We start from the raw sequence: 120,616 nt of genomic DNA on the forward strand, positions 1-120,616 counted from the left end.
TATCCCAGAAAATATTTTTTTTTTGTATTTCTTTATTTGTTGATATGTTTTAAGTGACAAAAAATTCGATCCTAATAAGAGAAACGCGAAATACATTTAAAAATGGCCAAAAACTACCAACATTTTAAAAATATCTACTTTGAAACCGCTACATTTCGAAAACGGTGCGACTTAGCAAAATTTTACTTCGGTGCTTTTTATGGTCGCAGTAGTGTTAGGTCCCGAACAGAGGAAAAAAAATATTGTAAATTTGGTGTACTTTCATTATTTAAAATCGAAACAGTAATTGGACCAAGTTTTGCATATTTTTCCAAAAACTTGAGTTTTTTTTTAAATCAGAACTGTTTTGTCCATCATTTCTCCGTCTTGACCTATAGTACAAAAGATGGCATTTGTTGTCTCCTAAAACATATCAACAAATAAAAAATACAAAAAATCCTTTTTTGAGAAAAATTGTTTTTAAGACTTTATTTGAAATTAAAAAAAAAAAAAAAAATTAAAAAAAGTTGGGTGAATTTTTTTTACGTTGCATATTTTTATCAAAAAGTCTTATCTATTACCTGCAATATTGCCCAAGATACCAAACCGTTAGGACAAAGAGTTTTCGAGTAAAAATTTACTGAAGATGAGCTTGATATTTTTCTATATGGCATTTTCAAAAATAAGGCTGGATTTAAATTGGCGATATGAAGATGCAAAATGGCATAGTCGGTCATGAGGAACGCAAATTGTCAACCATATAAAAAATACGAATTATTAGGAAATTGCTCATAGGTATTTTTGGAATCGGGATGGCGTTTATGGGTCAGAAATCTATATCCGACGCCATTTTGAAATCCAAGATGGCGGCCTCCGGTTTTAGGAAAAGTTGTAAATTCTGTCAAATACACATACATACGGTTTTTTTAGAATCAGGGTAACGTCTAACAGTCGGAAATCGATATCCGACGCCTTTTTAAATTCCAAGATGGCGACTTCCGATTTGCGGAAAAGTGTCAAATACCCTAAAATATGTTTATTTTCAGAATGGGGATGAGACAAAGATGTCGAAAATTGATGTCACGCCGTTCTTTAAATCTAAAATGGCGGCGTTGATTCAGAGAAACTGTGAAATACTATCGAATACCGATCAATGTGGGATTTTTGGAATAGGGTGACATCTAGAAGCCAGAAATCGATGTCCGACGCCATCTTGAAATTCAAGAAGAAGAAGTGTCAAGTGGCCTGCAAATGACATCTAATATCGATTTTCAGGATCTACGCGTCGTCCCCGTTCCAAAAAATACCCAGATAAGGGAAATGGCTCTAATGTTGGCCTATGGATCTAAGATTGGGCCCATCGCTAAAAATCTGGTATTTATCAATTTTATCTAGATGAATGCGTCATTGGGACGGTACTAATGGATATTTTTGGTCGCTATTGAAAATTTAGTCGATTGCTGAATTTATGTACGGGCCCAAATTAGGGGCTTTAGGCCGACATTACATACATTTCCCCTATTAGGGTATACACTTTTTGTGAAACCCGATGACCGCTATATTGGATTCCAAAATGGCATCGGCACGTTGTCCCGTTCCGAAAATACCCATATTGTCGGGTATTTGATACTTTCTGAACCCTAATGGCCGCCATATTAAATTCTAAAATGGTATCTGATACCGATTTTCGGCTCTACGCGTTGTCCCCGTTCCGAGAATAATCATATTGTAGGGTATTTGACACTTTTTCTGAAACCCGATGGCCACCATCTTGGATTCAAAAATGGCGTCGAATATCTGTTTTTGGCATCTACGTGTTGTCCCCGTTGCGCAAATACCCATATTTTAGGGTATTTGACACTTTCTGAATCCTGATGGTCGCCATATTGGATTCCAACATAGCGTCGGATATCGATTTTTGACATCTACGCATCTGCCGTTCCGAAAATACCCATATCGTAGGGTATTTGACACTTCAGAAAACCAATGGCCACTATCTTGAATTCCAAAATGGCGTCGGGTATCGATTTTCGACCTTCGCGTCGTTCCCGTTCCGAAAATACACATATTGTAGGGTGTTTGAGACTTTTCCTGACCCCGATGGCCGTCATCTTGGATTCCAGAATGGCCTCGTTTATTTAATTTCATTTGATATAAAAGAATATACTATTATTACATATAATCCGGATAGGGATGGCATCCGGTAACCGATATTGTGCGGATACTATATTTTCATGCTTGACGTCCCGATGCGTCGAATGAGCCCAAATTGAAGTGAAAGTGGAAAAAAACGAAGGAAGCAGTTTACGAGTCATCCGTTTTTTTTTTAATTATTTTATTTGTACAGGCTCAATCGAATAAACTTTACAGAGCCAAGTTATCATTTTCTTTATACATTATAAATGTCTTAAATCTAAAATTAAAGGATTTGACCGATTACTCGCGGTCTTCTCGAGGTTAGTGGATGAAAATTGTTAGGATCGGGAGAGGGAAAAGGGGATTTGAAATATGAGAATCATTCATTGCGTCAATTGAAACAAGCCTTTGCTTCAAATGAAATGAACTGAAGCACTTAACGAACAAAACAATGACTTACACGAAAATGATATTGCTCGAAATGAAGCGATTCTGCGAAGAGTTCATTTTCGTTCCTTTGATTCGAAAATGCAGAGCCCTGATTCGGGAGTACTGAGGGGTTGACCGAATCTTGCGAAGGAGGTTGTTGGTTTAAAGCGGTATAGGAGCCCTAATAAAAATTGGCTTCTCCGTCTGCTGCTGATGGCTTGCCAACTGGGGAGTGGCAAGGGATATTTGCGAGGTGTTGTCACTGATATTCAGACAGATTAGCACGATCGGAGTTTGTGGGTCAGAGAATGGGACGGTGGTTATGGACCAGAGGCAGAGGAGGGAGGGTCGAGTATTTAAGCCGGATTCCTTTTAGAGTTTCGATTGGCTGACTTGGCTTGGGGTAGATTCTAGTCCTATCGTTGATCTTCCAGACGTTGGAAATCAATTTACGGAACTGAGAAGCGAATCTGCTGGATCCTTTTCCTGCGTAGGGTCCAAGACTGCATCAACTTTACTGGACTTTGCATTGCTTTAATGGACGGGTAGATGAGGGCGGTTGTTGTTTTTGCTCCGGGAAGAGTATAGTGGCCTAAAATAATGTTCATGCGATTTTCTGCACGATCAAGAAAGTGACAGTAAATACATACACACTAAAACTAATTAGAGTAAACAGATCTAAATCAGACTCAACATCTAGATAGAGCTGGAATTAGGGCGTAATAACTTTTGTAAACAATGACTTCTTTTGATGATTTCTAGAAAGTTAAGGCCGACGGTTATGTTGGTTTGCGTTGGCGTGCCTTGAGTTTCTAGAAATCATCGATAGAAGTCATTGTTAACAAAGGCTGTTACGCCCTAATTCCAGCTCTATCTAGACATAATCTTCGATGAATAGTGGATGAAATCGGATGATTATTAAGTAAATTTTGTTTAAATCTGTTAAATGAAATGTAGATTGGATTACTTTTGTCCCTCTCGCGTCTATGTCATAAATTTGACTCGCGGTGGTCCAAACCCAACGAGATCATATATTAAATTTCAAAATAATATCGGTGGATTTTGGCACGGTTTGATTTTGGCAACTCAAAAATTTCGGATTTTGGAGCCTTGTAAGCTGAAAAAGTTCACAGAAGTCACTCAACCTCTAACACTTAAAGCACTAGGACTTTTGTCTTGCTAAATACCTATCCTGGACTATTGTGCACTTTTCAGATTCAAACAGCAGGTGAAGGTAATTTTGATTGCAGGCGCTACCGACGGTTGTCGATTAACAACGCTGGTGATTTAAGAATAAACACGAGAAGCATTGATTCAAGAAAATTAGCAAAATGATCTTAACATTTTTTCTTCTATTATTCGATGACCGGTAAGCTTCCTGTTCTAAAACTGATAAATTACATTACACTTTTATCATAGTTTGAAACGAAATGTTTTGGTTTATTATTTCGATGTATCTTCGCTAGTAACATAAATTTTAACAAAAAATATAAATTTAAAAATTCTGCTATGACAGCTGAGTGCATCTAGGAGAGTTTGAAATAAACATTATTGTTGGTTGAGCGGGCTCACCAGAATGCCGAACTGAGTCGATTTGGACGGAGATAGTTTGAATGTCATTTTTTGGATTGAGGGTGGGCTCTTCTCCCCATCAGCTTGTTAAATGGCTTGTTTTTTACTGGTTGTATGATTCTGTTGTTGGAAGGAGAATTTCAACTATCCCGTGGATGCACGTAGGCCTTTTTTGGCCCTTGATACAATAGCAGGTTGAGTACAATTGTAGGTTATTAAACTTGATCAAGTCAAACGGTGGGGACAGCCAACAGCTATGAGCATGTGTCTCATCATCATCATCAATGAGAACTAGTAGCGTCGCTCCTGGAATCTCGATGCATTTTATTGTTTTGAAAATAATGTTTGCAAAACTCACACAATTTTCAAAATCCACTCTCCTTCGGAAACGCCGCGCGTCGCACCAAAACATCCGAACCGCGCACGCCATTATTCGCGGAAGAGAGAAGAACATACCGTAACTACCTTACTGCCGTATAAATAGCATTTATAACACGGTTCGTTTTAGAAGAAGCTACCTCATCGTCGTCGTCGTCGTCGCCGTTTAGTAAGTTTAGCGAGACAGATCAGATCCTCCGTCTATCGCGGTTCGGTCCACCGTCGTCGAGTGAGAGCGTGTTGTTGCAACTGTGTGTGCGGGTGTTGTGAGCATTCAGAGAGGGAGACCAAACATCACACATTTTTCGGGGGACGACTATACAACACGAAACATTCATACTACAGATGTGAAGAGCAGTCAGCCAGCAGCAGACTCAGACAGTCCGAAAGTGGCAGCAAGACAAGGTGGAATGGTTAACTAGCCGACGATAGTGTAGTGAAGTTTTCACTCGATTTCTCAGTTGAGTTTTTGAGGTGCGATTTTCTTTTCCGAGGAATTCGAAGTAATTTTCTGCGATATTTCAGGGGTGACTGAAAGCAAGTGATTGAGGAAAAATTGCTACTCTGCCGGAGTGACTACAGTTTGACAGACCGAATTGACAGAGAGGGATCGGTGCGAGTGCTGTCAAAACACAGTTCCCGAAGGCGAAGCAGTGAAGTTTGTGAAAGTGTGCACAGTGGTAGCTATTTTTAAAATCTGATTAGATGTTGCAGCAAAACGGAAAGAAAATCATTTCTCGAGCTTTTTGTGAAATCACCACCCGAAAAGAGCGTGTTGTAGACGATCAGCAGTAAGAGGGGACAACGGCTATAGCCGACTGTAATAAGCGAAAAAAAAAAGTTAATATTATTCTTTTCCCCGTCCGCGCTCCGCGTCTTGTCACCGTCATCGTCGTCGTCATCGTCGCTGTCGTGTGCGTACGTGCGGGGGAATTTTCTGTTTTATTGTGTCTGTGAGGTTTAGTTTTTTTTTGCAGTGTAGAAAGAAAAGTGAATCGTTCGTTCGGATAAGCACAAGCAAAAATAAATACATAGAAAATAAGCGAAATCACATCAGTTTTGTGTGTGATTAATAATCCGCAGAAGCAGCACAGAGATAGAGAGAGAGAGAGAGAGTGGAAGGGCATAAAACGAGCAGTGTGATAATAAGAGCAAAACCACGTGCAGTAAGAAAAAGCCAAGAATTGTGGAGTGTGGCAAAACGAAAAAAAAAAAAGTGCACGGCATAGTCTGGAGAAAATAAGATCCAATAAATTATCTGCGTGATTTCGTTTCGGGGGAAGCAAGCATCCGAGAAGAGTGTGCATACAAAGAAGAAGAAGAAAAACGAGCGAAGTCTCGGATTTCCTCTTCGCTGTCGCCGTCGTCAACAGTGTGTGCGGTGGAATCTTCTTTTGGTGCACAAAAAGGATTTCTGCCTGTGGAGGGAGGGGTGCACGAGGAGTACAGTAACAATCAGCAACAACAGAAACAACAATCACAGGAACTACAACAACAACAACAACAACACCAGCAGCATCATGGAGGCGGTTGCGAAACACGATTTTAACGCCACGGCCGACGATGAGCTAAGCTTCCGGAAGAACCAGGTTCTAAAGGTAAGTGCTGCAAAATGCCATTTTTCCGGGATTTTCCACTTAATGGGATTCGTTAAGGGATTATTATGCTGATGGAAATCGGATACGAAGGATGGGATGGGAAATTATGGAAAATTTTCAACTTTAAAGTCATATACTCACGGTCACGGTTGTGATACCGGTTCAGTGTCATTATGGGAAGGTTGTTCGCGATAAAAGATGTTGATCTTCACGTAGACAGAACCCTCTACCCTGTGTGGACAATCATCCATATACATGTTTGATTTATTTTACAACTCCCTGATCTAGAAGTACAAGTCTGTTATCGTCGAAATTTGTCCAGATTATAATTTTTATTCTCTTGGCTGAGATATAAAATTTGTCATATTTTTTCACAAACTTACTAACGTTTCGAAAAAAAAATCTGGTCCAAAATATGTTTATAATATATTTTAATTTGATTGACATAGACTTAAAAAAACAAAAGTATACGTATATTAAACATTGCTCAGCGCAGAAAGCTCTACCTTGTTATTATAGAGAATTTAAACTTGAGAATTCATTCGCCTTTTAGAAATATTTGATGATATTTTCAAATATAGGGGAAATGGATGTAATGTCGGCCTAAATGCCCCTAATTTGGGCCCATACATAAATTCAACAATCGACTAAATTTTCAATAGCGACCAAAAATATCCATTGGTACCGTCCTAATGACGTGTTCTTCTAGATAAAATTGATGAATAGCATATTTTTAGCCATGGGCCCAATCTTAGATCCATAGGCCAACATTAGAGCCATTTCCCCTATCTAACTTTTCTTGCCCCTCGATCTCAATATACTAGCTTTTTTACTTCGTGATCTGGAAAGTTGTCCAAGACTAAGATTTCGAAAAATGGCATAGGGAAATTTTCAAGCTCTAAAATATTTGAAGCTCGCTTGCTTTAAATTTGTTCAAACATCGAAAAAAAAAATCATGTCGCAGAATCTTGAGTTCTTTTGTAAGTTCATTAAATTGTAGTATATTTTTTACAAACTTGTAATCCGGAATCAAAAAATTTCCATGCCCAAATAAAAAAAACCATGCTAAAAATAATAAAATGTTTTTTCTGTTTTTCTAGGATTCAAAATATCGGGAAAATAATTTCATGGCCGCACAAATTTTCTTAATTTGTTTATCTTTGATGTTTCGAATTTTTGAGTCCCAGTATTAAAAAAAAACAATGATCCAAAATCTTTAAAATTTATCCCGAAATCTTAAAATATATTTTAAAGATCGAGATTTTAAGTTCTAGGCGCATGCAACATTGTATATGCCCGTGATCTTTCCATCCTGGAATGTTTTCCTCGTTTCAGAATCAGTGTTGGGAAAATATCAAAAAATCAAATCTCACCAACGCCCAAGATCACGCTTGATTTTCGTAGACAAAAATCAACAAGCAAACTACTGCGGTTGATTTTGCAAGCTTGTGATATCGCAGCTCGGAATATCAAACTAACAAAACTCACCAGCTGCAAATCTCTCCAAACTGTGGTGAGATTGAGTTTCATGATTTTTGCTTTACACCCGAATGCAACCGAAACTTCCATAACGGCTTGCAGCAGTCCCTTCGCGTCTGCCATCGGTGAAGATTAAAAAGAGATAGCAAACTATGCTTTCTCTTTCTAAGAAAACGATGTGCAATGGAATCATTTTTGTGTCGAGTCAACTCTCAGCTTGATTTTTGCACGTTGTGAATAGTCTCGCAATATCAAAGGAGCTTGTAAAATCAATATCAAGCAAGAACAAAATCAATATGGAACAATCACGCGTGATATTGCGAGCCCATGAGAGTGGAAAAATATCAATTGCAGTGGCGTTTCCTTAACCTCAATCTACCTGTGCACCAACTCTCAAAACATAAACAATTATCAAAATATTGCTTGCAATTGATAGATATCGAGTAAACTAGAAAATTAAGTGAATTTTCAATCGATTCGAGTATGAATAAGGCAATAAATCTTGTTTTGAAATTCGGTGCTTTTGCTAAGACTGTTCAGAATAATGAGATTTTTTATAGACTACGATCTTGAAAAGTGGTCTTGGACCCAGAAGTACAGAAGTTTCTTTGTCCTAGATCTTTGAAATTGTCAACATTTGTCTAAGTCCGAAAACTTGAATATTTGTTTGTGTATATAAATGTTTCATTCTAATCACCAATACGCGATGTGAACCTTAAATCAAAAAATCAACTTAGTAAATTAAATGTTTAAAAAAATCGAGGTAGAAAAATTTGAATTGAACCATATTCTTATGGAATTAATACTGATTTAAATAGGATCCTCAAACCACTACTATTATGTCTCGTACCCACTGCCAGCCCTGTTTATAGGCCTTATCTTCATGAATCTGTTTGGACATGTTTCGTTCCTAACGACATTGTCCCAGTCGTGGTTGATCCAGTAGATCATCTGTTCTGAACTCCAAGACACGTTGGAGAACTTATAACATCTTATATCATCTTGAATGATACGCATAAACTCTATAAATCTGCTTGAACATGTTTCGCTACTTGGGACATTATCTCAGTCGTGGATGGTACTGTGGATCGAATGATCTACACTTCAGGACAATTTGGAAATCTAGAACATCTTGAATAGGGGAAATGAATGTAATGTCGGCCTAAATGCCCCTAGTTTAGGCCAATACATAAATTCAGCAATCGACTAAATTTTCAATAGCGACCAAAAATATCCATTAGTACCGTTCCAGAGACGCGTTCATCTAGATAAAATTGATAAATAACAGATTTTTAGCGATGGGCCCAATCTTAGATCCACAGGCCAACATTTGAGCCATTTCCCCTACATGAAAGTTTTCGTTTAATAGTGGTTTTTAGATTTTATGAATCTCTTTGGATATGCTCAGTTGCTGAGGGCATCGAATTGGTTGATCTAGCCGATCAATCTGTACTCGTGAACAATTTAGAAGACTCAAAGTTGTTTAGTTATATGGAGTGGTTCTCAGAACTTCGTAACAATTTGCTGTTGTGATTCAACTTATTTTTTTATGGTTTTCATGGTTTGTAGACAAACGGCGCAATATGTTTTTTTTATATTTTGCATTGAAATTTTAGGTTTTTTTACTCAACATATCAAAAAATCAGCGATTTGTTTTTTTTTTTCGTTTTTGAGTTATATTTTTTTGAAGTTATTAAGTTTTGGGTTTTCGCTCAATACTCCTATGCGGCTAGACTATGCAATCTTCGAATTACTTCGTTATACACGCAACGCAACGCAAATACTCCTATGCGACTAGACGACCATGCGTATCCATTGATTTATAGCGACTGTAGTATGGTCAAGACGCATGGTAGTCTAGTTACGTAGGAGTATTGAGCGAAAACCCAAAACCTGATAACTTAAAAAAAATATAACTCAAAAACGAAAAAAAACAAATTGTTGATTTTTTGATATTGTGTGTAAAAAAGCCTAAAATTTCAAGGAAAAATATAAAAAAACATATTGCGCCGTTTGTCTACAAACCATGAAAACCATAAAAAAATTAGTTGAATCACAACAGCAGCGCTGTTTTATAACTTTTCAGATTCAAGCAGAAAAATGTGTAACCAAGTGGTACTCGATTATGACGACTGGGTTTGGGGAGAACGTTTATTTCATGAAAACAGTGATCAAATTACCTCTTTTTATTTGTAGATTTTTCAACAATTTTTATGAGAAATAGAAATTTGGATTTTAATTTAATCTATAAATGACAAAGTTATAAGCGTTCAAAACCTTACACCTTTTCGTGACGGTCGCAATTTTAGATTTTCGATTTACCCCCAGTCGAAATTCGATAGTGAGCATGCATAAGGGCGTAGCTGCGATGATAGATTTTCTCTTTTGTTAATAAGTCGCTTAAATTAACATTTCTCGGTGCGTTTTCTATTGCTTTTGATAGCCAATACAACCTGTTAAAGCACTACATTGAACAAATTTCAGATAATATTCAAGCTGAACATTGCATTAAGTCCTAAGTAACATTGATCGATTCTCTTCGTCGACTTTCTCTTTCGTTAATAACTTGAGTACATAACCGTTACTTGTTGTGTTTGTCGTATTAGATGCTAGATAAAAGCTTTTTTTATCGATCTGTATGCTGAAAATACCTGGGAATTGTGGTATACATAGTTGGCGTGGAATAATAATAATAATAATGATAAAGAAAAATTACAATTAATATTTGTATATATAATACAGTAAAGAGTAAAGTATGGCCCCTCAAGTTTTGACATACTCAATTTGAGTTGGATTCAGATAGCGTGTACCGTTGGATGGTCTAAATAAACCCACACATGTGCATGCGTGAACGAATTGAGCCTTGAGTGCATCGCTTCGCACGATTGAATCCAGGGTGGCCAGCAAACCGGGAAAACCGGGAATACCGGGAAATATCCGGGAATTTGAAATGTAACCGGGAAAAACGCGGGAATTCGGCGAGAGAACCTGGAAAATAAATTAACCATACCATAGGAACAAATTTTTACACCAGAATTTCAGAATAAATTATTAAAACAGAGTGATCCTTTACCAAATGAATGTTTTGCTCTATTTGCTGCATAATTTTCTTCAGTTTCCCGTGTTATTGTTTTTAGAATTTAATCACTCAGCAATATTGCGAATTGATTTTTGTCGTCTCAGTTTCAGATGTAAAGTGCATGGTCCTTAAAAGGAAATATTGAAGATGCTTGACTTTGGAAACAAATATTTGTAAAATCCGAAACTGAATTATTCTTTTCCGGGGGTTTAATTTTTCGTTGTTCAAAATTCTCATGACATGAATTCCAGAACTAACTTGGAATTCTGCTCTGAATTATCTTGAAATTGTTCTGAATTAAACCTGAAGACACTCCGCATAATATTTTCCGTTGAATTCTTTTTGGAATTTCCTTGCAAACCCTTCTAAGAATTTAATTGGAATGCTTCTTAGCCTATCCGGAGACTTTGATTCCTTTGAAAATATTTTCAAAAATTTCTTTTAACTCTATTCAAAACTGCAGAAATCTTTTGAAATTTTATTTAGAAACTTCTTGGAGTATTTTGAAGAATTTCCTTCTAATTATCAGCAAATTTGTTGCAATAAATTTTGTTGGAGTTCGGTGATAAATCTTTCGCACTAGGGTTGAAATTATTGCCAGCACAATCTAAGAACTCTGTTTCTTGTTGAATTCTGATCATAATTCTCTTGGAATTCTTCTTAAAATTCATCTCTAATTTTCTTCACTATACCCATACAAATCTCCTCAGAATCACGTAGGAATGTTCCGCAATGTTTTGTTTTTGACAACTCCTTTTTAAATCTTCTAAAATTACCTAACAATTTAATTTAGAATTTGCATTCCTTTCCACAGAAATCCTTGCAAATTCAGCTAACAATTACTAGGGTTTTTCATGTCAGAATAATTCTGGAAATCTGCTCAAAACTTTTCCTTTGAAAACTGTGTGGGAATCTTTCTCAATATTTGTTTGAAATCAACACTTTGAATTCTTTTAAAATTTACTAAAAATTCCAGGGTTTGTCCGCTAGATTCTATAGATTGTTATGTAATTTGTTATAACCCTTAAAATGCTTCCAAGTCTCAGAGCGTGACAATTATGACTCCACGACTCATAAGTATGATATTTATTTAATTTTTCATATCTGTGATCTTGAAATTTTTTTCAAAATCTTACATTTTAATTATTTTTACTCCAAATCTTGCATCACAAAGATTGTTATTAATCACAAATTTTGAAAAAAAAAATATATCAGACACTGCTCAAATTTTAAAGCCCCAGAATCTTGGGAATCTTCTTAAATCACATTTTTTGTCCTTTCAGTAAATTCCTTTCAGAACGTTCTTAAAAATGCGTTCAATTTGTTTTTTTTTTTTTTTTTTTTAAGGGGGTATTCCCAATCTTTTGCCTTTTTTCGGCCTGTTTTTCAATTATTTTTTTTTTCAAGGAAAATGAATAGTAATGCGCCTAACTCTTTGGGATTCTTGTTTATTGAACAATAAAGTTTACAATTAAATGTTTTTCGACATAAAAAAAGACATTATTGACGTCACAAAATGGCGGCAAACAGACCCCTGTTCGCCGCAAACGCCTGGACGGGCGAAGACTTTTCTCTGGAACGGCTTCATCTGAAACAGATTTCGTGATGAAATTAATAATCTGCATAAGATTCTCTGGAGCTTCTCCCGTTGGCAGCAAAAAATCTTGCAAATTAACAAAATGGCGGCCATATGAAAAAACAGGCGATTTTTAGCCCGCTTTTTTGCAGCTTTAAGGTGCTTCAAACAATGTTAAATGTTAATATTTTTGGCTGAAAGAGGGAGAAGCTCAAAAGAATTTAATAAGGAACAAAATGCGCAAAGATTCAAGTCAATATCTCTTATAGTTTCTGAGAAAAATCTTCGCCCGATAAAAAAATGTGGTTTCGAGAAAAACGCGTTTAAAGTTTTGACTTTAGTTAAAACCATTTGGGGGTTCTTACCATTAGTCAGCTATGTCTGGACACCGAATTCGCTGATCGGAAAACGGCTTGGGGGGATGAAAGTATATAGTCTAAAGTACAAAAAAACGTGAAAAAAAAAATTTGATTTTTTGAAAAAAAAAAGATCGGGAATACCCCCTTAATATTAACAATCGGGAATTTTTTAAGATTAAAACCGGGAAAAACCGGGACTTTCAAAATGAAAATTCACTGGCCACCCTGTGAATCAGTCATTTAACGAATGCTGTAGCGCACAGATATGCATCTCATTGGTCTTTGTTAAAACACATGGCTTGAAACCTCGGTCAGGATACGACAGGAATGTTTTTACATGGCCGAGGGGATACAATGAGAAAGTCGACGAAGATAATCTGTCAATATTACTAAGGACCTAATGCAATGTTCAGCTTGAATTGATTCGCTTAGCTGTAAGAATGTAAAGAGAAGATCGATGAAGAGAATCGATCATTGCAGGTAGGCCCTTTTGAACGCTCACTGTCGAGTTTCAGTACCTCTAGCACTGAAAAAAACTCGACGGTACCTCTTTTTATACTATGAGATTAGTATTGTAAGTATTGGAGTATTGAATATTAAAATAGGAACATAAATGTTGAGACACAGAACTGATTTTCACTGTTGCCTAATTTCTCAATAATCGCTGAGGGAACATGTATAAATAACGTAGCAGTTGAAGGGGGAGAGGGGTTTCAAAAGTTGTGACCGGCCATGTATAAGGCTTAGCAAAACACGATACGAAGAGGAAGGTCAGAAAATTCTATATCATTTATGGATGGTCCCTTATTTTTCTCCAAGGCTGTTTCCCAATTGGCGAGTTAAATTTAATTCGTGATTAAAAGTGTCAGATGAAAAGTTATCGAATAAACCTTCTATCCGAGCGTGGTTATTTCTGACCGACTAGAAGATAAATTTTGGCAACCGTGGCTGAGTTCTGTTTGAAAACCGATCGATCGAAAACACCGGGATTTTCGAACATTAAAAATAACTTCTGAAATGTCACGTTTAACCACACGAGTTCAATTCAACTCGACAATTGGGCACAGCCCAAGAAGTATTTTTCGATTACTTTTTCGAAGGGACGTATCAGCTTTAATAACCAACGCATTCGATTGTCGATTTGGCGATGTGTAACCAAGTGGTACTCGATGACTGGGTTTGGGGAGAACGTTTATTTCATGAAAACAGTGATAAAATTATCACTTTTTATTTGAACATGTTTAACAGTTTTTTATAAGAAATAGCAGCAGATTCAGAAAGTTATTTCCAATCGATTGGTGTATTTGGATTTTAATTTCATCTATAAATGACAAAGTTATAAGCGTTCAAAACCTTACACCTTTTCGTGACGGTTGCAATTTTAGATTTTCAATTTATCCCCAGTACCTTCCCGTAAGACGTAGTCTACGTCAAGACAAATACCGTCAATGTTTTGCAATACAAATTCATTTTTTTTTAAATATGGATTTTTTCTAAAAAGTATGTTTAGTTAACTTTCATTTGATATTTTGATCTGTTCAAAAGTTATTAATCAAAAAAAATTTAAAAATAACGATTTTTTGGACCATCCTAACATGGAAATGGTCACCCTAATGACAACATTAAAAAAAATAGGGTTCTAATATTATGCGATAAGGAGCAAAACTACTTTTTTTATGAAATGTTGAGAACCACTACCTATATCAGTTAGCTATGGAAAGGCTGTATGTACACTATTATGGTGATCGCCTAAATTTTTCACCGGGGGTCTAGCAAAAATCATTTTATTTTTATATTTTCCATACAAAAAAAAGGAGAAGTTATCCATAGAAATAAACAATCAAATTGACCCATATTATGTAAGAAAACGACAACCAAGCGATGCATCCCTCAGGGCCCGAGGAAAACAACCTTTGCGGCCCGTTAGAGACATCTTGGCGAGCCGAGATCTCGAATATTTTAATTTAATTTATGTGTTTTTAAAACGGATCGATCTGAGGATTTAGTAGTTAGTGTCATCTTGTGTTCCCCCAAGTTGTTAGCTGCCCATCGGTGTACCCCCATGTTTGTCTTTTTCATCAGTTGGTCGCTTAGTTCGAGATCAAGAGCACATTGCTCTCCAAACCTTGTGTTCTTAATCCCTACCCTGCCATCCATTTGTTAAAATGTGTTACCCCTAACCTCGAGATAGCCGCGAGTAATCGGCCCCGCTTTACTAACGTTAGCTTTAAGAAACTTTGTAATCTAAACAATGAATATCGGCTCCGCAAAGCTACGGCAAATGAGCCTGGAAAAATAAACGCATTATAAAAAAAAAAGACAACCGAGCGAAGGATTATACCAACTTAATAACAAGTTCTGATACCCGGTTATCAACATTTGATAACTGAATATGTTATCATTGTGGTTGAATAAACAGTCAACATAACAAAAAATTATAACAAAAGGATAAAACATAAATAACTCATAAATACTCGAATCGGTTGAAAAATACAATTAATATTCTAGTTTACTCGATATCTATCCATTGCAAGCAATATTTTGATAATTGTTTATGTTTTGAGATTTGGTGCACAGGTAGATTGAGATTAACGAAACGCCACTAATGGAAAGTCAAATCAATACAAGTTTAATAATTGCTTCACATTTGTTCATTTGTTCAGCACAACCCGCGTCAGCTGTAACAGACAGCCAAACTGCATTGAACTGGTTAAATAGCTAAATGACACACTGCATAGGCTATCCGGATGCTCCGAAATTTGCATTTATATAGAATCGGAAAATCCCATAACTTCAGACAGCAATATCGTCATTGGCATATATAACGCTTTAGGAACGTACTGTTCCACCCAAATACACGCTGCGAATGCCCAACCGGCGTGGAGTTTCACACGGCGGCGACGTCAAATTCCTTCACTTTTCACTATTTTCACACACCCGCATTCCTAGCCGACCGACCGAGAGATGAAATCGAATTTTCCTTTCGATCTCTGGCGTAGGTTTGAAATTCAGATTCACCACCCATAGCGGCGCTCTTTTGGTTGGTAGGCTGGTTGCGATGCCGGAAAGAGCGGGGAATGTGAATGCACTCGAAGATATATGTACCATCCAATATGCAATATATGGCACTCTCATCTGTGGGATATTACGCGAGGGATTTGAACATTTGCACACAATATTGCCATCGATTGGGTTTCGTGACCCTTTTCTGGATCATTTCGTGTCTAGGTAGGTATATCTATATAACAACCGAAATAACGCATTCGGATGATCTCTTATATTTTTCTTCAGGGGCTGTCCATAAACTGCGTAGGCAGTTTAGAAGGAGAGAAGGGTCTACGGTTCATGTTTCTATTAAAAAATGTGCTCTGGGGGGCTCTAAAATCGCTCGAAACAGGATCTACAGAGTTTATGGACAGCCCCTAATTGTGAATTCAAACTGTAAACTTCAAATGCGTTTCACGTAGTGCAAATTTTCCCAGCCTTCATGACTCACGAGAACGAGTTTTCCCATCCAACGCCCACTGAAGAAAGAGCTGCTGCAATCACAGCACTGCGATGCAATCCGGATTACACCGGCAAAATAAAGTAAAAGTTCAAGGGACACATTCCTTATCCACTACTGCGCTCTGTGCACACACCATCAACGTAATGTAACGACCAGCAACGCGTAGCAATGCTATTCCCCGCGGCACCGAGATGCACTTGAAAAGATGAAAAACTCGAGACAGGGTACATCTCGTTAAAAGCTTGTGCGCCACATACACTTGACCTACTTCACCCGCGCCCACTACTCGGGCACTACTATGCCTGCAAGGCACGTCCCACATTAGTTCCTCCGCACAGAATGATACTGCAATCTGCAAGTCCTTGCCGAAAAGGATCGATACGAAATTGATTGAAATTGCAGTCGCAATGGAATGCTGGAAATTCTGCTTCAACGTACAAAAGTATCCACGCTTTAACAACCAACAAGATGTCAAACACTGAATGAGCTCCTCTGCCATCACAGCAGTTTGTTTTAGCAGCATCTCTCTGTCATGTACACACACACGCCCTGGGGCTTTGTTGGAAATTGTTGAGCGATGCCACCGACGACAGACAGACGGCGAAGCTTTTTTCTACAAAGGACCACATGTTTGGGATTGATGGATGTCATAACTTCCCGAGCTGTCACTTACCGACGAAAGTTAAGTACTGCAGAATGATGAAGGGTCAAATTGATATAGGATCTGCTCGGTTTATTTAAATTTGTTACATCGAACAAGCTTCTGGTAAGGGGAAGATTCGAGGAAACTAATTTTAATTTACTCCAACGAAATTACCTACCCCATCACCAACAACCGAAGGGAACATTGGATCGTCGCATCCACCGAGCAAAGCAGCCAATTCAGTGCAATGAATCATCGACCACGGTCGCCCCGGTCGCCGGGGTCGGGTTGTAAGTGCCGGGTGGCAGCGGCTAATGGCGACTACGTCAACACTGAATGAATATAAGCACCACCACCAGTAAAGGTAGGAAATCCTTGCCGGTTCATTTCGTATCGTCCCGTGTGTCGTCGTCGTTCAGCGGTGCTATTGCCGGTAAGTTCACGGTCTGTCTCGGTGCAGTCGGTTCCATCGTAGAAGTTGAATCGCATGATGATGGGGTTCTTCCGGTATTTATTGTGGAAGGAAGTTTGTTTTGAGGAAGTTTTGTAGTGGATTTGGTATCTAGGTAGATACGCAATGGACTGCCGTTAAATGGAAGGGAAAGTTGCTTGAGGTGAAGTTGATCACGGCACCACCGTTTTGTAGACTAACCAGGGGCGTCCCGTAACCTTAATTTTTACCTGTGCACCAACTTTCAAAATCAGATTTAATGTCATATTCATACTCGAATCGGTTGAAAAATACACTTAATCTTCTAGTTCACTCGATATATATCCATTGCAAGCAATATTTTGATAATTGTTTATGTTTTGAGAGTTGGTGCCCAGGTAGATTGAGGTTAAGGAAACGTCACTGAGAACAGACTACGTCTGTGATTTCTATATGGGGGTACACTTTGTGAAAACCGAAAATGGAACATGTAACAAAACTATGAAAGATTTTGAACGTTAATAACTCAGCTGCCCCTGGACCAATTTCAATGATTTTATCACCAATATATCAGATATATATTTGCTAAATTTAAAACTTTATCATTTTCTCAAAATTTCACTATCGAAAATTGCACGAAAAGTGATTTCCCTAACACAGATTTCAAAGTTGAATTCCATCCGGGCTCACCAAACGGTATTTATTCATTCACCGCGTGGTGAGTGGTAGTGTTCCCCAGTACACAATGAAAGGCTGCCTTGAAACAGCGAGCTGCAGCCCACATGAGCATCCATAGAAAGAGGAGGAAGCTGCACCGCTATTGATCGGAATCAGTAGCTCTTCGTGAGTCGCTGTGGGCCATCTATGTCAAGTGCGTCACCAGCCTCATCTGTGTTTAACACCCTAATAGCTCAGCATTCCTCAACCATCACGATAAAACGGTCCTTTTCAGGACCACCATAACTTATAAAAAGAGTATTTTTTGGACATTTGTCAAGGTTATCAATCGTATGTCACTTCCCATATCAAGATAGAGCTGGAATTAGGGTGTAACAGCTTTGGTAAACAATGACTTCTTTAGATGACATGTTGAAAGTCAAGGCTCGCCCACGCAAATCAACATCACCATCAGGTAGGGTGAGACTTCCCCTACCTGACAGTAATATTGGTTTGCGTGGGCGTGCCTTGAATTCCTAAAAATCATCGAGAGTCATTGTTTACAAAAGCTGTTACGCCTAATTTCAGCTCTTTTTTATATCTTTATTAAGGAGACTTTGAGCCTTGGGCTGTTTCGTCTCCGTTCCAGCTCTATCTAGATATGTTTCAATCTAACAAACCATGTACTTTAAGGCAACATTGGGGGTGCGATTTCAAAAACCAAAGTCGATCGCGGCATGAAACTGGTCTGATTTTGATTCAGAGATGATGAATTTTAATTCTTAATACACCAATCGATACGAATTTTTTCTACGAATCTATTCAAATTAGGACTTTATCATTTTTTCAAAATGTCACTATTGAAAATTGCACGAATGTGCAACTATTGCTATGATAATTATAATTATCACCGATTGCCTGCGAAAGCGATTTCCCTAACACAGATTTCAAAGTCGTATTCCATCTGGTCTCACCAAACGGTGTTTATTCAATCACCGCGTGGTGAGTGGTGATGTTCTCCAGTACACAACGAAAGGCTGCCTACAAGCAGCGAGCTGCAGCCCACATGAGCATCCATAAAAGGAGGAAGAAGCCGCACCGCTATTGATCGGAATCAGTAGCTCTTCGTGAGTCGCTGTTGACCATCTATGTCAAGCGTGTCATAGTAAAGAGTATAAACAGAGAGAATCCCGCTCAAATTCCTATTCCTACACAAAGCACAAGCTCCTGCTGCAGTAAACAAATAAGATTTTTTTTATATAAAACCATGTTTATGTTTTAAGAGCTGGTGCACAGGTAGATTGAGGTTAAGGCGACGCCACTGTTTTGGATCGATTCTCTTCATCTATTTCCTTTTCGCGAATAACACGACTGCAAATGAATTTCCCATTTAGTGTGTTGTTTCAGGCGCAATCTTCTGTTGAAATGTGTTGCGATCTTAGCGATAAATTCGTTTATGCTGCCGTGGTAAACCAAAGAGAAAGTCGATTAAGAGAATCGATCAACGAGGATAGGCCCTTTTCAAATGTTACGCGAGAAAGAATGATCTATCTCATTGAAAATAGAAACAATTTTTCGTTGACTATAACACAACACCTCGTTTCTCTAATTGACAAAAATGTTGCATACGACCCAATTCTTCTTCTTCTTCTTCTTCTTTTCCTTTATTTAACGTCGGTCTCTGTTCAATCTAGTGCCAATCCATTGACGGCAACCGAATGTGCAGTAAGGCAGCTTCCACACCTGCGTAGAATATCGCATCCATTCACAACACACATGGGCCGGGACCAACGGCTTTACTTCCCTTCCGAAGGAAGACGTGACCAGAGATTTTTATGCCTCAGAAAAATCCCACCGACCTCGGCTGGGATTGAACCCAGACCCATTGGGGTGTTAGAAAGCAGTCACGCTTACCACTACACCACCGGCGCCGGCTCCACCACCGGCAAAAAGGACTCCAGCAGTGGATTTTTGCTCAACGTACCGAAACAGGAACCTATATCAAGCTGAACATTGCATTAGGTCCTAAGTAACATTGATTGATTCTCTTCGTAGACTTTCTCTTTCGTTAGTAACTAATAATTTATTTAATTAGTTAATAGGCACATAGGGTAGAGAACCACTTCGGCCTAATCGGCCATTTTGGGCCTATCGAGCAGAAAACTTCAAATAAATCCATGATTTCAGAGTTAACAAGTCAATTAGGTGTTTGGTACGATACTTTAGTGAATAAGCTACGGAACGAAGTCAATGGGAACGCCTGATAAGAAGGTTTGCACCCATTATTCCCAAAAACAAAAGAAGCACTCCGACCGAATAAATTTTTATCGTCATCCGATAGGCAGAAGTGAATTCATTGGCGTTTCAATGCATTAGGCCGAGTTTGGCGTCAAGAAGTAGTGTTAGACTTATGACAATATCTCAACAATTGGTTTATCTTTATCAAATCTTACGGTACATACGGAAAGGTAAATAAATTTGAAAGCCATCAGTAATAATAACATTCCGTTTTGTGCTAAACTGCGCTAGATTAAGAAAGACTAAATGCGGGTTGTGCTTAATAGGCCGGAAATGGGATAGTTAACCCTAACCGTTTCTTGTTGTGATGTTTCAAATGGGTCAAAAGGTTTAAGGAAGTTCGTTGACCCTCTCGGAAGTTTAGGAAACTTACAAGAAGTCCAAAAATCTTCAATTTTCCCATTGTTTTGGGGTTTCTCTTAGCTCAAAAGACGCAGAAATATCTGAGACGGGATTTGGGTAGTTCTAGAACTTCAGAATAATTCCTGATCATTCGGACATCTTGAAAAATATCCAGTGGCTCTCCAGAATCCTGACTACTGGAATCCTGAAGGTCTTTGGAATTATTTTTGAGAAACCTGGTGTCATCAAAGAAAATTTGGGAGACGTGATTTGAATTACTGGATTAATGCCTGATCATCCAGAAGTCTTGGAAACATTTTCAGAGGCTTTCCTTAGGAACTTTGATATCCTGAAGGTCCTCGACCGACATCTTTAAAAATATTCAGAGGCTCTCCTGAATCCTGACTCCTGGACTCCTGAAGGTCTTTGGAATTATTTTTGAGAAACCTGGTGTCATCAAAGAAAATTTGGGAGGCGTGATTTAAATTACTGATTAATGCCTGCTCATCCAGAAGTCTTGGAAAAATATTCAGAGAAATTCCTTAGGATCTTTGATATCCTGAAGGTCCTCGACATCTTGAAAAATATCCATAGGCTCTCCTGAATCCTGACTCCTGGACTCCTGAAGGTCTTTGGAATTATTTTTGAGAAACCTGGTGTCATCAAAGAAAATTTGGGAGACGTGATTCGAATTACTGGATTAATGCCTGATCATCCAGAAGTCTTGGAAATATATTCAGAGGATTTCCTTAGGATCTTTGATATCCTGAAGGTCCTCGAAATAATTTGTGAGCTACCTGGTATCAGGTCCAGTATATATCAGAAACGTTACTTGAATTGTTGGACAGTTCTAGATCTTCAGAATAATTCCTGATCATCCTGACATTTTGAAAAAAATATCCAGAGGATTTCCTGCAATCCTTGAAGGTCTTTGGGAATATTTTTGAGAATCCTGGTGTCATCAAAGAAAATTTGGGAGACGTGATTTAAATTACTGGATTAATGCCTGCTCATCCAGAAGTCTTGGAAAAATATTCAGAGGATTTCCTTAGAATCTTTGATATCATGAAGGTCCTCGACCGACGACCAAAACTATTCAGAGGCTCTCCTGAATCCTGACTCCTGGAATCCTGAAATTCTTTGTGAATATTTTTGAGAATCCTGGTGTCATCAAAGAAAATTTGGGAGGCGTGATTTAAATTAGTGAATTAATGTCTGATCATCCAGAAGTCTTGGAAAAATATTCAGAGAATTTCCTTAGGATCTTTGATATCCTGAAGGTCCTCGACATCCTGAAAAATTTCCAGAAACTCTCCTGAATCCTGACTCCTGGAATCCTGAAGGTATTTAGAATTATTTTTGAAAAACCTGGTGTTATCAAAGAAAATTTGGGAGACGTGATTTGAATTACTGAATTAATGCCTGATCATTCAGAAGTCTTGGAAAAATATTCAGAGGCTTTCCTTAGGATCTTTGATATCCTGAAGGTCCTCGAAATAATTTCTGAGCGGTAGCTGGGGTCTGGAAAGATATACACGAGAAACGTTACTTGAATTGTTGAACAGTTCTAGATTTTCGGAATAATACCTGGTCATCTTGAAGTCTTGAAAAAATAAACTGATGACTTTCTTGAGATCTTTGATATCCTGAAGGTCTTTGGCATAATTTCTGAGCAACCTGTCACCGAGGAAAAATATATCTGAGGAACGTGACTTAAATTGTTGGTCACTCCTAAATTTTCAGAATAATACTTGTTTCTCTTTGCTCATCCTAGAGGCCTTGAGAAAATATTCTGAGGACTTCTTTGAGATCTTTGATATCCTGGTGCACTTTGGAATAATTTCTGAGCAACCTGGTATCATGACAGAACATTTCAGAGACGTCATTTGAATGGTTGCAATTTGAGAACAAGCTGCAGCGGGTGCCACTTATACACTTATATCTTAACACATCAAGTAACACCTCACATGAGGACCCAAAAATAAAACAACCGATGGCAGTTATATCGACTGCTCATGACCCCTGGATGCGTTTCAAATTCCCCGGGAAAATGGCCAGAGTCTCAAACCAAAACCCATTATGTGACATATCAAATGACAAAGAAATTCAAAACTAAGATCAATGTTGGCCATAGGGTAGAGCGCTACTTCGTCGTAATCGTCCATTTCCGTTCTATCGAGCAGAAAACATCAGTATACTCAATGATTTCCCCGTGCTCAAATCAGTAATACGTTTGTACCGATGCGTTAGTTCACAAACTACAACACGTTGTTATTATTTACACTAATTGTTTTCAAAACAAAAGAAGCACTCCTAGCGAACTCGCTTTTTCTACCTTCATCCATAGGACGAAGAAAATCCAATGGAGTTTCAATGCGTTTGGATGGAATTGAAACTCGTAGGACGAATTCGGAATCAAGAAGCAGTGTTAGATTTTTAACAATGTCTCAAAAATGTGTGATTCTTTATCAAATTCAGCGGTACTTATGGAAGGGGGAATACATTTAGAAGTCATCTTTGATAGAAACATTTCATTTATTGTTAAAACCCGTTCAAGATAGAGAGGTAAAGCGTGGGTTGTGCTTAGTAGGACGGAAATTAGATCAAAAACCCTATTGTTTATTCAATATCTTTACAAAGATCGAGCATTCATCCATTCATCCAAACAGTGTTTTCGGTAGCAAATTTCGAATGGAATTGTCTGTCTATAACATGTCTCAAACACAAATAAAATATTTGACCGGTGATCGCACTTGATTGGTTTTGTGTCCCGTGAAGTGATTTGCCACATTCACGTTCGATTCAGTCCACTCATTCTTGACGTGACGTGCATTCATTCATATTAACAATTCTAATTACACTTTTCATTGCTCAGCAAAACTTAACATAGCACCAAAAGTAATTATCGTAATTCCAGTGCAAAGCGAGAGACAATGGCAAATCGTCGCAGTAGGGACTGAATGCCGTCCATCGTAAATCAGTGAGTACGGTGCGATCCTAACCCTGGTAGCTTCAATCAGGCAGAGCAGTTCCAGGCCAAATAGCGAAAATATAAACAAATTTTTGATTTTACCTCTCAGAATTCCATGAAACTTCGCATAATTGTTCGCTAGGGGCAGTGAACAACCGTCGTTCTTTTTGCGATTTTCTCGGTCGGTAGTTGGTTTTTTTTTTTTAGGCGTTACGCTGTTGTTGGAACAAATTGAGATATCCGGCTCAAAATTTGGGGCGATCCATCCATTTAATAAAAATTAAATTAATTCCAGTACATAACATAAAAACTAAATACGACATGGCATCGTTTGCTGGTTGATGCCGTGGATATTGTGGATTTCCCTGTTACCCGGTTAAAGCTTCAGTTGATGATGATGATGGTCCCACCTCTTTCCCCTGCAAAGGTTTGACCTGGACGATTTATCTTTAAGATAATTAAATATGACAATTTAACCAGGTTTGCAAACAACATCGAACTGGTTACAGTTACAGATATAAATTCCCTCTATAGTTTACAGTTGCTTCACAGCGATATAAATGTGGAAAAGCTCGGGCGTCCACTTCTTAGTTCGCCTTTTTGTCCACCTAAAATATTCATAAGTATTACAAGCAATCAAGAGTTAATAAACAATCAACGAAGCAACCCCGCAATCTGATGCTATTATAATTTTCAGCAATGTCAGGAACGCTCATGAACCCTCGACATTCACCAGAAAACTTCCTACTACCTCAAGTAAGCTTAAAAATTGCATTTTTTTTTTATCAAATATTAAATTCAGTCCTCTATATCCGTAATACGCGCGCGGGGCTGAAACCTTTGTAGACTACTTTTTTTTAATTAATCTACTACTATTAAATCAAATATTAAAAATCCATCATCATCGTGGCGAACAGAAATAGTTTTTGCAGTGCTACAATAATTATTAAAAAGTCATTATGACAGCTATCCATATAAAATAATCCGTTACAGATAACTTCGTCAAGATACATAATTTGTCAATTTATAAAAAAAATCACTGGATAACTGTTCAAAAGACAGTTTTAACGTGTGAAATGCAGTGTCTTTTGAATTCTGTAAGTGTTGCTGATGTGTCTAGGCATCGAATTGAAAACATTTATTCCTTTAAAATATAATGAATTCTGTGAAGCACAAGTCAAGAAATGTGGTGTTCTTATTTCAACCGCGTTTCTAGTATTATATCTATGAAAGTCACTTCCTCTTTCAATTCGATCACATAAAATCAAGGCAGCAAACCGTTAACTACTTTAAAAATGAACATCATAGTCAAATTTACAAATCTTTGCTTCACCGACAACCACTGTAAGGCTGTATTTTATTGGCAATAGTTAAATCGTTTTTCAGTCGACATAGAATTCCATACTTTTTCTCAATTTTCTTGATGTCATTGTCAATGTGAGAGTTGAACTTAAGGTTGTCCTCAATAATCACGCCAAGATAATTAATCTCCCGAACGCGATCAATGGTCTCTTCATCAATTACAACAGAGACGTTCTCATTTACTCGATTCCGCGAAATTACCATAAATTTAGTTTTACTTGTATTCAATTTCAACTGCTTATACTTCAACCATCTACTTAGAGAACGCAAATCTTCATTCAAGTGTAAAATGGCATCATTTGAATCCTTAGCTGCAATGAATAACACAGTATCATCTGCAAAAAGATTAATGTCGCAAAATTGTAAAACACGTCTCATGTCATTAATATACATAATAAATAACAGTGGCCCTAATACACTTCCCTGGGGCACTCCAAGCTTATTCCCCACGGGACTGGAAACAGAATCATTTAAAACAGTCTGTTGAGTTCTGTCAGACAAATAGCTTTCAAATCATTTATATGCAGTACTCGTAATTCCAATTGCAATTACTTGTTCTGACTGTTCTAATGTACCATTAAAAGTTATGCACCGCGGTTTGCAATTGCTAGGTTTTAATAAAAAATTCAAAATTTTCCATAACTCTTTGCTATTGTTTTGATGCTGATCAATCTTCCTTTGTACATATTCACAACGAGTTTTGTTTATCGATTGTGAATACTTATTACGCGCGATTGTGTACCTATTCCAGTGATTGTCATTATTTGATATACAAAACTGTTTGTACCATTTGTCCTTTTTCCGTTTAAGACGCAAACGATCCAAATTGTACCAGCTGTTTCGAGTTGATTGGTACACGTTTTCAAAGCGTTATTAAGAACAGTTGTAGATTCATCTAAGTTACCGGCCGCGAATGGAAAATCCACGCTTCTTTCAACAAGATTCGAAACAGCTTGCTTCAAATATTTCCTCCAGCACTTCAATTTTACAAAATTATCGTTATCGTTAACATGGTCTAAGACATTAATCACTAAGGTCTCATGATCGGTTATTTTCAAATCAGTATCCGTAACTGAACAAATGGAATCAAAATTGGAATAAACGTGGTTAATTAAAGTTCTACTGTGCCTGGAAATACGCGTATATTCATTTACCGTTTGCTTTAAATTATAAAAAAAACTCAGCTAAACGCTTCAAATGATTCGAATTATGGTTATCACGCAAATTAATATTAAAATCACCAGTAAATTTTAAGAGAATTTTAAAGGATTCTAGGGATGACACCAAGATATATCGGAGAAGAATACCAAAGTACAGACTACGAAAGTCTCATGTAAAATTAAGTGGTCTGAGGACCGATTTCTTCTTCTCCGCTTAAATCTTAAGCCAGGTTTACCTATATAGTTGAACTTGGCTTAACACATACAAGCGTCACTTTTGATTATTGTTTAAATTATTAGAGACGCAAAATTCAGCTCCGGAACAATTTTGGAAATAATTCTAATATAATTGAGAGTGCATTTTAACGAGAGTTCTGAGAAGAATTCTATGATGATTGGATGAGGGTTCTAGGTCAAATTCTAATAAGAATTCAAAATTATTTCTGAAATGGTGCTTAAGTGGGCTCTGATGAAAATTCCATGAAAATCCCGTGAACTCCAAAGATGGTCTCTGCGGATAGTTCTAAAAGAATTCTGGGGTGATTTCTGACGATACTTCAAAAAGAATTCTAAAAAGTTCGACATAAATTCCGAGAAGAATTCAAATGGAATCGAATTTTGAGGATTCAATCCCAACGGAATTCTGAGAAGAGTTTCAAAGCTTGTGATGGATTTTTGTTTTGAGAATTCTGACGATTCTAAGGAGAATACGAATTGAATTTACAATTGAATGCAAGGGAAAAGTCCAAGATTATTCTAAGCAAAAATTTATGAAATTCTAAGGATGGATTTATGGAAGTAGCCTTCAGGGAGTTACTAGAAGAATCAATAACAAATCGAAAATAATCTAATTTACTTTCATCTCCTAATCCATCGTATACAATGTCCATTTTAATTCTGATATTTAATGTTATGCATTTCCAACTACGAAAATAATCTATTTCCAATAATTTTGTTGATTGTTCGGCAAAGAATTGCAAGAATGCAATATTATGTTTGTAAAAGCTTATTTGCCTCTAAGTTTAAGAGAAGGGGAATTATTCTACAAAAGTTCCAGAGATCATTCTAAAGAAATTCTGTGAAAAGTTCATAGCAAATTATTACAGTTATCTACCTAGATATATCAAATATTTGAAGATTTCGAACACAAAATCAAATTCAAGATCATAAAAAATGGGAATTACTATTTGCTAATCATCATGTATAACGTAAGCAAAAGTAAATTATTCAAATCACTTCAAATGCTCTTCCCAGGAGATTCCGTTGTGAGATTCGATTAAAGTAGAGAAATTTATGACATTTGTTTTTGAGTTCCATGACATGAAAAGTTTATTTCAATATCAAACCTTATTTGAGATTCTAAGTTACCATATAAATAGTTACTAATTTAGTATTTACAAGTCACTATTTGGTCATTATTTCCGTAATTTTAGTCACTAAAGTCACTACTATTATATCGCATCAGCACTACCAGCCCTGCAGTTGCCATCAATAACTTCGTTGGTACGAAGGTTGAATTGAACTGATTCTTTGGCATAAATAGCAACACCGCCAGTGTGTCTAGCATGTGATAAACAAGCAGCAACAATATATCCCGGAATACTATACTGATCAAAAGCTTTAGTTTCTACAATATGGGTTTCAGATAATAAAACTAAAAGAGGACGTTTTTCCTCAACAATCTGACATAATGCTACGTAGTTTGTTGACAAGTCCGCAATATTCAAATAAAAAAAAGGGAATTGATTCACATTCCCGGAACTTGGCTGCTATTTATTGAAACACAAGCTGCTTTTCTTCTGATCAAAAAGTCTTTTATAGAGCAAACGTTCCGAGCTAAATGCGGCATGGTTGACGTCCAAGTTCATTTTTCGTTCTTTATTCATTTTCAAACAATTAATACATTTCAATACAGTTGACGTACACTCCGGCGTTTTGTGTTGTTGGCTGCACCTAGAGCATCTATCACAATTTTTGCAATCCATGCTCTTGTGCCCAAATTCTCCACATTTGAAGCATCTCAACACATTAATCGCGGGAACTATCGAGCACCGATCAAACCCTACATTTACTTGTTTCGCACATAACAAACATTTATACGTATCGATATCGACTTCAATCACAACACTAAACTTGTTATCAGTGAAGCGTGGATTTTCAAACATGTTAACTACTTTTACATAATTTATAGCGATGTCTTCATTTTGACTTTTTAAGTAGTCAATGAAGACATGACAAGAAGTTGGCTGCGGTGGCTATTTTTTACCTTCTATCCCTGAATAGATCGTGCAGATAAGGGCGTCTATGTGATGTTTTGCTGTACCTGTTGTGGACATTAGAACATCCTTTTCCTTAAACTTGTTGAAGACGCCTCGTCTTGCCTCAAAAGTTATTCTTTTTAAACTACAGATCTTCACAACATAAAGGGAACCCTTACGGAGCTCAAATTTTGTACTAAAAAAGTTGATGTTCTACTATTTTGGTCAATTTTGATGTGTCCATTGTGTTCATTTCGGTAGTTAGCATTTTTGATAAGCTTTCAAATAAACATATGTTTAAAATCCTAATAATGTTCTTTTTTTGTTTTTAAAGTTTTACCAGTTCATTTTGGACGATTTTTTTTTCTGAAAAGGCAATCCTACATTTTCGTCTCAGACGTAATTTCGATTAGATGAGCCGTTTTCGTGTTAAGATTTCTCTAAAAATATTGATCACGCCATTTTGAAAAAATAGGCATGACTCGAAAAGCCCGAATTCCGGCACAAACTTGATTAATTGCGCCTACTGAACAGTTATGTGAAGTTTCATGGAGTTCGGAGAGGGAAAAATAAAATCGATTCATCAGTTGGCGTGGAACTGCTCTCAAGTGAAACCGATTTTATATCGTGAGTAAAATACAGTTCCCCCCATATCATCTCTTTACTAACCAGCACGTGTGTGGTGTGCGATATATGCCATGTACGAGACGACAATAACAGTTTGATATGTGCTACTACTAGCTACTCAGGTACCTGGATAGATATACGAGAAAAAAATCTCCATTCTGAAAACAATCGTACCGACCGTCGTGAGATGTCTCCTGCAACTGATTGATATCGACACCGAGTCTCTGTCGGTGTGGACGATGTGTAGTTTTATAGCCAGTCTCCGAACTTGATTCAAACAAAACCACCTGTCTGTCCGTGTCTATTAGTTCCATATAGGGGTGGAAGACGGATAGCACACTGCATTGTAGCACAGGTGACATGTGGAATCTATTATTAAAGACAGTATCTATCATTCCTGTTTTGGGACGGTGGAAATGAAGTGATAAAGGTTGATCGTGTTTGGAAATGATGGTTTAAAAATAGAGTCAATATTGGGATTGGTTGTCCCTGGAGGGGGTGCTAATGATTGGAATTATTTTCGGAAACAATTCCACTTTACATATTGCTTCGCTTGCGGGTACTGCGATACGATAACAAGACTGAACAGTGCTGTACATTGTTGCATCAGCTAGTGGTAGTTTACTGATTGCCTCGCTGCTGCTGCCTCGAGGTACTAATTTAAAGCTCACTAAAAACCTTTAATCAACGAGCGCAATTCTCGTGCAACATGTGAAAAGGGCCGACGATTACTCACGAACCACACAATCTAACTACATCATCTGACCTCTACTGCTGTCGGTTTGTCTGAGTAAGCCTTAATCCACGAGAAATCGACGTTTAAAGCCACTGTTTGGCACATAGGCCCTTTTTACATGTCGTTCTAGAATTGTTTGACCCATCTCTGCCTTCTCTACACTATTGCTGGAGCATTTGACGGACAGAACAGAACGAGAAAAGTGAACTTCAATTTGAATTCGTATTGTTCCAAGAATGAATCGCGCTTGCAACCACCGGACGTACCGGGCGTAGACACACACACACAAACTCCATTTAAACGTAAACATTGAATGCTGCCAAAAATTAGTCCGCTTTTTATGCCGCACCGCCAAGGCAAAGCAAAAAAAAAATCACCTCGTGACTGCGATGGTGCGGTCGCATCTACGCAAATGTTCAAATCTGCAAATGTTGACTGATGAACAACAACAACAGCACAGTCTATTGGTGGTAAAAAATAGTGTACACATTTGCTCCGAACCGGGGTGGGGTGGAATAAATGTGCGGTTGATTTTAGATTTTCGCACAGTTCTCAATACGGGATCAATCGGAAATTTGCTATCGACCGTGTGCGTTTTTCTCGCAATTCCCCGAGCGCGCGCGAGGAAATTGACGATTTGCATATTCGGTGTCATGACGCCGCCCGGCAACGTGCATACCATACCATCACCGTGGTCGTCTGTATTACAACAGCGAGAACCGACCGACGATTATGATGGTGGTGGCGTGTCATCTGCTCGCGAAATGATGGATGACTCACGTCGATTCCGGGTCGCTGCGCTGGTATTTTCCTTTCAGAGCAAATTAAGCGGTTATAAAATCGATGTTTTTTTATTAGAATTAACGACGGAATGTAGGGTGGCCACTGAACAGGGAGAACCGGAAATCGAAAAAAAAAAATACGGAAAAACCGGGAATTATATAGGAACCTTAAAATATTTCTTTGTGCCCAATCGAATTCTATTAAATTATAATATTCTAAAGTTTCATATCTCGAATGTAGCGCTTAGTAGAATCTTGAAGATTTCTTCAAGACCGGAATTCTTTCATTTTCTATAGGGAAGAGCGCTACTTCGTCGTAATCGCCCATTTCCGTTCTATCGAGCAGAAATCATCAATAATATCAATGATTTCACAATGCACAAAACAATAATACGTTTGTTCCGATGCGTTAGTTCATTAGCTACAACATGAATCCTATTAGAGCGCATTGTATGCATATTTACGCTCATTGTTCTCAAAACAAAAGAAGCGCTCCTAGCGCATCCCCTTTTTCTCCGTTTATCCGTAGGACGAAGAAAATCTAATGGCGTTTCAATGGGTTTGGACGGAATTAAAACGCGTAGGACGAATTTAGAAGCAAGAAGCAGTGTTAGATTTTTAATAATATCTCAACATTCAGTGGCGTCACGTGAGAAAATTCACTAGTTGTGCACCTATTTTATTTATATTTTTTCTGTAACCGTAGAAGCCAATTTTGATGCATAATAAAAAAAAATGGGATACAAATCTTTCGACGGGGGTACCTGCATAAAAAATAAACGAAATGATGATGGGAAACAGTTCTGCTACCAGTTTTGCTTACTCTTGCATAGAAACATTGATTTTCTTTTTAAGTCTCATGTTTATGATATTTGCCATCGTTACTCACCTTCTGGCAAACGGTCTTTTCAAGAGGTCATCAACAATATCCTGTTCCATGATTCCTATTTAATTTTGCACTATGCTATGAACAATATTCCATCAATGATCTGAGGCTACTGAATGAAATGCAGACATGGTAGTGAGAAAATTTAAAAATTTAAAAATTCGATGTGTGCGTGTAGGTAGGTATGCGACAAATGACGGCTCTCCAAGATTCAATCACTTCAGAGAGAAACTCAAATGCGACGTAGCCTATACGTGCCAATTTATTCTCTTCTCTTTAAACTGTGCAAAGATAGAAGTGCACAAAATAAACACTAACACAGCGGCAATTATGCTTACGGGACTTCAATACATATACAACTGATCTGGTTGTAAATACGAGCGTTTCTGGTGCACAAGCATAAGTGCTCAGACTGGGAGAACTTAGCATGCGGTGGCTTTGGTAGAACGAAGGCATATTTTCCTTGCTTGTTTTGTGTCGCTCATTCGCCATAGAAGCCCAAAAAAGTGTTGTCTGCACGTGGTAAAATCCCAGCGTGCCCGTACGTGAAAACAAGATCGCTATGCCTCGCTTCTGTTTTACGTACATTTCTTTCAGTGGTGGGTAAAACGGAGGTTGAGCAGCGATGTGGTAAACAATTCAGCTACTTTCCAGTGATGTGGTGGATAATTCAGTTACCATCCATATGAAACCAATAAATAGGGCGGACAAAAATGGTTTTAAATGAGTATTAAATTTTTGCCTCTTAATTTTTATGAAATATAAATTTTACTTTTTGAAAATTTGAGACTGTGCAGTGCACGAGGTGCACATATGGATGAGACGCCACTGTCAATATTGTTTGACTCTTTATCAAATCCAACGGTACGTATGGAAAGGTGGATAAATTTAGAAGTTATCTTTGATGAAAACATTCGGTGTTTTGTTCAAACCCTTTCCAAAAAGCCTGGTAAAGTGCGCGATGTCCTTAGTAGGACGGAAATTAGATCAAAAACCCTAGTACAACATACCAATAATTGAGCCTGACATTTTGAATATTTTTATTAATTTTTGAACGTTGAAACCTTTTCACGTCACAGTATTTTGAAAATTTATCCATATCTGGGAAATTGAATACAGTGCTTTCCCGATTTTGTCAGCCCCATCTTAAATTTTAGGCTGACAAAGACGGGAAACTGACAAAATTTCCCATTATTTTGTGATCTAAATTATTACACAATAATGAAATTGTTATAGGGTAACGGGTGCTATGAAATAATATGACCAACAGCGCAGCGTTTTGCAAAACAAATTTAATGGAGTTTCACCCATAATCACTAGAAGTGCTGCAGAACAGTCATCTGGGAAATTGTTTATATCAATTATTCTTTTAATAGAACGTGAAAAAACGCTGTTGGTCATATAAAAAAGCCAGATTTGTATTGAAGTTGGCACGGGGTGGTATCCACTAGTTGCCTAGTGCAGCTCCACTAAAACCCATGCCTTAATCTCTCTTCTCTGCATGGATCCCCCTGGAATCACGGTGAAGCGACTACTACGACACTTCACATACTCTCGTTGATAGATCGCTGCTCCTCTCCCCATTCCAAGTGCCTTCCTCTGGAAACATTTCATCGACGACATTCTCCACGTTAAGGACAGGCATCTCCCTTCGCATTGTCTCGCACATTGGACAGTCGAAGACCACATGCTCCGGCGTTTCATCCACGTTGCCACACTCCGGACAGAGGGGTGATGCTGCGTGTCCAAACCGATGCAGGTATTTCCTGAGGCAGCCGTGGCCAGACAGGAACTGCGTCAGGTGGTGGTTGACTTTTCCGTGTTTTCTGTTTACCTAGGTCGAAAAAATCGGTAATAACCGATGTGTCCATCTACCGTTATCCACCGTGTTCCACTCCTATTGCCACTTTGTCAAAGACTCCGCTTTCTTACGGACTTCTCTCCGACTGTAGCACTCACTGTCCTCCGCCGGGTGATGCCGATAGGGATCATTCCGGCGATAGCGCAGACAGCTTCGCATGGCCATGAGCCGGAACGTACTGCTCAGTTTCCTTTGGTTATGCTTCGTTTCCAGTGCTGCAAACCACGCTGGACCTCCATACCTCAGTATCTAGCCAGAAGACGCCTCTTGATATTCCTGGGAATAGAGTTGTTCAGCATGATTCTAGCTATTGTGTTGATGACCTTCGAAGCATTATCACAGGCATATTCGACGTGGCTGTTGAAGCCGATCATCGATCATCACTCCCAGGTATTTCAACATGCGCTTTGAGGTAAAGGCGTGCGTTGAACCAAGAATGACCAGCCTTATGAAACTCCCGGTGTGATCCTAATCGATTTCTGTCCCATGTCTGTCTCGTAGACTAGAACCAGGTTCAGGAAGCAACTCCTCAAAATCCTGCACAGGTAGTCAGGGAGCCTTCATTCTATGCAGTGCTTTAGCAATGGCTTTCCGGCTGCGTTGTTGACCGCATTCTTGACGTCGATCGTTATCACGGTGCAATATCGATCTCCTCTTCGCTTCTGCTTGGATTGCTTCTCGCCTCTGTCGACCATTGTCCGAATTGCATCCACCGTTGATCTCCCTTTCCGGTATCCAAACTGTCTCTCCGACAATCCAAAACAAAAGCTGATAGGGCTGATTAGGTTGAGGCATTGTCCCTTTCAATTAATCATTTTGTCTAGCTTCTGCATTCATTTTCCATCAGATGTCACTGCTGTTGTTAGCGGTGACATCTATCGAAAACTACTCATAATTTGTTTTACGTTAATTGTTCACAGAAGACAGTGCAATTCAAAACATGTTTGGTACCTCTATATATGCATTAAGATTAATAGTCCCTCCTTTTTTACACATTCTGCACACAAAATAGCTCACCCCTCACAGAATCTCCCGCCGATTTTTATGTATGGGGCGGGGCAGAAAGTATCTTTTGTGCAGAATATATACAAAAAAGAGGGAATTCAAATGTTAAACTAAAGGCATATATAGAGGTACCAGACATGTTTTGTAGTGACAGGTACTCTATTTTGTAGTATGTGAGAGGGAATTCACAAATAGAGTCTCATCAACATACATGGCATGTCGAGAAATTGAGCTCGTGATAGCAGATTTCTTCTCCCACATTTGTATTTTTTGGCTCTCTGGGGACTGCTAGTAAAGCAGGTAAAACGGTATGGGGAAAAATCAGTTTTATTTAATTGTAGCTTGTTTAACAATAATGTCTGGAAAAAATTGGACGACGAAGTCCCTGACTAATTTCTTTGGGTTGTAGTTCGCTGTTTGACCTGAATATGCACCGAAAGCGAGTTATTTCCGGTTCTCTCAATTTCTATATGGGGATTTTTATCACTTCCTACCAGCAGAACAGCGTCATCTCTGTGGAAAATGGCCGGACGATATGATTAATTGAATGTACGTCGATAGAGGACTTTTTTAAGTTTGAGATCTAACATTCCTTACTGTTATATTTTTCTCAAATTATACAAACAGTTTTCTAAAACCTGCATCTTGTTCCTAACCAAAGTCTCAGAATGTTGTGGATTTTTGTTAATCCTGAATCTTGAATTTCTGTTTAAGAAATCTTGATTTTTTTTCTCAATATTTGACATTACCAAAATATTTCTTGAAAACTTATTTCATTGGTCTTTGCAAATTTCTCAAGGATTTTTTTCCTCTGTTCGGGACCTAACACCACTGCGACCAGTAACTTGATCTATTGTAGTAAATCCCGTGTCCTTAGTTTAGTGCATGTCGTATTACTCCATCACTAATGAGAAATGATGAAGTATTCGATTTTCTCGCATTTATCGCAAGGATTCGACTCTAATTGGTATTTCAACATGCGCTTTGAGGTAAAGGCGTGCGTTGGACCAAGAATGGAGCCTTATGAAACTCCCGGTGTGATCCTAATCGATTTCTGTCCCATGTCTGTCTCGTAGACCAGAAGCAGGTTCAGGAAGCAACTCCTCAAAATCCTGCACAGGTAGTCAGGGAGCCTTCATTCTATGCAGTGCTTTAGCAATGGCTTTCCGGCTGCGTTGTTGACCGCATTCTTGACGTCGATCGTTATCACGGTGCAATATCGATCTCCTCTTCGCTTCTGCTTGGACGGCTTCTCGGCTCTGTCGACCATTGTCCGAATTGCATCCACCGTTGATCTCCCTTTCCGGTATCCAAACTGCCTGATGATGAAGTATTCGATTTTCTCGCATTTATCGCAAGGATCCGACTCTAATTGAATGGTCCCGCTATTTATACCCTTCGGAGTGTTGAAACACCTTCCAAAGGCGCGCCGCTTTGTCAGTCAAAATTGGATTCCTTAGCAACAAAATTAAGGAATGACACTGATAATGACCATGCATCAGAACCCTAGTCTTAACCACTTCAAACTATGGAACAACGAATAGAAGATTAGGAATCACATAGATGAAGACTAACTAACTCATTATTTCCTTGTTTCAAGATCATCCTCGGTGGACAAAGCCGAGTCCTGTCACTATCAATAAGACATAAAAAGTAACAAGGACTAAGATGTGTTCCTTGGATTACTGGAAAATCCTGTTCCCCTAGTTTGAAGTAGTCAGGACTAGGAATCGGTGGTAGATCTTACATCATCCCGTAACGTACCACGAAAAGGTGATCTACCCACGATACGGAGTAAAGGATTTCCTTTGAATCACTCACTTTTAATGTCAGGATTCTCTTCAACAATCATAAAATTCTGTCCGATATTCTCCAGTAATTTTCTCCATATCAGTCTTGGAATTCTGTGCAGCCCACTTAAGGAATTCTCTTGACACTTACATTAATTTAAATGTAGATTAGGTATCTTCGTATTCTTAATAAATAAAAAAAATGCTTTAATTTTTCTCCAAAGATTTTTAGTAATATAGTGAATACCGGACAGATTTATATGAGTGTTGAAGGTAATTCTGAAATTAAGTAATTATGCAGACATTTCGGAATGATCCTAAGTAAATCCTTGAGAAATTTGCAAAGATATAATGAGATAACGTTCTAAGAAATATTTTGGTAATGTCTAACTTATTTCACTAGTTATTTTCAACATAATTGGAAATTCTGTGTTTTTCGACGAGTAAAAGGACACGCGTGGACTGTAACTTACGTCTTTATTCATCTGCTTTCTCTACATTACTGGTCTGAATTGAACTTCGAGATGTGTGTGTCTGTGTATAGTGAAAATAAGTACAGTAAAAAATATAACTGAAACACACTGAACTTAATTTCTCTCTTGTTGTAATTCCCTAGCATGTTGCAAAATGTGTCACCGTCACCACTCGTGCTACTGCATCTCGTCCCGGATGGGTTTCCACTACTCTGCCAAGCCTCCACTGAAGTGGATGGATATTGTCCTCCTTGAGTAATACCAACTCTCCAACGTTGAACTCGGTATGCTGTTTGAACCACTTATGGCGCCGCTGTAACTCGGACAAATAATCTGCTGACCAACGCCTCCAAAAATCAGCGCGCATCTTCTGAATGTGTTGCCATCTGGACAGGGTTCCAGGCTTGAGTTGATCGTATGTTGGTTCAGGAATCGCAGTGATCGGGCGACCAATTAACATATTACCAGGTCTGTAGTTGTTTGGATCTGCCGTCTGAGGTACCAAAGGCCGGGAATTCAGTATGCCTTCGATCTGCGTCAATAGTGTGCTCCATTCTTCCTCGGTCAGCTTCGTATCTCCGGCCGTGCGCTTGATCAGGTACTTAGCTGACTTTACGCCAGCCTCCCACAAACCACCTACGTGTGGCGAACGAGGAGGGATGAAATTCCAGTGAATCTCCTTGGACAGGCAGAATTCTTGAATCGCTTCCTTTGTCAGCGCTTCAATGGCTTGTAGAGTTCATACAGCTCAGAATTTGTTCCAACAAAGTTTGTGGCATTGTCACTGTACATGTCTATCGGAATACCGCGTCGTGCGATAAACCGGTGTAATGCTGCTATGAATGCGTTTGTCGTTAGATTTGATACAAGCTCGATGTGAATGCATTTAGTGACCATACATACAAATAAAGCCACATACGCTTTGAAGTATGTACTTACACTGGTTTGCGTGGATTTCCTTTACATTTGCGTACTTCATTCTCCCATTGACTCGCAGGATGCCGCTACTGTCGATCAACGGATTGAGGCTTCCTAGTCTTCCAATGTACCTCTCAATTGTGCCTTGCTTTTTCTGTACTTCCTGGATATCTGCACTCAGTCGGTGTTGTTGAATCATGAACACAATAGCCTGCTGTGATGACCTTAGTTCTGCAACAGTTGGGTACACTTCCTGGTCTCCTTTAGTGAATCGTTTTCGGGCTTTGTTGACAAAACGAATCACGTATGCCAAAACTCGTTGTAGCTTGCAAAATGAGCTAAATTTCTTGAAGATCCTGTTGTACTCTTGTTCGTTGTCGTCGGTGGTTATCAATGTAGTAGCTCTTACCTCCGGTAGTTCACCTATCTCCTCTATTGTATCTTCTTTGTAAGAGATGTGCTGCAAAAACTTTGGACCATACCATCAAAGTCGGTTTCCAATCAAGGCTTCCGGGTAAGGACCTCGTGAAACAAGATCTGCAGGATTGGCATAAATGCGCACGTACTTGTACTCGTAGGTTGATCTTGGTGTGAGTTCTTGAATGTACGCCACTCTATTTGGTACGTATGTGTTGAGTTGGCTAGGCGACTTTGCCAGCCATCCTAGAGTAATTGTTGGGTCTGAGTACATTACCATTCGATTGAATGTCACCTTTAGAGCTGCAACAACTTTGGTTACCAGTCTTGACATCAAACGAAAGCCACATAGTTCAAGTCGCGGTATCGTAGACTTTGGTGCCAAGTGTGACTTGCTGATCAGTAGATGAACTTCCATTGTTTTGTCCGCCAGAATGCTGGGAACATCATAGACACATGTGCCGTAAGCATCTTGCAAGGCATTCGATTTGTAGATCCATTAGTGCTCGTAGACCACCACGAAATTTGTTCCAGGTCGCTGCGATGTCCCCACTAAGCTCTTCGTCCCACGACACCTTCATTCTCCACAACTGACACATTATGAGTTTGGCGGTGACACAAACCGGTGCTTGAAGACCCAACGGATCAAATGACTTGGTAAATGTAGCGTTTCGATACCGGATGTGTTAAGTCAGTGGGAGCTATGCGAAACAACAATTGATCGCTCGTAGGATTCCATAATAAACCAAGGGTCTTGATCATGTCGTTCACACCGTTCAGTTCGTATGACACTCGCGTCTCCCTGAGTTCTTTTGGTATCGTGTCAAGAAATTCGACAGAGTTCGAGCACCACTTATGTAGCTCAAAGCCTCCCTTTTCAAGTAGTTCCTCTAGTTCTGCACGAACCAATAGCAATTCCTCCAGAGTATCGGCACCCGAAAGTACGTCATCGATGTAAAAGTCGTTTTCAATTATGTTGGATGCACGAGGGTAGACGTGCCCTTCATCACGAACTAACTGCTTCAACGTCCGAGTGGCCAAATATGGCACTGATGCTATCCCGTAAGTGACGGTCAACAGTTCTAATATCCTGAGTTGTTCTGTAGGGTTCGCTCTCCAAAACACACGTTGAAACTTGGTGTAGTCAGCGTGCAGCAAAATCATTTTGAACATCTTAGCGAGGTAAGCCGTAAACACGAAAGCATATGTTCGAAACCGAAGAGCAATATCGATAAGCAGATCTTGAATGGTAGGGCCGACCATCAGAGTATCGTTCAGGGACAAACCGGAACTCGATTGTGCCGAAGCATCAAAAACGGTCCGCAGCTTAGTGGTGGACGAGCTTGGCTTGAGTATAGCGTTGTGGGGCAAGTAGAATCCACTAGTTTCTTTTTCAAACGGATCGATGTCTCGGCAGTGGCCGAGTTGCTTGTATTCCTCCATAAATGCGCATTAGGCCGCCTTGAGTTCTGCATGTTTGGCCAGCTTTTTCTCGAGGTACGAAAATCTTAGTAAAGCGTGCTGCTTAGAGTCGCCAAGTTGACTCACATTATCACGAGAAGGCAGCATTACGATGTAGTGACCGCTGGGATCACGGCTGTATGTCTGCTCATACAACTGCTCGCACGCCGCCTCTTCAGACGACAGACTAGAAGCGGTAGGCATCGCCTCGGACTCCCAAAATCGTTTGACGAGATCGTTCAAATCTGGTCCACATTCTTTGGTACAAGCAATGTAAATATTTACCTTATTTGACAAAACCCAGGTAATCATGACGTTTGATTATTGAAAACAATTTGAATGAAGAAAAGAGACCTACTGCTGTCATGATTACCTGGGTTTTATCAAAAAAGGGAAATATTTACATTGCTTGTACCAATTGCAGCAGGTTACTTCGTACTTCCAGATCGTGGAGTCGGCTAGGCCACCTACAACCCACCCAAACACTGCCTCCTGCAAAAACGGCAGACTTTCGGTAAGTTTGATCTTACCCGATTTCAGAAGACCAAAGAAATGTCGAACACCAATCAGCATGCCCACCCGCTGTGGGTAGTGGAAATCTGGATCGGTGAGACGTAGGTCGTACGATATCGGCCACGTAGAAATGTCGATATTCTTGGAAGGCACGATTCCGATGATTCGGTTGATCACCAGACATTCGATGTTGCTTTTGTAGTTGTTGTTTCGAGCTTGTACGTTGACATTCCAGAACCATACACACCTGTCACGTCGACGTTCACACTCCGACGCTTCACTCGTACCTTTCCGTTAGAAGGTTGACTTGTGAACCGCCGCACAGTGGTTCAAAACCCCCCAAAACGTGCGTTTTTTATTTTTCGGTATGAAAACGACATTTTAGAAGGATGGTGTCTTCAAAAGAGTTGCAGAATTTTCAAAGGGCTATCGTTTGGTGCTAAGATATTGCTGATCTATCCACCTAGAAGGGCAGGGCAAAATTTAAATTTTACAATCTTGCTCAAATCATGTTGGTGTCTTCAGCAAAGTTGTAGATTATGTCAAATGAAACAACTTTGCTCAAGACACCAACTTCGTTAAACGATTGCGTAACGAACGTAACAAACGTTTTCTTTAAATGACCCCCAAAAACAGTTTTTTAATAACTTTTTTGGACGCGATTTTATCAACAAGGTTTATTCTAAATAGTTATTCGCAATAACAAAACACACATTTGACCCGAAGACACTTTACCTCTCTGACCATAACTGTCAAAGTTATAAACAATATTATAGTCAAAATACGTATTTTTCACGTCGACACACCATAAAAACCGGCAAAAACCGGCAAACCAAACAGTTTCCATTCAAAAGATACGCTTTCAAACTACAAAACACCATAGGTTTCATCTTGTTCTGTAATGTTCCAACGGACATATAAGATTTTTACAAATTGTTTAGTTACATTTATATATTTAGTCTATATTTCTTTGAGGAATACTATGTGCTAAAAAATAACGTAAGCTTTAATAGTTATTCAACCGCTATTGATCTCGTTGTGTGTGTCAATCAAATCTGAAATAAGAAAAAGCAATATAAAATTAATGTTTGCCCGAACGATTACGATTTGAGCTTTGTACATACCTCATCATCGCTACTTTGTTTATCTTCAATTTCATCATCACTTTCTGTGCTACTTATGCTGCTATCTTGATCACTTTCTTCTGTTCCATCTGTACTGGGCTGATCCATGTCCACTAAGAGAGCTTTGGCATCATCAGATAATGAAAACTGTTTCTTATCTGGAAGTGCTCTTAGTGAAGATATCAATGGATCCGATGATTCCAAAAGGCGATTTAGTAGGTCAGTATTTGTTGCTGTCCGTGAATACTTTCGGGTATGGCTCAGCCTGTAGTGCTTGATGTCTTTATTTATCTGAGCAGCATAGCAAAGCTCACTTGCAGAATATACACGACGTAATTCAGACGTCTTCAATCTTTTGACACTTTCCGAGCAATCAGTAAATGGTAATGACTTCCGACCGCGTTTTGATTCATTCGATGAGCACGGAAGCGGCATTAAAATAGATTTGGGTAATTCAAATGGTCGTTCAAAAAACCTAACATTTTGTTCGAACAAATGGGTCATCGTTCGGTGTTGTTTAATCCAAAGACGCTTGAATTGTTTGCACAGTACTTCTGAAATTTTTGACATCTCGGAATGAATTTCCGGCATAAGATCCGTATCGATACTATAAAATTCTATGACTTTATATGTAACTGCAGAGCTTTTTGTCTTTAACGTTCCTTTAGCTTCTTTCCAGGAGAGGAACAGATCCCGTCTATCAATACCCTCTGTGTTAACAAATTACATTGCATTTTAGGTATACAGCAAAATGGAAGTCAATATTATTATTTTTACGTACCTGAAAGGTTGCACATCTTTTCGGACTCCATTTTAGATTTTAAGATAAAGATCGTCTAACACAATAAACTGAACGGTACGAATTGCCAGCACAAACAAACTGAAACTAAGCAGCACGTGGTTGATCAAAAACTGTAATTTATTTTTGTCTAGCTCTCACATAACTCGGTAAACATTGTGTATTATATAGAGATGTGAATGTGTTAGTAGGATGGCAAACTGAAGACCAAAAAAATGAAAATAACTTAGCGATGGGTATTTTTTTTTGCCGTGCTTAAATGCAAACTACTTTGAGCCGGTTTACCCAAATTTGGCTTATCGTACGGAACATGGGAGATGAGTGAAAAGCACTTAATTTTGGGTTGTTTTGAATTTCTGTGTAGAGTGGTGTCGCTTCTTACAAATCTTGCACGACAAGGAAGAGGAACAACGTGCAGTGACGTGCCCTTTCCTCAAACAGTTGAAACAGACTCCAGCATGCTTTACTTTCTCGTAGCGTTCCTTCGGATTCAGCTTAAGATAATCGCCACACTGATGATTCGGATGAGCTTGATCGCAGAAATTGCACCAGTACTCGACCGACGCCGCCATGGTTGATGTCTTCACTGCGGGGATCTTCGTTGTAGAAGTACTGCTGGGCTTTTTCGATTTGTTAGCTGGCTCCATTCGCTCCAAAATTTGACTCCGACTTGTAAGGAACTTCAATTTTCTTGTTTCCAAATCGAGCTTTGACGCCAGAATGCTGACAACGATAATGTCCGGATAGTCCATCCATTTTGTATTCGTAGAAACTGAGTGCATCGACATGACGCTTGCATTCGTCCACCAGCTCACGTAATTGTTTACCACTCTCGAAAGTCATCGATTTAAGGTTAAGTATTCCACTGACGTGAATGTCAACAATCTTCCTTTTGTTCTCGTAGCGCGTTGTCAGATGATCCATTGCAGCAGCAAAGTTGCCATCGTTTATCGTTTGTTGATCAATTGTCCCCGAAGCTTCACCCACCAAACACTTGTCGAGGTGATAAAGCTTCGTAGCATCTGATTCTCCGGCATGCTTAATAACATCCATGAAAATTGCCTTGAATTTAAACCAGTTTTCTGGCTTTCCATCGAAGGTAGGCAGCGGCGTGTGGACAGAAGGGGGGTGGCTTGTACTCGAATTGGCTGGACCTGTGGTGGAGCTTCCTGGACGATCGCTGGTGGTTGTTGATTTAGTTCTTGCTTCACTCCGTCCAGCAGTCGGCATACCTTGGTTCGAACAGCATTGTAGAGTTCCTCAAAATCCAATATATCTTTCTTCTTGCTACACTGCATTACCAGGTGCAAGAGCGTAGATTCTATTCTGGAACAGGTTGAATTCATCGTAAGCAGAATCAATCGTCTTCAACTGAGTACGCAGCAGGAATTCTTCCGGGATTGTTTCTCCTTGCTCGTGTCGGCACAGAACGTTTCTGATCCGTGTGATTTTGCCCTTGACGGCTCCGCGCTGCCTATATACTATTGCGAAATGCTCCGCAGGTATCCTATTATTGAGAAAGATAAGATTGATGTCTCTGAGCCGGAGGCCCCTCCAAATTGGGGGCCCTGGCTTTGCCCACAATCGCCCTACCTTCAGTGCTTAATTTTAGCCAAACGGTGCTCTAAAATATCATAGATTCATAGGCTTTATCTACCCCCTTGACGATAATAAGTAGTGGTATTGCCGAAGCCGTCACATACCCTACATAACCCTTTTTGTCGTGTCGTGTCCATTTATTTAATCATATTCTATCTCTTTCTTTCTTTCAGGTATGCGTGGTAAAGTGAACTACTGACTCTTGTTTTAAGGTACTTTCAATATTTACTGAACAATTTCGGACATTGTCTGAATAATGATACTCCAACTATAGATTCAACTTGATACCTTTTTACTCATGAGCTCATTATTTATTTATTTTTGCAATTTAAATACTTTTAAAATATAAATTATCTACGCGTCAGATAATAGGTATCATGGCTGGCTTCCACTTCTCGGGAACACAGCATCGCTGACCCATAATGTACGTCCATTAGTTTCTATTGCACTGCAAACATCACTTTTCCAAGAGCTTCACGCAAATGTGAATAACTATCATCGCATCCTGGCTGTATAATAATGTGAAAATGACTCGCCCGTGGTGTACCAGAGACCAGCATATTTCCACCAGCTCTTGTGCACTGCACTGCTGAGCGAAGCTATTTTTGCCCAATTTTCGCTTCATGCCTACGTGACCTAGTCCATTGGAATGACTTCCGAGCATTTAGCATAACTATACACATACATACGGGCGTGCGGTGCATCTATCGATGGGTATTTATAGAGCCAGCTTGGCTCATAATTCTCAACGTATTGTGAGAAATGCTTTCGTTCAGAATATAGACGATATCTGGCAGCACAGAGTCGTTGAACCCCTATGCCACAATCATAACAAAATTGCGCTGCTTTGGTTGATTGGAAAGTGGAGGCAAACGTGTGATGATACTGCCACATGAATGACAAAACAAATAAATCTTCCCTTCCGACGTTGCTGCCTCCATAGTTGGTAGTTTTAGACAAAGACGACGGTCGATGGCGATTGCGGGCGGGCGCGAAAGCGCTGGAACAATAACACACTACTCGTCCGTTTGAACCCACTGGCTGTTGTGTTCGATGTCTCATAGTGTCGCCCTTGCTGCTAATAGATGAGTGAGTGGCAGTTTCCAGCTCTCCAACCCAGACGGCACACAGTAAAAGGATTTATTGCTTGCATAGCACAGAACGTCCCGCATGTTCGTAATTGAGTTTGGATTACTTCCTTCGATCACTTCTTCGCTGCAAGTGGTCCATTCAATTCATTTCCAGAAATTCCCTCGACTGACTGCAATCGCTTTTGTGTGTGATTGTTGGAACGCAGTTTACGCAAAGTTGGCGGAACAATTTCTCTCTAACGAATCACGCACGGATGCATATCAAACGTTAGAAGGACGAAAAAAAACAACAACAACTTTCGATTGAAGTCTTGGTTGGGATGCCAAACGGGTGGTTAGACACACGGGGTTCAACCACACAAATAGCGAGTCAAAAATGAGGTTTCTTGAAGCAGTGGCTTCGAGAAGAGCCAGAATAAATGATAATAAGATTTTGCTCGTCATACTGGTAGAAGATGGTCCGCATAGAGTTACCAAGTAGCACGACGTTCGAAGTTCTGCCTTCTGACATGGATGCTGATTCCTTAAAACATACTCACATTTGGTGACCCTATCCCCGTGAATTGTCGTTCTCATCAGCCCGATCCACTCATGAATGTACTGTTGCTCGCTGAGACATTTTTACGACTCTCCTGCACCACCTCTTGTGACAAATTTAGAATCTGCTCTTCACCTCAAGAGATTACGAGCAGTCTACTCCGTACGACAAACCCGCAATGAGTTTGCCAGCAGCGATGATTCAGCTTCGTCGTCGTCGTCGTCGTCGTCGCCTTTGTTGATGAGAAAATTCCTTCGCTCGCATGGAAGCACCTCCTTGGGGGGAACCTCAAAACAGAAAGTGGGCAAACACTCGTTTTCACGTTATTAGCATAATCGCTCCACAGAGCGGATGCAGCCTTGCTGCTCGTCGGCGAAGAAGAATTTTCCCGTCAAATGAACTTCAGGATCCGCGCAATGATTCAACCACCACATCATCGTTGGAACCGCGCTGACCCTGATGCGAAAGGAGGGAAGACTGGAAAATCTATGCGCTTTCCGAGGGATTATAATAATGGTCAGAATAAAAATTTCATTCTTTTTCCACTGTCGGTGGTCGGATGTCAAGTGGAGAAATCAGCTGCAGGCAGATGAATGAACGCAGCACATGGTGTCCAACCATTCAGTGATGCAATGAAATACCACCTCGATGACGCACAAGCACTGCTCCGTCGGTGGGTGCGTCTGTTTGTTACTGTTTCGAATGTTTGTTCAACAATGTTGTTGACATGAAGTTTTGAGTTGAAATTGCATCATTTTTTTAATGTAAATGGAAAACTCGCAATTCACGATTTCTTAGAATTCTGTGCATGCTGAACTGAACTTTTTCTTTAACACATAGTCATGAAACTTTGTAGCGACCTCTGACGAGCTACTAGAGCTACTAGAAAACTATTTCAAGTCATTTTCCCTTTAAAAATCACATCAAAATGCTTGATTTGGTAACAAATTTGTGTTGCAAGGATTCTTTAAAAATCAGCGTATAAATCCTGATGAATGTATAAAGTTAGAGTTGTGAACAGACGAACTGTCCAATAATTGGTATTTACGGAGTCATTAATATTACATTTAAATTTACTCCCTGGTTTTGATCTCGAAATAGGCACAAACTTATTACAAATTTTCAGAGTATTAAAAAAAAAGCCCGAACTCTGACGTACTAATGGGAAAAATTCATCATGTGAAATTCTTCTATCATAAATGTCGCCTCGCTGTGCGCCCACCTTTGCGAGAGAGTCTGCCTTCTCATTGCCTGAGATTGTGCAATGTGAGGGGACCCATACAAAGGTAATCATATATGATCTTTCGACCAGCAAACTCATCTGCTCCCTTACCTTTGAAAGGAAATAAGATGAGTGCCTACCTTGTTTTATCGACCGAATAGCCTCAATCGAACTGAGACTATCCGAGAAGATGAAGTAATGGTCTATGGGCATATCGGAAATCATCCCCAATGCGAAGTTGATTGCTGCTAGCTCAGCAACATAAACCGAACAAGGTTCCTGAAGTTTCCGGAAGGCGGTTGAGTATTCATTGAAGGCACCGAAGTCAGTGGATGACGTCTCGAGACCGAAAATCGATATCCAACGCCATGTTTAAATCCAAGATGGCGGCTTCCAATTTCAGAAAAAAAAGTGGGAAATACTGCTAAATACCCTTCAATATGGGTATTTCTGGAATCGGGATGACGTCTTGAGACCGAAAATCGATGTCCGACGCCATTGTTTAATCCAACATGGTGGCTCTTAGATTCTGAAAAACTTTCATATACTCTACAATATGTATGGTTATTTACGAAACGGGTTCGACGAAAATATATGTCTGACACTATTTTGTAATCCAATATGGCGGCTCTCAGATTCAGAAAAACTATCAAATTTGAGTATTTTCGGAACAAGTACTACGCGTACATCCCGAAAATCGAGGTCTGACACCAGTTTTGAATCCAAGATGGTGGCAAGTGACTTCAGAAAAAACTGTCTACTTCCCATCCGAAGGAAGGCGTGATCAGAGATGTTATGCCTCAGAACATCTCGGCGGCGCCGACTGGGATTGAACCCGGGCCTGCTGGAGTGAGAGGTAATCACGCTTACCACTTCACCACCGGCGCCGTTTCCGAAAATTGATGTCTGACGCCATTTTGAAATCCAAGATGGCGGCATTTGTTTTCTGAAAAGCTGTCAAATTCTACGATATGGATATTTTCGGTACAGGACGCGTGTATGATGCCGAAAATCGATGTCCAATGCCATTTTTAAAATCCAAGATGGTGGCTCTCAGATTCGGAAAAACTGCCAAATACCCTTCATCATGGGTATTTTCGGAACAAAACTACAATTTATGTCCAACACCATTTTGCAATGCAAGATGGCGGCCATTGACTTTAGAAAAAACTGTCAAATACCCAATAATATAGATTTTTGAGATGACATGTAGATGCCGAATATCAATGTCCGATACCATTTTGAAATCCAGGATGGCGGCTTCCGGTTTCTGAAAAAGATATAAATACAGTCAAATAACCTTCAATATGAGTATTTTTGGAAAAGGAATGACGTCTAGATAATTACATCTAGAAATAGAAAATGAGTGACCTGAAAGCCAAAATGGCAGCTACAGGATACAGGAAAAGTTGGAAATACTGTCAAATACACATGAATGTGGGTATTTTGGGATTCGCGGTGGTAACTACGGATTAGCAATTACTGTCCGATGCCATATTGAATTCCAAGACGGCAGCTTCTGGTTGCTGATAAACTGGATAGTAATGTTAAATACCCCCATAATATGGGTATATTTTGAATGGGGACAATATGTAGAGGCTCAAAATCGATGTCCGACTGTCAAACACCCTTCACTAGACGGAAAATTGATAGCTGGCGCCATTTCGGCATCTGCACGTCGTCTTTGAGCCGAAAATATCCATATTGTAAAGTATTTTACAGTTTTTCCCACTTTTTCTGAAATCGGCAGCCACCATCTTTGATTTCAAGATGGCGCTGGAAATCGATTTTCGGTCTCAGGACGTCATACCGATTCCGAAAATATAAATATTGATGGGTATTTGGCCGTATTTCCCACTTTTTCTGAAATTGGAAGCCGCCATCTTGGATTTCAAAATGGCGTCGGAAATCGATCAACGGGTTTTAGACGTCATCCCTATTCCATAAATACCAATATTGAAGGCCGAAGGGTATTTGGAAGTTTTTTTTTCCACTTTTTCTGATATCGGAAGCCGCCATATTTTATTTAAAGATGGCCGAAAATCGATGTCCAGCACCATCTTGAAATTAAAGATGGCACTGGATATCGACTTTCGGTCTCTAGACGTCATCCCGATTCCGAAAATATACATATTTAAGTGTATTTGGCAGTATTTCCCACTTTTTCTGAAATTGGAAGCCGCCATCTTAGATTTCAAAATGGCGCTGGATATCGATATTTGGTCTCTAGAGGTCATCCCGATTCCAAAAATATACATATTGAAGGGTATTTGGTAGTATTTCCCACTTTTTCTGAAATCGGCAGCCGCCATCTTTGATTTCCAGATGGCGCTGGACATCGATTTTCGGTCTCTAGACGTCATCCCGATTCAAAAATATACATATTGAAGGTTATTTGGCAGTATTTCCCACTTTTTTTAAAACCGGACGCCGCCATCTTGGATTCCAAACATCGATTTTCGGCAGCTTTCAGTTGTGTCCGTTCCAAAAATACCCATCACTGCAAACACGAAGTTCAGCGCCAAGATTATTTCTATCTTGTTATGTCTCGCATCCAAAGCGACATCCGTTTATTAGAAAACGACCAGCGGCAGTTTTGTCGCGACAGAATGGAAGAATGACATGACAGAATTTTTCGTCAATAACCATGTCGACAGTTTCCGTCAATCTTGTCGTCCGACGTACGTGAAACCAAGGTTGCAAAGACTCATTTCAGCTAAAACAATGTTTTTCTAAATTATGAAATAATTAGATGCCATGATCAAATTTTGAATTGGTAGGATACAAGAAGAGGTTGCAAAGAATGTGTTTGACATAATAAACCTGTTTATTTCACTTCATGAGAGTCACAATCAGCGATTTTTCACAAACTCACTCACTCACTCACTCACTCACTCAGCGATCAGCAAATCGCTGATTGTGACTCATAGAAAGCAAAATTTACAGGTTTTATGTTTCCAACGCATACTTTGTAACCTCTTCTTGTAAGTTACAAGTAAAACATGCCATCATACCATCTTTTGGTTTTATTATTCCGAAAAACATTATTTTAGCTGAAATGAGTCTTTGCAACCTTGCGTGAAACAACTAAGTCATTCTAGAAAACGTCACGCAACAGATGTTTCGTGACCAAATGAGAGAAAGACAAGAATAGAAAATGTTTCGTCGAGAGACAGCCCGTAGATCAGTCTTTCAAGCAGAATTTTGTTGCATCGTGCTTGTCAGATGAGCGTTGACTTTTTTGTTGTTGTCGTTGTTACATAGTTTATCGTCATGAGGTTGACAATTCTCAAGCCTGTTATCAATATCTTTGACTCAGAAATTATAAAGTAAGGGACTTAAACATGAACCTTGGGGTAAGCCCATGTAGCTAATTCTAGAACTTGTCAGTTGACCTAGATTGAAGGTCATTTAATTTTCTGACAGCAAACTAAACAAGAAATTATTTAAAATACCAGGTAATCCACTACTGTGGAGACTGTCTGACAGTACACTCCCGATCATAAGTTTAAGGACACCCCCAAAAACACATGACAAATTTGTTATGTTCATATCTCTGTCACGTTACGTCCAATTTTCGTACTCTTTAGATCATTTTAAAGTTTAGAGATGAACTAGCCTAAGGCTAAAAATCTCTTTAATAAAGAATTAAAAAAAAAAGATCATTTTAAAGGTATTGAATGGAACTTTCCTCGTTCAATATAATTTTCAAATTTTGTTTTTAACACACCCAAAGTTACAATATTTTTCAAAATTTACTTTGAAGAATCGTGACTGATTTTCTCAGAATTGGGTTGGCCAAATTTTGAAATAAAAGTAGTAGTAGAACACTAAGGGATCGTCCATTAATTATGTCACACTTTTAGGGGGAGGGGGGGGTTGGAAACTGTGAAGAGCCTTACAAAAACCAATTAAGGTCCATATAAAAAATGTGACAAAGGAGGAGGGGGGGTTGAAAATGGGCCAAATTTGCGTGACATAATTAATGGACCTTCCCTTATGCTATACCATTCATACCATTCATACCATTAAAATAACCTTTGGAGATCGAAAATTGAACAAAACATATTTGCATGGTTTTTTTGGGGTGTCCTTAAACTTATGATCGGTAGTGTATGTCTATGGAAACAGAATCAAATGCGTGCTTAATATCCTAAAAGACAGAAGCCAATTGCTCCTTGTGCGCAAAGGCTAGTTGAATATCAGATGAAAGCAACGCCAGACAATCGTTTGTTCCTTCACTCTTTTGGAAACTAAATTGCGTATTTGAAAGCAGGTTGTTTGATTCAACCCAATGGTCAAGTCTTGATAGTATCATTTTTTCTAATAATTTCCTCGGGCATGATAACATAGAGATCGAACGGTAAGATTTGTGATCAGACGCTGGTTTCCCAGGCGTTTGAATAGCTATTACTTTAACCTGTCTCCATGCTGGCGGAACTCCAATAAGGAATTATACAGGTTAAGTAATCGACTTTTAGCGATATCGGGGAGGTTTTTCAGAAGGTCGAATTTGATCATATCGCTTCCCGGAGCAGAGTTATTCGATGAAAGAAGCGCCATTGAAAATTCCAGCATTGTGAATGATTCATCCAGAGAACCGTTACTTCGGGCTGTATCCCGAAAAGTCGGTTGTGCTGGGACAGAGTCTGGACAAACCTTTTTAGCGTAGTCGAATATCCAATGAATATCCCACGGTTGCTGCTCTGTTAATGCCAGATCAGTACAGAGAACCAAAAGATGATGTTTGGACTAACATTCATCCTCAATTTGGAAAAACTGGAGTTCTAATATTTAGCAATACCAGCGCCAGCCGTGTCCGAATGCAGGTCAAATAGGAAATGGTAAGGAATGTGTTGACATGACACTCGCTGTGAAGAAAACCGAGAAGTCCTCTTCGCTTCCAAAAGAAATCACTGGGATGTTAGATGTGGGGAAAGGTTTGCAACAGGGATCGTTTGGGTAAAGTAATGCTGATTGTAGCGATTTATAATATACCTACTACTGATACTGATGTTAATTAAAAAATACGGTTTTTTGGCTCCGCAAAGTGTCACACACGATTGAGCCTAGTAAATAAACGAACTTGTTAAAAAAAATGTGTGCTCTTGTACGATGCAAAAATGATAATTCGTATAAAGGTCAACAGTTGCCATTAAATACGATCATGCCAAAATCAAACCCTTCAGGTTCTGCAACTTTCCCATTTTTTTTCGAGATGGTTCAGGAAAATCTCCCGGATATATGTAGATTCTTTTCGGAGTCTACCGCGTACAACCCCAAAAACTCATGATGTAACAAGAATTTTCAAGAATATCCCTATCAAAAGTGCAAAAAATCAATCACCCCCTCAACGTTCAACAGCATTTCTGTAACCAATCAATTACCACAACAGAGCTCGCCAGCCATAGGAAACGGTTGTCAACTGAATTTCCGGATCCACCACCTTCAATTAGCACCCCGCGTCCATCCATCGCACGCTGACCGCTCAATTACTCCATATTTGGCCACCACCGTCAATTGATCCGTCAAACAGAGCGGTTGCCGCAACTTTTGATTAGCAATTGCCGGTGCCGCCGTCGTCGTTGATGGAAAATTCACATGAAGCCGATATTTTGCTCTTCTTTTTTTTCCGATCAATTTTACTACTTGAAATACATATCGGAATTGTGCGCGAGGCGGGTGCAGTAAGAAGACGCCAACTGATTGATTCAATTAATAGCACATTAGTGCAATCAGGCGATGAATTTCCGACCGGCCGGTTTCTCGCTGGGGTGGTATTTTGTAGCTTCGAACAGAGCTGTGAACATTCCTCATGACAACAATATGACACCTTGACAGAAAAAACCCCGCCGTGCGAGAGCGTGATGCAGGATACTAACTCAATTAGATGCTCTTCTTCGTCAATTTGCCTCCAAGTGTGAAAGCTTTCTGAGGGGGTATGTGATTTCGTTATTTACAAATTTCATATATTTTCGATACATCGAATATTTTCCTGTGGGGAGAAAACGAAGGAAATTGATCTTATTGTTCTGCAGCACACTCACTGATTCACTCGCATGCACCTACGTGTTCAAGAGGCCGTAAATAACTGGATGGAAAATTTAACCTCTTCTCGATAGAGATGTAATAAATTTTCGTCGTCGAATTTTCCACCACAAATCAAGGTGTAGGAACATTATTTAGGATGCGTAGGATCATAAAGGACTGGTTTCTGCTTGATGTTCAACATAGCTGATTAATCGAAAAAATAATATACAACGAAGAGGGTGTCACCATCAGAACTGTATGGGACGCAATTTAATTATGTAAGAGTCTAGGGCTCTTGAAGATACGCTGTCGTGTCAGAAGGCAAATATCGAGGCGAAAAGAAAAATGTATAGCTTGCCTGCTGTAATGGACTGCCAAATCGAATTGAGTCGTTAAGGGGAAGCTTACCGGCCTGAAAATAAAAAAATATTTTCGGTACATTTTTATTTCTTTAAAAATATTGGGAAAAAATATCAAAAATCAAAGAAAATCAGTTTGTTCCTTAGATTTTTGTCAAAAATTACATGTAAAATTTTTTTTCTATCTCATCATGAAAAAAAATTGGGCTCTCAGCAAAACCGAAAAGTCGATGTTTTGTGGTTTTTTGAGTCCAACTTTATGCCATAATGACTTATAAAAAAAGTTTTTGCACGTAAATTTTCTTTGAAAAATTAAAAAATATGTGATTTTCTTAAAATTTTGATATCTTTTTCCAATATTTTTAGAAAAATCAAAACGTAATTATTTTTTCGGAGCGGTGAGCTTCCCCTTAAGGGGGACATAAGAAGAGCAGTTTCCTTGCTTCAGTTTGTATGGCAGAACTACATAAGCTTTGCCAAAAATAACCAATTGCTCCCTTTTTTTCATTTTCTTAAAAATATGGAGGATTTGATTGATTTCCATGATTTGTGTGACCATTGTAGATATTCAGAGGTGTAATCGGTCTCTAGTAACAGTTCGTTCCATTTTCCATACAAATCCAAATCACAACCAAATTCCTTCAAATTTAGCACAGTTATAGGGGCCTTCAATACTATCTAGTCTCTCAAGTAACATTGCAAGTTTTATAGACGTTTTATAGCATCCTACAAGCCTAAATCATGGTCTACGGAACCCTCATAAAACCAAAAATTTTACTTGGGTGGGGAGCAGGGGGTTATTGAGTTGATCCACCCTAATGTTCATACATAATGGATAGTTCATTCCATGTCCCATTCGTTTGGATCTGTGTGCAATTTCAGGGCGGGTTCTAAAGGGTGCTCGCAAAAGTTTTATCCGGTGATGTATTATCAGGGTGTCTACTACCTGGAAAAAACCTGGAAAACCGGGAATATACAGGGAGTTTTATTTTTTCTGGAAAAACCTGGAATAATCAGGAAATTTTGGTTCCACTCAGGGAATTTTCCAATTATCACTTCATTCGTAGTTCAAAAGAAGTTTTTCGTTCAGTTTCTCGAAACGTTTCTTAAGGATACTAAACTTGACAAGCATCTGACCGCTAAGACAACGTGTGCGAACGAGACAAGTTCATGCAGAGAGTCTTGTCACGCTCGCTCTTCGCTGATTTGTATGTGGAGGATCAAAATCGTCGTAAAAAGGAAACAGCCGAAAAAGAGAGACTGGCAACCGTCAAAAGAAAGCATAAGAATAAGCATGCGAGACAGCAGGTCTGAGAGCCTACATAGAATTTTTTTTGAGCTTCAGAGAGTGTCGGAGATCTACTGAGAAATTTTTTGAGCTTAAGGGTAGTTCGTAGATTGAGAACAGAACTACAAACAAATTAAAAGTTATTAACAGAAATTCATAAAGACAAAATCACAAGAGAGGTAGGTCGTAGATCTTAAGATAAATGTTCAAAGAAATTTTCAAAACTTCAAGCAAGCAAAAATAATTCCAAATCATTTGTAAAACTATAAGTGAAATTTTGCAAATCTTCATGGAAATTCGCATAACTTCAGACAAGTCCAAGAATCTACAGTGAAATATAAAGTATTTCATAGAAGTTTGGAGATCCTCGAAACATTATTCAACATCAAAAAAGTTCGTAGATCTTCAGAACAAAGCTACAGAACTTTGAAAAAAATTACAGGACTTCTGAAAAAATCACAAGAATCTCAGAAATGTTAATGGATCTTCAGTAAAAATTGCAGAACTTCAGGGAAGTTCGGCGATTTAAAAAAAAATTACACGATTTCAGGAAAATTTGTAGATCTTGAGAGAGACATTTATAACTTCAAAGAATCTCAAATATTTTCAGATAAATTTTGACAACTTTAGATAATCTTCAAGGAAATTTTCAAATCTTCAGGGTAACCCGAGATGAATTTACAAAACGTCAGAGAAGTTTGCAGATCTACTGAGAAATTTATTGACCCTCAAGTTTTTTTTTGTAGATCTTGGGAATAGAGCTACGGAGCGTAAGACAACTTTACAGAACTTTAAAGATATTTGCAGGAATTTGACAGAAAGTTTCGCAGTTTCACACAAATGTGAGATCTTCAGAAAAATTCGTTAAATGTCAGAAAAGCACCTCAATTCCAAAAACAAATCGCAGCGAAGTACAAAAGTACAATATTTTGCAGAACTCCGTCGAAGTCGGAAATAGATAGATCTATGGAAATTCAGAGAAGTCCGTAGACCTTAAGAGAAGTCCGTAGACCTTAAGAGAAGTCTGTAGAACGTCAGAAAGTTCGTACGTTTTTAGAAAAATTTGCAAAACTTCAGCAAAACTCACAGATCTTCGGGAAAGTTCGCCGATCTTTAGATCAAGAATCCACAAAGAAATTTGAAGAACTTAAGAAAAGTTCGGAGATCTACTGTGAAATTTATTGAACTTCAGGGCAGTTCGTAGATCTTTAGAGCAGAAATACAGTACTTCAGAAAACTTTACAGAATTAGAAATAATTTTTAGGAACTTCAGAAAAGTTCAGAGGGTAGATCGTAAATCTACTCAAAAATAAGCAGATGTTTAAATAAATTTTCAGAATTTGACTGCGGTTCTCGGATTTTTAAAGACATTTACAGAACTTCAGGTAAGTTCGCTGATCTTTAGAGATATTTGCACAGCTTCAAAAAAAAATTAGAAAATCTTCAGAATACTTCCTAAAACTTCCGGAAAGCTAAAAAATTTCTAGATAATCTTTTAATTCTTTAGAAAATTGTATAGATGTTCAGAGATATTTGCAGATATTCATTGAATCATGAAAATCTGCAGAGAAAATTACAGAACTTTCGATAAGTTTGTAGATTATTAGAAATTTTGTGAACATCAGAGACACTTGTTGAACTTCAAGGATCTTAAATCTTCAGGGATTCAGGAACTCTGTAGATTTTTAGGAAAATTTGCAGAACTTCTGAAGAACACACAGAACTTCAATGAAATCTGTAGAACTACCGAGACATTTGCAGATTTTCAGGAAAGATTGTTGATCTTTAAAGAAATTTTACCGGAGAACAGTCACAAAACTTCAGAGACGTCAGAAGGTTTGAAGACCTTGCAGAATTGCGTTGTTAACAGAAATTTTCAGAAATCAAGGAATCATGTATATCTAGTGAGAACTTTTCCCACTAGCTTGTCTAAAGTTGGTATCGACATCCTGGCGAAGTTTTGAAATCCATTTTCATCTTCATATCGCAGCTCTTGATGAGCCAGATCCCTGCCGGTGTTCCTCCTGAGCAACCATTTCCTACTCCACAAAGTTCACCTTTTCTTTCTCATTTTATTTAAAATAATAAAAGCAAATACGTCTGCCGAAACTAGAGCAATTTTCCAGTAATTTATGATGGAAGTATTTACTTTTGATTCCTGATACAGTTTTGTTTTAAAATCTAAATTGGCAGTTCTTTCGACATGTGCAAGCAGTGTGAACACCAGCAAACAGGGGGGTTCGACAAAGTGTGTCGAAAGTAAATTCGAGCAGATTGATTTCATTATGGCGGCGGTCAAAATCAGACCATCAGACCAAAATCAGATAGTCTAAACGGACCTTAAGAGATTTTAGACATGTGAAACCATGATTTATTCTGTCTTGATCTTCCAAACAGAGTTGGACTCGAACATATTATCAAAATGATATTTTGTTTTTGAAAGCATATTGTTACCTAATTTTGATATATCGTTTTATCGAAATAGTATAGACAGGTTTCTTACTTGTATTTATATTCTAGAATTAAAAAAATACTACACAAATACCATGTGCCGACTTATAAGTACCAACGCCCAACAATCGAAAATAACATAAATCAATAAGTACATAAAAGGGATTCCAGATGGATAAATAGATAAAATAATAATGTGTATAATTTGTATGGACCTGGAATTTTTTTCATTCGACCTGGAAAAACCTGGAAAACTCAGGGAATTTGATTCCTTAGATTGAGTAGACACCCTGATTATGCATAGGGTGTACGAGGCACAGTGGTCCAGAACTGTGAAAAGATGGTCACAGTTTCTGGGTATAAAAAGTCTCATCTCTTGACATTGACAGATCATTGATTAATCCCCCCTAGAAGTGTAATCTAAAATTTAGTTTTTCAACCATTTCATATTCAAGATCGGTGTTTTCGGCAAAGATTTAGAAAAAAAAAATCAAGAATTACTTGCCGATTTCAGAATCTATCAGATTTGAATAGATTTTTCTCTTTTACTTTACTACTTACTACCTTTGGTTATTATTAGTTAGGTAGGTTCCGATTCTACACATTGTAGTTTCATTTTTATACCTGTGATATTGACATTTTTACTTAGGGGATGAGTACTTAAAGGGGTTAGGTTTTTGATAAGTTCTTTAGTGGAAATGACACTGATAAAGACTGCACATTGTAGTCGGATACCAAAATAAATTAAGTGGAATTAAATGGAAGAAAACTCTTTTTTGTTGTGTTCATCAAATTTATGCGTAATGCAGGGTGTCCATCCAACCGGAAAAACCGGGAAATCCGGGAAAAAACCGGGAATTTGGAGTTGCCGGGAAAAAACCGGGAAAAATCCGGGAAAACCCAAATCTCACCGGGAAAGATCATATAAGTATTAAGTTTGATTTTATCACAGTCTTGTAGGCCATAATTTGGTCTTGCAAAATCATTCAAACCTTTATAAAACTTGCAGTGTCACTTGGAATCAATCAATTTTATATCATATATATACACTATGTTAAAGTATCAAAAATCCTCAAAATTACAAAAACTATTCTTTTCTTTCACTCGCACTCTGTTCAAACGGTGATTTTCCCGTTGTTCCCACTACCATAGCTTACAGAGTTATTGCGCGTTTCACACCAAATTGGACTAATAAGCGCGTTTTCACTTATTAAAAAGTGTGATAAAACTGCAAGTTTACGTCTAATCGTCTTGGTGTCTTGGGTGCACTTATTCCTTATGATGCAAGCAATAAGTGCTCCGAATACATCAAAACGATTTGACGGAAACGTGCACTTTTATCACACTTTTTGCATTTTTGGGACAGTCCAGTTTCAGATGCAATCAGCAATAATTTTAGAATTTCTGTTGGTGTCATTTGAAGAAAAATGTTGCAATTTTCCGAGTGAAGAAGTTCTAGTATAAAGCCTGAGCGAGACATATTATGTTACGAAGCTACTTGAATATAAGAAGCAGATTCATACCTATAAATAAATGTCCGATCTCAAACTCCTTACATGCTCCATCATGCTTGGCATGCAAATGTTTGACACCGGACACAATCAACAAACTAAGATGATTCGTGCAGAGATAAATTAAAAATAATTTCTGCTCTTTGTGCTATCCAGCTACACCATATTAGTTAGGACATCGTAGAATACCTCGGTTAGTCTGTAAAACATAAAGATCTGACTCCATACCTCTCACACCAAAGACAAAGTATATAATTATCTTAGAGATAATTCATCCAGCTCAAACATTTCTAGGGGTAATCATCATTATCATGAGTTCAAATTTAAGTCGCAAATGTTCTAAGAGTGTTAAAGTGACTTCATTAAAAAAGAATAACGATCTGAACTCCAGGCATTTTGGAAAACCAAATAATCCAAATCAATGATATTATGGGGCTTCCTGATAGAATGGTAAATTAAGAATTAAGTCGAATAATCGTATGCCATGTTGAGTCTGCAGAACTTCAAGAACAGATATCCAGGATGATTTTGATAATCGAACAATGTTATTTTTAAACACAATTGATAATTTTAAATTATGTTATGAACGGAGACTCAAAATGCTCAAAAGTGAAAATCGGACCAGATTTCGATTAACCTGTAAAATATCTTCAATACAATAATGATAATGAGAATGATAAATTTGTTTGTAACACATCTTTGTATCCCACAAAATGTTGTTTGACTTATAAATCTTTTAGATCTAAACTCCAGGAAGATTAAAAGAAAATAATACTTCGTTTCTTCTGTTCAGGTACCATTAAAACATGATTTTTCCGACTTAACAAAACAACATTTAGGCTCATTTTTGCGAGACTCTTTGATTTTATACAAATTCCATGAAGTTTTTAAGATCTAGATCATTACGTATTGTAGAGCAATTCTGCTGGCAAAAATATATGATTATCTATAAACGGTCAATTTTGAACGTCTTTTTGTATAAAGCAGAGGTGATTTTTGGGTTGGGTTTTTTTTTTTTAATAACCGGGAAAAAACCGGGAATTGAAAAATCGGATTTAAATGGACACCCTGGTAATGATGCTTTGAATAACTTTTTATTACATTTCAAACCAGTAGAAGTATATAGAAAAATTATTTTAAATTAAAAACTTATATTAAGGAATTTTCCACGAAAAACATTCCATAGTTCAATGAGATGAAGAAATAGACACCTACTGCCTTCAGCAAAGTTTCTTGTTTTGATATTTTCTAAAACTTTGCCGAAGACACCAAATTTTGTATCTCACTGCTAGGGGGATTATCATTGATCTGTCAATGTCAAAGAAGGGGTTTTTCATATCCAGAACATTTTCCAAATACACCACTAGTCTAAAATGCAAGATTCACGAGATAATGACTTTCGATCGTCTTTTTGCCCTTCTGGACCACTGTGCGAGTCTAGAATGACCTCTAAGAGCATATCCACCGCTGTTCTCATTATCATTTTTCTTTCTGGTGCCTCTAATTGCCTGGTGCCCCTAATTTTAGTTAAGAAACCCAATTCCCCGCCGATGGGTTGCTAAAACTATTGGAGGTTGGTTTTTATTGCTGCTGCATGCGACGCAGCATGGAACCCCTTCCAATAGCATCCGAAGAATCTTCCGAATAGCGCTTCCAAATCTTCTCCGCTCATCCGTCTACGAGGACCCTTAGAGAATGATCCAACAGCAGCTGAGATTTGACTTCCAGCCAGTGCTGCAAAGACTCGACAATACATGGCGATATTCAAAATTCTGTTTTGGTCACTCATTTGAGCTAACAGTCATCGTCAAGGCAAACCATGTCAATTGTCAGTGACCATGCTGTCAGTGACGAACATTTGCTGATTTTTTTATTAGTTAAATTGGAATCGAAATTAAATTAACTGAGCAGATTTGAACAAGCATCTATGTCCTGAGCTGCTTGGATAACAATTATGTGACTCAGAATGCGGGAAATTACACTTGTTACCAGGTGAACCTTTGTAATTGACGAAAAAATGAATGAGATTTAGACAAAGGTTTTTATTTGAGGATCAAGTCTATCAGTGACTAGGTGAATAACAATTTTGTCAATATCGCGTGAAAGTCTATCAATGACAATGCCAAATCTCAGCACTGCTTCCAGCTGCAACATTTGACTTCTAAGAGCAAAGTCAGGCTGGATGAGAATACACCGTTCAGGTTATTGGAAAACAAATAAAAACTTCTTAGCAGCGATGGGGTCATACCAATGCCGACCAAACTGGAAAAGGATTCAAAAGAATCCTAACCGCAGTTCAGCAGAATAAATTTCCGGATTCACCAGATTCCTCTTCCAAAATTCGTCAGAATTCTCTTCTGGGATTCATTAGAATCCGCCTCCGGGATTCGCCAGAATCCTTTTCCGGGATTCGTCAGATTCCTCTTCCAGGATTTGTCAGAATCCTCTTCCCATCATCCCATTCATCATAATCCTCTTCCGAGCTTCGTCAGAATCCTCTTCCGAGCTTCGTCAGAATCCTCTTCCGGGATTCGTCTGAATCCTCTTCCAGTATTCGTCAGAATCCTCCTCCGGGATTCGTTAGAATGCTCTTCCGGGATTCGTCAGAATTCTCTTCCGGGATTCGGCAGAATCCTCTTCCGGGATTCGTCAGAATCCTCTTCCAGGATTCGGCAGAATCCTCTTCCGGGATTCGTCAGAATCCTCTTCCGGGATTCGTCAGAATCCTCTTCCGGGATTCGTCAGAATCCTCTTCCGGGATTCGTCAGAATCCTCTTCCGGGATTCGTCAGAATCCTCTTCCGGGATTCGTCAGAATCCTCTTCCAGGATTCGTCAGAATCCTCTTCCAGGATTCGGCAGAATCCTCTTCCGGGATTCGTCAGAATCCTCTTCCGGGATTCGTCAGAATCCTCTTCCGGGATTCGTCAGAATCCTCTTCGGGGATTCGTCAGAATCCTCTTCCGGGATTCGTCAGAATCCTCTTCCGGGATTCGTCAGAATCCTCTTCCGGGATTCGTCAGAATCCTCTTCCGGGATTCATCAGAATCCTCTTCCGGGATTCGTCAGAATCCTCTTCCGGGATTCGTCAGAATCCTCTTCCGGGATTCGTCAGAATCCTCTTCCGGGATTCGTCAGAATCCTCTTCCGGGATTCGTCAGAATCCTCTTCCGGGATTCGTCAGAATCCTCTTCCGGGATTCGTCAGAATCCTCTTCCGGGATTCGTCAGAATCCTCTTCCGGGATTCGTCAGAATCCTCTTCCGGGATTCGTCAGAATCCTCTTCCGGGATTCGTCAGAATCCTCTTCCGGGATTCGTCAGAATCCTCTTCCGGGATTCGTCAGAATCCTCTTCCGGGATTCGTCAGAATCCTCTTCCGGGATTCGTCAGAATCCTCTTCCGGGATTCGTCAGAATCCTCTTCCGGGATTCGTCAGAATCCTCTTCCGGGATTCGTCAGAATCCTCTTCCGGGATTCGTCAGAATCCACTTCTGGGATTCGTCAGAATCCACTTCCGGGATTCGTCAGAATCCTCTTCTGGGATTCATCAGAATCCTCTTCCGGGATTCGTCAGAATCCTCTTCCGGGATTCGTCAGAATCCTCTTCCGGGATTCGTCAGAATCCTCTTCCGGGATTCGTCAGAATCCTCTTCCGGGATTCGTTAGAATGCTCTTCCGGGATTCGTCAGAATCCTCTTCCGGGATTCGTCAGAATCCTCTTCCAGGATTCGTCAGAATCCTCTTCCAGGATTCGTCAGAATCCTCTTCCGGGAGTCGTTAGAATGCTCTTCCGGGATTCGTTAGAATGCTCTTCCGGGATTCGTCAGAATCCTCTTCCGGGATTCGTCAGAATCCTCTTCCGGGATTCGTCAGAATCCTCTTCCGGGATTCATCAGAATCCTCTTCCGGGATTCGTCAGAATCCTCTTCCGGGATTCGTCAGAATCCTCTTCCGGGATTCGTCAGAATCCTCTTCCGGGATTCGTCAGAATCCTCTTCCGGGATTCGTCAGAATCCTCTTCCGGGATTCGTCAGAATCCTCTTCCGGGATTCGTCAGAATCCTCTTCCGGGATTCGTCAGAATCCTCTTCCGGGATTCGTCAGAATCCTCTTCCGGGATTCGTCAGAATCCTCTTCCGGGATTCGTCAGAATCCTCTTCCGGGATTCGTCAGAATCCACTTCTGGGATTCGTCAGAATCCACTTCCGGGATTCGTCAGAATCCTCTTCTTGGATTCATCAGAATCCTCTTCCGGGATTCGTCAGAATCCTCTTCCGGGATTCGTCAGAATCCTCTTCCGGGATTCGTCAGAATCCTCTTCCGGGATTCGTTAGAATGCTCTTCCGGGATTCGTTAGAATACTATTCCGGGATTCGTCAGAATCCTCTTCCGGGATTCGTCAGAATCCTCTTCCAGGATTCGTCAGAATCCTCTTCCAGGATTCGTCAGAATCCTCTTCCGGGAGTCGTTAGAATGCTCTTCCGGGATTCGTTAGAATGCTCTTCCGGGATTTGTTAGAATACTATTCCGGGATTCGTCGGAATTCTCTTCCGGGATTCGTCAGAATTCTCTTCCGGGATTCGGCAGAATCCTCTTCCGGGATTCGGAAGAATCCTCTTCCGGGATTCGGAAGAATCCTCTTCCGGGATTCGGCAGAATCCTCTTCCGGGATTCGGAAGAAGCCTCTTCCGGGATTCGGAAGAATCCTCTTCCGGGATTCGGAAGAATCCTCTTCCTAGATTCAATTTTCGGGAACTTGTATGAAGTTCCTAGAATTTCAGAGAACTTCATAGGTGTCAAGCGAACTTGAGAATTTTAGAAAACTTGAGGGATATTGTGTAAATTTTTAAGAAGTTCTAAGTATCTCAGAAAAGCTAGATCTATAGATTTTTGGGGAGTTTCAGATCTTAAGAGCAGTTTCCGTAGCTTTAGTCCAGACTTTTGGAGCAGTTTAAAGATCTATAATTGTAATTTAAAAAAAATCAGGATAGTTTCATGATGTGCTGAAAAAAAAATCGGAAACCCTTAAGATGTTCCGAGAATTTCAGGGAAGCACAGAGTTTTTCAGAGAATTTTTGAAAACTTCAGAAATATTTCACGGAAGTCCAGAGAATTTCAGGGAAATTTAAAGGTGTTTACGGGAATTCCATTTATTATCCATTTATAGGAACCGAGATTTCCGGAAACTTCTGCAAAGCTCCGAGACAATTTCTGGAACGTGATGAAAATTATAAGAACATCCGGAAAACGTGAGAGTATTTTAAGCGTGTTATTTGTGATATTTCAGTTAAAATTTTCAAAAATTTTTGCTAGATTGATTAGAGAAAATCAACGAAATTCCATTAATTTAAAAAAAAAAAAAGCAAGAACTTTTAGCAAGCAGTGATATCTTCAAGAAATTCAAGAGAACTTCTGATTAATTTATATACTTAAGATAGTTTCATGATGTTCAGCGAAGTTCCGAGTAATTCAAGGACGATCAGATAGCTTCAGAATAATCCCATTAACTTAAAAAAAAAATGCAGAGATTTACAAGGAGTTCCGTGGAATTATGGGGTATTCCATGAATTCTATGATTGATTCAAAAAACTCAGAAGCGTCAGGGAATTATGAATATATGTCAGAAAATTTTCCAATTTTCCACAAATTTAGAGAACTTCAGCTAACCATAAATAAGTTAAGGGAACATTAGTGAGCGTTTATAAGGGTTATAATACTTAAGGAAAATTGTCGAAACTTCAAGGCAACGTTAGAAACATTGAGGAAACTTTAGGAAGTCCTATAAAGTTCAGGGAAGTTTAAGAATTCAATGAGAAATATTGTAAGCATCCGGCTAGTTTCTCAAACTACAAAAATTTGTTAAGGCAGTTTCATTAACTTTAGGAAAAAATGAGAACTTTCAAGTAGTTCTGAAGACCTCAGAATAGTCCATTCTGATTTCCATTGAAATATTCCTCAACAGTTCAATAAAGCTATCCTCCTAATTCAATTTTCTTGTAGTTTTCCTCGGAATTACCTTAAAATTCTCCTTTTAAATCTCACTCCTTCCCTTTGAATTCTACTCACATTGAAAGTCTCATAAGAATTCAGAGGCATTTCTCCTCACAAATTGCTTAGATTTCTTCTCATAATTTGTTTGGAAAACCCTCCTGAATTCATTTTCCGAATTCCTTTTAAGATGTTCTGGTGTTGTTCTCAGATTAAATTGTAATCCTCCTTTTAGTATTTTCAAAAAGATTCCAAGGACTTATGCTCCGGTTTCGTTTTCTCCCACAACTTTATAAAATTATCCTCAGAAGGCCCTTAGAATTTTGCTCTGAAGGAGTTGTGCTCCTCAGAAATTTTCAAAGTTTTCATTAAAATTAGCTTTTAATTCAATTCAGGGTTTCTTGAAATTCTACTCAAAACTTTCAAGTTTCACAAGAAATCTAAAATTCCTCAGAACTACCTTAAAAGCAGATTGCATTTGATGTTTTTCTGAAAGATTTTTTCCCAGATCTATGAATGAATGAGGTCCTCAGAAATTATAATAAAATTCCACGAGCTTTTAAAATTGTGCATGGATTTTGACTCCAGATTCTGGAAAATTTCTTGAAGTATTATAGCTTTTAAGTTCAAAACTGGTTCAAATTTAAAATTTCTAGGAAACATGCATGTTTCAAACCCAAAAAAAAAACATTTCAACCTTCTGTTTTTTTTTTTAAATTTATTTCTTACTTGATAGTAGTCCACTGTGGATCTATAAAGGTCAAAGTGTACTTTAAAATTAATTCTTTTCTTTAAATATCCTTAGTAAGAGCCTTCCAGGTATTTTAAGGAAAAATAAATTTTTTCTGAGGATTCCCGGTTTTCAGGTTTTTGCAGTTAGTCTAGACTAATACCGTGGATTTGGCCATAAACTTTCTATTGAATCTTTCGTTTTGAAGGTTCATATCGTACATAAGTGTTTATACTTGTTAAGTAAGTCTAAAATATCAAACGTTTATTTTCTCTTAGGTCACTTTTTAGTCACAATTTTTAAAACTATAAGTCACTATTCGGTCACTTATTTCTTCAACATGGTCACTAAAATCACTATTTTTGACAGCAGCCTGAAGCCCAGCCCTGAAGACCACAATCCTCCCAACAGCTCAGAACTCCGCCCTATCGAACGGTATCTTAAAAAAGCTAATAAATCCATGGAAAACGAGCAGCAGTTTAAATCTAACTGGCGTTCGGCGGTGAATAAGGTCGATGAGACCACTGTGCTAAATTTAATGGAAGGGGTTAAGCGGAAGGCACGGCAGTTCGGATTTGGCAAACCAAAAGAATAAACGAACATTTTTTCCTTTAAATATATGAATTGAACTACCAAATGAAAAATAAGAAGATTTTTGTGATATGAATTTTGACTGAAAGAAATTTTTGCGCGTTCCAGTCTTTATCAAATGTATTTCCGATATAGCCATTCGAAATTCAATGTTGTTTTTTTTTTATTGCTTATGATGTTTTTGATTAAATACTCAATCAAAGCTTAATATATCTTGAACTTAATTGTGTGAGTTTCGCGCATATTTATTCAACATTAATCCATAATAACCTCAAAAAAACTGATGTTCGGTCACAAAACACAAAAAAAGTGCAAATGCATAATCCTGATCCTTAGTACTAGCTTAAAAAACTTGAAAAACATTCATTGTTGTAAAAAAATATTCAGAATATTCTTAAAAAACAACTATCAACGTCACCCGCTTTACGGTATTTAGAAAAGCACTCTCCTAAAAGTTTCCTTGGATTTCACCAAAGAATGCCATGGGAATTTTCCTCAGGATTTCATTGAAATTCTTCTCAACATAATCTTGAGGATCTCTGGGAATTTCCTTGAAATTTTCCTGAAACTTTTCTTAGAATCCGCTTGCAAAATTCTTCAGAATCTCCTGGAGCACTACTCAGAGTTTCTTTTGAAATATTCTCAAAATTTCCGGTCTGGAAATTCCTTCAAAATTCTTATGAATTCTCTTCAAAATAGCTTAAAAATCGTTTTTCCTCTATCATAACAAATCATTTAGCATTAATCCACTGAAGTTGTTAACCTGATTACTCTCGTGCAGCATTCAATGTGTTATACTACCAGGAATTACGATTGAATCATACCAACTACCAATCACGAACGTTTGTCACGCATGGAACACATTATGATCAAATTCACTTAAATAAAAGGCTATTTAATCATTAAAGCGTACCATTATGTCACTATGGAAACAAAACACCCTCTATTGCCTACTTCATGTTCCCGTCTCCCCGTTTAACCGAGTACCGGAGTGATTTGAGATTTGGACGTAATTGCATTTGTAAACACTTCAATCTACGATTTCTCGCTAAAAAATGCTCAATCTAAAAAACTAATAACATTATCATGTAGATATATGTAGGTAGTTTACAATATTGAGTTATTATTCACGTTAAATCAGTTTGTTTACAAATGAAATAACGCCCAAATCACAAATCACTGCGGAAAGTTTCTAATTCCTTTCCCTTCTAATGGGGCCTGATGTCGTTACAGACAATGAGCTTTTCGTCGAATCCACATCAACTTGGATGACCATCAGCTAAATATATCCACTCCATCAATAGTCGACTGAACCAAATACACGACCGAACTGCTACTGGCAGCAACCTAACACAGCAAAAATAGACCGAACGAGATGAAATCTCGCCTAACGTTTGAAAAAGGCCTATCAATAAACAAAGCTTGTAAGGCCCTTACCACGCAAAGCAAGGCCACTTCGGTGTACTTCGGTTCGCGAGAAAAGGGCCTGACAAGCGGATAGGCCATTTGCAAATGTAACGTGCGATTCTGTCAGCCACACGGCCAATATTTACATAACAATATGTCCTACACGTTCTTTATTATGCATGCCACGGCGAAATTTTACCACTTCCCTACCCACTACCACCCACCCGTCGCATGTTTCTACCGACCGGTGGCGGTGAATTCCAAGTGACGGAAACAAACAACACATCGACGTCCTTGTGCTTCCGATTCCCGGTAGTGTTGTTGTTTTGTGGTCCAATCGTCACCATCAACAACGTCTGGAACGTCACGTCGACGAAGAACAATGGTCGGAGAAGGGGAAGAGGGGTGGTGTCGTTCTAGATGAATGCTATTTGTCAGAGCAAATACGGATATACGAACCAGCATACATTCAGGGGCCGAGAATGTGATAGTGGAGTTTGGTTAGCCGCATGCCACGAACGAGCGTCGCCGAATTTTGATGGCAACGGGACATCTGTTGTCGGTACGACAGGTGTAGCAAACCGACAAATGAGTTTCGTGATTTGGTCATGACGACGACACCGCGTGTGCTGTCTAATTGGTACGTGTTTTGGTGGAGCAAAGGAAAGCTCCTTACAGCAGTTTACCGAGCAAGGGAAAGGATGTTTCACACAATCTATCAGATGCAAAGCAAGTAGTGTGAAAGTACGTCGCAGACAAGTTGGTTAAGCTTGTCATGCTTGTTCCGCTTTGCGACTCCATTGTCTCAGTCAGTAAGGGCGCGGCTACCGAGCAACTAACATACGACAAGCAATAAAGACAGCGGTCCCAGGGGTGTAGTGGTAAGGGTGACTGATTCTCACTCCAAAGGACTCTGATCACACCTTCCTTCGAAAGGGGGAAGTAAAGCCGTTGATTCCCTGATCTATGAGTTGACGGATCGATAGGTTCAAACAATTTTATCTTTTTCCTTGCATCGTTCCGATAAAACTATGCTACAGACTTACAGAAACAATTTTTGTAATGACAATTAATCATATCGTTCGGCCATTTTCCACAGAGATGGCGCTGTTCCGCCGGTAGGAAGTGATAAAAATCCCCATATAGAAATTGAGAGAAGTGGGAATAATTCGCTTTCGGTGCATATTCAGATCAAAAAAAGTGACCGACAACCTAAATAAATTAATCAGGGACTCTGTCGTTCAGTTTTTTCCCGGAAACAATTGTTAAAACAAGCTACAATTAAATAAAAATGATTTTTACGCATACCGTTTTACCTGGTTTATAACCAGTCCCCAGAAAGCCAAAAAATTCTAATTTGAGAGAGAAAATTTGCTCTCACGACCTCAATCTCTCAACATGCCATGTAGTTTGATGAGACTCTATTTGTGAATTCCCTTGTAACAATCAGGAATTTTGTATAAATTTGTAGATAATTTAATAGGTTTAAATTATTTGAATTAAATTCGTTAGGGTAGGCAGTAGGAATACACAAGGATTTTTTTTTGCTGAATTCTTTCCTAAGACGGGTCCATCTAATTTATGGATAAGGTAGGAAAGGGACAACGGCACTTCAATCGGCCAAGTTATCTTTCGTGTATTTGGACTCACGGAAGTACACGATGGGTTTCGGGAAAAGATGGACTTTCGGTCTGTCCGAGTCTTACATTTTCTTAATCTGAGCATTCACAGGCTCGATCATTTCGTCCGTGACTTTCTACCAATTTAGAAGTGTGCACGTTTGTTCGTGTCCGTTAGCATAGCGAAAAGTATGCTAATATAAAGTGACGTCAATTATTCAATTTAATTGTTCTTGGAACTTGTTCTTGGGAGATGCTAAAGATGGTAGAGATTATTACTCGCCATATACCATTGATCACGAATATTATCATATTCGAGGAAAGGAAGGCATATGTTTGGTAATCCAAACAAGGATCAGGGGAATCGTCAAAAGATTTACGAACGAAAGCAGACCCGGAATGAAACTTTCCTGAGTTTTAAGATGGAAATTGAGCGGTTGAATAAATTGCTTAGCACTCCACTTGATCTGCAGACTATAAAATAGCGTACCTAACACTGCCAAACATGTCTGGTACCTCTATATATGCATTTTGATTAACATCCGAAGTCCCTCCTTTTTTACATATCCTGCCCAACAGACACATTCAGCCCCGCCCCATACATAAAAATCGGCAGGAAATCCTGTGAGAGGTGAGCTATTTTGTGTGCAGAATGTGTAAAAAGGGAGGGACTTCGGAAGTTAATCTAAATGCATATATAGAGGTACCAGACATGTTTTGCACTGCACTGTCCTCTGTGAACAATTAACGGAAAACCGATTATGTGTAGTTTCCAGTAGATGTCATCGCCAACAACAGCAGTGACATCTGATGGGAAATAAATGCAGAAGCTTGACAAAATGATTAATTGAAGAATCAAAGTGACGATTGACTCCCAGATGGCGAGTGGGTGAAAATGGTAATGTCGTTTTGATATCTGTCAAATTGCATGACATTTTTTTTAGTACTTCATCTTTTTTTGTAATTGCGGATCTCAAAACTAGTTTTTGCTCGCCAATCGTCGCAAGCGTTTTGTATATATTGTTGCTTGCTCTCTGGTTTTTGATCGCCCGTCTGTGACAATATGGCCTTGCCATAATACGTATATTAGTTTGTGTGGTGGATCACAACCACCCATTTCTCTTCCGATGTGTATTGAGGTCCCCAACAACGGTGTCAAATTTGAAAAAGAGGACTCGAGCTTAAAGAACAGTTTAAGCTGGTTTAGATTCAAACCGGGAAAATCCGGGAATTTCAATATAGAAATGCACTGGCCACCTTGCCAAGGGTACATTCAGGAGCAGCTAATGACATGTTTTTGAGAATACTTAGCGTATCCTGAGTAATGCTCAATGACATTTTTAGATTAATTAAATATAATGCTAATTCCATAGCAATACTTAGGATGTTTAATTTAGAGGAATTTAAAATAGAACCAGGGAGATACGTTAAAGCGACCTCAACATCAACATTCTATGTCTAGTTTGAGAGTAACCATTCTATTCAAGAAGCACATCACCAAAACAATGATTCATTAAGTTTATAGAAAACTCCGGTCACCGCCAGTACATAAACCCTCAAATAATCACCCAACATCACCTTTTTTCTTCTTCTTCAATGAACCCAATTACCGACCCAGTCCAATCAACCCTCCAATATTCGGTTTCGCACATTGTCAATCACCCAATAAGCAAAACCATCCAGACCGCACATTGACCGTCGTGTCCGCAATTGACACAGTTTCAAGTTGCATAACACACAGCCAGCACACCAACAGGCGAAGGTTGTTCGCATGCCACCCACCGTCCCCATGAGTTGATAAACTCGCAAAATATAAATCACGAACGTGATAAGCTTCCCTGATTTCGTACTCGGCGTATCAGCAAGGCACCACCGATGCGAAAGTGAAGCTAGCCACGCGTACCCCTGATACCAGGCCTTGATTCTGCGAATAACTTGTTATCTACGGTGGCGACGGTGGAATACCGAGAATCGGTTCTCGAGGGGGGGCCTACAGCAGGGTTGGTCGGTTGATCGGTCAATGAGCTTTCGCCCATTGATAGAACCTGATATTGTCCGTTCGGTGTGATGGGTTCTGCTTGAGCTCTACAACCTATACACCTACGTTCATGAATTGGAAATTCGAAGAATTCATGCCACGGACGAGAAAGCTTGAACGCTGAATTGAAAATATCTTCCTTTGATGTTGGTATTGGTTTATAATGAATGAGTTGATGCGGTTCAACTTTGTTCGAGGCCATGCTTTACCTTACTCAATTTTTTTTTTTGGTTAGAAACCTTTTACTTTTATGATAGAATGCGAGTATGACTGAACGTTACTGATTTTATTTTATTTTCTGTATCATTCCAGGTAAAGACCACTGACTATATCGCTGACCATGATTGGACCTAAAGGTTACGACATAAGGTTAGTTCGTAGAAAGCATTGCGAATCCTTCTTTTGTATTTTTGGGCCGAGAGTGCACCAAACCGGGAAATGCATTTACAAACTATATGTGAAAGCTATAACGACTACGAATCACCGCTTTTCGAAGAATTTTATAAAATTAATGTCTGCTAATTTTAGGTTGGGTTAAGGTAGGGCTTTATTCAGGACACTAGAGAAAATTAAAAAAATCGATTTCACAATTCTGCACTTATTTTTGGCAAAATTTTCTAATTGATCGTGAATATCTTGCGAACAGAACAATTTAGCGGGAAATCGATCTTCAATGATTAACAATTTCTGCAACTCGGTTGCGAACAAAAATGTCAAGTTGAGATAGGGGCTTCTTTAGCCAAGGAATCGTCAATCCTTTGATTGGAATAACCTTTGACTTACTACAGACAAGAGAGACTTTTACCCCATCCTGGGTTATGGTTCGGATATAAAGACATGCTCCATATGCATAGGCAGATGCGTCGGCAAAGCCATGAACTTCAACATAAACAGCATCAGGGGCACACATATACCTGGGAATTCTGATTTGGTGAATGTGATTTAGAGAATCACGAAATATGGTCCAATTTTGCAACAACTGGCCATTTAGAACATCATCCCAATTCAGCTTACTCATCCTGATTTGCTGCATTATCACCTTAGCAACTATTTTGACAGGTGACACAAGACTAAGGGGATCAAATAGTTCAGAGATCTGCGAGAGAACATTCCGTTTTGTAGGTGGAGAGTTGGAAAGACTGGGAAGTTCCACGTGGCATCGATAGACATCTTCAGTCGGATCCCAAAGAAGTCCAAGTGTCTTGATGGCTTGATTAATATTCGCATCTTCAAAAGACAAGAACCTATCCCTGTCTTCTTCTGGAACCGACTCCAAAATCGCTGGGTTATTCGCACACCACTTATGAATGGGAAATCCCCCTTTACGGAGAAGCTCGGTGAACTCGAGACGACATTGGATGGCTCCTTCTATGGATTCAGACCCAGACAGGACATCATCAACATAAAAATCTTCAAGAACGATCTTGGCTGCGAGCGGAAATTGATCACCATCATCAATAGCAAGCTGCTGAAGAGCCCTTGTGGCTAAGAATGGCGCAGAAGATGTACCATAGGTTACTGTCGTTAATTCCAAAACTTGTCAGGGATCATTTGGATTTTCTCTCCAGAAAATTCGAAGCAAAGTAGTGTGGATTCTGGCAAGTGCTATCTGCCGGTACATTTTACTAACGTCAGCAGAGAAGGCATATCGATACTTTCGAAAACGCAGGTTGATGGAGAAGATATCATCTTGGACCACCGGTCCGATCATCAAGACATCATTGAGGGAAGGTCCATTACCCTTCGAAAAAGCATCAAACACAGCTCGTAGGCTTCAACACCGCATGGTGAGGGACATAATATTTCAAAATATTTGGAGGATCTTGAGACTCATCAACCTGAACACAGTGACCAAGGGATTTGTATTCATTGATGAACTCTACACATTGTTTTTTCAACTCAGGGTTTTTCTGGAACCGTTGTTCCAGCATGAAGAATCGACGAAGAGCAATCGAACGATTGTCCTCCACGTGATGAACAGAATCTTTCAGGGGCAATTGAACAATGTAACGACCATCCTGGTCGCGATGGGTTGTGGAGCAGAAAATTTCTTCGCACAACCGTTCTGCATTGGTGAGAGGGTTACATGAATCCACGGTTTCAATCGACCAAAACTTTTCCGTAGAATCAGCAAGAATTTGCAGACTTACAGAGTAACAATGCTGTGAAACATGAGGCTCATCGATAAAACCAGCAACAACCCATCCAAGCCGAATTTCTTGGAGGATTGGAAGTTCTTCCGCAATTTTGAATTGACCCGGCAGCAATAATTTGAAATACAACTGAATTCCAATCAGCAAGTCAATTTCACCAGGATTATGAAATTCCGGATCTGCAAGTGGAAGATTGGGAGGGATGTTCCACTTCCTTATATCAAATGGAACAGATGGCATTAGGCCAGTAACTTTGTCAGCAACAAGACACTCAAGTTGCGCAGCATAGTTAGAATTACAAGAACGTATCTCAATTCTAACCATCTCAGATAGCGTTGAACGCTGACCATTTGCTCCGACTACCTCAACGTTAGTGGAGAAACGGGGTAGATTCAAAGACTTAACCAGACTACGAGAAGTAAGGTGAGCCTGGGAACCACAATCCAAAAATGCTCGACAGTATTTCAAATTTCCATCCGAATCCTTAATCTGAACCCTAGCGGTCATCAACAAATTATGACTCAGACGTGCTTCAGTGAACACGAGACTGCACCATTGGACTGGGATTCCTTGGGAACAGATTGGTATTGCACATTTGGAATATTCGACTTCAAGACGGACTGCGAAACATCAGGAAAAGGTTGAAACTTTGATGTTGACTGTGAAACCTAAGAAACAGACTGGGATTCAGCGTTCGAGACATGGGTTTTCTAGGTAGACTGGAAAACCGGTTTATCACTATGCAGAAGGGTATGGTGTCTACCCTTGCATTTAGAACACGTATATAACGATGTACACGAACTACTTAAATGACCCACTTTCAAACAATTAAAACAAGCTTTGATCTCTCTTACCTTGGCTTGGCGTTGCACGACGGTCATCGCTCGGAAGATCTCGCACTTGAAGTTCGGGTGGGCTCCGGTTCCACACATGTCACAGGACTCCTTTCCGGTTACAGCAAAAGCGTTGGTAGAGATGGTCTTCACTTGATTCTTGCTTGGTACAGATGGCTTCATAACAGGCGGCTTCGCGATCGCATCCTCGCACCGCTCCAGGATTGAGCAGCGCTTCTTCAGGAACTCCATCGTGTCCTTGTAGGCGGGAATTTGCTTGTGGGAAACGGTTGATTCCCATTCCATCCGGGTTTTGGCATCCAAAGCTGATGCCAAGAGGTTGACAACGAAACGCTCCAACATACCGTTCATCACTTCATCCATGAGCTTCAGTCCATCGATGTGTCGGGATACTTCGTCGACTAATTCCCGAAGATCCTTGGCACTTGTTCGGTTCATTTTCTTCAGGCTAAGCAGCCCCTGGATGTGTGTGTCCACGGTAAGCCGCTTGTTTTCAAAACGTTCTTCCAGCAGCTCCCACGCTCCGACATAATTATTCTCGTTCAAGGTGCAGACGTCGATGATTCCAGCGGCATTACCAATCAACGCTTTATCAAGTTGGTAAAGTTTGATGGCGTCGGAATCGGTGGATGTTCTCATGACGTCGAGAAACATGGCCTTGAAACGTGGCCAGTTCTCGGGTTTCCCATAGAAGGTGGGAATGGGACCCTTGAGTGGTTGCTGCTGTACGATGATTCGAGGATTCCCTTCTCGCTGGGATAATGGCATCGGACGAGGTTGCGGTTCGGTCATCGACTGAATTAATGTTTTGACCAACATGCAAGCCTCGTTGTATTGGTCTTCAAATGTGATGTACGTTTCATCCTGGTCCACTAGTTTTTCGGCGGCAATCAAAGCTACGATTTGCCGATGGTAATCACAATACTCCTGGGTAGTGCGTTTCCAAATTGCGTGTGAAGACCTTGAGCTGCACCAAACTTAATTGTCTTGCACCAGCTCCAGACGCTTCTTCGACGGCCTTCCGGATCCTCGTCACTTTGGCCTTTGCTTGCCCACGCAGGTGAACAGCAATCTTCACTTCAGCCATCTTCTCCTTCTCGTTCTTCACAGGTGTGTGTTGAATTGGCATCAAGCACAGCGATCACATGCACAACGGAAGGCAGGAACGAACACGTTCCACCACTTGCGCACGCCGAAGACGCTCGCGTACGTTTTGTTTTGCACACACGACGACGAACAGGTTCGATTTCACTTGCGACTGTACTTTCGAAGAAACTTGCGGTTTTCCTCTTAGCCAAACCACAAGAAAATTCTAAAATAAAACTCTGCGAGCTTTTCGTGAGGTAGTAGCAGGAAATCCGATCGGCTGATCACAGCGACGAAAGGCAGGAACTTTTCGACAATCGTCAGATTGTCGACACGCTGTTGCGGTTGCAACAGAAACGGATGGGATCACACGGATCCGGTTCGGCAGGACCAAAAATGTCCGATCACGGACACTGGAGATGGTGTGGCAAACCTCAGCTCCGAGGATTCCAGCTGATTTGGCCAATTCCCCCTGTGGGAATGCCAACAGGAACACACAGAAAAGCTCGACTGAAAATTCCACCTAACTCATAGCCCTGAAAAGGACTGTTTTGGCTTCGGCTTGTCCAAGGAGGAAAAACGACGGTTTATATTTTCAACGGCGCTATAATTCGGTGTTCTCTTTACAAGGTTTGTAGACTGTATCATCGCGACGCGACTTACTTTTTTTTTGACTTAAAATGATCTTTATTTCTTGTGTTTGTGTGGTTTACATTTATGAATTTTTCAAGTGACTCAGATGCGTCTTTTCAACTTTAGTTCATTTGAGATTTTAATTATTATTTACAGTTACTAGTCCTATCAGGCCTATTTTAAAGTATGACCACCTTGGTGGGATTGGTTTGATTTGAATTGGAAAAAGGAGACAACTTATAACTACTATTTACAACTACAACTAACCTACAACTACTATATGCACCTAACCTACTATATACAAGTTGTTTATCAAAGCATGTTCTGATAAATTACATTTTTCTGCAAATTTAGTCTTAATTTCGTTAATTCTTGAATCTATTTTGGCAATTCCTGCCTCTTCGTGTAAATTTGTTATTCTAGTGTCGAAGGGACGATCCAGAACCATCCTCAGCACTCTATTCTGTGCGACCTGAATTTTGTTCCTGTGAGTCTGTGCACATGATTCCCATACCGGGGCGGCATAGAAGATGCCGGGGGCTATGATCTGTTTGTAGACAGCCAGTTTGGTTTGCTTTGAGAGGCGGGATCTGCGGCAAATGAGCGGATACAAACACCTAACCAAGACGGAGCACTTAACTAGGGTTTTCTCTATGTGCGAGCGGAACAGGAGCTTCTCATCGAACAACATCCCGAGATAAGTAACATCAGTGGACCACACGACCCTTGTACCATCCATTATTACGGTACAAGAGGGAGACGGTTTCAATTTGGACGATTGCCGATGGAGGAACATGATCGCTTGTGTTTTGGAGGCATTGATTTTGATTTTCCATGTGGTGGCATAATCAGCAAAGGCGTTAAGGCATCGTTGAAGTTTGTTCGTTATTTCGCGAGGCATCCTTCCTTTGACGGCTATTGCTGTATCATCTGCGAACAGGAAAAACACGCAACCGTCTCCAAGGGGAGGAATGTCGGAAGTGTAAATGCTGTAAAGCAAGGGACCCAGCAGACTGCCTTGCGGGACTCCTGCTGGGGTAGGAAAACGTGTCTGAAAGACAACCATTCAACGATACCTTAAGGTTCAATTTACTTTGATGCTTTTTCGAAAAATTCAAGAGCAGTTTTTTTCGACGCATTAGTTCAGATTGCAAAATGCTCGCACTATTCGATTTCTTTTGCTATTCTACACAAAATGACGCGAGCTTATAGCAATCTGAAATAATGCGTCGAAAAAAACTGCTTTTGATTTTATCGAAAATGCATCAAAGTAAACTGAACCTTAAACGACCTTTGCTGGAGGTAGTTACGGGTGATTTTAACCAGATGTAAAGGAAAGTTGAAGTTACAAAGCTTGTACACAAGTCCGTCATGCCAAACATTGTCAAACGCCTTTTCAACGTCTAGCAAGGCCATGGCTGTGGACTTGGATATAGCTTTGTTACTCCGGATGTTGTTCATCACCCGTACCGTACTGGGGATTGGTGGAGTGCCCCTTTCTGAACCCGAGCTGTTCCGGAACGAGAATGTTGTTTTCCTCGACAAACTTGAGCAAACGATTGAGAATGAGTTTCTCGAACAATTTGCTCAGCGCTGAAAGGAGGCTGATTGGTCTGTAGTTTGAACGCAATGTTGGATCGTTACCGGGTTTGCGGATTGGTATGATTTTAGCTACTTTCCAGATGCTTGGAAAGTAGTGCAGTTCCAAGCATCTGTTGAAGATAGCGGTTAGAAGAGACGGCACTTTCATGCTGAGTCTATTCAAGATCAAGTTGAATATACCTTCATGTTCTTGGTACATTTCAGTGCTGAGCAAATCTGTTGTACTGTAATCATATCCGCCGGAGGCACGACACAAGGGGAGGCATCTAGGTTTTGAGCGGATTGCGCAACCTGATCATCGAGCGGTCTTTGGATACTCGAGCCAAGCAAATGCGATGAAGCGACATGCTTGCCGATCGCATTTGCTTTCTCCTGTGGGGTGATTAAGGCCTGTACTCGAAAAAAATGCACCAGACAAAAGTGTTCGCCAAAAATTTATTCTAAGTCGGATTTTCTTGAAACTTTCAGGGAATGAACTAATACATATGGGTTATGTTTTGGCATAATTACTTTATTCAATTTCCTTTCCAGCGCTGAAAGCCCGCGCCTTTCCCTTAAGACACCTCATTACATTTTGTGCAATGGTGGAGCCGACCTTTTTGGTCAGTTTCATCCATTCTTTCTTAAACACCTTGGACGATTTTCGAACTTTGGCCTTGATTATGGCCCAAAATCTTTCCACCGGACGAATCTCTGGTGAATTTGGGGGGTTGGCGGATTTTGGTACAAAACCAACGTTATTGTCTCTGTACCAATCCAACGTCGATCGCGCGTAATGGCATGAAGCCAGGTCTGGCCAAAATCATGTCTCGCCTCCGTGGGACCGCAGGAAAGGCAACAGACGCTTCTGGAGGCACTCGATGCGGTAAATTTCGCTGTTGATGGTACCCATTGTGATGTACGGTTTACTCAGTTTACCGCATTTCTTCTTCCATATGTCTTCCGGAACATCAAACCGTGATTTGGCAACGTAGAACTCCAGCCCCGGTATCTGCTTTGCGTCTGCCTTGATATAGGTTTCATCATCCATAACCACACACATCGGTTTCGTTAACCACTCTCGATACAGCTTCCTTGCGCGGGATTTGGCCGCCGTGTTTTGTTGATCACGCCGGTTCGGTGCCTTCCGGACCTTGAATACACGAAGCCCAGCTCGTTTCATGGTTTACTGAACGAACCAAGCGGAACACTTTGCCTTCAGAGCCGCATCGCGAATCGAAAGGTTCGGATTACGCTTGAAATAATCCAACACCTTCCGGGCCTTCACAGGGTCAGCTGTCTTCGATTTTCTTCCACTTCCAGCCCGCCGCTCGGTCGTTTCGGACTCCTTAAACGATTTTACCACCCGAGAAACAGTTGTATGGGTGATTCCCAGTTGTCTTCCGATCCATTTCATGGTCGCAGTCGGATTTTCCATGACGGCGCGCAAAATTCTCCGGCGATTTTCTTCTTGTTTCGATGACATCTCAATAACCACTGAACCGATTGTTATGAAATTTTTCACATGTAAATAATTCACTCCAAACTATTTATACCCAGATTTTCATCAATTTTTACCCACCGATAAAAATTGTGCATTTTTTTGAGTACAAGCCTTAAAAGCCGATCGTCAGATCGGATGAGTTTTCAGGACCTTGGCTACCTTCCAGAATGGTCTGGAGCGGTCGTCCAGATTCTGGACAACACGCCCGAAACTTTCATTTCGGAGTGAGTCCATTATGGTAGCAATCTGCCTGTTCATATCGGCCTTTTAACGTTTTTTGCCCAGATCTCCAGTCCTCTTAAACTGGCGTCTACGCATATTTCTCAATCGAATCAATAATTGGGTGTGTGAATCAATAGCACATTTTCGTCCTTCCTTGTCATCCGATAGACGGCACTTGGAGCCAGCTTGTACCGGTCTCTGATTTCAGCTTGGATAAACTTCGGGTCGAAGTTTGGTAGGCCCCTAATGACGACCTTGAATGGCTTCTCACCGGGAATGTCGTGGGTGAAGAATTCCACCTTGGAAGTCCTCAGGTGAGCGGCGCCGGTGGTGTAGTGGTAAGCGTGATTGCCTCTCACCCCAGCAGGCATGGGTTCAATCCCAGTCGGCGCCGCCGGGATGTTCTGAGGCATAACATCTCTGATCACGTCTTCCTTCGGAAGGGAAGTAAAGCCGTTGGTCCCGGGTTCATGAGTTGATGGGTCGATAGGTAGGGTCCAGGTGTGGGAGCTGCCTCCCTGGCGTCGGTAGCATTGGTGCTCAGCACGGAAAACAAGATCGACGGAAAACAAATCAAAGGAAAAAAAAAGTCCTCAGGTGGGCGACGACCAAGTCATACTTCGCTTTGGTACGAAGCACCACCTTGGTGCCGACTCTGCCCAACTTGTATTCGACTTTAACGCCCAGCGTCGCTAGATCTGCGATGAGCTCATTAAGATGGGCATTTTTCACTACCAATGGAGGTAGCTTCACTTTTGCCGCACTCGGGCCGGCAGAATTTTCGTTGCCGATGGCGTCGCCGAAATCACCGATGTCGCTGGCGTTCGTCGCAGTGACATCGGACTGGCCTCGATTCTTCTTCCTCTTCTTCTTCTTGCTGCGTTTTTCCATCACAGCTGGCTGGATATTCCCATCCATGGGGAGAACAGCAAACCTGTTGGATGTAGGTACACCCGAGTTTCCTTCACCGGGGTTCTTGTCCTTCACCGGGCTTCGCGAGCGATGCTTTTCCATTTCGGGGCACGCACACACAAAAAACCGCGAAAGAGAGCGCGAACACTATCGCCACGAACTTTTCGAACAACTCGAGATAGCGAGCTGAACTGAACCGAACTGAACTGCTTGACGATCAAGCAGAGAATCCTGACCAGGGCTGAAAAAATCACTGAAAATCATCAAAGTTCACTATGGATGATAAATTCATTTCATAGTGAATGCTGGTGATTTTTTCATGATTTTTTCAACTCTGATCCTGACACTACAAATCATGTCTGGTACCTCTATGTATGCATTTAGATTAACATTCGAAGTCCCTATATTTTTATATATTGTGCTCGACAGATACTTTCTGCCCCGCCCCATTCAAACAAATCGGCAGGAAATCCTGTGAGGGGCAAGCTATTTTGTGTGAAGAATGCGTAAAAAGGAGGGACTTTGGATGTATTTTTTTGTGCAGAATATGTACAAAAGGAGGAACTTCGAATGTTAATCTAAATGTATATATAGAGGTACCAGACATGTTTTGCACTGCAATGTCCTCTGTGAACAATTAACGGAAAACAGATTATGCGTAGTTTCCGATAGATGTCACCGCAAACAACAGCAGTTACATCTGATGGAACACGAATGCAGAAGCTTGACAAAATGATCAATTACGCTTACCACTACACCACCGGCGCGCTGCCTTGCTTTTGTAGAACATCGATAAAATTTGTAATGTTACTTAATGTACTTTTACCATATTTAGCTTTATCCATAAAACCTGGAAAACAATGTTATAGGCCCAGGAAAAACCGGGAATTTAAATTCTTAAATCAAGTGACCACCCTGAGTATAGAAAACTGACTTCAGAAAAGTTCAACATAGAATTTCCAAACAATCTTGATATGGGTCCCTAAATTTTCAATGGAGCTATCGCCGTCTAACTCCCGCGCACTGCATTCGAATACTAAAACATAACCCCCTTATACAAAACCGACTTCACAATCAATCAGAGTTTCATAAAAGTCTGCATGGTAGTGGACAAATGATTATCGCCTTGGACTGGCAACAGTCCAATTCTTCCACGCGAATCACAGAGATGCTCCCGTCGCTAGAGCACCACCAAATCCGCCCTTCCCCCCTCAAAATTGACAACCGATTCAATTATCTTAAAATGATTGTCATGACCCAGATAAAAATAGATTGACACGACGCACCAGTCGATAAACATCGGATGGAACCCGGTAAACACAACATATTTGCTCCTACTGTTGGTATTATTTTCTCTCCACTCAATTTATATGTTTACATTCCTCTCATCGCTGACCGGCATGGCATGGCAAAACCGCACCGCAACTGGTGCTACTGGTGGTGGCCGCCGGCTTCTATGCGTCCGGCGAGTCCCAGTCGTCTGTTTGTTGGCTTGCCAGTTGGTTCTATTTATATCCTATCTATCCATTTGGAATTAATCGAACACAGACTGGGTTTGGTCGCCTCTCATCGGTATCATGATCGAAACCGCCAGGCCAAGATGCTATTATCGATAGCGGATTCCGCTGCTAGAAATGCCAGAATATAGGATGAGCCTTTGGGCTGCTCTATCGCTATCGCTGTTATTTGGGAATTCGAGCGAACTAATGTCGATAAGCGCCCGTTGAAATATGAACCCTTTTTCTACTTCGGTGGGCCCGTGTCCTGGTGGAGTTACTTGTGTTTACACCACATAGGTACACATCATAGTTATCTTGAATTGCTATCAAACTGGAACTATCATCACAAAATGATAAATAATGATCGAGCGGATCCTGTGGTGAGGTCGTTTCTTCGACAAAGTCGAACCATAAAGTCCACTTGGTACTAGACAAATTGATACTAACTATCCATTTCCGCTTTTCCCTCCAACAGATTCTAAACATGGAAGACGACATGAACTGGTACCGGGCGGAACTGGACGGGAAGGAAGGGCTGATACCTAGCAATTACATAGAAATGAAAAATCACGAGTAAGTTTTTCCTTGCTCGCAGTCAGTCGCCAATTTAACTTTTCCCATTTCTTCCAGTTGGTATTACGGTCGCATCACACGGGCAGACGCCGAGAAGCTCCTAGCGAACAAACACGAGGGCGCCTTCCTGATACGGATCAGCGAGTCCAGTCCGGGTGATTTCAGCCTCTCGGTCAAGTGCTCGGATGGCGTGCAGCACTTCAAGGTCCTCCGGGACGCACAGGGCAAATTCTTCCTCTGGGTGGTCAAGTTTAGCTCGCTGAACGAACTGGTCGACTACCACCGGACGGCCAGCGTGTCCCGCTCGCAGGAGGTCAAACTGCGCGATATGGTGCCAGAAGAGGTGAGTGTTGCTTGTTTGTTTTGGGTAGGTGGGGCTTACGATGGCCCATCTCATTTGTAGGTTGGACGATACGATGGTCCATCTAGCTTACTAATTCAAAAAGTGCCATATCATTACTGGCATCTGCTTGGTATTGCTATAAGGTTTTGCACCGTCGTGGTTAAACTCTGTCGGATGACAGTTCATGTAAACCACACTTCTTCAACGTCCGCAGACAACATCCTTTCACCGCGCATTTCCTCGGCGTTTTTCAAATTAATATTCAGAATTTTCTTAAATTATTGTGGTTATAAACAGTACAACTGAACTGTCAAAAATGTCATCCGATGAACACTGAGTTCATTCGTGACATCATGCTGCAGAACCTAATAGGCGATTGCACGGATGGATTTGAGTCCACTCACTCGAGAAAAAGTGGAACAGGTACCTTAGTATTCTTTTTTCTTGTCCAAGTTATCGATTTTAATTGTGCGGACCTTATTGATCAAATCGTGCAGTAGTTTTCATCGCCGTCCTGCTTTAACGTTTGCCCGCATGAAGTCCATTTAAAGGCGTTTAGCTGTTCAACTGCCAGTATGGAGATAAACTGCGCCAAGTGCTCGTTTGAAATTACTATCATCAATAATGTGGCAGTTTGTTTTCTCCGTGCTCCGGAGTGTCACGGGCCCTCTCGGATTACTTCAAAACACATCGGAAAAACTTGTTTTGGATGTGTGACAAATGCGCCGAAATTTTTGAGAACTTACTCGCATCACCAATTTCGTGGATGAAAAATCATTTCTGGTTTCGCTTACGGATGCAATCATCAAAGACTGTTCCGTCAATCCTGTCGCCTGTTGTCAACCGATGGCCAACAATTGGATTCTTTAATTTTGAAAAATATATCGGAAAGAGCTTCGTTTTCTGAACTCAGCGATATTTTTATCGAACCTACACACTTTCATCTCGATTTTTAAATCAAGATTTAAAGCAAAATAATAACTTCACTGTTTGACACTAAACTAACAAACTGACAGCTCGCTCTCATACAAAGTGACATCGAGGGGCGCTAATAAGGTGATTTTTGCAAATGTAATCGTTCTTATTTAAAATAGTTCCAGCGTACCAAAATTGATGAAATTTTGGGTTTGGGTTCCATTTTTAATGCAAATTACGAATATGCATTTACCTCAATACTCTTAAAGATCCCAATTGAATCAACTCGACCATCAAAACGATTCCGTTGATCCGATTTTGCGTTTGTTGGGTCATACGTAATTTCTGTGCACAGCTGTGAAAAACCGGCGAGTAAATTCTCGCTCTACTATATTTGTCCCGTATCCATACTGATGGTGAGCAACGAAGCAATCACTGCTATGGTTAAAGCGAACCTGGAAATTGAAAACGAACCCGATGTTTGCACTTTTCAGTGCTAAATGTTATCTGCAAATTTTCTACCTTTTTCTATTCTTATTCTTCTTCGTTGCTTGTTTGGACTCTACCCGAGGCAATCCTGCTTGGACTTCGATTTGGAAAATTCCTCTTCGATCCTTCGGATTCTTATAGTAATCTGCTTGGAAGCCGATTTAGAGAAACTTACTTCTGCCGCCATGGTACCTAAATGCAAAAAAGGGCAATCTCTTGATCTTCTTTATGATGATGATCATGATCGATGAGAATGATCCATCATCCAGGCAAAATTCCATTCCCGGCTTAATGTCAAAAACGAAAAGGTCACCTCTATTGCGATAACCACTTCCGATTTCCATAGTCTTCGCAAGAACTTCGTGAAATTCAAGTTTTCACTTAAATTTGGCCATCGAGGTGAATGCCGAGTATTAGCTGAAGTCTTGGACGGATTCAAACGTCTTCTCAAGCATCTTACTGAGAAGCAACACAAATTTTCCACTTACGACACCAAAACTGAACGTCTGTTCAAGGTTGTCATGAAAGGACTGCCCAGTGGTCTGCAATCAGATCAAAAATGAATTGACAAAATTACCAGTCCAAGTAATCAAAATGAAAATAAAATCGCATCCTGGTGATTCGCGCAACAGGATTTCTAATGATTTTTATTTAGTCCATTTTAAGTCTAGTGAACTAAACAACTTTAAGGCCTTAGAAAGAGCTAGCCTTATGTCCGATTTATGTGGGAACACTTCAGGAAGACTAGAGGAAGTTTCACGAAAGACTACGCGACGAAATAAGGACTACGATTGGAAACTTGGAACATGGAACTGCAAATCGCTCGGCTTCCCAGGCTGCGATAGGTTAATCTACGACGAACTTCAATCACACAACTTCTTCGCTGGACGGGACAAAAGGTATGGAAAAGTGGGTACCGAGCAGCTACTTTCTACCAGAGCTGTGGCACCGCCAACGAGCTGGGAGCCGGCTTTGTAGTGCTGGGTAAGATGCGCCAACGCGTGATTGGTTGGCAGCCGATCAACGCGAGGATGTGCAAGTTGAGGATTAAGGGCCATTTCTTCAACTACAGCATCATCAACGTGCATTGCCCACACGAAGGGAGACCCGACGACGAGAAAGAAGCGTTCTATGAGCAGCTGGAGCAATTCGCAGCGGGACGTCAAAATCGTCATCGGCGACATGAACGCTCAGGTAGGACGGGAGCGATGTGCGGTAAAAGAGGTGAGGAGAAAGGAAACTAGTGGACTCTTTCATTCTGACGGTGTTCTTATGCAACAGCATACGTGACGTCACGTCTGTTGCTGCATAAGAAGACGCGAGAACGAAAGAGTCCACTAGTTTCCTTTCTCCTCACCTCTTATACCGCACATCGGGACGGGAGGCAATGTATAGACCGGTAATCGGGCCAAACAGCCGGCATGCCATATCGAACGACAACGGCCAACGATGCGTAAACTTTGCAGCCTCTCGGGGTATGGTAGTTCGAAGTACCTTTTTCCCCCGCAAAGGTATCCACAAAGCCACCTGGAGATCACCCAATCGATCACGTTCTAATCGACGGGAAATTCTTCTCCGACATTATCATCGTCGTCCGCACGTACCGCAGTGTAAACATAGATTCGGACCACTACCTAGTTGCAGAATGCATGCGCTCAAAACTCTGGACGGTGCATAACACACTGACTGGTTGACGGCGAATGCAAACTGTTAGTAGAGGAGAAGAATGCAGCACGGGCGAGAATGCTGCAACACCGCACGAGATTGAATGTGGAGCGATACAGACAAGCGCGGAACAGACAAAACTCGGTATTCTGAAGGAAGAAGCGTCAGCAGGAAGACCAAGATCGCGAAGCGATGGAAAATCTGTACCGCGTAAACAACACACGAAAGTTCTACGAGAAGCTGCCGCAAGCCGATATGTGCAAGGACTTGGACGGTAACCTTCTCACGAACGAGTGTGAGGTGATTGAGAGGTGGAAGCAGTGCTATGACGAGCACCTCAACGGTGGTGCAGCAGAAAACGAAGGTGGCACGGCAACAGACATTGGAGCACGCGCAGAAGACGACAGACTACCGGCCCCTGATCTTCAAGAAGTTGAGGAGGAGATCGGTCGACTGAAGAACAACAAAGCAACTGGTGCAGATCAACTACCAAGTGAGCTATTAAAATACGGTGGTGAAGCACTGACTAGAGCGCTGCACTGGGTAGTTGCCAAGATTTGGGAGGAGGAGATATTACCGGAGGAGTGGATGGAAGGTGTCGTATGCCCAATCTACAAAAAGGGCGACAAGTTGGATTGCTGCAACTACCACGCGATCACACTGTTGAGCGCCGCCTACAAGGTACTCTCCCAAATTCTATGACGCCGCCTGTCACCATTTGCAAAAGAGTTCGTGAGGCAATACCAGGCGGGATTCATGGATGCTACCACGCTACCACGGACCAAATTGTGATTCGGCAGGTTCTGCAGAAATGCCGCGAATACAACGTGCCCACACATCATTTGTTCATCGATTTCAAATCCGCATACGACATCGATCGATTATGCACGAGTACGGATTGCCGGATAAACTGACGCGATTGGTCACGGCGACGATGGATCGAGTGATGTGCGTTGTTCGAGTATCGGGGACACTCTCGAGTCCCTTTGAATCTCGAAGGGGGTTACAGCAAGGTGATGGACTTTCGTGCCTGCTATTCAACATCGCGTTAGAAGGTGTGATCAGAAGAGCTGGGATAGACACGAGTGGCACGATCTTCAGGAAATCCATCCAGCTTCTTGGCATCGCCGATGACATTGACATCATGGCACGGAACTTTGAGACGATGGTGGAAACGTGCATCAGACTGAAGGCTGAAGCTAGGCGGATTGGACTTGCCATCATCGCATCAAAGACAAAATACATGAAAGAAAGAGGTGCTAGGGAAGACAATGTTAGCCTCCCACCCCGAGTTCAGATTGACGGTGACGAAATCGAGGTGGTCGATGAGTTCGTGTATTTGGGCTCACTGGTGACCGCCGAAAATGATACCAGCAGAGAAATTCAAAGACGCATTATGGTAGGGAATCGTGCCTACTTTGGACTCCGGAGGACGCTCCGGTCGCATAAAATTCGCCGCCGCACGAAGTTGACTGTCTTCAAGACGCAGATTAGACCGGTGGTCATCTACGACCTCGAGACCTGGACTATGCTCGTGGTGTTTTCGAACGGAAGGTGTTGCGTACCATCTACGGTGGAGTGCAGATGGATGACGGAACGTGGAGACGGTGAATGAACCACGAATTGCACCAGCTGCTGGGAGAACCATCCATCGTCCATATTACAAAAATTGGGCGACTACGGTGGGCTGGGCAATGCCGCACGACGACCCAGTGAAAATGGTTCTAGAAAGCGACCCAACATGAACAAGAAGAAGAGGCGCGCAGTGGGCAAGGTGGATTGGCCAAGTAGAAGGCGACCTGCGGACCCTTCGCAGACTACGAGGCTGGCGAAGTGTGGCCATGGATCGAGTATAGTGGAGACGACTTCTTCGGACAGCAGAGGACAACAAGGCCTTAGTCTGATTGGTAAGTAAGAGGAAGTTTCAAAAACCTCTCCCAATGCCGAAAGTGTCAGGGATGGGGTCACGGAACAAAATATTGCTACATGCCAGCTAAATACGTGAATTGTTGTGATTCTACTCATGCAAACGACGACTGTCCTGTGAAGGAAGATCTTCAAATTGCGGTGAAAATCACAAATCCAGCTTCCCCTACCCGAAGGCGACTTTGCTTTGAGTGAGCGAGTCTTGGCTTTCTAGAAATTATCGAGAGAAGTCATTGTTTACAAAAGCTGTTCCGCCCTAATTCCAGCTCTATCTAGATATCACAGTTCCAAGAGATCAAAAGAAAAAAACTGCTGAGCTCTAGAATCAGTTTCATGGATGAACCAATTTCCCCGATGCTCCGAATCTTCCGAAGGACGGTTCCATAGCCATCCGGGTCCATGTTTATGTCACGACCCTACATTTTTTCTTATATTACAGTTCCATGTGTTTTCGAAAAAAAAAAAATCGCGGAGCTCTAGAATCAGTTTCATGGATGAATCACTTTTACGGATATCACATATATATCCTGATATCACATATATATATATTATATCACAGTTCCTCAAGTTTAAAAAAAAAAGGCGGAGCTCTGGGATCTGTTTCGTGGATTGACCAATTTTACGGATGTTCCGAATCTTCCGGAGGATCGTTCCGTTGTCTCCAGGATCCATACATGGACATTTGTGCCCATTAATCTAATTTATGGATCTTAGGCCACTTGCAAAACCCATAAACACTCCTTTAAAAAAAACTAATAACGACTCTTTTCGCTTTTCAATAAAGCAGACAGCCCTATTTTAAATCTTACCTTACCTTACCAATCAGGCTAAGGCCTTGTTGTCCTCTGCTGTCCGAAGAAGTCGTCTCCACTCTACTCGATCCATGGCCACAGTTCGCCAGCCTCGTAGTCTGCGAAGGGTCCGCAGGTCACCTTCTACTTGGTCGATCCACCTTGCCCGCTGCGCGCCTCTTCTTCTTGTTCCTGTTGGGTCGCTTTCTAGAACCATTTTCACTGGGTCGTCGTGCGGCATTCTTACGACGTGCCCAGCCCACCGTAGTCGCCCAATTTTTGCAATGTGGACGATGGATGGTTCTCCCAGCAGCTGGTGCAATTCGTGGTTCATTCGCCTCCTCCACGTTCCGTCATCCATCTGCACTCCACCGTAGATGGTACGCAACACCTTCCGTTCGAAAACACCAAGGGCGCGTTGGTCCTCCACGAGCATAGTCCAGGTCTCGTGGCCGTAAAGGACCACCGGTCTAATCAGCGTCTTGTAGACAGTCAACTTCGTGCGGCGGCGAATTTTATTCGACCGGAGCGTCCTCCGGAGTCCAAAGTAGGCACGATTCCCTGCCATAATGCGTCTTTGAATTTCTCTGCTGGTATCATTTTCGGCGGTCACCAGTGAGCCCAAATACACGAACTCATCGACCACCTCGATTTCGTCACCGTCAATCTGAACTCGGGGTGGGAGGCTAACATTGTCTTCCCTAGAACCTCTTGCTTTCATATATTTTGTCTTTGATGCGTTGATGGCAAGTCCAATCCGTCTAGCTTCAGCCTTCAGTCTGATGTACGTTTCCGCCATCATCTCAAAGTTCCGTGCCATAATGTCAATGTCATCGGCGAAACCAAGGAGCTGGATGGACTTCCTGAATATCGTGCCACTCGTGTCTATCCCAGCTCTTCTGATCACACCTTCTAACGCGATGTTGAACAGCAGACACGAAAGTCCATCACCCTGCCGTAACCCCCTTCGAGATTCAAAGGGACTCGAGAGTGTCCCCGATACTCGAACAACGCACGTCACTCGATCCATCGTCGCCTTGACCAATCGCGTCAGTTTATCCGGAAATCCGTACTCGTGCATAATCTGCCATAGCTGATCTCGATCGATTGTGTCGTATGCGGATTTGAAATCGATGAACAAATGATGTGTGGGCACGTTGTATTCGCGGCATTTCTGCAGAACCTGCCGAATCGCGAAAATTTGGTCCGTGGTAGCGCGGGCACCCATGAATCCCGCCTGGTATTGCCCCACGAACTCTCTTGCATATGGTGACAGACGGCGGCATAGAATTTGGGAGAGTACCTTGTAGGCGGCGCTCAGCAGTGTGATCGCGCGGTAGTTGCAGCAATCCAACTTGTCGCCCTTTTTGTAGATTGGGCATACGACACCTTCCATCCACTCCTCCGGTAATATCTCCTCCTCCCAAATCTTGGCAATTACCCAGTGCAGCGCTCTAGCCAGTGCTTCACCACCGTATTTCAATAGCTCACTTGGTAGTTGATCTACACCAGTTGCTTTGTTGTTCTTCAGCCGACCGATCTCCTCCTCAACTTCTTGAAGATCAGGGGCCGGTAGCCTGTCGTCTTCTGCGCGTGCTCCAAGGTCTGTTGCCGTGCCACCTTCGTTTTCTGCTGCTTCACCGTTGAGGTGCTCGTCATAGTACTGCTTCCACCTCTCAATCACCTCACACTCGTTCGTGAGAAGGTTACCGTCCAAGTCCTTGCACATATCGGCTTGCGGCACGTAGCCTTTGCGCGAACTATTTAGCTTCTCGTAGAACTTCCGTGTGTCGTTTACGCGGTACAGATTTTCCATCGCCTCGCGATCTCGATCTTCCTGCTGACGCTTCTTCCTTCGGAAAACCGAGTTTTGTCTGTTCCGCGCTTGTCTGTATCGCTCCACATTCAATCTCGTGCGGTGTTGCAGCATTCTCGCCCGTGCTGCATTCTTCTCCTCTACTAACAGTTTGCATTCGCCGTCAAACCAGTCATTTCTTCGGTCCGGGATTGCAGTACCTAGTGCCGCTACAGCAGTACTACCTATGGCTGAACGGATGTCCCTCCAGCCATCTTCAAGAGAAGCTGCGCCAAGCTGCTCTTCCGTGGGTAGTGCAACTTCCAGCTGCTGCGCGTAGTCCTGGGCAACTCCGGTGTCCCGTAGTTGCTCAATGTTGGGTCGTGGCGTTCGACTTCGACGTGTGTTATGCACCGTCGAGAGTTTTGAGCGCATGCATACTGCAACTAGGTAGTGGTCCGAATCTATGTTCGCACTGCGGTACGTGCGGACGTTGATAATGTCGGAGAAGAATTTCCCGTCGATTAGAACGTGATCGATTTGGTTTTCTGTGTGTTGGTCAGGTGATCTCCAGGTGGCTTTGTGGATATCCTTGCGGGGGAAAAAGGTACTTCGAACTACCATACCCCGGGAGGCTGCAAAGTTCACGCATCGTTGGCCGTTGTCGTTCGATACGGCATGCAGGCTGTTTGGCCCGATTGCCGGTCTATACATTGCCTCCCGTCCTACCTGAGCGTTCATGTCGCCGATGACGATTTTGACGTCCCGTTGCGAACAGCCGTCGTACACCTGCTCCAGCTGCGCATAGAACGCTTCTTTCTCGTCGTCGGGTCTCCCTTCGTGTGGGCAGTGCACGTTGATGATGCTGTAGTTGAAGAAACGGCCCTTAATCCTCAACTTGCACATCCTCGCGTTGATCGGCTGCCAACCAATCACGCGTTGGCGCATCTTACCCAGCACTACAAAGCCGGTTCCCAGCTCGTTGGTGGTGCCACAGCTCTGGTAGAAAGTAGCCGCTCGATGCCCGCTTTTCCATACCTTTTGTCCCGTCCAGCAAAGTTCCTGCAGTGCTACGACTTCGAAGTTGCGTGGTTGAAGTTCGTCATAGATTAACCTATCGCAACCCGGGAAGCCGAGCGATTTGCAGTTCCATGTTCCGAGTTTCCAATCGTAGTCCTTATTTCGTCGCGTAGGTCTGTGCCGATTGTTCCGATCCGTATTTCTTTCTTCGGTATTTGCAACTTTGTTTTTTTTCCAGGGCGGCTTGTTGGGCCTGCCCCAACCCCCTGTCTCGCCGGGGGACCATCGTGCACAGCTCTGTTTAGAGTCCCACGCTGGCACTAGGACGGTGATCAGCCGCTCCTAACATGGAGAACAGACGCCGTTTTGAGCCGCACCTCCATGGTGAGCAGACGCTCAGGTTTGGTGAAGCATTTCCTCTATCACCGTACTATGGTTACCGCGCCAGTGTTCGCGTCGCACCTCTTCACTTTGCTATTGCCGGACTGGCAACATTGCCCAGGCTACGCCAACCAGCTGTGTCCATGTTTCAGCTGGTAGTCTTTTGTTATCATATGACTCGAGGAGGCGTGAAGTAGGAACTTGTGAGGACCAGGGCTAGGTATTCCGCTCCTTCCAGGTTGTCAACTCACCATTTTGTTAAATCTTATTACAATCAAAATAATCTTCAGACCCTAGGAATTCTAAAACTAACACCCTTTTTGGAAATTCATCAAGAAATGGCTACGTTATGCCATTGCAAATTTGCCTTAACACGTTTTTTGGAGGCACGTGTTAAGGAGACCTTGAACTCAAGGCTGATTTGTCTCCGGGAACTCTAGCAGTTGGTTCCCCAAGTTACGAAGTGTTTTTATTTTATAGAGGCTTGTATGTCCTGTCTGAGTAGTTCAACAACTGGAATATCCGTATGAACGCGGTGCAGACCCAGGTCACATTTTTTTCCATATTCCCAATCACCTAGACTTGTTCCGTCTAAGATCTGCTTAAGCGGCTAAGTGGTGGAATGGTCAACAGAGGTTGTGACTAACACTAGAAAGCTAGCTGGCAACAAATGTTTTGCTCTCAAAACCATTCATGGCGAAGCTTCTTCTTAAAGGAAAAGTAGGAGCTGTAAAATTGCATCACAGCACCAGAGAAATTTGGTTTCACTTGAGTTGTTCACAGAAGGCTATAGAAGGCTGATAATACGAGTAATGAGCTGGACGTCTTTTGAAATTATGATGACACACTTATCGTACACACATTCGTATTCTTCTGGTAGCGGTGGGTGCACGCTATCGGGTTGTTCTTTGTCGTGATTGGTGAATTCTGAGATCTGTAGACGATTTATCCATGGATACGGTGAGCGGGTTTGATGTTATTCGACATCATGATGACCCACAGCGGCGTATCGCACGAAGAACAATACGAACACGTCGCTCGGACTGCTGAACGGCGTTCTAGAGGCAAGCAACGACCCGTACCATCCGAGCTTCCCGGAAGAAAAGTCCTCCCTAAATCGCAATGCCCAACAGGAGCAGACCAACTGGAAGGACAATGCCAAGCACACCGCGGACACCATAGTCAATCGGAAGGAGAACAAGAATGTCGCCAAGAACGTCATCATGTTCCTGGGTGATGGGATGTCCATTGCTACGACAGCGATGACCCGCGTGTACGCCGGCGGAGAAGAACGCCAGCTGGCATTCGATTCGAACAGTTCCCGTATATCGGTATGTCGAAGACATACTTCGTTAACTATCAGGTGCCGGATTCGGCCTGCACGTCAACTGCCTATCTGACCGGGGTGAAAGGTAACTACGAAACGATCGGGGTGTCAACGCTCAGGTTCCCGTCTATAGCTGCACGGCGGAGTTGGGCAAGAGTACCCATACCCATTCGATTGCCAAATGGGCGATGCATGTCGGAAAGGACGCTGGATTAGTTACGACAACCCGAGTGACGCATGCTTCACCAGCTGGAGTCTACGCTCAAACGGCTAATCGCGATTGGGAAAACGATAACGTTATAACTGGGGACGGGTGTGATCCGAATGTTCTGAATGATATTGCCAAGCAACTGGTGCACGGGGACACAGGTAAGCGGCTGAAGGTTATCATGGAGGCCGAGGCTTCTGTCCGGATGGTAGAAACCTGATCCAAGAATGGTTGGATCTGGGTTCTGGAGTGGAGAATCGCACGTTTGTGTGGAACAAGCAAGACTTGTTTGCCATTGACCCAGCGAGAACCGATCGACTGTTGGGCCTTTTCGAGCCTAGTCACTGTGCATACAATCTGGATCGGGTCCACAAGAACATGGAAAAGGAACCAACGCTCGCAGAGATGGTCGATCGTGCTACGGATGTTCTGTGTAAGAACGAAAAGGGATTCTTCCTGTCGAATCGACCATGGTCATCACGATAACTGGGGTAAGATGGCAATCGACGAGACGGTAGAGTTCTCGAAAGCGATCGAACTTGCCCGAAAGAAGTTCAGTGAAGAAGACACCCCATCGTGACGATTAGCTACACCAACGGATTGGGTTTCTACGACCACATTGATGCGGAAAACCACGGTCGTAAGGACGTCCGTACGATGGACACATCCTCCGACTACTTTCGCTTCCCAACGACACTGCCCGTCGCACTATGGGCAAAAATGGGTCCAAAATTACCCAAAATTCAATATCTCAACAGCACGCTGAATTCCGGCCATGAAAAACAACTTTTCCGAAGTGAAATCGTTCGGGGAATCGATTGCACGTAGTCTCATAGACCGGAGAGCCTTGTAGGTATGTGTTTTTGACCATTTAACCCCATTTTCCCCTACTTTTTGGAGGAAATGTTTTTTCACAGCTCTATTTTTCGTAAAACATAAGCACTTTATGCATGGTTTAAGAATACTATGTCTTTAAACAACAGTTCATGAGATATTAGGGGAATACAGGGTACACTTTATAGGGGAGTAAGGGGTAAAAATGAAAAAAACAATCAATGTTTTTTAATACAAAACCCTTTTTTTCAATATCTTAATATTTTTTTCTTAAAAATACTTTTAATTAACTTTCATTTGGTATTTTGAGTTCCGTCATCGGCCAAACAGTTCAAAAGTTATAAATTTTTGAAAAAAATCGAAAATTTTTTTTTTTTAAATAGGCACCCTAATGGCAAAATAAAAAAATAAGGGTCTAATATGTTGCGATTAGGAACAAAACTACCAATTTTTACAAAATTCTGAGAACCACTATATCGTTTTGCTGTATACAGACAAAAAAAGTGAAAACTCTTTTAAAACAGATAGCAGTAAATTAAAACTTATTTAACCCCAATTAACCTTAAAATTTCAAAAAAAATCTTATTATTGCAGGCAACCTTTGGGTTCATTCAAACAATCGCATCGTTCAACATTTTTATGAATTAAAATAAATTTAGTGAGGGTTAACTTTTACCCCTTACTCCCCTATAAAGTGTACCCCGTATTCCCCTAATATCTCATGAACTGTTGTTTAAAAACATAGTATTCTAAAACCATGCATAAAGTGCTTATGTTTTACGAAAAATAGAGCTGTGAAAAAAACATTTCCTCCAAAAAGTAGGGGTAAATGGGGTAAAATAGTCTAAAACACATACCTACAAGGCTCTCCGGTCTATGGGACCACGTGCAATCGATTCCCCCAACGATTTCCTTTCGGAAAAGTTGTTTTTCATGGCCGGAATTCAGCGTGCTGTTGAGATATTGAATTTTGGGTAATTTTGGACCCATTTTTGCCCATAGTGCGTCGGTTCGGAAACTCGAATGGAAATGCGACTTCGGCTTGTTTAGTTTGGTACCAATTTATGTGGTGATTAGGGGATAAGATTATTTTGCGGCCGAGTGTCTAGGAAGCTATGGAAACCGAAATGGCTCTTGATTTTGTTTTATGCCCTTATAGTATAAACCACCATCGCACTTTGTGAGTTGCCCCAATAGAACCCTTGCTTTTGGTTTGAATCAGTACAAATTCGTTCTATTATATAAAAAAAAAAGAAGTATACATATTCATTTTCTTCCGAACTAAATAAACCACCATCACACTTTGTGAGTGGCCCCAACAGTATCCTTGCCGTTGGTCTAAATCGGGTCAAATCGGTTCTAATAATTATTTTATATTCAATCAAGTAAACCACCATCACACTTTGTGAGTGGCCCCAACAGCATCCTTGCTGTTGGTTTAAATCGGTTCAAACCGCTTATAATTAATTATTTTGGTCATTGATAAAATAAAATAAACCATCATCACACTTTGTGAGGGGCCCCAACAGTATCCTTATTGTTGGTTTAAATCGGTATACACACATCTAATAATGATCTACATCTCTAGACAGCCGGCTGTTTAGAGCATAAATCGAAAACACTTATAAATAACTACACAAAACAAAAGATCGCATCACTTATCAAGGTGAATCCTGATCCAACGAACCTAACCCACTAACAAAACCTCCTTCCTGTGACTTTTGTGGGATGCAGAGGTAAACACGGTCCCAAAACAACAAAAGTCACACACTAACATTCCTTCCCTCTCCCACCTGATTGCAAGGACGTGGCCGGTGACGTTATTGACCTTTAAAGGTAGGAGTCACTGGAACATGTACACTGAGAATGGCAGGTTACTACCAAGCCCCATTCAGTTGATTCTTTGTACAATTTCACTGGTTCAGATCAATCACGGAGTGCAACTATCGATACGTGCAGTCAGACTAAGCTAAGCTAAGCTAAGCTAAGTACCAATTTATGTGGTGATTAGGACAGACACCTTGCGGTCTAAGCAACCGTACGGGCAAATTTGATAGCATAGCATAAACCAGGTTGCACAATGTCGTAGGTGGTACGAGCTCCAAACTGTTGTTAAGAAGGAGACCCACCTTCTTCCGTTGCTGTTAGATGATAATTTGTGATTAATTACTACCTCTTAGATAAAGGATGCGTCTCCCTCCAACAGACCAGAGCTGTCCTGGCCACGTCCTTGCATCTGGTGGGGAAAGGGGAGGAATGTTAGTCCGACACTTACTTACGAGAGATGCAGAGAACTCTACGACCCCTCATAAGTGTCACGAGAAGGGTGGTTTTTTGTTAGTAGGGAGGGTAAGCCATAGGATACGCCCAGCCAGCGTTGCTGGCAATCGTTATATCAAGCATTTAATAAATATAAGCTGTAAGTAGTTTATCTATAAGCAACCGTACGGGCAAATTTGATGCTTCCATTTTTCGTTTTATTTCTTAGTTGTTTAACTATTTTCACTATTTGTACTGTATGCCAAAAAATGCTTGTTAAATTCCCCGTAGAATGACATATTGCATAACATATTTCACATTAATGCTTTGGAGAAAAATACGTTTGAAAACACCCCCATTTTCGTTACACACCTACGTTTTACATCAAAATAAAGATCTGAACTCTGGCAGACATTTTGGAAAACTTAGTAACCAACCCAAACCAATGGGTGGTTGATGTTTACCCGTTTGACCTAGCGGAATAAAGAAAATGTACTAAACTCCTCCCCTCTTATTCCAGATGTTGGTGCAGGCCCTGTACGACTTTGTCGCGCAGGAATCCGGCGAGCTGGACTTCCGGCGAGGAGACGTCATCACGGTTACGGATCGCTCCGACGAGCACTGGTGGAACGGCGAAATCGGCAACCGGAAAGGACTATTCCCAGCAATATACGTGGCGCCCTACCATTCATAAGATATAAGTATTTTTATTATTTTTTGCTATATAAATATTATATATTTTTAATGTTTAACTGAATCAAGAGGGAAAGGGGGAAGAAGCAAAAAGGTAATGTGAAAAATTACGCGGAAAAAAAAGAACCCATTTAAGGGGCGGGGGTGGAAGGATCGGAGAAGCCGACGGTAGAAAGCCCCCACCGCAAGCCAATCATAAGAAACGCGATGCGACGATCGAGTGGTGGATGCGTCTAGGGAGATAGGAAGAGTGCAAAGTGCGAGAGGCAGGCAGGCAGGCTAAAGAACCGATGTACATTGACATTATGACAAACGAGATAATCCCTATATATATCTGAGAGGCGGAAGTAGGTGTATGTAGCTTGCTGGTAAATCAGAGATGGAAGCAGTCGACACACGCGGAATCAAAAGAAATCAAATTCAGGTGTTTTATATCTAGGTTTGCAAGTGATTCAAGGTCTCGTAAGTAGCCGAGAGCGAAACGTAGAACATTCAATCAACACCAGAGAAATCCAACCCACACTAAAAATGGAGATAATCGTGAATGTGTAACTTGTGGCATATTTCAACCAGAGTTACGGAAGAAGTAGTTTTGTTTATAGTTTTTTCCTTTTCTGTTTTTGTCTCGTAAGCAAGCAAAAAATTGTCTCGTCTTTTGGAACAAGTTTTTCCTTTCGTTTTGTAATTAATCCTAAAGTAGGCACCCTTAGAAGATCTTCTATTTCTATTTAAAACAAACGTAGGAACAAAATTCGACTAATTTCTTTTTAGGCAGAAAAGCGCAACTTTTGTCATTATGTGTAATAGCTTGTAAGTGTAAACAGTCACACACAAACAACAATCCTAGATGGGGGAAATCCTTACATTATAGACTTTTAATCGAGTACCATTCTCAGTTTTCCTTGCATTAAGCAGATCCGTTTTACAAATCCCATAATTACACGAAATCAGTGGAACACAGTCTAGTAGTGAAAAACAACAAACGAAACACACGAAGCATAATAAATTACGATAAATCTACAATAGTTTAAACAAACAAAATGAAAAGAAAAGAAGAAAAAAATCGCAAAGGTGAAACCCCTTCAGTACATTTTAAGTCAACCGGAGCAGATTATGAAATATCCTCAAAGTAATAACAAAGCTGAGAGCGCTAGGGAGAACAATACAATTACAACAACCGTCAAGAACGGCGGCACCGCAGAAATCACTTTCTTCAAGTGCCGAGTGAAGGAGACGGGCCCTTTAGTAGGTGCTTACCATTTCCTGTCTATTCCGGACGAGGCTCCTGTTTTGTGCATACTAGAGTAGGTAAAAGTGTTGCAAATAACCGGAAAAGAATTACCACGCATCAAGTAGTAAAAGCGGAAAGTAGAGAAGGAGCAATGTGCCAAGAGAGTACCGGATCGTCATCCACAAATACATACGAACACACACACACAGACACCTTTTCCGCAAAAGCCATCATATTGCTGTGTATACACAGCACAGACACACACACACGTACACAGGAGAAACTGTACTCTTACTTAGAAGGAGAAAGAAGGTGGTTACCGAGGTAAAGTAATTACCCGGGGACTGTAACTTTACACACATAAAACACCTAACGAAACAAGAAGAAAGAAAAAAAAACATTATTAAAGAGCAGAAACCTAGAATCTATACGTTTTACACAAAATAGCAACAACAAATGAAAACAGAACAACATCAAAAGCATACAAACAAGCAGAAACATGAATGAATAAAATGCTAGTAATTAATGAGATAAGTAATAATAATACAACAATACAATGCGATGCGAATTAAGGACGGGTGTTGTTGGCTTTGCTCTGGGTGGGTCGTGCAAGAGGCGAAATAGATGCGAAAGAAATCCTTGATGTAAGAGTAGGTAATGTCCAATCCACATACGAAACTTTGTCGATTATCAAGTTTACGTTACATCGTTGACATAGCGCGGTATGGTGTACACTGAAACAAGGACCATAGTTAGGAATACTATTTTGCAGAAAACACATATTATCAATATAACCACGCTTATTACTCAGGGTGTCGACTACCTGGAAAAACCTGGAAAGTCAGGGAATATACAGTTGTGAAGTTGCGGTTGTTCAATGCTTGCTGTTACATTTTTGCAAGTATAGGAAAAGTAACTCAAATAAAACGATATTTCGATGATTTTGAGCCTACTATAAATTCAGCTCCCACTGGGTGCTGTCACATTCCTGAGTTGAATCGAGATAAAAATTCAGTTTCGTAGAGACGCTAGACGTTGTTAGTTATTGCAAAATTAAGCGCCCCGTAACGTGGGTAGATCACATTTTCGTGGTACGTTACGGGATGTAAGATCTACCGCCGATTACTAGTCCTGACTACTTCAAACTAAGGGGACAGGATTTTTCAGTAATCAAAGGAAAACATCTTAGTCCTTGTTACTAGTGTTGATAGTGATAAGTCCTCGGGCTGCCTGGACCGAGGATGATCTTGAAACAAGGAAAAAATGAGTTAGTTAGTCTTCACCTATGTGATCCCTAATCTTCTATTCGTTGTTCCCTAGTTTGAAGTGGTTAAGACTAGGGTTCTGATCTGATGCATGGTCACTATCGGTGTCATTCTTTAATTTTGTTGCTAAGGAATCCAATTTCAACTGACAAAGGGGCGCGCCTTTGGAGGGTATTTCAACACTCCGAAGGGTATAAATAGCGGGACCTTTCAATTAGAATCCATTCCTTGCGATGAAGGCAAGAATGACAACTGTATCAAAACCGAATACTTCATCATTTCTCAATAGTGATGAAGTAATACTACATGCACTAAACTAAGGACACGGGATATACTACAATAGATCAAATTACTGGTCGCAGTGGTGGTCCCGAACAGAGGAAAAAAAGCTGCTTATGGAAATGTGCGTCTCTGAATAGATGTTATACCCAACTTCGTCTAACAAAATTTTACTTTCAAGTAGATTCTGCGTCTGCTCGATCCAGCTGTCTCCAACGAACATCAATCCCTTGAGCGCATTGGAGCGCTTTTGAGTAAATACAAGAATGATTAAGAGTTAAGCTGGGCTTAGACAAGGCAAGTCATTGATTAACTCAGTTGAATTTAACTGAGTTGATCAATTGACTTGCCTTGTTTAAACCCAGTTTTAAGAGAAGATAATGATTTTTTTGTCTAAATACGTCTAGTACTTGTTCCTTATTGTGTTCCTAACAGCTTGATTAGCTCAGAGAACTAGCTAAATGAGAATTTAGGATAATGGTCTTGCTTGGGAGGTTTTTTTTATTGCTTGGAGTAGCACTTTTATGATTGAATAATGATTCAATGAGACAAGAATTACTTTGACAGCATAGAGTGGCTGTGGTCAGCATTCTAGGTCTTCATTGAAAACCTGGTTAGCTCGTGAAATTAGCTTCACAGTAAAGTTTTAGTATGGTTATGTTGCTGCTATTGCAATATAGATGGAATTAACTTAAATAATTTTGGAGATGAAAGCGTCATTTTTACTATTTTCCACCGGAGGAGTCCGCCCGCGAACTAGCTTTTGGTTCAACATATTATCCGGTATAGTTTTCTTATGGAGCTGAGTCTCAAAATGTGCTCAAGGTAAAACAAATATCAGAGCCAACATTTCAGAGGGGCGTAATTGCTTTTGTAAACAATGGGTTTAGCAGTCGATTTCTCGCATCTTAAAGCTCACTCCTTCAAAAAAGCAATGCTAGATGGTAGAGGAAACATTCATCTACCTATTGGTGTCATTATTTTTCATGAGTGAGCTTTTATTCGCAAGAAATCGACGGCTAAAGCCATTGTTTACAATTGCAATTACGCCTCTTTGCAATTTTGGCACTGACAAATCTGAAAAAATATACCTCGTCCTTTCTTCGAAAACAACTGGTCTAGATTTTCAGGATAACAACAGTCACTTTAACGAACTATTAAGAGAATTTTAGACTTTTTTTTTCCAAAACAAATTTGAGCAGATTTTAGAATGAATTCTAGAGATAACACCAAGATATTTCAGAGAATATTTTAGGAAAACCTCTAGCAGAGTTTTTACTAGATTTCCCAAGAGTGAAGAGGATTCCAGGATTCTTGAAAAATGCCAAGGAACGTGAATTTCGAGGGTACAATACCAAAATAATTATGCAAAGATCTATAAGAGTAGTCCGAGTTTAATATCAAGCGCGTTTCGAAAGAATTTAGAGGAGAACTCCAAGATAATTCTGAGCAAAATTTGGCGAAAGAATTTCGCCTGCCAGATGGTGTTGACAGGGAAGGGGGATTACAACTTTTGCTGACAAAATCTAATAGGCTCTTTTCAATTGTTGCTTTGAGGTGAATTCTACAGAGAATTTCATACAAATATAACAAAATTTAAGCTCCAGCGAATTCTTTGAAAGAATTTAAAATTCGAAGAAAGGATGAAATTTAAGATTTTTTGGAGTGTTCTACAGAGGATTTCTATACTATATAAAAAAATTTTCAAGGGATTTCCAGAGAGAATTTCAAATATTTTTTTGGAAGAATTCTGGAAAGATCTATGTGAAAGGAAATTAATCTAAAGGAAAGGCTTGAGAACAATGAAATAAAAGCTTGTCAAGTTTTGAGCGAAATTTTCATATACAAATTGTGAAGACTTCGAACCTGTTGCAGATCTAAATTCAAGATCCAGCAAGTGCTGCTGTCTTAGAAATTACCCATTTAACCTTCAGCTTAATCGCATTCAGTTTTGTGTTTAATAAAAAATACCTAAACCGCGATAATTTCCAATATTCCGGGAGAAAAACGGGAAAATTGCTAATCGAGATTTGCTGGTCACCATGAAGATGAAGGAGATTTGGATGAATGTATGCTCCTAGGGTAGAATGCGAATCCTTCCCGTTCTTGGTAACACGAGATTTCTGTCTTTTTTGCAAAATGTATGGAACGCTTTATTTAATTTGAAATTGTGCTGGACCACTCTTCATGGGTTAGAGGTCCGTGTGGTATTTCATGAAAAAATGTCCATAAAGCACTAATATATTCTAAGGAAAGTTATAGCTGAACGGTTTTGTTGCCAAAACCGGGTAGGTACTGTACCTGGATTTTTTTTAGAAATTACTGGAAAATCTGAGAATATCAGGGAATTTTGTTTTCTTCGTTGAGTCGACACGCTGTTACTGTTAAATCTACTATGAATTCAGTATAGTTGACAATGAATGTTAACAAATTTACTATGATTCTGACAAAGCTACTATGCATGCTCAAAATGCATAGTAATTTTGAAAGAAATAATAGTAAAATTAAATGATTTTGTTTTCTCCAAAAATGTATTGGTGAGAGTATTTAATTTAAACCAGCAATATAGTATTTTTGCCAATGGATTTTGTTTCAGTGTACTGTTCATTATCGAATCATAGAACTGCCACAGACAAACAGACATAACACATTGAATATTTCTCATTGTAAAACATCGTCACTAAAACATTACCGCCATCTGTTGAATACACTGTGGTGGGTAGTACGCTGAACAGATGGCGGTAGTGTGTAAACGTCAAACGCAAGGGAATTGACTATGCGCGCCACATGTGGCAGAACTACCAACTGAGATACTTTTAAATTGACCGTTAAATGCTTGTGCGATGAACAATTTGTGAGTGTTATGTCTGCTTGTCTGTGGAACTGCCATTAAACGCATATGTGTCCCACGTAGAAAAATCGTCCGCGACGCAGTTGATTTTTTTTGTCTTACCCGTTCTGCAGCTTGAATTTTCATATAAATAGTCACTAAAGTCACTTTTTCACTACTAAAATAGAGTGAAATTTAAAAATACCAACAAAATGTTTAAATTGAGTACTTGGCACTAAGAAAGTCTACAGTAGTTTTAACAAAATATACATAGGAGAAATGGCTCTAATGTTGGCCTATGGATCTAAGATTGGGCCCATCGCTAAAAATCTGCTATTTATCAATTTTATTTAGATGAACGCGTCATTGGGACGGTACTAAAGCTCTATTCAAAGTAAATCTGGACGCGCATTCCTCGTTCTGCTTGCGAATAAGCAACATCAAGGCCTGTTGTCTCGTCACATGGCATAGCTTTAAAAGTGTTTTCACCGCGAAAAGTTTTTTTTTTTTTCTGAAAGCAGTTTTTGTGCCTCAGGTGACTCGCGCATTACATAAGGAAGCAGCCGATCCTGGCGAAGCCTACGATCGGACTGTCCATCTTTAACCCGCTCGAAGATATCAAACTGATTTTATCGGAGCCATAGTCAGCAGCAAGAGCCGTGTAATACACATCGGCAAACGACAACCACACGGACGGTGTGTACGACTGGAAACAATAACCAGCAGAAAGCAGTGAGCCGCCGCACGGACGGTGTGTACGACCGGCATCTATTGTGGCAGAGCAGCAACAGTATAGCAGTAGAAACGGTAAGGGCAAATAGTAGCACGTATCTGTTTTTGTATTCCCATTCCTCTGACTGTTTGCTTGTGGATCGTCTGTCTCTCCCCCAGTAGAATCGTTCCACATAGGGTGGTTCGTTAATAAAAAAAAGTAAAATAATAATTACTTTTTGACAACAATTTTTAATTTCTAATGGATGGTTCAAATGGGGGCAGTAAGCCTCCCAATGATAAACTTAGAAAGCGCCATTATCAGGCGTCCTCTGCCTCGCCTTGGGTTGTCTATTTTCGGCAGAAAGAGAAAGCCCTTAACTTCTTAGGGATTAAAAGAATATTGACGCGTCGTTTCCCGGGGACCGAATTTCATCAGGTCAATCGGAACAAACTGCGTATAACTGCACCTACATATAATATCGCAAATGATATTGCTGACGACGAGGCTTATAACAAAGAGTATTACGTCTACATCCCATCTCGAGATGTGGAGATAGACGGCGTGGTCTCTGCAGTGAGCCTGACGTGTGATGACGTCATGGAAGGTATGGGGCGCCTTCAAAATGCTGCTACATCTACCGTGGACGTTCTGGGTTGCAGGATATTGTATTCAGCGACCACGGTAGATGGTCAAAAGACTTATTCCCCTTCAGGCTCACTACAGGTGTCTTTCGCTGGATCGGTTCTCCCAAAGTTCTTAAAAATTGAAAATGTTTTTTTCCCGGTGCGACTTTTTGTACCAAGGGTATATAATTGTACCAACTGCAAAAAGTTGGGACACACAGCTGCTTTTTGTGACAACAAGCCCCGTTGTGGCAAATGTAGCCAAGACCACATGGAGGGTGCTTGCCAACAGGAAGCAACTAAATGTGCTTACTGTGGCAAAGAACCTCTTCATGCTTTGCAGGACTGCCCCGCGTACAAGAAGCGTACCAACAATGTGAAGCGTTCAATAAAAGAACGCTCCAAGCTGACGTTTGCAGAAATGGTTAAGTTGCAAAATGGATCCTCTGCTTCGTTGGCATCAGCCGCTCAAAATGAAAATACTTTTGAGATTTTGTCTTCCGATGAACTGGACTCTGACATAGCAGATGAGAGTGAGTCTCCGGAGGTACACGCCCCCGGTAAAAGGAAGCCGACTAGCTCCCCGGGAGTGCGCCGGAAAAAAAATAAAACCACTCTCAAAAGCATGCAAAAATCTGAAGGTAGCGGGGATTCATTGAAATACCCGAACAAATCGGTAATTGCTGCTCCATCTGATCCTTGCTGCAGCTTTTCCACCCCGCCGCTACCTAATAAAGGTAATCGTAAGAGGTTACCAAAAATAAACACCACGTCTACTCGCAATTCAAAGAAAACTCTCCCGTCCAAGCGAGGAAAGATTAAATTTAAGGACATTGTGGATAATATTTTGAATGCCCTCGGCTTTCCCGACGAATCGCCACTTAGAGGGCTTATTGACCTGCTTGTTCCTATAGTCGGAAACTACTTCAAGCAATTGACTGCATCATGGCCCCTCATCGGTGAATTCATATCTTTCGATGGATAACTCGTCGAGTGAGGATCAAGATATGATCACTTTATTACAATGGAACTGTCGTAGTTTAATACCTAAATTAGACTCGTTCAAGTATTTGATTCACAATTCTGATTGTGATATATTTGCACTCTGTGAAACTTGGCTTTCTTCTGAAGATGAACTAAACTTCCACGATTTTAACATTATCCGCCTGGACCGAGATGATTCATATGGTGGCGTACTTTTGGGTATCAAAAAGTGCTACTCCTTCTATAAAATCTCAATCCCAATAATTTCAGGCATTGAAATTGTCGCTTGCCAAATAAATGTGAAGAACAAAGATCTTTGCATAGCTTCTGTATATGTCCCTCCAAGGACTTCCATAAACCGCCGTCAGCTTTGGAGTTCAGTTAATATCCTTCCATCTCCAGTTCTAATACTGGGCGATATGAACTCACACGGTACTGGTTGGGGCGAATCATACGATGACAATAGAGCGGGTATTTTCTATGATTTGTGCGACGATTTCAACTTGACTATCTTGAACACTGGTGAAGCAACACGTATAGCAAACCCTCCTGCTCGCGAGAGCCGTCTTGACATTACTTTGTGCTCTAACTCACTATCATTAGATTGTCTGTGGAAGGTTATCAATGATCCCCATGGTAGTGATCACTTGCCAATTATTATTTCAATCAAAAGTGGTCGTCTAAAAACAGATCAGTCAATTCAAGTTCCTTTTGACCTCACGAGGAACATTGATTGGCATAAATTTGTATCGGCGGTAACTCTTGGTATTGATTCTACCGATCCTCTACCACCACTGGAAGAGTATCGTTTCTTTACCGAGCTAATCTACAAAAGCGCATTAGAAGCTCAGAAACGACGTGTTCCAAGTGCATCCCTCAAAAGAAGACCCGCCACCCCTGGATGGGATGACGAATGCACAAAGTTGTATCTTGAGAAATCCGATGCCTTTAAAGATTATCGTAGACATGAAAGATCTGAGCTTTTTGAAAAGTATCTAAAGCTTGAAAAAAAGCTTAAAAACTTACTAAAAGCAAAGAAACGAAATTACTGGCGTACTTTTATCGAGGGAATTTCTAGAGAAACCTCGATGACAACGCTTTGGAAAAAGGCTCGCTATATGCAAAACCGCTCATCTTCCAATGAGAGTGAAGAATACTCCTCCCAATGGATATTCGACTTCGCTAAAAAGGTTTGTCCAGATTCTGTTCCAGCACAACCAACTTTACGGGATACAGCCCGAAGTAACGGTTCTCTGGATGAACCATTCACAATGCTGGAATTTTCAAAGGCACTTCTTTCATCAAATAACTCTGCTCCGGGAAGCGATATGATCAAATTTGACCTTCTAAAAAACCTCCCCGATATCGCTAAAAGACGATTACTTAACCTATATAATTCATTTATGGAATTCAATATAGTTCCACCAGCATGGAGACAGGTTAAAGTATTAGCTATTCAAAAGCCTGGGAAACCAGCGTCTGATCACAATTCTTACCGTCCGATCTCTATGTTATCATGCCTGAGGAAATTATTAGAAAAAATGATCCTATTAAGACTTGACCATTGGGTTGAATCAAACAATCTACTTTCAAATACGCAATTTGGTTTCCGGAAGAGCAAAGGAACAAACGATTGTCTAGCGATGCTTTCATCTGATATTCAACTGGCCTTTGCGCACAAGGAGCAATTGGCTTCAGTCTTTTTGGATATTAAGGGCGCATTTGATTCGGTTTCCATAGACATACTGTCAGACAATTTGCACAGTAGTGGATTACCCGGTATTTTGAATAATTTTTTGTATAATTTGCTGTCAGAAAAACAAATGACCTTCAATCTAGGTCAACTGACAACTTCTAGAATTAGCTACATGGGCTTACCCCAAGGTTCATGTTTAAGTCCCTTACTTTATAATTTCTATGTCAAAGATATTGATAACTGCTTAGATAATCAATGCACGCTTAGACAGCTTGCAGATGATGCCGTGGTTTCCATGAGAGGTCCACGTGCAGAAATCTTGCAAAGACCATTGCAAAATTCCCTAAATAATCTGTCTCTCTGGGCAAGAAATTTAGGGATCTAGTTTTCACCGCAAAAAACTGAATTGGTAGTGTTTACAAGGAAGCGGTTTCCAGCCCAACTGCGTCTAAATATTTTGGGCATAGACATTACCCAATCTTTAACCTTCAAATACCTTGGAGTCTGGTTTGATTCAAAATGCACTTGGGGTACCCACATTACGTATTTGAAACAAAAGTGTCAACAAAGGATCAACTTTCTACGATCAATTTCCGGGACATGGTGGGGTGCTCACCCGGAAGACCTCATTAAACTATATAAAACGACTATTCTTTCAGTTCTTGAGTATGGCTCTTTTTGCTTCCACTCGGCAAGAAAAAGCCACCTAATCAAATTGGAACGTATTCAATATCGTTGTTTACGTATTGCCCTTGGCTGTATGCATTCAACACACAATATGAGCCTAGAGGTCCTAGCGGGCGTAAAACCCCTGCAGATCCGATTCTGGGAGCTCTCATTAAGAATATTGATTAAATGTAGTGTCAGTAACACCCTTGTGATTGAAAACTTCGAAGAAATGCTCGAATTGAGCATCCAGTCTAGATTCGTGCGAATCTATCTTAATTATATGTCATCGGATATTAGCCTTCCTTGCTATACCCCCTCTCGTGTATGCTTTACTAACTACAGTTCCCCAATTGACTACGATCTCTCCATGAAACAGGCTATTCAAGGAGTTCCAGATCAACTTCGACCTATCTCAATTCCCCACATTTTTGCTGAAAAGTACCAACAAGTCAATTGCAATAGAAGATTTTTCACTGATGGATCACGCATTGATGGATCCACTGGCTTCGGCGTCTTCAATGAATACTCAACCGCCTTTCGGAAACTTCAGGAACCTTGTTCCGTTATGTTGCTGAGCTAGCAGCAATTAACTTCGCATTGGGGATGATTTCCGATATGCCCATAGACCATTACTTCATCTTCTCGGATAGTCTCAGTTCGATTGAGGCTATTCGGTCGATGAAACAAGGTAGGCACTCATCTTATTTCCTTTCAAAGGTAAGGGAGCAGATGAGTTTGCTGGTCGAAAGATCATATATGATTACCTTTGTATGGGTCCCCTCACATTGCTCAATCCCAGGCAATGAGAAGGTAGACTCTCTCGCAAAGGTGGGCGCACAACAAGGCGAGATTTATGATAGAAGAATTTCACATGATGAATTTTTCCCATTAGTACGTCAGAGTTCTCTTCTAAGTTGGCAAAACGATTGGACAAATAATTCTCTTGGGCGGTGGTTACATTCCATTATTCCAAATGTTTCTTCGAGAGCGTGGTTCAAAGGTCTGGATGTAAGTCGGGGATTCATTCGAGTGATGTCAAGACTTATGTCCAACCACTACTCGCTAGACGCACATCTCTATAGAATAAACCTCGTTGACAGCAATATATGTAGGTGCAGAACCGGTTATGATGACATCGATCACGCAGTTTGGTATTGCCCGGGTAATGACGCCTCCAGAGCACGACTATTGGATACCCTAGTGGCCCGAGGTAGACAACCCTTCCGTGAAGTAAGAGATGTAATGGGAACACGTGATCTTCCCTACATGCAAGCGATCTACGAATTCCTTTGTTTGTCTGATGTTAGAGTTTGATGTGACTATCCCCTCCTTTCCAAACAATTTCCCGCCATTGTGTCCCAGTCTTATTATCCTCCTGTTCCTGTGCTACTTGCCCCTGCCCAGTCAGGATTTGGTCAACCGTCCGAGAGTAGTATCTGAAGGAGGCTTCAGAAACCAGTTTCCTACCTAGATCCTTCCAATTGAAATTGTTACCCATTAACCTCGAGCCCGCCACGAGTAATTGGTACCCAATACTAACCTAGATTTACTGGTGTTTAAAATGTAAATCAAACATTACTGATTTTGGCTCCGCAAAGTGTCACACACGACTGAGCCTAGTAAATAAACGAACTAGTTAAAAAAAAAAAATCTGGACGCACGGTTTAATACAGCACCGCGCCCCTGGTGGTTGGAACAAAAAACGTTTGACAGGCATTTGTTGATGTTTCATTGACGAAGAAATTGTTGAAAACTTTTTCTCGATTGATCGACGCATCCCGAAATTATGGATCATGGAACTTGAGAAAAGAAAATAAATTATGCACAAACATCTAGAGAACCCTTCGTGGCCTGCCTCAAAAATAGCAAAAGTGTTAAAATTCCCAAAGTCGACGGTGAGTCTTGTAATCAAACGTTACAAGGATACCCACATTAGATCCGTTTGCGTTGCGTTGACGTAAATTTGACAGTTAGACAATAGATTTAGCTGTCACTTTGCCGCAACGCGTCCGATCCGGATCTAATGTGCGTGGGCCTTGAGTGTGGATAGAGCACAGCACATCTATCAGCAAGGTGTTGAGGTACGTGAAAAGCAACCCAGGTGTCTCCATACGTGATTTGGCAAAGAAATACGATTCCAACTTTTCCACCGTGCGTAACATCCTTTCAAGAGAAGGATATAAATCTTTTTGTGCCAGTAAACATCCGAATCGCTCCCTGAAACATAAGTTAGTGGCCAAAAAGCGAGCACGATTACTATACGATCGAGTTTTGATGAAATTTGATGGCTGTATTTTAATGGATGACGAAATTTATGTCAAAATGGAGTATAAACAAATTCCCGGAAGAAAATTTTACCTGTCAAGTGGTCGTAAGGATGTCCCTTCCAGGTATAAATTTGTATTTGCTGATAAGTTTGCTCGGAAACTAATGATTTGGCAAGAAATCTGCAGTTGGGGCCTTAAAACCAAGGTTTTCATCACATCTCACACAATAACGTCGAAGGTTTACATTAAAGAGTGTCTGAAAAAGCGGATTTCACCCTTCATTCGGCAACACAAGACCAACGTTATATTTTGGCCGGATCTAGCCAGCTGCCACTACTCTAAGGAGGTACTAGAATGGTATGCTGCAAACAATGTTAATTTCGTCGCCAAAGAGATTAATCGTCCGAATTGCCCTGAGTTCAGACCGATCGAAAAATATTGGGCAATTGTCAAGGGAAAATTTCGAGGATGCGGTAAAGAAGTGACAAACGCACAACAAATGCGTTTAAAGTGGAATAAGTTCGCCGGTACAGTGTCACCCACAAACGAAGTGACAGACGGAGCGGCTCGAAAACTTTAGTGACTAACCTGCTATTGCAATTTTTCAGTGTAGCACATGGCAACACCACTACTACTGGATTGTACCACATGGCAACACTACTACTAGATTGAACTAGCACCAAATGTACTAGAATGTTTTGGTTCTATCTCTTTCACTCTACTCAAAACTGAAATGCATAAAAAAATGACAAAATAATACGCACTCTTTGCACACTGTCAAAGAATCATTGTACACAAAATCAACTTTGTTCAAATCAAAACAAAAAAACTAACCCATCTGGTGGCTGATGGCACAAGCTTCCAAGAAAATTCTATTACAGTGAACCACATTATTTAAATGGATTTCTTCGCCAGTTAGTCGTCTGTCACTTCGTTTGTGGTGTCACCAGCGACTGTGCAGATCATGATGGCATCGATCACAAGTAAAGTGCGACAGTTCGTTCGAAACGGTAAAATGTAATAACTTCCTTTCCTTTATTTAACGTCGGTCTCTGTTCCGCAATCTAGTGCCAATCACCGACGGACATCGATTGCCATCCATTGACGGCAATCGAATGTGCAGGAAGGCAACTTCCACACCTGCGTAGAATATCGCACCCATTCACAACACACATGGGCCGGTACCAACGGCTTTACTTCCCTTCCGAAGGAAGACGTGACCAGATATTTTTATGCCTCAGAAAAATCCCACCGACCTCGGCTGGTATTGAACCCAGACCCATCGGGGTGTTAGAAAGCAGTCACGCTTACCACTACACCACCGGTGCCGGCTAAATGTAATAACTTGTTATATATCGTTTAAAAGCTGAATAAATACTCTTTTGTTTGACCTTTTGATAAACCGTGTATGTTGTTTAATTCTTGAGTTATGATCACTTGAATGCGTCCAAATCTACTTTGAATCGGGCTTTAATGGATATTTTGGGTTGCTATTGAAAATTTAGTCGATTGCTGAATTTGTGTATAGGCCCAAATTAGGCGCATTTAGGCCGACATTGCATCCATTTCCTCTACCTATTAAAAAAAAATAATAAAATTTTAACCAGGGTGACCAGTGAACCGCAAAACTTTAGAACACCAGGAAAACTATTGGGAAATGCCTACAATTTCGATTAAAAATCGGGAAAAATATCCATCCTTTCCCAGAAAATAAATTGTAAACCTTGGAAACTTTTCAAAGGTATTTGTCTGTGATAGATTTTCAAAAGTCTTTCAAGGATGATTAAGTTAAAAAAAAATCCAAAGTAAATTTTAAGAGAATTTTAAAGGATTCTAGGGATGACACCAAGCTATATCAGAGAGAATACCAAAGTTCAGACTACGAAAGTCTAATGTAAAATTAGATGCCCTGAGGACTGATTTCTTCTTCTCCGCTTAAATCTTTAGCCAGGTTTGTCTAAATAGTTAAACTTGGCTTAACACATACGAGCGTCGCTTTTGATTATTGTTTAAATTATTAGAGACGCAAAATTCAGCTCAGTGTTCACTCGGCTGTCGACAAAAGCAGGCCACTCTCGATGTGTGCTACGCGATCGTCTGTTTTCTCGGCAGCAACCATTGTGTGGTCCTCCTCATTGTTCTTCATCAGCAGTTCTTTCGGTCGATGCGTCGTCGACTTTGGAAAGCAACCGTTTCGTGATGAGTGTGTGAGTGCTGACCACGTTTTGCGTCCATTGCTGCAATGGACGCGCTTTGACCCTCGTTGGCGTACAACAATTTGCCATACAATGAAACCACTGGAAGCGGCTCCAGTTCTGATGGAGGAGGCTTTTTGGATAGCGGAAGATAAATTGTTTATTGTGTTGTACCTTTTGACTATAGTTTTAAGATGTATTGTATAGTGACCAAGAATCCTCGGCTCTGTAAAGTTAATTCGGTTGAGCCTTATCAAATAAATTAATAAACAAAAAAAAAAAAAAATTCAGCTGCGAAACCAATTTTGGAAATAATTCTAATATAATTGAAAGTGAGTGGAGAGTTGCCCGTGTTTTTATGAAGCGTTGCCATAGTGACCACCGTTGATCGGCATTGAACTGTTGCGCTTACAACGGCGGCTGCACACACGGCTTGCTGACTCGTTAAGCGTCAAGTTAAGACCTGCTTACACTAGCGCTAATATATGCCACACATCTCTCGCCTCGCAAAAAAATGAAATTAATAGCGTGGGTGAGCTAGTAGTGGTGGCACTAAGGCAATTTATTTATCAAAAAATAAATATACGATCTACATAATTTTTTTTATACGTCAGTCTATACAGTATTTTACGATCGCTTATGGCCGCCACAATTTGACTGATTTTCTGGTAGGGAACATAAGATTTGAAGTTTGGGTTGTATCGCTTGACGTGTAAACGATTAAATTTGAACGTTTACACGTCAAACGACACAACCCAAACGTCAAATCATATGTTCCCTACAAAAAATTCAGCCAGATTGTGGCGGCCATAATCGCTCGTAAAATGCTGGATAGTTTTCAACCTCTAACGGGTGTCCAATAAAAAATGAGAATTTTTTTAGGTCATATAGCCAGTAAAAAAAAAATTCAACGAATTCAGTATTTTTTATTAAAAACATAATGTTTATTCTTCAAAAAAACGTCAATGAATATTGGAGAAAGGGCCCTGGTTAGTCGTACGACGCAACTTAGCATCGATGCTCTCACAAGAGCGCTGGACGGCACTGAAATCATTCTCATTTTTTATTGAACACCCGTTATTTTGCTAGAAAAATATTACATTGCAATAAAAGTGCATGCAACTTAAGAAAACTCGTCCTCCATAATTAGGAACACTGTTCCAGTAGTTGCGTTAGTTGCTAACTTTGGTTCCTATAATAGTGGAATGCATTGGTTGCTTATGGATTCCACTATTATAGGAACACTGCCGCAACTATATGTGCAAAGGAGTGAAAATCTGAAGGAAAATTAATTATTTCCCGTCACTTTTGGGCATATTTTAAGCTTGAAATATGCAAATATGCTTTATTTTAGGAGAGCTACCGATGAAAAATAATCTTATCCGGGTCTTTCTCATTATACCGACACAACCTCCATACCGCAACTATAGGTACACCACTAAAGGGTGTCCACGATGAAATTGCCACACTATAAAATTGCTCTAACTTTTTAACCGTTGGGTAGAATTTAATGGAAATTTTGGTGGATTTAGTTCATAGTGCATTATTTACATCCTGCAAGTTTTAAAGTCATGTGATCAAAACTCGCGGAAATGGAGTCGAAAGAACAACTCGTGCGTGATAAAATCTTGCGCATTCATCACGAGAACAAGGATCTCTCGCATCGTTCCATCGCTAAAACGTTGGGAATCGCGAATTCCACGGTGTCGCGAGTGATTAAGCGGTTCGAGGAACGGTTGACCACCGATCGGAAGCCCAGACGTGAAGGAAAAAGTATTCCGTACAACACCAAAAATCACAACCGCGTAGTTGGGGCCTTCAACCGAAATCCGAACGCCTCCGTTAGGGATGTGTCTAAGAAGCTGCACCTAAGCCGAAGTTTTGTCCAGAAGGCCAAAACTAAGGCTGGGCTTCGAACGTTCAAGGTACAAAAGGCCCCTAATCGCGACGAGAAGCAGAACAAGTCCGCCAAAACCCGTGCCAGGAAGTTGTACCTCAACATGCTGACGAAAGTTGAATGCTGCATCATGGACAACGAAACATATGTGAAGGCCGACTTCAAACAGATCCCCGGCAACCTGTTTTTCACGGCCAAGGATAAGTTCAGCGTTCCGGAGCATGTCCGCACTCAGAAGATGTCCAAATTTGCGAAGAAATTCCTGGTTTGGCAAGCCATCTGCACGTGCGGGAAGCGGAGTGCACCTTTCGTGACCCAGGACACGATTAACGGACAGGTGTACATAAAAGAGTGCCTCCAGAAGCGGCTGCTTCCTCTCCTGAAGGCCCACAACGTCCCAACAATCTTCTGGCCGGATTTGGCCTCATGCCACTACTCCAAGGACGTGCTGAAGTGGTATCCGGACAATAAGGTCAATTTCGTGCCGAAAATGTTCAACCCTCCCAACACTCCGGAGCTCCGCCCCATCGAGAAGTACTGGGCGATTATGAAGCAGCACCTTCTTAAACGACCTAAGGTAGTGAAGACAGTCGAGGAACTGAAGAAAGTATGGGTTTACATGCAAAAAACGGTTGATTCACAGGTTGTGCAGAATCTTATGGCCGGGGTTAAGGCCAAGGTGCGGGCATTTGCGTATGGACTGTAAATAAAATACGAGTAAAATGGTAAAATGAAGTTTAATAATTATTTCTCAATCCCTGAAAATTTGATGGCAATCGGATGAAAACTCGAATTTTGCGAATCAATTTTGTGTGTGGCAATTTCATCGTGGACACCCTTTATTACTGGAACACCCATCCTATTAGGTTTTCCTTTTCAGTCGTGAATGCACCATTGCTCTGACATCATCATCATCATGAAGATCAATGGAAGCGGTGGTAGGTGGTAGGTGAGGTACGAAAGGCGAGAGTGCTGTTTTCAACACCGGTTGAAGATGTAGCGGCAGCATATCTATGGGAGCTCTTCGAAATCATCGAAATCAACGTGATGCCATGGATTTCTTTACAACATATTGGGTGAGATCTTTCCTTTATTTCAGGCATAACATTTGTAAACAAACATTCTAAGGCCCTTTACACGCGAACTAAAATACGCCCACGCAAACCAATACCACTTACGGAAAGGTGATAGTTGCCCCTATGCGATGATGTTGTTGGTTTGCGTGGGCGTACTTTGGTTCGCGTGTAAAGGGCCTAAGAAAGTTTGTTTACAAATGCTTTTGTGCCGTTATCAAATGTTATGCCTGATTTTTTCTTAACTTTCATTCCATTATTATATGAAATATTAAATGTTGTGGACAGGATGGGTCACCAGGACACCCAATTGAAGCGAAATGGATGGGGAGAGTGGAAATGCCAACTCCCTGTCTTTAACATTTCGTGAAAGAGGGTGGGCTCTTCTCCCCACTCATTGAGACATCCTCCTGTTTTTTGACCGGTTGTATGATCCTGTTGTTGGAAGGAGATTCTCATTTATTCCGTGGATGCATGTGGGCGATGTTGCTCAGGGATTCTTCCAGACCGTGTGTGGCCCTTCATACAATGGCAGGTTGAATACAATTAGAAGCTTCCGCTTTCCTCAGCTGCTCGACGGACGTAGGCAAGCGGGTGCTTGTCAACTTCGCCAGCTGACCAGATTCTGTGAGGACACGACGTCAATGTGCAACTTACCCTAAGAGGAAGAGGTGACAATTGGCTTCTTACTCTTTAATTTCTATCTCTATCTTTATCTATGTCTATCTCTATCTTACGCACATCAAATCAGCCAATCACGAGCTGGTTCACGTTTGACAGAACAGTGGTTCATAATTCACCTCTTCTCTTAGAACTTACCTGGTGAAGAGCCGGTCCGCAAGTGAGTGGAGAGTTGCTCGTGTGTTTATGAAGCGTTGCCATAGAGACCTCCGTTTACCGACATTGAACTGTTGCGCTTACAACGGGTCTGGGGCCTCATAGCCTAGTCAGCAAAGGCACGGTATTACCAACAATCAATACGAAACTAACGATTTTAAATTGGCTCACCACTTTAGTAGCCTATTGGTCCCAAGCAAACGATTAACGTACCCTATTCTAGTTGAAATTCTATTACTACACTATGTTTGTTTTGATTCGCTATGAAAGTTTGACAGATAACATCAGGGGTGTGTGGATTCATGCAGAACATGCAGGGGTGAGTGAAATAGCTTGGGACTGCTTGGGACCGTTGTTCTGGTACTGAGTGAGCCAAAAATAATAATGATTTTCTTCGGGACCCAGTGGTCTTAGAGTTACCTCTATGGTATTACCAAGCCGGAGGCGGCGGGTTCGATTCCCGGTCCGGTCGAGGGAATCTTTCGGGTTGGAAATTTTCTCGACTTCCCTGGGCATAGAGTATCATCATAGAGGTAACTCTAAGACTAGAAAGTCCCGAAGGAACGTGCTTAACTTTTTGTCTGAGCTCTGGTACTCTCTTCGGTCCCAAGCTAATCGATTCACCCCTCGAAACATAGGAAAATCCACTAACCCCTCATTTTATCTGCCAAACTTTCATAGCGAATCAAAACAAACATTGTGCAGTACTAGAATTCTGACTAGAATGGGATACGTTAATCGTTTGCTTGGGACCAATAGGCTAGTCAAGTAGTGAGCCAATTTCAAATCGATAGTTTCGTATTGATTGTTGGTATCATTGTGCTTGCCACACAATATACAAATTCATGCATTGGTATTGGCATCGAAAGCTCTCAATTAATAACTATGGAAGTGCATTAGAACACTAAGTTGAGAGCACGCAATAAGCTAATGTGCGCTAAGCAATAAGCTTAAAAAATGCGAATAAGAAAGAAAAGCTTACAACGGGGGCTGCACACACGGCTTGCTGACTCGTTAAGCGTCAAGTTAAGACTTGCTTACAATAGCGCTAATATATGCCACACAAGTTCTGAGAAGAATTCTATGATGATTGGATGAGGATTATAGGTCCAATTCTAATAAGAATTCAAAATTAGTTCTGAAATTTTGCTTAAGGGGGCTCTGATGAAAATTCCATGAAAATCCCGTGATCTCCAAAGATGGTCTCTGCGGATAGTTCTAAAATAATTCTAGGGTGATTTCTGACGATACTTCCAAGAGAATTCTAATATTCCGTTAACATTACCGCCTATAGCGCGTAATATAGGCTGTCTTGCAATGAGCATTCATACATAGGATTTCCAGTGAAAACTAGATGTATGAGTGCTCTTTGCAAGACTGCGTACACACTTAAACTTTTTCGCCGAGATTCCAACAGCCGAGCAGTTCTGCAATTTATTTTGCTGAGACTCAGTAAAACAATTGCCGAGACTCAGCTAACAAATAACATTTTCCTGAGATATCAGCTAACAAACATATATTTTGCAGAGATATCAGCAAAAGTAAATGCCGAGGTAATCGGCTGCTGGAGATTTTCCCGAGTTAGATTAAGTGTGTATATCACTTGATATACGCTGTAATGTGAACGGGGGAAAAAGAGTTCGAAATAAATTCCGAGAAGAATTCCAATGGAATCGAATTTTTAGGGTTCAATCTCAAAGGAATTCTGAGAAGAGTTTCAAAGCTTGTGATGGATTTTTGTTTTGAGAATTCTGAGGAAATACTTTACGGATTCTAATACCCCGTTCACATTACAGCGTATATCACGTGATATACGGTGTCTTGCAATGAGCACTCATACATCTAGTTTTCACTGGAAATCCTTTGTATGAGTGCTCATTGCAAGACAGCCTATATTACGTGATATAGGCTATAATGTGAACGGGGTTGTCGCATCCAGCCGTTCTTTTTACCTCCATTTTGTTTTTATTATTTTTTTCGGTGTCGCACAAACACGTCTGTTTCCAACAACTTCTCTCCAAAAACTGACTCCACTCACGCCGTTCGTTTTTTTTGACACGATGCTCTCTCCTTCTTTTGTGTACCCTTTATTCGTGCTTTAGTTCGTATTTTCTGAGCGAATTCTCTTCTTTGAAGAGAAAGAGCGATGAGTCGGGTACCGAACCATATACGAAGATCGATTAAAAGAGTCTTTCTTTCGGGTCTGTTCTCTCACCCATTTATTCCGGAAACTGAGTTACTGTCTCGCATCTAAGCGACTAATGTACATTGTACATAGTATGAAATGTAAATAGGGGAATATTATCAGAACGAGTTTACAGCTAGGCTGCTGGAATGCACTGGTACAAATATACACTTGATTGTTTTACTATTTTTTTTTTTTTTTTTATACAGCTGGTTTATACTCTACAATCTCCTTCTCCTCCACTCTGCAAATAGTCATTATAGGTCACTACTGAAACACATGGTACATAACCATGTCCTCGAATCTTTTTGGTTTACTAACGATTCTTTTCGGTTTGTCATATGGCTTAACATACGATGGAACATCATTTTCCAATGAAATTGATTGTGGATTCTGTAAAACACTCGTACCTGGTTCCGCTGGTAAGTCATCGGTCTCCTCGGAATTGTCTTGGCTAATATCGTTCGAATCTGGAATTCGCTTTACGTCCTGGATGCTCCGTGCATATTCAACACCTCCCTCGCTTCGCACTACCACCTTGGCGCCATGTCGTGCCAATACTGTATATTTCTCTTTAGAAAAAGTTGGATCGGTCTTATTCTTTCTCGGAATGGCGAGTAAAACGTTATCACCGGCAATTATATCACTTATCATTGCTCCTCTGCGCCTATCAGCATATTTCTTGCTGATTAGTTTTGATGTAGCATCAGAATCTCTTACCTCCGTACGATCGATTTGAACTATTCTTTTCGAATCCCAAAGGCTTGGGAATATTCCACGATATTTCCAACCAACAAGTAGCTCAAAAGGAGTGATTCCAAGTCGTGAATGTGGCTTCACCGTGTTGTGTATGTGAACGTACTCCTGTAGTGCTTCTCTCCAGTTTGTACCGATGTTCTTAGCACTGGCAAGGGCCTTAATAATGCCCTGGTTTTGTCTCTCTACGGAACCATTAGATTGGGGGTGCAGCGGAATCGACTTATGGATTCTCACTCCTTTCTCTTCCCAATAATTTACGAATTCTGTTCCTTGGAACGGAGGTCCATTGTCGCTTTGCATCGAAAGTGGCAATCCCCACGTGTAAAAGATCTTACAGAGCGCCAAATTGGTGGTTTTCGCATCTATCGTCTTCATTTCGATTACCGACAAGTACCTAGAGTATGTATCCACACAGATCAACAGTTCACCGGAACCACAGTCAGGCACGGCTAAAAAATCAATTTGTAACATTTGCCAAGGCCCGTCTGGCAATCGGCGGCTGGTCAGCGGAATCGGAGGGTTTTTCCTTGAAATAATGAGACAAGTGTTGCACTCCTTAACAAACGATTCGATGGATTTGCCCATCCCTGGCCACCAGAAATATTCCCTCATTACACGTTTCATTGCCGCACAACCAATATGACCCTGATGCGCCGTTTTCAAAGCTCTCGAACGAAGTCTTGTTGGTAGCAAATTTTATCGTCTTTGAACACAATAGGACCAAGAGTAGTCAGATATTTACCTTGAGCTTCGTACTGACGGAGGTTCTCAAGCCATATTTCGGAATGTATAGCCGCGCTAATCAGAAGAAGATCTGTGTCATTTTCGGAAGCGACCTCAATATCCTTCCAGGTGATGCTCATGAATCCTCCGTCGATAGCATACAGCATATGCTTATCGTTGCCTTCATCGAAAGCTTCGTCCAGTTGTGTTGCTATCAGGCGAGATAAAGCGTCCGCTACGTTCAAATGGCTGGGAACTCGTTTCACCGTAAAGTCGAAACACTGTAGTCTCAAAGCCCATGACTCTGCGCGAAAAATAGCTCGCTTACTTGCTCTGTGACCAGTTCCAAAAATGAACTCGTTAGCCTCAGAGTCCGTTCGGATTGAAAAGCGTTTGCTCATCAAATAGTAAGTAAACCTTTCGACGGCCCAAACCATGGCCAAGGCATCCTTCTGAGTTTGAGGGTACTTTTTCTCGACGCCTGTTAAGGCTTTTGATGCACAGGATATAATTCTGGGAGCTCCAGCTGCATTGAATTGAATGAGAACAGCTCCTAACCCGATTGGCGAAGCATCAACGTATAACTCCGTCTCATCCGTTGGGCTAAAATAACCCAATCTGGAAATTGATTTTAGCGCCTCGTGCTTCAAGTATAAAAACTCGCTTTCTTCGTCTTCTGTCCAATAAAATGAATCCGATTTTGCCAGAAGTCTCAGCTTCTCTGTTTTCTCAGCTCTCTTGAAAATAAACTTTTCTGTAAAGTTCATGAGTCCTAAAAAACTCTTAACCTCAAGTTGAGACTCAGGCCTACGAAATTCTTTGATTGCCCTTAGTTTCTCCTCCTCGACTCGCATACCGTCATGTGCCAGTGTGAAACCAAGGAATTTGACCGACTGCTGTCTTATGACACATTTCTCCTATTAATGCTCACGTTATGATCTCGTAATCGGGAAAGTACATCCTGCAAATTCACGTCATGCTCTTCTTTTGTTTTCTTATGCACGATAATATCATCTAAATAATTGCGAACGCCCCGACATCCGGCAAGAACTTTAGTCTGAAGTGTCTCCTGGAAAATATCAGGAGCGTTGCAAAGTCCAAACGGTAATCTTTTGAAGCGAAATGTCGCACTTCCTGCGAAAAAATTCGTGAGATGTCTCGACTCGTCAGCTAACTCAACGTGGAAGAATGCACTTCTCAAATCAATGGTAGAAAACCAAGTTGAACCATGTAGATCTGTCAGTATCTCCTCGAGCGTTGGCATTCTAAATAGAGTCCTTATTATGGATTTATTGGGCCCTCTCAAATCTACTACCAATCTGATATCATCCTTCCCTTTTGGGACAACCAGAAGGGAAGAGCAAAAGGATCTGTCCATTGTATCGGTGACTTGCTCAATGATTCCTGTAGACAACAGGTCATTCAGTCTACGCTCTGCTTCTGTCCTGAACGCTAGAGGGATGTTAGTGTAGACGTTTCTAGACGGAGGAATCTCTTTGTTATAATCCAGGGTAACGGCTGGCACATTAAACTTCGGAAATTCTTTCAGTGATGTTAAGACGAATACTTCTCCAGGAAGTAATTTAGCATCACAATACTGTCCTAAGCTGTTGATTGGCACGTTAAGTCCTACCTGGAGTACAGAGTAGCGGAGTGCAGTGTTCTTACTTAACAATGGTCTTGCGTTTTCGATGACATAAATTTTTTCCAGGAATATTGGGCGATCGTCAGAAATATGTAATTCAGCAACAAATGTCGCAACCACACGTATTTCCTCAATGCTTGCATACGCTCTAAGTGGTTTGTCTGTACCTCCAGTTACCGAGAACAGTTGTTCTTTTGTCCGTACGTTGCTTATGAGAAACTTGAAAACATCTTCGCCAATCGTGTTAACCTCGGCTCCCGAGTCGACAAGAAAACCAACGCGTACCCCAGCAATTTTGCCAGTAACTATGCCGTCTTGTGAATCTGCAATCGAGCAACTATTGATAGCCAGGTTATCCTGTATTTTGCTCTGCAAAGGAAAGTAACGATAAGGCGAATTTTAAGTTTATCAACTTACGTAAGATCAAAATTAGTGATGAATTTAACTTTATTATTATTTTTATTTTTAACGAACTAGTTTTTTTTTTTTTTTTGACGATCAAGTATTCAAAAGTGGATATAAACTCTATTTGTTGTTGATGAAATATTTATTGAAACAAGGGTATATCGAACAAGATTTATGGAAACAAATTCAAACCGCAAATCAAACTTAAATGATCAAGATGATTATTCACTTACAATCTTATCGTCTTTCTCATTTTCATCATCTTCCTTAATAATTGCCGCAATTCTCTTCGGTTTAGTAGCACCATCTACTTCCTCACTATTCCGTCGTTTTGGTGGAGCCGGCATATTTCTGCAAGCACGCTCGAGGTGTCCAATGTTCTGGCAATTGCGGCAGACTTTGTTCAAAGCATGGCATGTCGATGGTTGATGAAACCTGCTGGTGCATCTCCAGCACGGGATACCTGATGGCTGAGCATTTCTTCCCACTCCATGGCTTCGGGAGCTGCCTCTTCCTCTAACGTTCTGCCAGTCTCTGGTGTATCCTGAATTTCCATGGTTAAAACCGCGTGTACCTTGCGATCTGTAGTGCGAGTCTATGCGATGGGGT

General features: G+C 40.7%; 1 protein-coding gene and 1 pseudogene across 1 annotated transcript; both read left to right on the plus strand.

Annotated features, from left to right (window-relative positions):
- The first annotated feature begins 4,895 nt into the window (after positions 1-4,895).
- drk (growth factor receptor-bound protein 2 drk) lies at positions 4,896-97,532 on the plus strand. The gene is made up of 4 exons (XM_065227758.1): positions 4,896-6,092; positions 80,986-81,083; positions 81,141-81,426; positions 95,557-97,532. The coding sequence occupies exons 1-4, from the start codon at positions 6,015-6,017 to the stop codon at positions 95,728-95,730; spliced, it is 636 nt and encodes a 211-aa protein (XP_065083830.1). The 5' UTR covers positions 4,896-6,014; the 3' UTR covers positions 95,731-97,532.
- On the plus strand, positions 84,688-92,771 carry LOC135704483 (membrane-bound alkaline phosphatase-like; annotated as a pseudogene).
- Positions 97,533-120,616: the final 23,084 nt, after the last annotated feature.

The sequence above is a fragment of the Ochlerotatus camptorhynchus genome, unplaced genomic scaffold, assembly GCF_037179485.1.
Source record: "Ochlerotatus camptorhynchus isolate MF236.1 unplaced genomic scaffold, CSIRO-AGI_Acam_v1.1 ptg000022l, whole genome shotgun sequence".
NCBI lineage: Eukaryota > Metazoa > Arthropoda > Insecta > Diptera > Culicidae > Ochlerotatus > Ochlerotatus camptorhynchus.

Excerpts from the sequence above, each read along its gene's own strand:
- drk (XM_065227758.1), top strand. The coding sequence starts at position 6,015 with ATGGAGGCGGTTGCGAAACACGATTTTAACGCCACGGCCGACGATGAG. Across the intron at positions 6,093-80,985 it reads GGAAGAACCAGGTTCTAAAG|ATTCTAAACATGGAAGACGA; the intron begins GTAAGTGCTGCA and ends TCCCTCCAACAG. Across the intron at positions 81,427-95,556 it reads GCGATATGGTGCCAGAAGAG|ATGTTGGTGCAGGCCCTGTA; the intron begins GTGAGTGTTGCT and ends CTCTTATTCCAG.